This window comes from Onthophagus taurus, unplaced genomic scaffold (assembly GCF_036711975.1).
Source record: "Onthophagus taurus isolate NC unplaced genomic scaffold, IU_Otau_3.0 ScKx7SY_15, whole genome shotgun sequence".
Taxonomy (NCBI): domain Eukaryota; kingdom Metazoa; phylum Arthropoda; class Insecta; order Coleoptera; family Scarabaeidae; genus Onthophagus; species Onthophagus taurus.
In genome coordinates this window covers 1,375,576-1,519,754 of record NW_027248940.1, presented here as the reverse complement: position 1 = coordinate 1,519,754, position 144,179 = coordinate 1,375,576, and the positions used below count along the sequence as shown (strand labels likewise).

Below are 144,179 nucleotides of genomic sequence, written 5' to 3'. Positions count from 1 at the left end.
AAATCGAAGAAATTCTTTTTAGCACATTCAAACTAGATTGCATTTGCTTTCAAATGGTATATATCTCGTTGCGATATCTCAACTAGTTTTTGATAAATAATTTTTTAAAGTTGATTAAGTTACCTTGTTGAACATTAAACGTGGTGTTTGCGCTTAAAGGGTTATAAAAAAGCAATGCTTCGAAATTAAGGAATTATCTTTGTGATATTAAAAATAGAATAAATTTGCTTTAAAATGCTTTTTAACTCGTTGTTATATCTCAATTAGTTATTGAGATACGATTTTTTTAATTCAATGTTGACACATTGAGAAGTATTAAATCCGCAGAGTTGAATTCAAAGCGCCAAAACGACCTGAATGGGTTAAATCGAAGAAATTCTTTTTAGCACATTGAAACTAGATTATATTTGCTTTAAAATGATATATATCTCGTTGTGATATCTCAACAAGTTCTTGATAACTAATTTTTTAAAGTTGATTAAATTACTTTGTTGAATATTAAACGTGGTATATGCGCTTAAAGGGTTATAACAAAACAATACTTGGGAATTAAGGAATTATTTTTGAGGTATTAAAAATAGAATAAATTTGCTTTAAAATGTATTTTAACTCGTTGTTATATCTCAATTAGTTATTGAGATACGATTTTTTTGATTCAACGTTGACAGATTGAGAAGCATAAAATGTGCTGAGTTAAATTCAAAGCGCCAAAACGAACTGAATGGATTAAATCGAAGAAATTCTTTTTAGCACATTGAAACTAGATTATATTTGCTTTAAAATGATATATATCACGTTGTGATATCTCAACTACTTTTGGATAAAGAATGTTTTAAAGTTGATTAAGTTACCTTGTTGGATATTAAACGTGGTGTTTGCGTTTAAAGGGTTATAACAAAGCAATTCTTGGAAATTAAGGAATTATTTTTGGGATATTAAAAATAGAATAAATTTGCTTTAAAATGCCTTTTAACTCGTTGTCATATCTCAATTAGTTATTGAGATACGATTCTTTTAATTCGATGTTTACACATTAAAAAGTATTAAATGTGCTGAGTTAAATTTAAAGCGCCAAAACTAAGTTAATGGGTTAAATCGAAGAAATTCTTTTTAGCACATTGAAACTAGATTACATTTGCTTTAAATTGATATATATCTCGTTGTGATATCTCAACTAGTTCTTGATAAATAATTTTTTAAATTGATTAAGTTACCTTGTTATATATTAAACGTGGTGTTTGCGCTAAAAGGGTTATAACAAAGCAATGTTTTGAAATTAAGGAATTATTTTTGAGCTATTAAAAATACAATAAATTTGCTTTAAAATGCCCTTTAACTCGTTGTTGTATCTCAATTAGTTATTGAGATACGATTTTTTTAATTCGATATTTACACATTAAAAAGTATTAAATGTGCTGAGTTAAATTCAAAGCGCCAAAATGAACTGAATGGGTTAAATCGAAGAAATTCTTTTTAGCATATTGAAACTAGATTACATTTGCTTTAAAATGATATATATCTCGTTGTGATATCTCAACTACTTTTTGATAAATAATTTTTTAAAGTTGATTAAGTTACCTTGTTGAGTATTAAAGGTGGTGTTTGCGCTTAAAGGGTTATAACAAAGCAATGTTTGGAAATTAAGGAATTATTTTTGAGCTATTAAAAATACAATAAATTTGCTTTAAAATGCCTTTTAACTCGTTGTTGTATCTTAATTACTTATTGAGATACGATTTTTTTAATTCAATGTTGACACATTGAGAAGTATTAAATGTGTTGAGTTATATTCAAAGCGCCAAAATGAACTGAATGGATTAAATCGAAGAAATTCTTTTTAGCACATTGAAACTAGATTACATTTGCTTTAAAATGATATATATCTCGTTGTGATATCTCAACTAGTTCTTGATAAATAATTTTTTAAAGTTGATTAAGTTACCTTGTTGATTATTAAACGTGGTGTTTGCGCTTAAAGGGTTATAACAAAGCAATACTTGGGAATTAAGGAATTATTTTTGAGGTATTAAAAATAGAATAAATTTGCTTTAAAATGCCTTTTAACTCGTTGTTGTATCTCAATTAGTTATTGAGATACGATTTTTTTAATTCAATGTTAACACATTAAAAAGTATTAAATGTGCTGAGTTAAATTCAAAGTGCCAAAATGAACTGAATGGGTTAAATCGAAGGAATTCTTTTTAGCACATTGAAACTAGACTACATTTGTATTAAAATGATATATATCTCGTTGTAACATCTCAACTGGTTTTTGATAAATAATTTTTTAAAGTTGATTAAGTTACCTTGTTGAATATTAAACGTGGTGTTTGCGCTCAAAGGGTTATAACAAAGCAATGTTTGGAAATTAAGGAATTATTTTTGAGGTATTAAAAACACAATAAATTTGCTTTAAAATGCCCTTTAACTCGTTGTTATATCTCAATTACTTATTGAGATACGATTTTTTTAATTCGATGTTTACACATTAAAAAGTATTAAATGTGCTGAGTTAAATTCAAAGCGCCAAAATGAACTGAATGGGTTAAATCGAAGAAATTCTTTTTAGCACATTGAAATTAAATTACATTTGCTTTAAATTGATATATATCTCGCTGTGATATCACAACTAGTTTTTGAGAAATAATATTCTAAAGTTGATTAAGTTACCTTGTTGAGTATTAAACGTTGTATTTGCGCTTAAAGGGTTATAAAAAAGCAATGCTTCGAAATTAAGGAATTATCTTTGAGGTATTAAAAATACAATAAATTTGCTTTAAAATGCCTTTTAACTCGTTGTTGTATCTCAATTAGTTATTGAGATACGATTTTTTTAATTCAATGTTAACACATTAAAAAGTATTAAATGTGCTGAGTTAAATTCAAAGTGCCAAAATGAACTGAATGGGTTAAATCGAAGAAATTCTTTTTAGCACATTGAAACTAGACTACATTTGTATTAAAATGATATATATCTCGTTGTAACATCTCAACTGGTTTTTGATAAATAATTTTTTAAAGTTGATTAAGTTACCTTGTTGAATATTAAACGTGGCGTTTGCGCTTAAAGGGTTATAACAAAGCAATGTTTGGAAATTAAGGAATTATCTTTGGGGTATTAAAAATAGAATAAATTTGCTTTAAAATGCCTTTTAACTCGTTGTTATATCTCAATTACTTATTGAGATACGATTTTTTTAATTCAACGTTGGCACATTGAGAAGCATAAAATATGCTGAGTTAAATTTAAAGCGCCAAAACGAACTTAATGGGTTAAATCGAAGAAATTCTTTTTAGCACATTCAAACTAGATTACATTTGCTTTCAAATGGTATATATCTCGTTGCGATATCTCAACTAGTTTTGGATAAATAATTTTTTAAAGTTGATTAAGTTACCTTGTTGAACATTAAACGTGGTGTTTGCGCTTAAAGGGTTATAAAAAAGCAATGCTTCGAAATTAAGGAATTATCTCTGAGATATTAAAAATAGAATAAATTTGCTTTAAAATGCTTTTTAACTCGTTGTCATATCTCAATTACTTATTGAGATACGATTTTTTTAATTCAATGTTGACACATTGAGAAGTATTAAATTCGTAGAGTTGAATTCAAAGCGCCAAAATGAACTGAATGGGTTAAATCAAAGAATTTCTTTTTAGCACATTGAAACTAGATTACTTTTGCTTTAAAATGATATATATCTCGTTGTGATATCTCAACTAGTTTTTGATAAATAATTTTTTAAAGTTGATTAAGTTACCTTGTTGAATATTAAACGTGGTGTTTGCGCTTAAAGGGTTATATCAAAGCAATGTTTGGAAATTAAGGAATTATTTTTGAGGTATTAAAAATACAATAAATTTGCTTTAAAATGCTTTTTAACTCGTTGTTATATCTCAATTACTTATTGAGATACGATTTTTTCAATTCAATGTTGACACATTGAGAAGTATTAAATCCGCAGAGTTGAATTGAAAGCGCCAAAACGAACTGAATGTTTTAAATCGAAGAAATTCTTTTTAACACATTGAAACTAGATTACATTTGCTTTAAAATGATATATATCTCGTTGTGATATCTCAACTAGTTTTAGATAAATAATTTTTTAAATTGATTAAGTTACCTTGTTGAATATTAAACGTGGTGTTTGCGCTTAAAGGGTTATAACAAAGTAATGCTTCGAAATTAAGGAATTATTTTTGAGGTATTAAAAATAGAATAAATTTGCTTTAAAATGCTTTTTAACTCGTTGTTATATCTCAATTACTTATTGAGATACGATTTTTTTGATTCAACGTTGACACATTGAGAAGCATAAAATGTGCTGAGTTAAATTCAAAGCGCCAAAATGAACTGAATGGGTTAAATCGAAGAAATTCTTTTTAGCACATTGAAACTAGATTACATTTGCTTTTAAATGATATATATCTCGTTGTAATATCTCAACTAGTTTTTGATAAATAATTTTTTAAAGTTGATTAAGTTACCTTGTTGAATATTAAACGTGGTGTTTGCGCTTAAAGGGTTATAACAAAGCAATGTTTGGAAATTAAGGAATTATTTTTGAGATATTAAAAATACAATAAATTTGCTTTAAAATGCCTTTTAACTCGTTGTTATATCTCAATTAGTTATTGAGATACGATTTTTTTTATTCGATGTTTACGCATTAAAAAGTATTAAATGTGCTGGGTTAAATTCAAAGCGCCAAAACGAACTGAATGGGTTAAATCGAAGAAATTCTTTTTAGCACATTGAAACTAGATTACATTTGCTTTAAAATGATATATATCTCGTTGTGATATCTCAACTAGTTTTGGATAAATAATTTTTTAAATTGATTAAGTTACCTTGTTGAGTATTAAACGTGGCGTTTGCGCTTAAAGGGTTATAACAAAGCAATGTTTGGAAATTAAGGAATTATTTTTGAGGTACTAAAAATACAATAAATTGGCTTTAAAATGCCTTTTAACTCGTTGTTATATCTCAATTACTTATTGGGATACTTTTTTTTTTAATTCGATGTTTACACATTAAAAAGTATTAAATGTGCTGAGTTAAATTCAAAGCGCCAAAACGAACTGAATGGGTTAAATCGAAGAAATTCTTTTTAGCACATTGAAACTAGATTACATTTGCTTTAAAATGATATATATCTCGTTGTGATATCTCAACTAGTTTTAGATAAATAATTTTTTAAATTGATTAAGTTACCTTGTTGAATATTAAACGGGGTGTTTGCGCTTAAAGGGTTATAACAAAGCAATGCTTGGAAATTAAGGAATTATTTTTGGGATATTAAAAATAGAATAAGTCTGCTTTAAAATGCTTTTTAACTCGTTGTCATATCTCAATTACTTATTGAGATTTTTTTTTTAATTCGATGTTTACACATTAAAAAGTATTAAATGTGCTGAGTTAAAGTCAAAGCGACAAAACGAACATAATGGATTAAATCGAAGAAATTCTTTTTAGCACATTGAAACTAGACTACATTTGTATTAAAATGATATATATCTCGTTGTAACATCTCAACTGGTTTTTGATAAATAATTTTTTAAAGTTGATTAAGTTACCGTGTTGAGTATTAAACGTGGCGTTTGCGCTTAAAGAGTTATAGCAAAGCAATGCTTGGAAATTAAGGAATTATTTTTGAGGTATTAAAAATACAATAAATTTGCTTTAAAATGCATTTTAACTCGTTGTTGTATCTCAATTAGTTATTGAGATACGATGTTTTTGATTCAACGTTGACACATTGAGAAGCATAAAATGTGCTGAGTTAAATTCAAAGCACTAAAATGAACTGAATGGGTTAAATCGAAAAAATTTTTTTTAGCACATTGAAACTAGATTATATTTGCTTTAAAATGATGTATATCTCGTTGTGATATCTCAACTAGTTTTTGATAAATAATTTTTTAAAGTTGACTAAGGTACCTTGTTGGATATTAAACGTGGCGTTTGCGCTTAAAGGGTTATAACAAGGCAATGCTTAGAAATTAAGGAATTGTTTTTGGGATATTAAAAATAGAATAAATTTGCTTTACAATGCTTTTTAACCCGTTGTTATATCTCAATTACTTATTGAGATACGATTTTTTTGATTCAACGTTGACACATTGAGAAGCATAAAATGTGCTTAGTTAAATTCAAAGCGCCAAAATGAACTGAATGGGTTAAATTGAAGAAATTCTTTTTAACACATTGAAACTAGATTATATTTGCTTTAAAATGATATATATCTCGTTGTGATATCTCAACTAGTTCTTGATAACTAATTTTTTAAAGCTGATTAAATTACTTTGTTGAATATTAAACGTGGTATATGCGCTTAAAGGGTTATAACAAAACAATACTTGGGAATTAAGGAATTATTTTTGAGGTATTAAAAATAGAATAAATTTGCTTTAAAATGCTTTTTAACTCATTGTTATATCTCAATTACTTATTGAGATACGATTTTTTTTATTCGATGTTTACACATTAAAAAGTATTAAATGTGCTGAGTTAAATTCAAAGCGACAAAACGAAGTTAATGGGTTAAATCGAAGAAATTCTTTTTAGCACATTGAAACTAGATTACATTTGCTTTAAATTGATATATATCTCGTTGTGATATCTCAACTAGTTCTTGATAAATAATTTTTTAAATTGATTAAGTTACCTTGTTGTGTATTAAACGTGGTGTTTGCGCTTAAAGGGTTATAACAAAGCAATGCTTGGAAATTAAGGAATTATTTTTGGGGCATTAAAAATAGAATAAATTTGCTTCAAAATGCTTTTTAACTCGTTGTTGTATCTCAATTAGTTATTAAGATACGATTTTTTAACGGTTGATTAAAACACCAAAAATTATTTATTCGATTAAGTTAATTTATACAAAAATTAAATTTCTTATCTTTAAACATTAAAAACACCTTATCATTATTCACTTGATATTTATAAAATTTACAACTCGAATTTATTGTAATTATAGGATACACCACCGATTCTGTAGAGATCGGAATTGAATAATCGAAATTCTCATAAAAGTGAAGAAATGAGATGTTAATACATCGTAACAAAAATTTGGAATATTCAGGTTCGTTTCGATGTTGGTTTTCTTGATAAAAAATGGTTTCTCTCGCAATGTTAGGTATTTTCTCATTTCTTAAAGTATTAATATATCCTAATGTTGGAAATATATCAGGAGAAAAAAAATAAAATCCTTTACAAAAGAGTCCCCAATCAAGAGTGTTATCTTCAATTGCCTTGTATTCATTAATTCTTAATGTGCCGATTATATGTGTACAAACCAACATTTCCATTCTTATTCTTATCTTGGGGTCGGAACACGAATAAGATGAATCATAAAAGGGGAACTTATTTTTTTTATTCTTATTTCTTTTCCCCCGATTCCTTTTCTTTTTTAAATTTGAATTAGTACCAATAATTCCTTCAGGTTTTTGATTGTCTTCACATTGTATGCGAACCGCTCTAACTTTAAGTTCTTCTTTGCTTAACGGAGGTAATTGATATCTTTCGTATTCCTCATCTAAATCACTTTCCCCACTATCACTACTATCACTTTCATTGTAACTTTCTTCATCGTCCGATATTCTACGATGATTATTGAAATACTTTACGATTTGAAGGTCGGTTAATTTGGTCATGATGCTTCGTTTTGAACCGTATTCATTTATTATTTCACATTTAATAGTTTAAATCTTTTGTTTGATAACAACTTATCTTATTAATATATTGATATTTGTTTGAAAAGTTTAGATTAGAATTTATAATTTTCTTTTTTTGTTTTGGGGAATTAATAAAAGTAATGCAAATATAGATAATTTTATTTTTATCATTTTGTGTTAATAGGAGATTACGATAATGCTCAAGATGCTCAACGATAACAAAATTTTGAGTTTTAATCATTTAAGTTGTTTTATGCTATTCAAACAATATAACATAGTTTTTGAACATATTTAAATTGTACCTTATTATAATAAATAATAATACCACAATAATCAATAATAAGAAGTCAATATCCTGCAAAATATCCAAAGTTTCCTTTCAACTTCAGCTTCATTTAATGAAAATAAAAGAGAAAAAGATTTTGAAAATGACAATTTGGTTCTAGGCAACTTATCTTTTTCGAACTGCTCCATTGTGTTCAATATTTGTAAAAATAATGATAAATAAATAAAAAGAATTTTTGTTAATTTTGTTCATCTTTGTTTTTTTTAAGAATATAACGAATTAAGTTGTGTCCTCAAGGATTAATAAGTAAACAAATGATATGGCAACTTTACGATACTTGTAACCATGAATACAATGCCATCTTACTTGTTAGTGAAAAAAGGTAAATTAAATATCATTTTTTTTTAATCATATTTATGGGTCATGTTGCAAATAAATTAAATAAAAATACACGTTAGGCAACCAAGGTTGCACGAACGCAAAAAACAGTTGGCAACATCGATTTTAGTTAAGTTTAAGATATACACAGTCATGCTTATTCTCCTTGTAAGAACTAGATGCTAGTTGCAATAGAAAACCGCTATCAAGTACAAACGGTCAAAGTGTGTGATATAAAACCTGAAAACCTTCCTGTCCCACTGCGAACAACAGGTTATGGGCCCAGACAACGGAAAATAGCTCGGGATAACGGAAGAAATAAGAAAAAAGAAGGAGTCACCGGAAAAAGTTCCAGAAACATCGACGCGGTAAACGGCAGCCATTATACCACGCGTTTCGAAAGAAAAGGACGGTTATAAAAATAAAACAAAACGGACAGTAAGACACTCTCTCGATTAAAATAAAAACGAATAATAAACGCGAGTTAAAAAAATAAATAAAAATGACACAAACAAACGAGTTCAGTAACATAGAAACGCTAAAAGGGGCTGAAAATTATGATTTATGGAGCTTCCAAGTGCACATTTTTTTTAAAGCTAAAGGTTTATTCGACATTGTAAATGGAAAAACAAAACGTCCCGATGAAGAAAAGGCAGAAGTCGAATGGGAACAAAAAGATGCACTGGCCCAAAAAATAATAATCACAACGATTGAAAAGCAACTGATAATATACCTATTAAATTGCAAAACATCACACGAAATGGTAGAAAGATTATCCGCGACATACCAACGAAATACAGAAGACCTCAAATACAGGTTATTGCAAGAATTCTATCAATTTCAATTCAAAAAAGAGCTAGACATAGGATCGAACATAGCTCAAATAGAAAACATAGTTCACAAACTGAGAAGCTTAAAACAAGAAGTAACCGATGAGATAAAAATGACAAAATTGTTATCAGTTCTACCCGACGAGTACAAATATTTTACAAAAATGTACAAAAATGAAAAAACAGTTGAAAAGCTAACCGGAAGACTCTTAACCGAGGAAATGAGAATGAAAAAAGAAAACATGACTGAACATGTAGCGTTTAAAGGCGAACAAAAACGGAAAGACTATCGAAATCAACAAAAGAAATCAAACGAGAAACCAACCGGAGACAAAACGTGTTTCAAATGTGGTAAAATAGGCCACTTCGCAAGAAACTGCAGAGAAAAAACAGGATGTAACATTTGCAAGAAGGAAAATCACACTGAAAAGCAATCAGGAACAAAAAACAAACAGAAGGTAAAGTAAGTTTCCTAGCTACCGGAAATAAAAAAGACAATGCACATGAATGGGTTTTGGATTCTGGCGCCTCGGCACATATGACTAACAATAAAGAAATACTCATAAAAACAGAGAAAGTAGATGAGAATATAGGAACAGCGAAAAGGAACCAAACAATTAAAGCAGAAGTTGTAGGAGAGGTTGACACAAAGAATTGTCACTTAAAGGATGTTGTATACATACCCGAACTGGAAAAAAACTTGTTATCAGTAGCGAAAATAACAAAAAATGGAGGTGAAGTAGTATTTAAAAACGAAGACGTGGAAATCCATAAAAACGGGAAAAGGATACTGACAGGTAATAAAAATCAAAACGGACTCTACGTAGTAACTCTGGGAGAAAACAAAAACACAAAACACACAATGATAACAGAACAGGAAGAAACCATGAATCTACATAGAAAACTGGGGCATCCAAGCTACGAGGTAATGAAGAAAATACCACATACTACGGAAGGATGCAAAATAAATAATAAAGCACTACTTGAAATGAAAAATGTAATCTGCGAAATATGTGCAAAATCAAAGTTATGCAGAAGATCATTCGGAGAAGAAAGAACAAGAGCAACAAAACCACTAGAAATCGTACACACAGACGTTTGCGGACCATTAGAACCAGCAAGCTGGGACGAGATGAAATATTTTGTTACTTTCTTAGACGACTACACACACTATGTAGAGGTACATCCGATTAAAACAAAAGATGAAGCTACGGAAATCTTAAAAGAATTCGTAAAAAGGAGTGAAACGAAGCTCGAGAGAAAAGTGAAAACAATAAGATGCGATAACGGCAAAGAGTACGCAAATAATAACATTCAGATATGGTGCAAAAAGAGAGGCACAACGATCGACTTTACGATACCATATACTCCACAATTAAATGGGAAGGCCGAACGACTAAACAGAACTATTATGGAGAAGAATTTTTGGGGTGAAGCCGTTCGAGTTAGCGCATACCTACTGAATAGAACACCTACAACAACGACAGGAAAAACGCCATTTGAGTTATGGAACGGGTTAAAACCCAACATAAAACATTTACAAATCTTTGGAACACACGCACGCGTAAAAACACTCGGACATCTAAAGAAACTGGACGAGAGAAGCCAGAGAATGGTATTCGTGGGATACTCAAATAACGGACTCAGATTCTTTGACGAAGGAAAACGAAAGATAATAATATCGAGAGACGCAATCTTCGAGAATAAAAAAGTAAAAGTTCTAATAGAGGACACATCAGATGAAGAGAAGGACGAAGGCAAAATTAACAGAAAGGAGGAAAAAAAGATCAGAGAAGAGGAAGAAAATAATAACGAAAACGTTGAAACCACTGAAACGGGGGCAGAGGAGCCCAAGGAAGAAGAAGAGAAAACAAACGGAAGACCACAGAGATCAAGACGCCCACCAACAAAACTAAGAGATTACGCGTATCTAAATTACGAAGAAGCGCTGAAAGACGAAGACCGAGAGGAATGGAAGAAGGCAATACAAGAAGAGAAACATTCCTTAGATCAGAACGAAGTATGGGAACTGGTAGACGAAAAGGAAATAAAAGACGATCAAAAAATACTAACAAACAGATGGACGTTTAATAATAATAATAATAATAAACTTTATTGCCCAACAGCGCACCATATTAAGGGCAAAATACAAAAAATATACAAATTATTACAAATTGTATTATAATTATTAAAAATGCAATGTTTATTCTAGCTTACAACTATCGTTCATGTTCGTGATCATATGTATTATCGGCGCCCTTTTTTTGACATTTGTTCTGCATAAAGGTGGATAAAAATACAAATGGGACCGAGAATTTATGCGCGGCACCACTATATTCACTCGCGACAACAACCACGCACAGTCGATCTCACCACACATCAACTTTTGCAAGAACGAGGCACTTTGGACCATTCTTCTATCCTGCAGAGAAGGAAGCTTGTGGCGATGCAGTAGATCTAAGTAGTTCACTCCTTTAGGCGGATATTGACCATCCATACGATATGACAAAAATTTGAGAAATCGACGCTGGACTTTCTCAACCATTAGCTGTTGTGACGTGTAAATAGGGTACCATATTACAGAGGCATACTGGAGGCGAGAGATCACCAGAGCCATAAATAGCGTTTTCAGGGTACCAAAATCAGCAAATCGACCCATGATCCTCAGTATGAAACCCAAAGTTCTCCAAGCCTGAGAGCACATCTCCTCAATATAGGGCAAGAAAGAAAGTTCTGAGTCAAACAGCACTCCCAGATCCTTCACCGTAGAGACCCTTGTTAGAGGTATGGAAGCCGCAATATAAGCTGTGTCGATTTTATTTAACTTCTTTGTAAATGATATATAAGTACATTTCCTGACACTTAAAGAAAGGGCATTGAAATTGCACCACTTCTGAATAATGTCCAGGTTGTTCTGCAGCATCCTAGAGTCATCCAATGATCTGACCTCCACAAAAATTTTCAAATCATCAGCATAAGCAAGCACTGGACAGGTAAACGAGTCTAATAAATCGTTTATATATAGAACAAATAGCAGCGGTCCCAGATTGGATCCTTGAGGAACTCCAGATGTAGGCGAGTAGCCGTCGGAATAAAATCCATTGTAAAAAACACGACATACTCTATCAGCAAGGTACGATTTCATCAAATTTAATGAATTAGAAGACATACCAAAATAGCTCAATTTCTGTAGCAACATACTGTGATCAATGCGATCGAAGGCCTTCTCAAAATCGGTATAAACTACGTCGACTTGTCCACCAACATCCATTACCTCTGCGACGTACTGGGTAAGACAACATAAATTAGTTATTGTCGAGCGTTTAGGCACAAAACCATGTTGGTGAGGCGATACATATGATTGTGTGTGACGATAAATTGTATTAAAAATTATCTGCTCATATACCTTTGCAAAATTAGATAGAATAGCAATTGGTCTATAGTTGGTTACCAAGGACTTGTCACCTTTTTTAAATACGGGCGTGATTCTAGCTGACTTCCATCTCTGAGGGAAAATCGAAGCAGTTATAGAGCGATTAATAATGTACATCAACGGTTTAGCCAACGCAAATCGTACATCACGTACCAGAAAACTAGGTATTTGGTCTTCACCCGCTGTGAGTTTGGAGCTAAAACCCCTCATTACAGCAATTATCTCCTCCTCGGTTACCTGATGGATATTAAACATTGGCAACGTGGGAACTGCGTCAGTAAAATCCCTGGAATAAAAGAGGACGGAACATACAAGGCTAGATTGGTAGTGAGAGGTTTCGAACAAGAACTAAACGACTTAATAGACGAAGTATTTAGCCCTGTAATAAGCTCAAGTGCCACTAGAACATTACTTGCACTAGCAGCAGCTCAGTCAAGCCACCTAACGAAATTCGACATAAAGACAGCTTTTCTTTATGGAACATTGGATGAAGAAATCTACATGAGAATACCACAAGGCTACGAAGAAAGTGAAGGGAAAGTATGTAAACTTAAAAAAGCTCCGTACGGGCTCAGACAGGCACCAATGAAATGGAACGCAACATTCACGAAAACACTGAATAAGATGGGACTAGAACAATTGAAATCAGAACAATGCATATTCAAGAACGCGGACGGAACGATAATCGTCGCAATCTACGTAGACGACGGACTAATAATATCAAAAAATAAAAAACCTCATAAAAAAATTAAACGAAAACTTCATAACAAAATCATGGGAAAATCCCAACAGTTTTCTCGGTGTAAATTTAAAAGTGGTGTATATACATGGTGTAATCTACATCAAACTGGACTAATAGAAAAAATATTAAATAAATTTAAAATGAGTGAATCAAAACAGACATATATACCGCTAAACCAAAGTGATTTCAAAAGAAGTGATAAAACTAAAGTCAAAAGCTATCCTTATCAAGAAGCTATCGGCAGCTTACTCTATCTAGCGAATAAGACGCGACCGGACATCAGTTTCGCGGTAAATTTCGTAAGCAGATACGTAAGTGACGTAACAAACAGCGACGTAAATAACGTAAAGAGAATTTTTAAATATCTAAACACTAATAAAACCGACGGAATTAAATATAAAATAAACACGGACTTAAAAAACCTAAAACTGAGTGCATACAGTGATGCAGACTACGCAAACTGTTCACAAACGCGTAAAAGCACTTCTGGCCACATTATAATGTTCAATGGAGGACCTATCAGCTGGAGCGCAAGAAAACAGCCAATAGTTGCACTGTCCACAACAGAGGCGGAGTACATAGCGGCAGCCGAATGCTGCAAGGAAACAATGTACCTAAAAGGGTTGTTGGAAGAGATAACGGGAACAGAATTGGAGACAACACTACACATGGACAACAGAAGCGCAATAAGTTTAGCAAAGAGCGGCGTAATAAGCAAGCGAAGCAAACATATAGATGTTAGATTTCATTATATAAAAGACATTGTAAACGAAAAGAATTATTGTATTTCTATTTACGGGCGGATGTTGCAAATAAATTAAATAAAAATACACGTTAGGCAACCAAGGTTGCCCGAACGCAAAAAACAGTTGGCAACATCGATTTTAGTTAAGTTTAAGATATACACAGTCATGCTTATTCTCCTTGTAAGAACTAGATGCTAGATGCAACAGTAAAACCGCTATCAAGTACAAACGGTCAAAGTGTGTGATATAAAACCCCAAAACCTTCCTGTCCCACTGCGAACAACAGATGGTACAGAAGAAAAGGAGAATACATTGAACTCTTGGACACCAAAAATAATCTGAGAAAACACAAAAGCAATGTTTTGCAACTACCAAAAAAAATCTGTGGCGCACAGCCCAATATTAGAGCCTTGACCTACTCTTAGAGCTTTCGTAACAGTGTCAAAGGGGACGCACCAAGTGCAGTAGCACAGTATAAAGTAAATTACTATATAATGTTATTGACTCTATCTGTAGCAATTGTCCCCTTTTTCGACCGTGTGATCGTTAATCAGCACGGCAACCCCCTTCAAGGAGGAAAGGTACCACCCTTAACGACACCAGAGATTTTCGACTGGTGCCGGGACCGACGGCTTAACGTCCCCTCCGAAGGACGGTGGGAGTGTGGGCTTTTCGGAAAAATGCTTCTACCGGGTTTCGAACCCAGATCACCTGTGCGACAGCCGTATGACTTGCCACTAGGCTATCACGCCTCCCACCGTTCAAATCATTGTTACGAATATCTATAGACTACTATCGATTAGATAAAGTTAGCAATCACTTTATCTAAAGGTGATGAGAGTTATACTTAATAAAATGATTCAAATAAATGTACCGCTCGCTATAGTGTCTTTATTTTACTGATCTACAAAACTAATCTTTTAAAATTTTTTTTTCAGTTCCATGTTATAATAGCTTATGCTGTCAACAAATTGGTAGACCTATTATGATCAATAAGAGTTTCGAGATGTAACAGCTCGTGCTGCCAATAAGTTTGATACTGTTAATGGAAGATTACATATCAAAAAAACTAGATTAGATACTGTTAATGGATGACTTGACGCTTCTAATAGAAGACTAGATGCTGCCGACAGAAGACCAAATACTGATGGCAGAAGACTTGATACTATTTGCAGAAAACTAAACACTGTTAATTTAAGACCAGATATTGCTAGCAAAAAAACTTTGTACTAGTTGTCAAATGCTAGACATTGTTAATTCAAAACCAGATGCTCCCGGCAGAAATCTTGATTATTATTTACGCATCTGAGAGCAAAAAGCAGTATTACTAAGAATAAAATTAGCTACAACTTTCGTTCCAAAAGTTTTTTATAACATGCTCTGTTTCCCGAGTGATACCATTAACAACTTGAAAAGGCAACAAATTCATAAAATTTTCATATTCTTGCATTTTTCTGGAAATTTAGGCATCTAAGAGCAAAAGTGAGAGAGAGCAATATTGCTAAGAATAAAATTAGCTACAACTTTCATTCTAAAAGTTTTTTTATAACATGCTCTGTTTTCCGAATGTTACCATTAACTTGAAAAAGCAACAAATTCATCCAATTTTCATATTTTCGTATTTTTCTCAATATTTATGCATCTAAGAGCTAAAGTGAAAGAGAGCAATATTGCTAAGAATAAAATTAGCTACAACTTTCGTTCTAAAAGTTTTTTTATAACATGCTCTGTTTTCCGAATGTTACCATTAACTTGAAAAAGCAACAAATTCATCCAATTTTCATATTTTCGTATTTTTCTCAATATTTATGCATCTAAGAGCTAAAGTGAAAGAGAGCAATATTGCCAAGAATAAAATTAGCTACAACTTTCGTTCTAAAAGTTTTTTTATACCATGCTCTGTTTTCCGAATGTTACCATTAACTTGAAAAAGCAACAAATTCATCCAATTTTCATATTTTCGTATTTTTCTCAATCTTTATGCATCTAAGAGCTAAAGTGAAACAGAGCAATATTGCTAAGAATAAAATTAGCTACAACTTTCGTTCTAAAAGTTTTTTTATAACATGCTCTGTTTTCCGAATGTTACCATTAACTTGAAAAAGCAACAAATTCATCCAATTTTCATATTTTCGTATTTTTCTCAATCTTTATGCATTTAAGAGCAAAAGTGAAAGAGAGCAATATTGCTAAGAATAAAATTAGCTACAACTTTCGTTCTAAAAGTTTTTTTATAACATGCTCTATTTTCCGAATGTTACCATTAACTTGAAAAAGCAACAAATTCATCCAATTTTAATATTTTCGTATTTTTCTCAATCTTTATGCATTTAAGAGCAAAAGTGAAAGAGAGCAATATTGCTAAGAATAAAATTAGCTACAACTTTCGTTCTAAAAGTTTCTTTATAACATGCTCTTTTTTGCAAATGTTACCATTAACTTGAAAAAGCAACAAATTCATCCAATTTTCATATTTTCGTATTTTTCTCAATCTTTATGCATCTAAGAGCAAAAGTGAAAGAGAGCAATATTGCTAAGAATAAAATTAGCTACATTTTTCGTTCTAAAAGTTTTTTTATAACATGCTCTGTTTTCCGAATGTTAACATTAACTTGAAAAAGCAACAAATTCATCCAATTTTCATATCTTTGGATTTTTCTCGATATTTATGCATCTGACACCAAAAGTGAAAGACATTAACATTGCTAAGAATAAAATTAGCTACAATTTTCGTTTCAAAAATGTTTTTATAACATGCTCTGTTTCCCGAGTGTTACATCAACAACTTGAAAAAGCAACAAATCCATCCAATTTTCATATTTCCGCATTTTTCTCAATATTTGGTAGATACAACCAAATATTGGTAGAAATACAAATTGGTAGACCTATTATGATCAATAAGAGTTCGGAGAAGTAACAGCTCATGCTGCCAACAAGTTGGCAGACCTATTATGATGAATAAGAGTTTGAAGATGTAATAACTTATGCTGCCAACAATAAATAAAGAATAAATCCCAAAAATCCGTAAAAATCTCTGACAGTTCTCTTAAATCATTCATCTTATTGCTGAAAAATCTGAATACTCTCAAAATATGTTTGGTAATATTCTAGAAAATCTTGAAAATTCGTTGAAAAACCTTACAAAAATCTTAAAATTCCTCGAAATCGTATTAAGGTTTTTCATGACATTTTAGTGCCGTCAGGGAATGATTGGAAAACTTGTGATAAACCTTGAAAATATATGAGAACCGGTAGGAATTTGAAACATTGCTGGAAAATCCTGGAATGGAATGTCGAAAATCTATGAGTTCGTCAAAACCTTAGAAAACCATAAAATTAAAACTGAAAGTTGAAAAAAACAAATCGTGGAAAGTCCCCAGAACCTATGTTTGGAAATATGGTTTGGAAAGTTTGGAAGTCTTCTAAGCAAATATCTCGGCAAGCTTCTGAAAGATCTTACAAATATTCCACAAATCGTTGAAAAATTAAATACCTCTCCAATAATACCTAGAAATCACAGAAAATACTTGAAAATCTTTTAAAATTCAAAAAACTTTTCCAAAATCTTAAGTATTGATGCTTTTATATAACAAAAAAATTTGAAAATTCTTCCGAAAATTTAATAAATATGATTGGCAGTTTTCTGTAAATTTTAGGAAATACTTTAAATTTTTTTTGAAATCGATAAAAATGCTTTAAATTCTTCGATTTAATTTAGAAGAGAAATTCCTTTATATGAAAACTCCATATTTCAAGCAGTATTCGGAAATCCTCGAAAATCATTCAGTGAATCATCTAAAATCGATGACTGATTAAAAGATGCTTCCATACAAAACGCAGTAATCATTGATCACTCTTGGAAATCCTTGAAAGCTTATGAAAATTTTTAGACTATGGTGAAAAGTTTTCTGTAAATGTTTGGAAAATCTTGTGGCAAACCAATTCTAGAAATCCTTAGAAGAAGAAGCTATTTAATTCTATGAAATATTCTATGTAAATTTTTTCAAATCGTTGAATATTATTCATAAATATAGAAAATATAAAGGATAAGATTAGAAATCTACCAGAAAATCTGTTGGAAAGCCATTGAAGTCTTCTAAAACATCTTAGAAATTGTCTAAATAATATTAGAAAGCTTCTGGAAAATCTTGAAAATCCTCTAGAAATACTTAAGAATTCAACTACATCCATGAAATCTAGAAATTCATAGAAATGCTCCACATAAAACTACTAGAAATCATTGTATCTAATTAAATCTTAGAAAACCTTAGATATTTCTGAATAAACTTGGAACTCAAAAGACTCTTAAAAATCTCTAAATGTTCTGGAGATATGTGGAAATTATTATGCATATTATGCCAACAACTTGGCAGCCCCTAATAACGACTAACAGTTCTATGAGCTAATAGCCCATGCTGCCAACAAGTTGGCAGAACTATTATGATAAATAAGAGTTTGAGATGTAATAGCTCATGCTGCCAACAAGTTTGATACTGTTAATGGAAGATTACATACCAAAAAAATTAATTAGTTAATGGATGACTTGACGCTTCTAATAGAAGACTAGATACTGCTGGCAGAAGACCAAATACTGGTGGCAGAAGACATGATACTATTTGCAGAAAACTAAACACTGTTAATTTAAGACCAGATACTGCTAGCAAAAAACCTTGTACTAGCTGTCAAATGCTAGACATTGTTAATTCAAAACCAGATGCTGCCGGCAGAAATCTTGATTATTATTTACTATAAATTCATCAAATTTTCATATTATTGCATTTTTCTCGATATTTAGGCACCTGAGAGCAAAAGTGACACAGATCAATATTGCTAAGAATAAAATTAGCAACAACGTTAGTTAAAAAGTTTTTTTATAACATGCTCTGTTTTCCAAGTGTTACCATTAGCAACTTGAGAAAGCAACAAATTCATCCAATTTTCATATTTTTGCATTTTTCTCTATATTTAGGCATCTGAGAGCAAAAATGAAAGAGATCAATATTGCTAAGAATAAAATTAGCTTCAACCTTCGTTCCAAAAGTTTTTTTATAACATGCTCTGTTTCCCAAATGTTACCATTAATAACTGGAAAATGAAACAAATTTATCAAATCTTCATATTCTTGCATTTTTCTGGAAATTTAGACATCTAAGAGCAAAAGTGAGAGAGAGCAATATTGCTAAGAATAAAATTAGCTACAACTTCAGTTCCAAAAGTTTTTTTATAACATGCTCTGTTTTCCGAATATCACCATTAACTTGAAAAAGCAACAAATTCATCCAATTTTCATATTTTTCTCAATATTCATGCATTTAAGAGCAAAAGTGAAAGAGAGCAATATTGTTAGAAATAAAATTAGCTACAACTTTAGTTCCAAACGTTTTTTTATAACATGCTCTGTTTCCCGAATATCACCATTAACTTGAAAAAGCAACAAATTCATCCAATTTTCATATTTTCGTATTTTTCTCAATATTTATGCATCTAAGAGCAAAAGTGAAAGAGAGCAATATTGCTAAAAATAAAATTAGCTAGAACTTTCATTCCAAAAGTTTTTTTATAACATGCTCTGTTTCCCGAGTGCTACCATGAACTACTTGAAAAAGGAACAAATTTATCCAATTTTCATATTCTTGTATTTTTCTGGAAATTTAGTTATCTAAGAGTAAAAGTGAGAGAGAGCAATATTGCTAAGAATAAAATTAGCTACACCTTTCGTTTCAAAAGTTTTTTCATAACATGCTCTGTTTTCCGAATGCTACCATGAATTACTTGAAAAAGGAAGAAATTTATCCAATTTTCATATTTTTACATTTTTCTTCATATTTAGGCATCTAAGAGCAAAAGAGAAACCGAGCAATATTGTTAAGAATAAAATTAGCTACAACTTTAGTTCCAAAAGTTTTTTAATAACATGCTCTGTTTTCCGAATGTTACCATTAACTTGAAAAAGCAACAAATTCATCCAATTTTCATATTTTCGTATTTTTCTCAATATTTATGCATCTAAGCGCAAAAGTGAAAGAGAACAATATTGTTAAGAATAAAATTAGCTACAACTATTGTTCAAAAAGTTTTTTAATAACATGCTCTGTTTTCCGAATGTTACCATTAACTTGAAAAAGCAACAAATTCATCCAATTTTCATATTTTGTATTTTTTTCAATATTTATGCATCTAAGAGGAAAAGTAATAGATAGCAATATTGCTAAAAATAAAATTAGCTACAACTTTCGTTCTAAAAGTTTTTTTATAACATGCTCTGTTTTCCAAATGTTACCATTAACTTGAAAAAGCAACAAATTCATACAATTTTCATATTTTCGTATTTTTCTCAATATTTATGCATCTAAGAGCAAAAGTGAAAGAGAGCAATATTGCTAAAAATAAAATTAGCTACAACTTTCATTCCAAAAGTTTTTTCACAACATGCTCTGTTTTCCGAATGTTACCATTACCTTGAAAAAGCAACAAATTCATCCAATTTTCATATTTTCGTATTTTTCTCAATATTTATGCATTTAAGAGCAAAAGTGAAAGAGAGCAATATTTCTAAGAATAAAATTAGCTACACCTTTCGTTTCAAAAGTTTTTTCATAACATGCTCTGTTTTCCGAATGCTACCATGAATTACTTGAAAAAGGAAGAAATTTATCCAATTTTCATATTTTTACATTTTTCTTAATATTTAGGCATCTAAGAGCAAAAGGGAAACCGAGCAATATTGTTAAGAATAAAATTAGCTACAACTTTAGTTCCTAAAGTTTTTTTATAACATGCTCTGTTTCCAGAGTGTCGCCATTAACAACTTGAAAAAGCAACTAATTCATCCAAATTTCATATTTTTGTATTTTTCTCGATATTTAGTCATCTGAGAGCAAAAGTGAAAGAGATCAATATTGCTAAGAACAAAATTAGCTACAACTTTAGTTCTAAAAGTTTTTTCATAACATGCTCTGTTTCCCGAGTGATACCATTAACAACTTGAAAAAGCAACAAATTCATCAAATTTTCATATTCTTGCATTTTTCTGGAAATTTAGGCATCTAGGAGCAAAAGTGAGAGAGAGCAATATTGCTAAGAATAAAATTAGCTACAACTTTCGTTCCAAGAGTTTTTTAATAACATGCTCTGTTTTCCGAATGTTACCATTAACTTGAAAAAGCAACAAATTCATCCAATTTTCATAATTTCGCATTTTTCTCAATATTTATGCATCTAAGAGCAAAAGTGAAAGAGAGCAATATTTCTAAGAATAAAATTAGCTACAACTTTCATTCCAAATGTTTTTTTATAACATGCTCTGTTTCCCGAGTGCTACCATGAACTATTTGAAAAAGGAACAAATTTATCCAATTTTCATATTCTTGCATTTTTATGGAAATTTAGGCATCTAAGAGCAAAAGTGAAAAAAAGCAATATTGTTAAGAATAAAATTAGCTACAACTTTCGTTGCAAAAGTTTTTTTATAACATGCTTTATTTCCAAAGTGTTGTTATGGCTTCATATCATAATAGCTCATGCTGCCAAAAAGTTGGCAGACATATTATGATGAATAAGAGTTTGGAGAACTAGCAGCTCATACTACCAACAAGTTGGCAGACTTCAAGATGCTGCTAACTATTATTCATCATCTTGAAGTCTGCCAAACATGCTGGCAGTAGCATCTATTACTTCTCTAACCTCCCATTTTCATTAATCATTTTAAAGTCACCCAACTTGTTGCCAACATAACTTACTACATCCTCAAACACCTACTTATCTTCTTCTTTTTTAGATGTAACAATTAAAAGCTATTTCGAAGAATTATTTGGAATAGTTGGGACATTTAAAAAATTAATATTTCGTTAATACTCTAAAGATTATTTATTCGATTCAACTAATGTTTACAAAAATTAAATTTCTTATCTTTAAACACTAAAAACACCTTATCTTGATCCACTTGAAACTTGTAAAATTCACATCGCGAATTTATTGTTATTATAGGACACATCACCGATTCTGCTGATATCGGAAATGAATCTTCGAAATTCTCAATAAATTGAAAAAATGAAATGTTAGTACGTCGTATTAAAATGTTGGAATATCCAAGTTCGTCTTGATGTTTATATTGCGGGATGATGTGGTGTTCTTGATAAAAAATACTTTCTCTCTCAATGTTAGGAATTTTCTTATTTTTTAAAGTGTTAATGTATCCTAATATTGGAAATATATCAGGGGAGGGGAAATAAAATCCTTTACAAAACATTCCCAAATCAAGACAGTTATTCTCAACTTCCTGGTATTCATTAATTCGTAATGTGTCGATTGCATATGTACAAATCAAATTTTTCATTCTTATTCTTACCTCGGGGTCGGAACACGAATAAGATGAATCATAAAAGGGGAAGTTATTTTTTTGTCTCTTATTTTTTCTTCTTATCTTTTTCTTTTTTCTTTTCGTCGGATTCCTTTTCTTTTTTATGTTTGAATTAGTATCAATAATTTGTTCACACTGATTATCTTCACATTGTATGCGAACAGCTCCGATTTTAAGTTCTTTTTTACTTAACGGAGTTAATTGATATCTTTCGTATTCCTCATCTAAATCACTTTCCCCACTATCACTACTATCACTTTCATTGTAACTCTCTTCACCGTTTGATATTCCACGGTGATAATTAAAATACTTTTCGATTTGTAGGTCGGTTAATTTGCTCATGATGCTTTGTTTTGAACTGTGTACAATAATTATTTCAAATTTATTAGTTTAAATCTATTGTTTGATAACAACTTATCTTATTAATATATTGATGTTTGTTTCAAAAGTTTAGATTAGAATTTATAATTATCTTTTTTTTGTTGCGGTGAATTAGAAAAAGTAATTCAAGTATTTTTATAATTTTGCATTAATAGGAGATAACAATAATGCATCAGATGTTCAACCATAATAAATTATGAATTGATAGTGGAGTTTGATAAGATAAGGTTTATGATAAAGGTTCATTATAGGTCAGTGACAAAACATACTGATTTAAACTACAATTATTAATGAATATACTTGATACCGTTAATGGAAGATTACATACAAAACAACTTAGATTAGATACTGTTAATAGGTGACTTGGTGCTTCTAATAGAAAACTAGATACTGCTGGCAGAAGACCAAATAGTGATGGCAGAAGACTTGATGCTATTTGCAGAAAACAAAACACTGTTAATTTGAGACCAGATGCTGCTGGCAGAAATCGTGATACCAATTAAGACTTAATCCACCGATTTTCAAAACATCGATTATTATTTACGCATCTGAGAGCAAAAGTGAGAGAGAGCAATATTGCTAAGAATAAAATTAGCTACAACTTTCGTCCTATAAGTTTTTTTATAACATGCTCTGTTTTTCGAATTTTACCATTAACTTGAAAAAACAACAAATTCATCCAATTTTTATATTTTCGTATTTTTCTCAATATTTATGCATCTAAGAGCAAAAGTGAAACAGAGCAATATTGCTAAGAATAAAATTAGCTACAACTTTCGTTCCAAAAGTTTTTTTATAAGATGCTCTGTTTTCCGAATTTTACCATTAAGTTGAAAAAGCAACAAATTCATCCAATTTTCATATTTTCGTATTTTTCTCAATATTTATGCATCTAACTAAGAGCAAAAGTGAAAGAGATCAATATTGCTAAGAATAAATTAGCTACAACTTTGGTTCCAAAAGTATTTTATAACATTTTCTGTTTCCCGAGTGTTACCATCATCAACTTGAAAAAGGAACAAATTCATCCAATTTTCAAATTTCCGTATTTTTCTCAATATTTAGGCATCTGAGAGCAAAAGTGAAACAGAGTAATATTGCTAAGAATAAAATTAGCTACAACTTTCGTTCCAAACGTTTTTTTATAACATGCTCTGTTTTCCGAATATCACCATTAACTTGAAAAAGCAACAAATTCATCCAATTTTCATATTTTCGTATTTTTCTCAATCTTTATGCATTTAAGAGCAAAAGTGAAAGAGAGCAATATTGCTAAGAATAAAATTAGCTACATCTTTCGTTCTAAAAGTTTTTTTATAACATGCTCTGTTTTCCGAATTTTACCATTAACTCGAAAAAGCAACAAATTCATCTAATTTTAATATTTTCGTATTTTTTTCAATATTTATTCATCTAAGAGCAAAAGTGAAAGAGAGCAATATTGCTAAGAATAAAATTAGCTACAACTTTCGTTTCAAAAGTTTTTTTGTAACATGCTTTGTTTTCCGAATGTTACCATTAACTTGAAAAAGCAACAAATTCATCCAATTTTCATATTTTCGTATTTTTCTCAATATTTATGCATCTAAGAGCAAAAGTGAAAGAGAACAAGATTGCTAAGAATAAAATTAGCTACAATTTTCGTTCCAAAAGTTTTTTATAACATGCTTTGCTTTCCGAATGTTACCATTACCTTGAAAAAGCAACAAATTCATCCAATTTTCATATTTTCGTATTTTTCTCAATCTTTATGCATTTAAGAGCAAAAGTGAAAGAGAGCAATATTGCTAAGAATAAAATTAGCTACAACTTTCGTTCTAAAAGTTTTTTTATAACATGCTCTTTTTTGCAAATGTTACCATTAACTTGAAAAAGCAACAAATTCATCCAATTTTCATATTTTCGTATTTTTCTCAATCTTTATGCATCTAAGGGCAAAAGTGAAAGAGAGCAATATTGTTAAGAATAAAATTAGCTACAACTATTGTTGAAAAAGTTTTTTTATAACATGCTCTGTTTTCCGAATGTTACCATTAACTTGAAAAAGCAACAAATTCATCCAATTTTCATATTTTCGTACTTTTCTCAATATTTATGCATCTAAGAGCAAAAGTGAAAGAGAGCAATATTGCTAAGAATAAAATTAGCTACAAGTTTCATTCCAAAAGTTTTTTAATAACATGCTCTGTTTTCCGAATGTTACCATATACTTGAAAAAGCAACAAATTCATCCAATTTTCATATTTTTCTCAATATTTATTCATCTAAGAGCAAAAGTGAAAGAGAGCAATATTGCTAAGAATAAAATTAGCTACAACTTTCGTTCCAAAAGTTTTTTAATAACATGCTCTGTTTTCCGAATGTTACCATTAACTTGAAAAAGCAACAAATTCATCAAATTTTTATATTCTTGCATTTTTCTGGAAATTTAGACATCTAAGAGCAAAAGTGAGAGAGAACAATATTGCTAAGAATAAAATTAGCTACAACTTTCGTTCCAAAAGTTTCTTTTATAACATGCTCTGTTTTCCGAATGTTAACATTAACTTGAAAAAGCAACAAATTCATCCAATTTTCATATTATCGTATTTTTCTCAATATTTATGCATCTACGAGCAAAAGTGAAAGAGAGGAATATTGCTAAGAATAAAATTAGCTACAACTTTCGTTCCAAAAGTTTTTTAATAACATGCTTTGTTTTCCGAATGTTACCATTAACTTGAAAAAGCAACAAATTCATCCAATTTTCATATTTTCGTATTTTTCTTAATATTTATGCACCTAAGAGCAAAAGTGAAAGAGAGCAATGTTGCTAAGAATAAAATTAGCTACAACTTTCGTTCCAAAAGTTTTTTAATAACATGCTCTGTTTTCCGAATGTTACCATTAACTTGAAAAAGCAACAAATTCATCAAATTTTTATATTCTTGCATTTTTCTGGAAATTTAGGCATCTAAGAGCAAAAGTGAGAGAGAGCAATATTGCTAAGAATAAACTTAGCTACAACTTTCGTTCCAAAAGTTTTTTTATAACATGCTCTGTTTTCCGAATGTTACCATTAACTTGAAAAAGCAACAAATTCATCCAATTTTCATATTTTCGTATTTTTCTCAGTATTTATTCTTCTAAGAGCAAAAGTGAAAGAGAGCAATATTGTTAAGAATAAAATCAGCTAAAAGTTTCGTTCCAAAAGTTTTTTTATAACATGCTCTGTTTTCCGAATGTTACCATTAACTTGAAAAAGCAACAAATTCATCCAATTTTCATATTTTCGTATTTTTCTCAATATTTATGCATTTAAGAGCAAAAGTGAAAGAGAGCAATATTGCTAAGAATAAGATTAGTTACAACTTTCGTGCTATAAGTTTTTCTACAACATGTCCGTTTTGCAAGTATTATCATTAGCAACTTGAAAAAGCAACAAATTCGTCCAATTTTCATATTTTTGCATTTTTCTCGATATTTATGTATCGGAGAGCAAGAGCAAGGTTGCCAGGTCTCACGATTCATCGTGAGATCTCATGATATTATCTTTAATCTCACGATCTTACATGTACTTCTCACCATTTTATTACAAAAATAATATAATAATTAGTGTTAATAAAATCAAAGTAAAATCATAACCTTTTCAACTCGAATTGTAGGTTACTGTAAATTTCTCTATTAGTGCATCTATTCGCCGCTAAGAAATTACTTAAACTAATATTTTATTTCCTTTTAATTATATCACTTTTATATACAAACATTGTCTAAACTATTTTACTTGAATCCTATGCCTACATGTAACACATACTATTAAAATTGAGTGATTTTTAAACAAATTTCAACATCTCGCGATTTTTGATGACATGGCTCACGACATTCTATGTGTGTAATTGGCAACCCTGAGCAAAAGTGAAGGAGATCAATATTGCTAAGAATAAAATTAGCTACAACTTTTGTTCCAAAAGTTTTTTTATAACATGCTCTGTTTCCCGAGTGCCACCATGAACTACTTGAAAAAGGAACAACTTTATCCAATTTTCATATTCTTGTATTTTTCTGGAAATTTAGGTATCTAATCGTAAGAGCAAAAGTGAGAGAGAGCAATATTGCTAAGAATAAAATTAGCTACAACCTTCGTTCCAAAAGTTTTTTTATAACATGCTTTCTTTTCCGAATGTTACCATTAACTTGAAAAAGCAACAAATTCATCCAATTTTCATATTTTCGTATTTTTCTTAATATTTATGCATCTAAGAGCAAAAGTGAAAGAGAGCAATATTGTTAAAAATAAACTTAGCTACAACTATTGTTCAAAAAGTTTTTTTATAACAAGCTCTGTTTCCCGGGTGATACCATTAACAACTTGAAAAAGCAACAAATTCATCAAATTTTCATATTCTTGCATTTTTCTGGAAATTTAGGCATCTAACAGCAAAAGTGAGACAGAGCCATATTGCTAAGAATAAAATTAGTTACAACTTTCGTTCTAAAAGTTTTTTTATAACATGCTTTGTTTTCCGAATGTTACCATTAACTCGAAAAAGCAACAAATTCATCTAATTTTCATATTTTCGTATTTTTCTTAATATTTATTCATCTAAGAGCAAAAGTGAAAGAGAGCAATATTGCTAAGAATAAAATTAGCTACAACTTTCGTTCCAAAAGTTTTTTTATAACATGCTCGGTTTCCCGAGTGATACCATTTACAACTTGAAAAAGCAACAAATTCATCAAATTTTTATATTCTTGCATTTTTCTGGAAATTTAGGCATCTAAGAGCAAAAGTGAGAGAGAGCAATATTGCTAAGAATAAAATTAGCTACAACTTTCGTTCTAAAAGTTTTTTTATAACATGCTCTGTTTTCCGAATGTTATCATTAACTTGAAAAAGCAACAATTTCATCCAATTTTCATGTTTTCGTATTTTTCTCAATCTTTATGCATCTAAGAGCAAAAGTGAAAGAGAGCAATATTGCTAAGAATAAAATTAGCTACAACTTTCGTTCTAAAAGTTTTTTTATAACATGCTCTGTTTTCCGAATGTTACCATTAACTTGAAAAAGCAACAAATTCATCCAATTTTCATATTTTCGTATTTTTCTCAATATTTATGCATCTAAGAGCAAAAGTGAAAGAGAGCAATATTGCTAAGAATAAAATTAGCTACAACTTTCGTTCCAAAAGTTTTTTTATAACATGCTTTCGTTTCCGAATGTTACCATTAACTTGAAAAAGCAACAAATTCATCCAATTTTCATATTTTCGTATTTTTCTCAATATTTATGCATCTAAGATCAAAAGTGAAAGAGAGCAATATTGCTAAGAATAAAATTAGCTACAACTATTGTTCAAAAAATTTTTTTAGAACATACTCTGTTTCCCGAGGGATACCATTAACAACTTGAAAAAGCAACAAATTCCTAAAATTTTCATATTCTTGCATTTATCTAGAAATTTAGGCATCTAAGAGCAAAAGTGAGAAAGATCAATATTGCTAAGAATAAAATTAGCTACAACTTTCATTCTAAAAGTTTTTTTATAACATGCTCTGTTTTCCGAATGTTACCATTAACTTGAAAAAGCAACAAATTCATCCAATTTTCATATTTTCGTATTTTTCTCAATATTTATGCATCTAAGAGCAAAAGTGAAAGAGAGCAATATTGCTAAGAATAAAATTGGCAACAACTTTCGTTCTAAAAGTTTTTTTATAACATGCTCTGTTTTCCGAATGTTACCATTAACTTGAAAAAGCAACAAATTCATCCAATTTTCATATTTTCGTATTTTTCTCAATATTTATGCATCTAAGATCAAAAGTGAAAGAGAGCAATATTGCTAAGAATAAAATTAGCTACAACTATTGTTCAAAAAATTTTTTTAGAACATACTCTGTTTCCCGAGTGATACCATTAACAACTTGAAAAAGCAACAAATTCCTAAAATTTTCATATTCTTGCATTTATCTAGAAATTTAGGCATCTAAGAGCAAAAGTGAGAAAGAGCAATATTGCTAAGAATAAAATTAGCTACAACTTTCATTCTAAAAGTTTTTTTATAACATGCTCTGTTTTCCGAATGTTACCATTAACTTGAAAAAGCAACAAATTCATCCAATTTTCATATTTTCGTACTTTTCTCAATATTTATGAATCAAAGAGCAAAAGTGAAAGAGAGCAATATTGTTAAGAATAAAATTAGCTACAACTTTCGTTCTAAAAGTTTTTTTATAACATGCTCTGTTTCCCGAATGTTATCATTAACTTGAAAAAGCAACAAATTCATCCAATTTTCATATTTTCGTATTTTTCTCAATATTTATGCATCTAAGAGCAAAAGTGAAAGAGAGCAATATTGCTAAGAATAAAATTAGCTACAACTTTCGTTCCAAAAGTTTTTTTATAACATGCTCTGTTTTCCGAATGTTACCATATACTTGAAAAAGCAACAAATTCATCCAATTTTCATATTTTCGTATTTTTCTCAATATTTATGCATCTAAGAGCAAAAGTGAAAGAGAGCAATATTGTTAAGAATAAACTTAGCTACAACTTTCGTTCCAAAAGTTTTTTTATAACATGCTCTGTTTTCCGAATGTTACCATTAACTTGAAAAAGCAACAAATTCATCCAATTTTCATATTTTCGTATTTTTCTTAATATTTATGCATCTAAGAGCAAAAGTGAAAGAGAGCAATATTGTTAAAAATAAACTTAGCTACAACTATTGTTCAAAAAGTTTTTTTATAACAAGCTCTGTTTCCCGGGTGATACCATTAACAACTTGAAAAAGCAACAAATTCATCAAATTTTCATATTCTTGCATTTTTCTGGAAATTTAGGCATCTAACAGCAAAAGTGAGACAGAGCCATATTGCTAAGAATAAAATTAGTTACAACTTTCGTTCTAAAAGTTTTTTTATAACATGCTTTGTTTTCCGAATGTTACCATTAACTCGAAAAAGCAACAAATTCATCTAATTTTCATATTTTCGTATTTTTCTTAATATTTATTCATCTAAGAGCAAAAGTGAAAGAGAGCAATATTGCTAAGAATAAAATTAGCTACAACTTTCGTTCCAAAAGTTTTTTTATAACATGCTCGGTTTCCCGAGTGATACCATTTACAACTTGAAAAAGCAACAAATTCATCAAATTTTTATATTCTTGCATTTTTCTGGAAATTTAGGCATCTAAGAGCAAAAGTGAGAGAGAGCAATATTGCTAAGAATAAAATTAGCTACAACTTTCGTTCTAAAAGTTTTTTTATAACATGCTCTGTTTTCCGAATGTTATCATTAACTTGAAAAAGCAACAATTTCATCCAATTTTCATGTTTTCGTATTTTTCTCAATCTTTATGCATCTAAGAGCAAAAGTGAAAGAGAGCAATATTGCTAAGAATAAAATTAGCTACAACTTTCGTTCTAAAAGTTTTTTTATAACATGCTCTGTTTTCCGAATGTTACCATTAACTTGAAAAAGCAACAAATTCATCCAATTTTCATATTTTCGTATTTTTCTCAATATTTATGCATCTAAGAGCAAAAGTGAAAGAGAGCAATATTGCTAAGAATAAAATTAGCTACAACTTTCGTTCCAAAAGTTTTTTTATAACATGCTTTCGTTTCCGAATGTTACCATTAACTTGAAAAAGCAACAAATTCATCCAATTTTCATATTTTCGTATTTTTCTCAATATTTATGCATCTAAGATCAAAAGTGAAAGAGAGCAATATTGCTAAGAATAAAATTAGCTACAACTATTGTTCAAAAAATTTTTTTAGAACATACTCTGTTTCCCGAGGGATACCATTAACAACTTGAAAAAGCAACAAATTCCTAAAATTTTCATATTCTTGCATTTATCTAGAAATTTAGGCATCTAAGAGCAAAAGTGAGAAAGATCAATATTGCTAAGAATAAAATTAGCTACAACTTTCATTCTAAAAGTTTTTTTATAACATGCTCTGTTTTCCGAATGTTACCATTAACTTGAAAAAGCAACAAATTCATCCAATTTTCATATTTTCGTATTTTTCTCAATATTTATGCATCTAAGAGCAAAAGTGAAAGAGAGCAATATTGCTAAGAATAAAATTGGCAACAACTTTCGTTCTAAAAGTTTTTTTATAACATGCTCTGTTTTCCGAATGTTACCATTAACTTGAAAAAGCAACAAATTCATCCAATTTTCATATTTTCGTATTTTTCTCAATATTTATGCATCTAAGATCAAAAGTGAAAGAGAGCAATATTGCTAAGAATAAAATTAGCTACAACTATTGTTCAAAAAATTTTTTTAGAACATACTCTGTTTCCCGAGTGATACCATTAACAACTTGAAAAAGCAACAAATTCCTAAAATTTTCATATTCTTGCATTTATCTAGAAATTTAGGCATCTAAGAGCAAAAGTGAGAAAGAGCAATATTGCTAAGAATAAAATTAGCTACAACTTTCATTCTAAAAGTTTTTTTATAACATGCTCTGTTTTCCGAATGTTACCATTAACTTGAAAAAGCAACAAATTCATCCAATTTTCATATTTTCGTACTTTTCTCAATATTTATGAATCAAAGAGCAAAAGTGAAAGAGAGCAATATTGTTAAGAATAAAATTAGCTACAACTTTCGTTCTAAAAGTTTTTTTATAACATGCTCTGTTTCCCGAATGTTATCATTAACTTGAAAAAGCAACAAATTCATCCAATTTTCATATTTTCGTATTTTTCTCAATATTTATGCATCTAAGAGCAAAAGTGAAAGAGAGCAATATTGCTAAGAATAAAATTAGCTACAACTTTCGTTCCAAAAGTTTTTTTATAACATGCTCTGTTTTCCGAATGTTACCATATACTTGAAAAAGCAACAAATTCATCCAATTTTCATATTTTCGTATTTTTCTCAATATTTATGCATCTAAGAGCAAAAGTGAAAGAGAGCAATATTGTTAAGAATAAACTTAGCTACAACTTTCGTTCCAAAAGTTTTTTTATAACATGCTCTGTTTTCCGAATGTTACCATTAACTTGAAAAAGCAACAAATTCATCCAATTTTCATATTTTCGTATTTTTCTTAATATTTATGCATCTAAGAGCAAAAGTGAAAGAGAGCAATATTGCTAAGAATAAAATTACTTACAACTTTCGTCCTATAAGTTTTTCTATAACATGCTCCGTTTCCCAAGTATTACCATTAGCAACTTGAAAAAGAAACAAATTCATCCAATTTTCATATTTTTGCATTTTTCTCAATATTTATGCATCGGAGAGCAAGAGTGAGGCAGATCAATATTGCTAAGAATAAAATTAGCTACAACTTTCGTTCCAAAAGTTTTTTCATAACATGCTCTGTTTCCCCAGTGTTATCATTGACTTGAAAAAGCAATAAATTCATCCAATTTTCATATTTTCGTATTTTTCTCAATATTTATGCATCTAAGAGCAAAAGTGAAAGAGAGCAATATTGTTAAGAATAAATTAGCTACAGCTTTCATTCCAAAAGTTTTTTCATAACATGCTCTGTTTTCCGAATGTTACCATTACCTTGAAAAAGCAACAAATTCATCCAATTTTCATATTTTCGTATTTTTCTCAATATTTATGCATCTAAGAGCAAAAGTGAAAGAGAGCAATATTGTTAAGAATAAAATTAGCTACAACTATTGTTCTAAAAGTTTTTTTATAAGATGCTCTGTTTCCCGAATGTTATCATTAACTTGAAAAAGCAACAAATTCATCCAATTTTCATATTTTCGTATTTTTCTTAATATTTATACATCTAAGAGCAAAAGTGAAAGAGAACAATATTGCTAAGAATAAAATTAGCTACAACTTTCGTTCCAAAAGTTTTTTTATAACATGCTTTCGTTTCCGAATGTTACCATTAACTTGAAAAAGCAACAAATTCATCCAATTTTCATATTATCGTATTTTTCTCAATACTTATTCATCTAAGAGCAAAAGTGAAAGAGAGCAATATTGCTAAGAATAAAATTAGCTACAACTTTCGTTCTAAAAGTTTTTTTATAACATGCTTTGTTTTCCGAATGTTACAAATTAACTTGAAAAAGCAACAAATTCATCCAATTTTCATATTATCGTATTTTTCTCAATACTTATTCATCTAAGAGCAAAAGTGAAAGAGAGCAATATTGCTAAGAATAAAATTAGCTACAACTTTCGTTCTAAAAGTTTTTTTATAACATGCTTTGTTTTCCGAATGTTACAAATTAACTTGAAAAAGCAACAAATTCATCCAATTTTCATATTATCGTATTTTTCTCAATACTTATTCATCTAAGAGCAAAAGTGAAAGAGAGCAATATTGCTAAGAATAAAATTAGCTACAACTTTTGTCCCAAAAGTTTTTTCATAACATGCTCTGTTTCCTGAATGTTATCATTAACTTGAAAAAGCAACAAAATCATCCAATTTTCATATTTTCGTATTTTTCTCAATACTTATTCATCTAAGAGCAAAAGTGAAAGAGAGCAATATTGCTAAGAATAAAATTAGCTACAACTTTTGTCCCAAAAGTTTTTTCATAACATGCTCTGTTTCCTGAATGTTATCATTAACTTGAAAAAGCAACAAAATCATCCAATTTTCATATTTTCGTATTTTTCTCAATATTTATGCATCTAAGAGCAAAAGTGACAGAGAGCAATATTGCTAAGAATAAAATTAGCTACAACTTTCGTTCGAAAAGTTTTTTTATAACATGTTCTGTTTTCCGAATGTTACCATTAACTTGAAAAAGCAACAAAATCATCCAATTTTCATATTTTCGTATTTTTCTCAATATTTATGCATCTAAGAGCAAAAGTGACAGAGAGCAATATTGCTAAGAATAAAATTAGCTACAACTTTCGTTCCAAAAGTTTTTTCATAACATGCTATGTTTCCCGAATGTTATCATTCACTTGAAAAAGCAACAAATTCATCCAATTTTCATATTTTCGTATTTTTCTCAATATTTATGTATCAAAGGGCAAAAGTGAAAGAGAGCAATATTGTTAAGAATAAAATTAGCTACAACTTTCGTTCTAAAAGTTTTTTTATAACATGCTCTGTTTTCCGAATATTACCATTAACTTGAAAAAGCAACAAAATCATCCAATTTTCATATTTTCGTATTTTTCTCGATATTTATGCATCTAAGAGCAAAAGTGAAAGAGAGCAATATTGCTAAGAATAAAATTAGCTACAACTTTCGCTGCAAACGTTTCTTTTGTAATACTTTAATGTTACTCCACACCAAATTGTTTAAGACTTCATTTTATTAATCTCACCATTAACCATTCTTACCGTGTTCACGCCATAAAATCCTTTGAAATGAATCCAAGCGCGACTAAGTTATCTCCAAAAACACCTTTAACTCGGTTAATTTTTTAAATAACCTTATCGTGTTTGGGCTTATGTTAAAGAATTTTTCATGGCGATTAAGGAAATTATTTTTGATTTAGACATAAATTAATAATTAATTAATTCTTTTTTTTTGGGTAAAATTAGTTAATAACAACATAAACGAAAAGGTTGATTTCATTTTATTTACATAATAACAAGATTTTAATAATGAAGATGGTTCAATACCTTAAAGAAAAAATTTTGGTAATAAAAAAATATATAATAATAATAATAATAATAACTTGGAATGTTGTCAATAAGTACAAATTTTTGTTACGATTACTTCACTATAATAATACTCATTTCTTTTTATCTTTTTTTTTACATTATGTAACAAAAATAAATCTATCATTTTCTTTTTCACTTATCATAATTATTATATTAATTAATTAATTAATTAATGAACAGTTGAGATTTGAAGATATCACAGTAGAGACACTTTGCATTGCACCAATAAAAAAAATTTTATTACAAAGGTGTAAATTCTGATTTATCCTCACAATTCGCTTTTTGATTATTATTTTGAAACTTCGATATCTTTAAGGAACTCCTCCCGAAAGCGGCTCGTTTCGGAAACTCAAACTTCCTTTCTTTGCGATTTAACGACTCAATTATCTTAACAATACTCGAACTCGGCTTTTCAACCGTTTCGGGGGGTTCCTCTTTAAACACTTTTCTCTGTACGTTATCAAAACTTTTTTTTGGAATTTCTTTATTAAGTTCAGATTCATCTTTGTTTTTGGGAACGTCTCGTAACGAGCGGAATCGATTCCTCTCAAAAGTCGGTTCATTTAAGACTTTGTTATTGTTATTTTTGTTGCTTAAATATTTTTGGGTCACCTTCGACGGGGAACAATTACTTTTTAATCCATCTAAACTCAAATTCCCCGATGGTTTTACAACAACATCCTTTTTAAATAATTCGTTAAAATCAAATTTCTCATTAACAAAGCGATTTCTTGTAAAATTTTTCGGCACTTTTCTTAAATTCACTTTTTCGCTCAATTTTAAATCGTTCGTTTTCGCGCAAATTTCCGATTTTTTTATATTTAAGTTATCTACTTTCTCAATTTCAATTTTTTTTGGTTCAACAATTACGTTTTCGACGACTTTTTGAATGATCGTCGGTTTTCCTTCGGTTATCGGCTCCAAACCGGGGCTCCTATGACCCGGATTAAGCGTTTCGGGGGTTGTACTCCCTGAAGAGCTTGGACTCAAACCTCGATAGTGTTGGATATCGAAGAGAAGGTCCGAGGGGAGTGGCATTGCGACCGAAAGATGCATCGAAAGGGATTCTAACCAAATTTCCATCACCTCAAATGGTGGCCTTGAAATATTATTACTCATAAAAACATTTCTCCACACACACATATATAGAGGGATATGATTCAAAAGGAAAAATTTAATTAGATTAAGATTAAAACTTGTACTCACCGTTTATCAGGATTTAGCTCAGTACAAAGAAACGCGATTTTGTAGAAAGGTTCTGGACAAGATGTGCAAAATTTCTCTCGAAAAGCATTCTGATTCAGCCCGAAATCGTTCGAGCGGGGTAAAAAATCGGGATCGGCTTGGACTCTTCCAATAATCTAATGAATTAATAATAAATTTATAAATAAGAAAAATTATTTAAAAAAATTTTACTTCGCACAAAATGATGCCAAAACTAAAAATATCGACTTTTTCGTCGTATTTATTTCCTTTCATCATTTCCGGGGCCATCCAATACGGATTTCCGACCACGGTGTAGCGCTTTTTTCGTTCTTGCCTTCGAGATGATCCTAAATGGCCTTTTGGGAGTCTTCGCGCGCTGTTTGTGTTCTCGGAAAGTATTCGGGCGAGGCCGAAATCGGCTACTATCACAGTTTTATCCTTAAAAGGAAAATAAACAATAAAATTATTTATGTATACAGGGGGTAGAGCTGTTACAAGTACAGGGTGTCCCAATTTCGATGTCCGCATAGGCTATCTCCGAAACTAAAAGAGATAGAAAAAAAGTAGCTTACATGTCATGATCTCGTTTTTCGAGAAAATGCTAATACCGAAAACTCCGAACAGCTATCGTCTTTTGTTTTCGTCCTATCGGCAAAAACTGAAAATTATGCGAAAACGACAATCGCGAATATCTCACTTATTATCAAAGATGGAGTATTATAAATAAAACATTATATGGGCAACTATTTACGAAGAATTCAGTGGCGTAGGTAGAATTTTTTTCCCATTTTTTATTTTCGAGATTTTTGACGTAACTTTATTTTTTTAAATGGAAACCATAGTTGGCTATGACCTAAAATAATTTGTTATTTTCTTCTGATAACAAATATATATAGTTTGTGGGGCATATTTCTTATAGTTATTGAATAATTAACAAAAATTCATTTTGTTCTATCTAAACATAATGTATGTATTTAAAAGTTAATGTTGCTATGGTGATAACTATACATACTATGATGGAACATAATGTATCAAATAATTGCCAAAGTTTGTATTTAAAAATTCGATAACAACTCTGGCATTATGAGCTGGTATGATGCACCAGCATGTTAGGTGTCAAAGTATAACAAAACTAAATAAAACTTTACAACGAACTTCGAAAATTATGAAAATGTAACATGATGGAATGCTATATGTTATCAGATAAGAATGCGACGTTAGCCGCGGAATTATATTTCACAAGGTATCCGGACAGAAGACAACCGCACGTAAGAACCTTCAGCCGGTTAGCAGAAAATTTAATAGATTTTTGGTCCACGTGCAAAAACATACCAAAATGGCCTGCACGAGGATGAAGTCAATGTGTTGGCTTCACTTGCGATAAATCCATCAACATCTTGCAGAGAAATTGAACAAGACGTCTGACCCAAAAACCGCTGCTTCCGAATATGAAAGAAAAATATGTATAAACCATACAAAGCGGGCCTAACTCATTATTTACGTGCAGGAGATGTCAATCTAAGATTAGAATTTTGTAGATGATGTTTAGAAAAATTAAATAATCTGCTGTTTGTTCAAAATGTCATCTGGACCAATGAAGTCTCTGAGTGTTCAAAGAAGGTTGAGGTTCAATGTATGGTGTGCCCTTTTAGATAATAGAATGTTGGCATATAGTATCTACCATAAAAACTTAAACTCAGGTAATACCTCAATATATCAAGGCGGCACATTGTGCCTTTGGTCGACAATTTGCCATTAAATAAGTCTCAAATGATATATTTTCAATATGACGGAGCACCAGCACATAATGCCAGAGTTGTCAGTGAATTTTTAAATACTACTACAAACTTTGGCAATAATTGGAAACAATGGGCACGTTCAGCCGGTGTCAACTGTTAAGTTGGTATATTAGCAGTCGCGGCTGAACGATATGCTAAGTCAGCGCTGTTACGCAGCAGTTTAGTAAATATCTCAGCGTAAGTAATCTGCGCTTAGTTTGTCAGCGGTTGTGAAATTCTAGGTTAGGATTAATATTTTTTGTTTCTCCCCATTAATTTTGAAAACTGGCAGAACTGTATAAAATGAAATGAGCCTTAAAATCAACATCATCATCCATTATCTCTTGTAATAACACAAAATTTTCAAAAATATTATTGTTGGCCATAGTTTTAGGTTATGCTGAACTGCTAATTCTCAATTGCTTGTTCAGCCGATTTCGTTCCGCTGTATTAAAGCTCATACAACTAGCTGACTGATTTAATTCAACTGTTGACACCTGCTGAACGTACCCAATGTTTTCCATCGTGGCATTGTTATCACCATAACAACATTAAGTTTTAAATACATAAATAGTTTTAGAAAGAACAAAAAAAATTGATACATTATGTTCCATCATAGTATGTATGGTTATCACCATAGCAACATTAACTTTTAAATACATACATTAGTTTTAGATAGAAGAAAATGAATTTTTGTTAATTATTCAATAACTATAAGAAATATACCCCACAAACTATATATATTTGTTATCAGAAGAAAATAACAAATTATTTTAGGTCATAGCCAACTATGGTTTCCATTTAAAAAAATAAAGTTATGTCTCAAATCTCGAAAATAAAAGATGGGAAAAAAATTCTACCTACGCCACTGAATTCTTCGTAAAAAGTTGCCCATATAATGTTTTATTTACAATACTCCATCTTTGATAATAAGTGAGATATACGCGATTGTCGTTTTCGCAAAATTTTCAGTTTTTGCCGATAGGGCGAAAACAAAAGACGATAGCTGTTCGGAGTTTTCGGCATTAGCATTTTCTCGAAAAACGAGATCATGACATGTAAGCTACTTTTTTTCTATCTCTTTTAGTTTCGGAGATAGCCTATGTGGACATCGAAATTGGGACACCTGTACAAAGGAAAAATACTCAAGTAGCGCTATAAATTATTTTTACTCCAAGCAATAAGTAACAAGTATTTTTTAAAAGTACTTGGAGTAATAAGTAATTTTACTTGAAACTATAAAATTTCAAGTACCCAGTACAAAGTAATTATAATCCTTGAATGTACAGGGTGTCCCGTTAAGCGTACGGAGCGGCTGTATCTCAACAACGGTAAGGCCTAGAGGTTTGGGAAAAAAATCCTTATAAGCAAAGTGACCAAGAGAAATAGCTGGAAATTATTTTGAAGTTCGTAATTCGACCGCTAGGGAGCGTAACTGCCATTGAGAAACATAAAATTTCCGCTATCTCAGAAAGTTAGACGATAAGCTATAACGTTGACAACATCATTTAGTAGCTTGGATAATACCGCATCGCTTTTGTTTTGCGATATTTCTCATATCTGTCATAATAAGGGAGGAGGAGGCCAATGCATTTTCAAATGTTTACATTTTAATATCTCCTGAACCATTCAACCGATTTGAATATTTTTGGTCTTGTTTGAAAGAGCATTTCATGCTCTTTTAAAAGATATTTTCAGTAAGACCGCTTGGTTTAAAACAAAAAAGCTAGAGGGCGTTATCTGCAGCGATTACATATTTTTGTGATTTTTGAAAAAAAGTTAAATGGAACGGTACTATTTACTTCACAGACCGTTAATCATCATAAAATTTGCTAAATATTAGTGAAAACCGCATCTCGATATCTCCATCCATTCTCGAATTATAAAAGAAAATGTTAAAAATTCGTATATCTTAATCGGATCAAGTTACCTTAGGAAACAAATAAGAAAGAACAAAAATTTTATTATCTAGAACCTTCCTTCACACTTTATCCAAGCATAGAACTGCTTCAAAACTACTTTTGAGGCGTGTTGAAAAGCCAACGGATCAATGAAATATCAACCATGATAATAAAACAAAATAAACCAAAACACTTAGAATAACTTAAATTTTTGGCAAAAATAACTCACTAATGAGCGAATTGCCTTCCATAAACCTCGATGCATTTATTTAATCTAGTTTTGACGAAAAAAAATCGCTGCTTAAGTCTCGGCCCTGGACACGTTTTTACTGGTATTTAGTGTTTTGTCATATTTTTCCTGGTTATTGGTTTTTCCTGAAAAGTCAGGTCGTTTAGTCTACCCAATAGATAAAGAGGTGAAAGCAATGTGAGTTTTGCTCGAACCAAGAATGCATATTATGCAAGTTTACATCAGCTTGTGGCCAGATGCTTCATGCATCCATAGCATTTGTGATAAAAGGATTGGATTTGCCCAAATCATATTTAAAAGTCAATGGTAATAGTTCAATCTGTTATCATAATCGATATCTGTTAAGGCCTGATGTAACAACGTGGTGGAGATATTATTCTCTTCAGAACTCTTGTGGACAATTGTTTTCGGAGTTCCCAGATTATGTGGGATCACATTGCGCACCAATATGATTTACGAATTCATAGAGATGTCTGAATGGGCTACACGTTGCCAGTTTTCCGTAATCGCTAAGTCAATCTTAAAAACACTTCTAGAGAAAAATGTCTTTCTTTGTCGTAATTGCATTGCACATTTTTGCCATGCAGTTGCATCGTATTCGAAACATTGAAAATAAATCATCACACGCTCTATCATACGCTTCTGCGTTAGTAAATGACATGTTTACAGTTACCATGGTTATGTGATTTGTTTTTCTCGATGAGGTAACTGGATCCGATTAATGGCACTCGAGTTTTTAACATTTTCTTCTATAACTCGAGAACGGGTGGTGATATCGAGATACGGTTTTCACTAAAATTTAGCAAATTTGAAGGTGACTAAGGGTCTGTGAAGTAAATAGTATCGTTCCATTTAACTTTTCTTCAAAAATCACAAAAATATGCAATCGCTGCAGATAACGTCCTCTAGCTCATTTGTTTTAAAGCAGACGGTCTTACTGAAAATATCTTTAAAAAGAGTATAAAATGCTCTTTCAAACAACACCGAAAACATTCAAATCGTTTGAATGGTCTAGGAGATATTAAAATGTAAACATATGAAAACGCATTGGCCTCCCTCTCCCTTATTATGACAGATATGAGAAATATCGCAAAACAAAAGCGATGCGGTATTATCCAAGCTATTAAATGATGTTGTCAAAGTTATAGCTCATCGTCTAAGTTTCTGAGATAGCGGGAACTTTATGTTTCTCAATGGCAGTTACGCCCCCCTAGCGGTCGAATTACGAACTTCAAAATAATTTCCAGCTATTTCTCTTAGTCACTTTACTTATAAGGATTTTTTCCCAAACCTCTAGGCCTTACCGTCCTAGAGATACAGCCGCTCCGTACGCTTAACGGGACACCTGTACAGGGTGGGCAAATTTGGGTGTTATTATAGGCTATCTCAGAAACTATAAGAGATACGAAAAAAGTAGGTGCCATGTCCCGATCTCTTTTTTCGAGACTAACCCAATCCCGCAAACACCAAACCTCTATCTTCTTTTGTTTTTAAGTTATAGCCAAAAAGTCAAATTTTCGTGATTTTAGAAAATGCTCATATTTCGTTTATTTTTGAAATTAGAGAAATGGGGTTGATACGTTCTTAAGACACTTTTTTAAGTAGAATATACTGCCGTTGAAAAATTTTGAAAATATTTGATGATTCTTGAGATACAACACAAAGTTGTATTTTTTTAAATACAAACTATAGTAGATTATGGTGTTACTGAAAAGAGCATATTTTTAGCTTTCCAATGATGTATTGCACGTATGGTGTATTTGGGGAAAATAAGCGTTCTTTTTTAATTCTAAAATATTAAAGATTAATATTCAAAATTTTTGAAGATTTGATACACAACTGTTCTAACCTTACAACCAGTAAGTTTAGTAGAAGAAGATGACACAGCCTGTGACTGTTTAGTTCCTGAAATTGTTGTTCATATTTCATTATTCATTAATACGTTTCTTGTATTTTTAATAAACAAACTTTATCTACAAATCATTTTTTACTGGTGAACAAAGTCAGGGATAAGACACTGACAAATTTAAATCAACTATTCAAAGTTTTTATTCATTGGTACAAAACCAACTTTATCCTGCATCATGGTATACTCTTCCACATTCAGATCGGTTTTTATGACAGTCATAAATAAAAGCCAGGGTGATTTTTAGAACTTAATTTTTTTTAAACTAAAATTTAATAAAAAGCGAAAGTTTAGTTATAACAACTAAAATTTAATTATAAAAACTAGTATAAAAGTCTTACAAAAAATTTTAAAGAATCTAATTATTCTCCGCCCTCTTTTGTAAGTAGACAATGCATGCCTCCTCAAAACATTTCTTAGAAAAGATATGTACTTAATATTAGAAACACAACAAATAAGAGAATAATGAGTATTTATACAGGGTGCCCATTATGTATGGGGCATATATCTTGGTAAGTATCAACTTTATAAAAAAACATTTTATACAAAAGTTGTTTAATATTTTATTTGGCATAATAAGACTGCATTCAATTGTTTTTAATTCAGAAAACAAATGAGTAACGAATAATACTTACATTTTTTTAAATGGCAATGTTTTCTTTCGTTAGGCTCATTTGATAAAGATTACTTTTCTCCTTACGATGCACACTGGGGCAAAGAGCTTTAAAAGTTGGCATTAAATCAAATATAAGTTTTTTAGTAGAATTACGTATGGAAACGTTTTATATATAAACTGTATATATGGTATTTAGTATATTTGAACGAAATACTGACCATTTTTAACAAAAAAAAATGGTTCAAAAATTATATTCATCGCCAGAATGAGAAAACATGTCATTATCATCACCGCTTACAGTATCATCATCATCATTATCAGTGCTTCGAGTATCATCACTACTTGAAGTATCATCACCATCCCTTTCACCACTATCATCACTAAAGGTTTGCACAGTTGTGGGCTTTAATAATTCTAAGGCTTCCGAAGGCATAATTTTTAAATTCTTTTTAGGTAATTTTCGCTTACTGGAAATTACTGGATCCGAACTTATTAAAAAAAAGATTAGAATATCCTCGTTAGTTTTTTCACGACTACATTTCCTGGACGAATACTCTCGATACCTCTTAAAGTCTTTATTACGCGCTTCTTGTGCCTCTTCGGTTAGTTGCCCAATAGGAAGCAACGCGTGAGATATTATTTCTGGTCCATGTATTAAATATTTATGTAATGTGGGTGGCATGTTGTACCACGGATACTTTTCAACAAAACATTTAGCAGTGTTGTGCGTGAATATTCTAAATTTTTGTACGTCTATTTCATGTCCACTGGATACCACTATCATAATGACATGTAGTCTTTTTATTAATTCTATATCAATTTGTGTAATGTCCGCTGACACCTCTGCATGTTCAAAAAAACGTCTTGCGGTATTTCTGTCATTGGTGTTACCAAAGCCGGGTTTAGGTTTGTCAACTATTAAACCACAACGTTTTTTAAATTCAGCTTGTATGCGGACTTTGTTTTGAGCAACAATCTCTTTGTCGCTTCCTCTAGCTTGCCACTTTAGAATTGGTAACTTATAAGACAAATGTAGAAGACACTCAAACATCCGTATCCAGCCATGTAAAATAGATAAACCAAATTTTAAATTATCTTTGTTAATATCCCTAATAATCATTTCTTGGATGTTATTAAATTGCTTACTTGTTGCACCGCATACATAACATTTTTGGGTAGAAGTCGTGTTAGTAAGTGCGTTGCATACTTTACCGTCCACCATAGAAAATATTAAGTTATGTGAAACATCTATCAGCTTTCCTTCAATTAAACAACTACTGTTCTGTAATTGTTTAATTTCGTTATCTATTCTGCTTTTCTCTGCAACTGAAGTCTGTGTGGATTCCTTTACAAATTCAATTTTTAAAGGCCTACAATACCTGGTTGAGGCAGGACGAGGATTTTGCCAAAGTATTTTGTCTCCACAAACGAGGCGAAGCGGCACAATGCAGGTGATAAAAACAGATGAATCACTACATTCAGAATCATAATAAGCCTGTTTGTATGAGCTGTGGCCCGATGAACCATCAAATCCCCATTTTGTGTACAATGTTACATGATCTTGTTCAAGAGTCTGTATAACAGAGTCTATTGTTAAAAGTAAACGCTTAGCAGTGTGGTTAAGCATACTTTGTAAGGCAACTAACGCAGTAGTTTCAGATACCACAATATTTTCAGGGTAACAAAACTTTTTCGCTGCTTGAACCGTTTTGTACGAAGGGAATTTTTCTGGAGTGGATGATCTTATGATGCCATATTGATACCGTGATAACTTAGCTTCTACTAAAATAGATAAAGCATCTGCGCCTGACATACGCTGTTGTGGTTCAAACGACCTTTTATAAGCTTTTATATATTTGCTCGCACGTTTTGGACTTGTGGTAGTGATACCTTGTAATACTTTTGAGGCCTGTGGCTGCCCTTCGGACCTTAAAGTCATTTGCGTGGCGTAAGTTAACACGGATGCGGATGTTGAATCTCTCAGTTTCTTCGTTTTCTGTCGCTTTGAGCGCTCCGAACTGGATTCAAACGACTTTTCTGGTCGACCTCGTTTCAACTGGTTTTTATATACAGGAAATGAAATAGAAGCATCCAACCAATCTTTGTTGGATTCTAAAAATCTTTCTTCTATTCTAGCCGCGGTTAATGAATATCATTATATTGTGCATTGGACAGTACTTTATTTAAACATTACATTAAACAGTACGAATTTTTGATTTGATTTTTTGATTTAATGCCAACTTTAAAACCTATTTGCCCCAGTGTGCGATGGCGTAAAATTTTTGTACCCTTACGTTAGAAAATTTTTGAAAAAAATGTTAAAATTGTTTATTAATAAAAATAAATCAATAACATTAATCTAGATACCCGAGATCTCAAATTATTACCGTAAATTAAATTTACGTGCAAAATAAAACAAATAAACGAAAAATTAGTGTACATCTCCAATAATTCGAGGTACTTCGAGGTATTTGACGATCTCGGATATCTAGATTACTGTTATTAGTTAAGTTTTCTTAATAAGCAATTTTTACATGTTTTCAAAAATTTTCTGATACATTTTCTGACATCTCTATCAAATGAGCCTAACGAAAGGGTACATTGCCATTTAAAAAACTGCAAGTGTTATTCGTTGCTCATTTGTTTTCTGAAATAAAAACAATTGAATGCTGTCTTATTATGGCAAATAAAATATTAAACAACTTTTGTATAAAATGTTTTTTTATAAAGTTGATACCTATCAAGATATACAGGGTGTCTCAGCGAGACCGGTCATTAGACGTTTCTGTGGTTCTGGCCAAAATAAAAAATTGAGAATTCAGACTTAAGTATTATCAATTACGTTCTCTTCGTCTAAAATATTTTCAGATTTCTAGCACTTCCGGTTATACCGGAAGTCGCCACCTACTTTATTTTTTTAAATGGAACACCCTGTATATTTTTACATATTTGGATTTGTCTGTTTTGAAGGTTTATAAATAACTTTACTTTTTACAATTTGATTCGGCCGTTCTCGAGTTATTCGATTTTTTCTAGAAAAATCTGCTCCAGCGGACATTTGTTCAAAAAATCATAGAACACTCAATTTTTGAGATATCAATTTAGAATTTAGAACATGCTTAAACAACATGATGGAGTATGTTTTGGTGCCGAGAACGGCTGTCTAGATCGTTTGGTCACTTTACTATGACACGTTAACTTTTCGAAGTTTGGAAGCACCATAACTTCATTTTTTTAAATGGCATCCCCCATATTTTATTACTTTGTCGCTTTCGGCGTCTCATTTTACATTTTTTATATCCCATATGTCCCATACCTAATATTAATAGTTTGGGAGATAATTAGGATTTTTTGAAAAATACACACATATCATAAGGATATTTAGCCTAGTGTGCCATAGTTTATATTTTATTTTTTTTTTGCTGTTGTTTTCGTTTGATTTTAATTCATTAAATTTAGTATTTAAATTTGAGTTGATTTCTTTTATTAAATTTTTAACTTTGCTCCCTAAACCCAAGCTGGCGTGACAAGGTTCTGCTTGTCGCATACGCCTTTAGCACGCCCACACAACAAAGTAAGAGCCGCTCCTTACACTAGGAAGGTACTGGGATCTCAAACCACGACTGGCTCATTGGGCCTACGTAGCAATAATCAGACCCATGATCGCCTACGCCTCATTGGTTTGGTGGCCAAAAACAAAACATAAGACAGTACAACAACAGCTGGCACAAATCCAGCGGTTAGCATTTCTTAACATAACGGGTGCAATGAGATCCTGTCCGACGGCTGCTTTGGAAGCCCTACTCGGTCTCACACCGCTCCATTTATAGATACAAAAGGAGGCAGCTTTAAGTGCCTTATCACTGAAAACAGTTTCTTCACTTAAGTTGATGCAGGGTAACCTCAGAGGACACCTCGAGGTCCTCAAGGACCCTTGTCTAAATCACCTAATTGTAATTCAACCAGCCGTATAAGGTCATATTTAGAAGCAGGGATGATTGGGCGAAGGGAGGGCCTCAACTAAAAAGAGGAGCCCTTGCCTGGTACACCGATAATCTGGAGTAGGCATGGGCATCAGTGGACCAAATAGCCACATCAAATTGCCCCTCAGCTCGGACTTAACAATTTTCCAAGCAGAAGTTCTTGCTATAAACTTCCTTGCACCGCTTTGAACCTACAGAAGGGACAAAAAGGTGCATCCATAAACATTTTCACAGACAGTCGCACAGTGGGGTATTTTGAAGATCTACGCGGCCAAAAATATTTTTTCACTTTACTCAACTCTAAAAGTATTTATATAGGCTTTTTATAGTGTTTTATAAGTTTTCTATTAAATCTGGATAACAAATGGGCTATCCTGCAATATTAAAGTTCACGAGAACTATCAGTTCTTCATCGCTTGAAAAACGAAACAATAGACAAATCAAAGTTATATTAACTACTATAAAACAATAAATTAACATCGAAACGCATAAGAAGTTGTTAACTAAATGATGATACTGAAGAAAATGATGTGTTAAACGATTTTTCGTGCACACACAGATTGTCATTTTCATTTGAAAAATCAAATTAACATTGCTGTCGTTTCTTTTAAAAATGGTTTGTTTTTTTTGAGAGATTTGGTCGCATTGCTGTTATGAACGGGTCTGAAGTTAATAATAGTCGATTAATTACATCGTGGTTACAGGATTCTGTTGAGAATTTTCGAGCATAATTTAACCTATAAAATCTAAAATGTTTGTTTCGGGCTTCTGAGGCTTCTTCTGATAACTGGCCAATCGGAAGTAACGCGCTTTCTATAACTGCTGCTCCGGGAACAAGTATTTTGTGTAATGTAGGAGTCATCGGATGCCAGGGGTAAAGTTTAACATAGAGCTCGGCAGTTTCCTTCGCGTATGCAGCAAAATAATCTGAAGAGACTTTAAATCCACTCGAGATGGTTTCCAGGATTACTTTTAACGTATATATTAAGTTTACATCAATTCCTGTAATTTCTGCTGCTAGCTCATGGCCCGAAAAAAATCTCCTACTTGTGTTGCCATCATTACTGTTACCGAATCCCGGTTTAGGTACATCTACGATCAAGCCCATCTTTTCTCGAAAATTCTTTTGTATTTCTGTTTTTCTTTTCTTTATTACAGCTCTCTCAGTCTCTACCTTTATTTGCCATTTTTTTACAGGTAACTTGTAAGAAAGATGTAATATCGATTCAAATAGTCTTATTCGGGCATGTAACACAGAAAGACCAAAACCAAGTGCCTCCGTTTTATCTTCTGTTTTTACGTTTAAATCATTAAAATTTTTTGAGGTTAAACCACAGATATAACATCTCATGGTAGAAGTAGTGCCTGTAATAGCATTGCAGACTTTTCCATCTACCATGGTTAGCATCATTGTGTGTTTAACTGAATAACTTTTGTTAGAGAGTGTAACTGTAGAATTTTGTAATAAATCTATTTCATTTTTAATATATTTGATCTCTTCTTTAGTTAAGTCGGTGGTTTCTTTACTAAATCTTATCTTTATAGGGCGACAATAACGGGGTGAGGACGGTTTTGGATTCTGCCAGATGGCTTTATTGTTCGTAGAGCAACTAAGTTGAATATTTTCGAAGTTGTCAGATTCATTTACAAACTTTTGTTTCTATTCAGATTGTTGCGCCCCATCACATCCCCACTTGCTCATTAAAACCAACGAATCCCTCTCGGATTTCTGCAAAGATTGCACTATTTCTTCTGGATGCTTAAGAAGGCGCGTGGCAGTATGATCCATTAAATTTTGAATTTTTATTTCGGCACAAGTTTCGGTAACCTTGTAAGCTTTCTTATCAGGATAACATTCCTGTTTTGCTTTTTGTAGTACGCTATAGCAGGGATATATGTTTTTACTGTAACTTCTTATTACCTCGTACTGACTTCTGGAAAGTCCTGCTTCAACAAAAAGTGATAAGGCTTGAGAAGTACTTAATTGTGAGGTTATCACATTTTCTTTTTCAATAGAAGATTTTTTGTATTTTGTAGCTCGCTTTGGTGAACTGGTGATATTTTTAAACATCAGTGAAGCATCTCTTTTTCCACTGACTCTTAACTTCGACTGAGCGGCAGAAGTAAGGACATTTAAGTCGGTAGATTGACGTAACTTTTCAGTTTTTCTTCTTTTGCTTCTATCACTTAATTCATCAAACGGCTTTATCGGTCGTCCTACTTGCTTTGAAATGTTTGCCTTCGGAACGGTGAATGTTGTTCCAGCAAGACATTCACTTTTTTTCAAAAAAAGCTTCTCTTTTCGTAATGCTGCAGCCCATCGTTTGTTCATTTCGGATTTAAATCTTGAAAAATTTTGCTTTATTTTTTTCGCCTGCTGGTCCGAGGAGTCTCTCAAAATGATAGACTAATAATGGTGTTGCAGTGTGTACGAAAAAAATTATTAATAATTATGATTAATAATATTTCAGAATTAAAATATTACTCTCAAAAATTCAAAATAAAAACTTTAAATCGTTAAAAGGTTACATAGAAAACTATAAGACCTTTGTCACAAACGAAACTACATTAATATTCCATAATTCGTGTTTGAATTAGATAGGCGTCAAACACAAGTTGTTTTCGAAGTAATTGCGCGTTTTCCAAGAAATAATCACATGTTCTCTTCTTCTAATCTATTACTGTCTGGAATCCCAATCTTTCTCACCACTCAGTACTTTAAAAAATCCATTGTACAAATAAAATTACAATAAAATATTTAGATCGGCTGTATGTACTAAGTATATGTTAACAGTTCACAGACAGAAATATAGGTACCGTAATGTATAAGGCCTGAGCAATCTAATGAATGTATAATCAAAGCCGGGAAACGTCGGGAAATGTAACTAATCAATTTAAACATTAAAAAAGAAAAATTACAAGAAAAGACTCTTCTTCACAACACTATATTTTAGTAAATACAAGGGTTATCGCAACAAAACACCGTAGAAAGGAAAGAAGCTTACCTAGTTTATCACAATCCATGATATTCAGTTAAATATTTATACTTTCAAATAAAAAAATTATATCTAATGGACTTATGCAAAAGGTTGAAATAATTATTTGAGTTATTTAACCAACTTTGAGATAATAATACGGACGATCGGGATGTACAAGAACGAAAACAATCGTTGTATGACATTAAACTTATTATGTCAGATGTTACTTTTTTCGAGGTTCAACTTTTTAAAATCGAATTTTGGCCACTTAGATTGCCGAAATACCCCTATGTGCGACGTTTCAAAATATTAAATAAAACAATAATAATAGTACGAAAACTACTGACATTTAAACGTCAAAAATATTTCTGACAAAGATTGCAAGCCTACTAAGATTTTTCCAGTAAAAATTCATTCCAACTTTCGATTAACAACCCTACAGCTTAACAGTTAGTATTTGCTTAATTATTTTTTTTTCGCAGAAATTATTAAATTTTCGAAGAACATCAGAGACAAAAAAGTTTTAGAATAGTTTTAGGCATATATTAAGATTAGCTGTCCCTCTTAAAAATCGATGATTTTTTTTTAATCGGTAGGAAATGACTCAAAAGATGTGTTAATGATATAAAAAAAGTGCGGAAAAGTGTAGTACTTACCGAAAAATCAGTTTAAAGTTGCGATTTGACGTTTCTTTTTGGAAGTTAAAAGCAATGTTAAAATTGCATTTTCGTATTAAATCCTAACCTGAAATTGTTTAATTTATACCCACGCACAAAATAAAAAGTTATTTTCACTAAACTTGTTGAGATTACAACATATTTTCGGATGAAAACCTTGTTTCTTAGGCTATCGATGCAGAACGACAATTAAATGTCGTTAGATAGAATTGTTTCTACCAAATGTGTATTAATAGACTGTGTTAATAGATTGTGTATCAATTGATCTGTCAAACGACTGAAAGCTGAAATATCTTTATGTTGTAAATATAAATGATAAATAAGTATAGTAGCTTATTTAATAGTAGTTTAGTTAAATTAAAATAGTTATTAAAAAAGACATGCTTACAAAATAAAAATAAATAAATAATCCGTGTGACGATAGCAACAAACTGTGTATTTAACCAAATGACAATTATAACTGACAACACAAGCAATGTTAACCATGTATTTTCTCGTATTAAATCCTAACCTGAAATTGTTTAATTTATACCCACGCACTAAATAAAAAGTTATTTTCACTAAACTTGTTGAGATTACAACATAATTATTCATAATGACACCTATGTGAAGTTAGCCCCCAATTAAACAGAATTTTACATGTATAGTATTTTAATTATAACATGAGAACCAGTGAACCGATTTCGATAAACAATGTCTCATTCGAAAGCTTAATCCTTCGTTTGCCTTATATGTTAATATTAAAATCAATAAAAGATGAAGAACACCGCTCTGTACGTAAAATAAGAGAAAGATATCAGCTAAGAAAGTAGATAAAAAATTACAGATACAAGTTTGTTGCTGGAAAGTTTGTTGCTATCGGACAAATGTGGAGGAGGCTGAAAAATAGAATTCGTAAACATAAAACTAAAGAAAATTCCAATATTCCTAAGCACCACATAAAGACTGAACATAATATAAATTATGTTGCGTAAAAATCGTCAATCTTGCTTTTATCGATGTAATATCGCCCAAATAAGAATTTTGTGTAGAAATTAGATTTTGAGTTAGGTTAATTTACATTTAAACTTGCGAAAATTTCCCAAATGTCGGATTAGATATGGAGAAGGGTGTGAGTCAAATATAAACACCAGCTATAAAAATAATAATAACTATTTATAGGAACTCAATCTGTTTTTACAATTGATCACTATTGGTTATTCTGTTCTTAAGGTGGTCCCACACGACTGGTGTAATTGGCAAGTACGCAAATATTTGTGTAAACATTGGCCTTACATTGTTAATTCACGTGTAATATAAAAAATACCTATAACAATGACAATGACGCTACGCAAGTGCTTCCGAGTAGACGAATATATATAGACGGTTCGTTATCGGATGGATACTCATTTGCGATTACCTCCAGGTCCCGTTGGTCAGCTGGCTTCATAGAGTCGTACTTACATAATCGCAGCTATTCAATAAAATTCCGCCGCCTTATCAAGCTTCTTCACTGTGCACGATTTGTGGAAAATATATCTGGCAAGATTCCCTGGGAGATGACTTTTAGTACGGCCAGATGTTGACATACTACTCTTCGCATGACGCCAGGTGGATTCGATGGATTTGTAACTTAAAATATACAAAAAAGTTGCCTTTTCGAAACGATACAACCTTACCGCACCTTCCATCTTTTTTGTTTCCGAGTGGAAACGTGCCCATTACACACCCACAAGTACCCATCAATTGCATTTCTACCTTAATCTTTTGAATTTCTCCAAAATAACGTTTATTATTCTTCTCTTTCAGATTTGACCAAAGGATTTGACGAATATTTCACCCTACGTTATGATCTTTTGATGCTAAAACTTTGTAACTACGAAAGGGATTTTCATCAATAATATGTGTTATTAAGTTCAAAAATAACGTTAAACTAACTAATAATTATCCTAATTATAATATTTAAGTGGTTTGAAGTCTTTTAATAACAAATTTTTATTTAACTCTCATGCTCTCTATTTAAATGCGATAACAGATTATAAACATTTCAAATAGATTTTTAGAATCTATTTGTATCTTATATTCTATTCAATTTCTTTTTTCGAATCTATCTTTGCTCCTATCTGGCGACGCTCTTGTACATAGTTAATAGACACATAGTCTATGTAACCGCCAGGCACTTAGTCATTATGACCTATGCGAGGTTAGCTCCAAATTTTTCTAGCCCCCAATTAGATAGGATTTTACATGTATAGTATTTTGATTATAACAAGAAAACCAGTCAATCGATTTCGATAATCAAAATCTCATTCGAAAGCTTAATCTTTGGCCAATACGAAAGTGAAAATGCCCGACTCGAAATCTCTCGCGGGGTCATTTCAATGTTTGTATGTACATAATTAGTAAATTTTGAAATCGGGCATTTCCACCTTCGCATTCATTGCAGATCATACTTTCGACCGAGATTTTGATGACTAAAATTGGTCAATTAGTTACGGAGATAATTGATGTGATTAATTAATTCGTTTGTTGTGTTTTAATCAAAATGCTTAAATATTTCGAATCGGGCATTTCGACAACAGCATTCAGCCAGACATAAACTTTCGATTGAGATATAAAACATTAAAATCCGTCAAACTGTTCTTTAATTATAGTCGATTTAGTTTAAATTAATTTTTTTATATTAGGGACTATACTTGTGAGCGTTCACACGTGCATAAACAACGAGCCGAAGACGGTGTCATTCCGAGGGCTGTATAAAGTTAACGGGAGAGAATTGAAATCGGGCATCTCGTAATTTCGATAGAAGACACTATGACGAATCGAGTGACGTATAGATCTTGATTAACGGGTACATCGTTTACGAGTTATCACCATTTAAACAAGGTCAATTTTGTGTAATTTTCGTGTATGTTCGCATTATTTTGGCGTTATAACGAAAATCGAAAGAGATTTCGAATCGGGCATTTCCACTGTCGTATTGACCAAAGATTAAGCTTTCGAATGAGACATTGTTTATCGAAATCGGTGGTTCTCATGTTATAATCAAAATACTATACATGTAAAATCCTTTCTAATTGGGGGCTAACTTCACATAGGTGTCATTATGAATAGTTATGTTGTAATCTCAACAAGTTAAATGAAAATAACTTTTTATTTTGTGCGTGGGTATAAATTAAACAATTTGAAGTTAGGATTTAATACGAAAATACATGTCATGGTTAACATTACTTGTATTGTTAGTTGTAATTGTCATTTGGTTAAATACACAGTTTGTTGCCATCGTCACACGGGTCATTTTTTTATTATTATTTTGTAACCATGTACACATCTTTTTTAATATTAGTTTTTAATTAATTAACTATTTTAACTTAAGTAAGGTACTATTAAATAAGCTATTATACTTATTTATCATTTATATTTACAATATAAAGATATTTCAGTCGTTTGACAGATCAATTGATACACAATCTATTAACACAAAGTCTATTAACATACATTTGGTAGAAACAATTCTATCTAACGACAGGTAGTTGTCATTATGCATTGATAGCCTAAGAAATAAGGTTTTCATCCGAAAATATGTTGTAATCTCAATAAGTTTAGTGAAAATAACTTTTTATTTTGTGCGTGGGTATAAATTAAACAATTTCAGGTTAGGATTTAATACGAAAATGTAATTTTAACATTGCTTTGAACTTCCTAAAAGAAACGTCAAATCGCAACTTTAAAGTGATTTTTCGGTAAGTACTACACTTTTCCGCACTTTTTTTTATCATTAACGCCTGCTTTGACTCATTTCCTATCGATTAAAAAAAAAATCATCGATTTTTAAGAGAGACTCCTAATCTTGAATTATTCCATAGTTTTATCTATCTAACTGAAATTTTTCCGATGTATTTATCATCTTCATAAAAAAAATCTAAGCATAAATTGAACGGGGGTGGTTACGTTTAGTAGTTTAGAAGGGTAGGTTGCAAGTACAAATAGGGTCAAAACGTGCCCTATTATGAGTTAAACATATTCCCCAAATTTCATCTTCCTAGCGTTTATGGTTTTTGAGAAAAAAAAATTAAACCAAAATTTTCCGCCATTTTTACAGGGGTGTAGCTCCTTAGGGGAGCCGAAGTCGCCCATGGTTCATATATCAAAGTACCCTTAAAATTCACTAAAGAATCACCCCTTGAAGTTTGCTGCAGTCATTCAGATACACCCTGTATATCTTGTATTTTTAAATAATTCTCCTGTACTGAAACACTTTCCAGAAATTTCTACACATGCAAAATTTTCCAAATAGAGGGTGTTTTTTTAAACTAGATAGAACTTACGAAAGGGTTAACTGTCAAACGAACTGTGATACTGCGCTCACTTTTTGATCTTTATGATCAGTATACTCTGGCAAATCATCAACAACAGATTGACGCTTGAACAACGCTACCAAATTATCCAGATTTACTTTAAAAATCAGTCATCAATTCGGATAACCTATAGACGACTTCGTGATTTGTATGGCGCATATAATCGTCCATCTGAGCAAGCCATCCGTCGAACTGTGGATAGATTTCATACCACATACTATCTAAATGATGCAATAAAATCAACACGTCGAAGAAATGTGCGTGCTGAAGAGAATATCGCCGCTGTAAACGAATACGTGGAAGAAGATCGTCCACTACGTAAAAAATTTTGCCCAAAGATCTTGGCCTACACCCGTTTAAGATCCAGCTGGTGCAGGAATTAAAACCACGAAACCATCATATGCGTCGTTCTTTCGCCGATTGGACTCTAGAGCAGTTGGAAACTGATCCGATGTTTTATCGCAAAATTGTGTTCAGCGATGAGGCTCATTTTTGGCTTAACGGGACGCATATGGAGTGAAACCAATCCACAACAGACCCTACAGACTCCATTACATTCACAAAAATGCACCGTTTGGTGTGGTTTGCACGCTGGTGGCATCATTGGACCATCATCAAAATTGGACCGATCAATGGAGATCGACTTATTGAAATCAAAATTTGGCGATAAGTTGATTTCGAGAAATTGATATGCTAATTGGCCTCCAAGGTGGTGCGATTTGACACCTCTCGATTATTTCCTTGGTTTATGCTGATAAACCAGCAACAATTGACACCTTGGAGGCCAACATTGTTCGTGTTATTCGTGACATACGGCCAGCAATGCTCGAAAAAGTGGCCTAAAATTGGACTTCCAGAATGCGCTTCGTCAAGAACAGCCGCGGTGCCCATATGCCCAAAATTATTTTTAAATGTTAAATGCCATGAATTGATCTTTTGATCAAAAAAATTTTTGGTTTAACATTTAATTTTTTGTGTTACTTTTTTCAATTTAAAGTTCTATCGGGCTTAAAAAAACACCCGTTATATCTAGAGATTTTGCAACAATTTCCTAATGTTATTTCTGAGTGAATCGAAAGTTTTTAAGGATTTTTACAGAAATTGTACGAAATTTCAAGAATATCCAAGAAAAAAGGTTATCCATTAATAATATCTAGGATTTTAACGATTTTCAAAGATTCTTATAAGCATTTCCAAGTATTCCCATAAGATTTTCAAAGATACCATACGAATTTCTCAGGATTTTTGAGGAATCGAACGAGTTTCCAAAGATTTCTATAAATATTCAGATTTTCTAAAAGTTTTTATGATACATGATTTTGTAGCAATTTCCTAAAATTTTTAAAGATAATCAAATATTTCTAGAGATTTCAAGGAATATCCACAGATTTTTACGAATTTCTTAGGATTTTTGAATGTATCCAAGATTTTTTAATGATTTTTGGAAAAATTAGAGGGATTTCCAAGGATATCCAATGATTATTACGAATGTCAAGGATTTTTCCAAAAGATTTCAACGAACTTTCAAGTATACCATACAAATTTCTCAGAATACCTTAGGATTTTGCAGAGATTTCTACAGAATTTAAAGTTTTTAGAAGATTTTATAGGTATTTCCAAACATATCTAAGGATTTTGAAACGATTTCCAATGATTTTCATAGTCAACTGGGTATTTCTAAAAATATTAAACAATTTATACACTTTTTTTAGAGCTACTAGGATTTTTGAGTGTATTCAAGGTTTTTGAATGATTTTTTAGCAAAATTGGAAGAATTTCCATAGATATTTATGGATTATTACGAATATCAAATGATTTTTAATTCTTCCCAGACACTCATGTATGTATTTCTTAGTATTTCCAGGAGATTTCCAAAAGATTTCATGGGATTTTCAAGTATACCATAAAAATTTCTCAAAATACCTTAGGTTATCTAGGATTTTGCAGAGATTTCTACAGAATTTCAAGTTTTTAGAAAATTTTATAGGAATTTCCAAACATATCTAGGGATTTTGAAACGATTTCCAATAATTTTCATAGTCAACTGGGTATTTCTAAAAATTTTAAACAATTTAGACACCTTTTTAAAGCTATCCATCGATTTTTACGTATATCTTAGGATTTTTGAGTGTATCCAAGGTTTTTGAATGATTTTTTAGCAAAATTGGAAGGATTTCTAAGGATATCTAGGAGTTCTAGAATCTAGAATCAGTCAATCAATCTATGAAAATTACATAGAATTCCTACGATTATCTAGGATTTTTAAGAAAACTTTAAAAAATTGTACATTTTAAGCTAAATACTGAAAATATAAGTATTAAGTACCTACAATTTTAAAGTACTGGCAGTAAACTACTTAAATTAAAAAAGTATTGAATATTTTACTTGCAGTACATTTTTACTGCAAATAATTCAACTCTGATATAGGGTGAGTTATTAGTATCCTTATACTTATTCACAAAAAAGAACAAAACACAAATCGCTCAACAGCTACATACCAAAAGTTCAATAAATTTTTAACTAAAAATAAATTATTCGAAAATTCAGTACCTAGTCGGTTACGAAATTGTACGTCAAACTTGAAAAATAGGTTATAAAATCATTTGACAACAAGGTTTTATAAAATATTTGTCAAGTTTGACGTACAATTTCACAAGTAGCATTAACGAAATAAGTGTCTTTAGTTATTTGAGTTTTTCATGAAAACGACAATATTTTTTAAAAAATAATAAGAGTAAAAAAAGTTTTAGAATTAAATTCCACATGAAATGAGGTAATAATGTAGCAAACACTAACTGTTAAGCTGTAGGGTTGTTAATCGAAAGTTGGAATGAATTTTTAATGAAAAAATCTTAGTAGGCTTTGCAATCTTTGTCAGAAATATTTTTGACGTTTAAATGTCAGTGGTTTTCGTACTATTATTATTGTTTTATTTAAAATTTTGAAACGTCGAGTGAATGAGCGTAAATGCGATAGAACTTTATTTAAAAATTAATTTGATAAAAATAATAATAGTAAGAAAAACACTGACATTTAAACGTCAAAAATATTTCTGACAAAGATTGTAAAGCCTACTAAGATTTTTTCATTATAAATCCATTCCAACTTTTGATCGACAACCTCGTTGTTTAACGTGCAGTGTTTGCTTTATTTTTTTTCTCAAAAATTAGTTGTTTTTGGAAAAATTTTAGAGAGGCAAAAAAGTTTTAGGATACTTTCATCTACTTAGATAAAAATTTTTTTTTTGAATGTATTTATCATCTGCATAAAAAAAATATTAGCAAAAATGTGAAGGGGGTGATTACGTTTAGTAGTTTAGAAGGGTAGGTTGAAAGTACAGGGTGTCCAAATTTCGATGGGTTTGCAGGGTATCCCAGTTATTATGAAAGATAGAAAGTTGCGGCTTTCGCGAACCTGATCTACTTTTTTGTGAAACTTACAATGGCGCAAACCAAATTTTCATAGCCCTTTTCATTTTTGATATATAGTATTTGAAATTTACGATTTTCAGACACCTCCTGTAGCTCGGCTATCCGGAAACTTAGTAAACAAGTAAAAATGGATTCAAATAGATTTTTTCACGTGGAATCCAATGGTGCACGTAGAATTTTTCTAGTCATCACGGTTTTTGAGTTATAAACACAACTCAAATACTGAATACTTAACTTCTAAAATACTTAACTCTTTATAACTCAAAAACCGTGATGACTAGAAAAATTCTACGTGCACCATTGGATTCTACGTGAAAAAATCTATTAGAACCCGTTTTTACGTTTCCGGATAGCCGAGATACAGGAGGTGTCTGAAAATCGTAAATTTTGAAACACTCCCTGTATATCAAAAACGAAGAGGGCTACATAAATTTGGTTTGCGCCATTGTAAGTTTCACAAAAAAGTAGCTCAGGTTCGCGAAAGCCGCAACTTTCTATCTTTCATAATAACTGAGATACCCTGCAAACCCATCGAAATTTGGACATTCATTTTCCTAGCGTTTATGGTTTTTGACAAAAACAAATTAAACCAAAATTTTCCGCCATTTTTGGAGGGGTGTAGCTCCTTAGGTGAGCCGAAGTCGCCCATGGTTCATATATTAAAGTACCCTTAAAATTCACTAAAGAATCACCCCTTGAAGTTTGTTGCAGTCATTCAGATACACCCTGTATATTATATTTTTTTCCATATAACACAGCGAATTTCAGCTATTTTTATTAGGGGTTGACACCCCTTCATGTGTAGCACTCTAATTTTAACGAAAATCAACTTAGGGATGTCGAAGCTTTATCCACACCAAATTTTAACTCAGCAACTCACAGCTAAGGGGTGGATTTTATTGTTTTTTTCATCTAACATAGCGAATTTCACCTATTTTTATTAGGGGTTGACACCCCTTCATGTGTAGCACTCTAATTTTAACGAAAATCAACTTAAGGATGTTGAAGCTATATTCACACCAAATTTCAACCCTACAACTCACGGCTAAGGGGATGGTTTTATTTCTTTTTAAAACCGAGACGTTTTTACCCTATTTTATTAACAGTTTCAAAATTTATTTTGGAATTCTGGGATAAACAGCAGGTAGTGACCTTCGTAATATTCATCTAACACAACATGATCATATTTTCTATGTTCAATCCGTTTCACTGTGCGTTTTAATCTTAGCGACGGATTTGCGACGTGGTCATGCACCAGTCACTTGTATTAATGAAGTTGGGAACATACGTTTAATTCTGGATACTGTCACTTATGGCGTTGCTTTCGATTACAGAACCCATTTTGGCAATTTTTTGAGTTGTCAGTTTGACTGGTTTGACCAGGTTTGACATAGTAATATTTTTGATTGCGTTGTATTGTGTACAATGGAAGAGTTGCTAGCGATTTGAAGAAAAAGCGATTTGTTGGTGTTGCTTTATAATAAGTACACTTCGATTGACGCGGAAGCAGCATTGGATAAATGCAATAAAATTAAAAGGAAACGATGTGGTAAAAATAATAATAAAAAAATTAAAGAATAAAGTCTTTGTTATTCATTTAAAGACTTTTTAATAAACCCTGTACCAAATAATAATTTAATAGGTATTAAATTATGTTTGTTTGATGTTTTTTTGTATAACATTGTAAACGACAAAATTTAATGTGTTTAAAGTTTTGCATAGTTTGTAAAGTTTTGTCGCCAAGAAATGTTTTCGTAAAAAATCATCGATAAACCTTTCAAATAACAAAATTAATTTATATTTCCCGCCTGCCAATGATTTCAGCGCTGTAGGTGACAGTATCCAAAACTAATTGCGCATTTCAATTAAACGTTTATAGTTGCCTATCTATATAACAAATATATTATATCTTATCTATGGACGTGGTGGAATTGACAAATTCCGTCGCTAAAAAGTCGTCGCTAACTTCACTCCAATGAAACAGTTAACGAAACAAAACCATGTATTCTACATTCTAAGTTTTCGTGTTGATGTAATATTATTGTAATGCCTAAGCTTAACGAAGTAAATTTTAAAACTTACCTCTCTAACTAAACAGTTGTGCGAATTCAAATCACGATGAATGATATTCATCGAGTGCAAATAAGCCATCCCAGAAGCGATATCTTTCGCGAAAGAAACCCGCTGTTCCCACGGTAACGGTTGCGAAACGTCATGAATTAGCTCAGTTAACGTTCCACCGGCGATATACTCAGTCACCAAATGAAGTCGACGCTCTTTGTACAAAACCCCGATAAAACGGAGTACATTGTTGTGACTTAAACTCCTTAGAACAGCAACCTAAATTAAATTAACCATTAAAAAGAAGTCTTATTTATATTTAAGATAATACAGACTTCTTTCAAAAAGTTTTTTTGGGCCTCCTCATCCAATCGATATAATTCTTTAAGCACCATAACTTCCGCGGTGTCCCTCGTTGTTACTTTAAAAACTTGCCCGAAAAAACCTTGCCCCAAAAGTTCACCTTTCACTAAATCCGACGCCCTAAAAACCCTTTGTTGCGGCTTCGGTTCCAAAAATGAGTAAGCCCGAGACAATTCAAGGCAACGCTTATTATTTGGAGCTCTAAGAAACAAATTAATAAATTAATTAATAAATATAATAGTAATAAATCGAGCTTACTCGTCGAGTAATCGACTCATTGAAGAGCTCCTTTCCTTATCCAACGAAGGTCTTTTCTCCAAATTTTTCCTTTTTAACTGTCTCGACCTTACATATCCACTCATATAACCCTCGTCCTTCCGTTTGAACAACCTCTCCTTATCTCCGGCTTTTTTTTGAGTCGTTTCGATCACGTTTTCAACACTTTTAACGGTTGTTGCTTCAATTGATTGATTCGAATGACTCAATTCCAAGTTGTTCTTATTTTTCAACGGAATATCGGTATCACTTAGAGTTTGCGTTAACGGAGGAGCTGATGTTAGATTGTAATTAAGAGGCGAATTAAACGATTTTAAAATTGTTTCGGGGTCGTGCTCAATCGTTAATTGAACCACTTTATCCGAGTATTTTAATAAATTCTCAACGTTTTCTAACGTCGTGTCTTTTACGGGGGTTCCGTTTATTTCTAAAATTTTATCTCCAATGTGTAACGACATCAGATCATTATTCACGTTTAATCTAAAAGAAAGAAATTAAGTGTTGAGGTTAATTTAATTGGATTTAGCTAAAACGTACCTATAATAGCGTAATATGTTACAGCAGGGGTTAAGCATTGAGGTTAAGAACGTTAAAGCAAGCCGTAGCATTTTTCCTTTACATTTCCAAATAAACCTAAAGTCATTAATTAATTAAGCCTCTAATTTTTAATTTGTTTTGATTAAATTAATTGATTATAATCGAAGTTATTTACTCGGAAATGATGTGGTGGACGTCTGAAGTTGGATCCGCGGAAATTTTGATCCCTTTTTGTCCCTTAGGAATCTCTAACAGGCGGATTGAGTGGGGTTTCCGGAAAAACGGGAATTTCGCCGTCTTCTCCAAAGGTTGCATTTGCTTCTTGTAACATTGTCCGCTTAAAAAAATTAAAAAAAGAATTTTAAAGTTTAATTAAGAATTTTTTCATGTGGAACATCTTATTATATTTGAATAGAAAGTTCATTCTTGATTCTTGAGGCGCAACAATCGGGTATATAAAGCCTCTCATCTTGGTGGAAATTAAGCACAGTCGCTTGAGTTCCATCAATAATAGCAGCAGCATGAAGTTTCTGGTAAGAAACTTATTTATATAATAATAAGAAAATAATATATAATATATAATAAAGAAAAGTGTGGTATTTTTAGCGATAAAAACCGTTTGGAAATATCTCGGCTACTTTTGGAGATATTAATTTTTATATTAACCGAAATTTGTGATTTTTAACAAAATCGGTTATTATTTAAAAAAATCGGCAAACCCGTATTTTTAGGAGTTACGTGATGAATTATGTATCAAATTAAAGCTAAAAGATCATATTTTAAGATAATCATTTAATATACAGGGTGTCTCACGTAACTGGTTCGTTAGAACTTTTTAAGGTTCCACTATTCGTAGTGGTTTGAAATTTTGGTAGCATAGGTTGTTCATTCTAAACTTTCGATCTAAAATATTTTCAAGATCTACCGAAAATAGACCACAACTTCGTTATTTTAAATGAAATGCTATAGTTTTTGTAGTATGGAACAATAGATGGCGTTACGGGTTCATAAAAATACTTGTATCGGCGGCCATGTCACTTTATACTTTCTATCTAGTCGTTGTATCGTCCGCAGCTAGTTAACGTGAATTGTATCTAAAAGCACCGTTTTATTAGTAAATGATTATAGTTTATTGGAACTTTAATTTATTAACACCTTACACATCATACGACAAATTGGTGACGAGGAAAACTGGAAAAACAGAAAACAAACAACCAGGTGCGCGGTAAACGGACACGTGGTCGAAAGAAAAAAAAACAGTTCAAACGTGGAAAACAAACAAACAAACGTGATTTAGTACAAAATGAACACAGAACAAGAACGAAAACAACATAAAAATTTTCAATTTGAGAATTTTAATGAAGAAAAGGAAGAATGGAGTTATTATTTTCAACGTTTTGAGGTGGAATTGGCGATACATTTCATAAATACAACCGATGACACAGCACGGAACTTGTTGTTATCCAAAGTAGGAGCAAACGCTTTCAAGGTACTTGTAGATTATTATAAACTTGAAAGTGTAATTACAAAATCATATGAGCAAATGGTAGAAGTTCTAAATAAGTATTACGCTAAGAAAACGTTCGTCTTGTCTGAACGCGTTACATTTGCAACGAGATACCGTAAAGAAAACGAATCAGTAACACAATTTATTACAAACTTGCGTGGATTAGCTGGGAATTGCGATTTTGCTGCTGGTTTAAACGAACGCTTAAGGGATCAAGTAGTGATCGGAATAAATAATTCAGCATGGCAACAAGAATTAATACGGGAACACCCCAACAACGATTCGACGTTTTCGGAAGTAGAAGCAACCGCTTTAAAGTTAGAACAAGCCAGCTTACATGCAGAAAAATTAACGTCATATTTAAAACGATAAGATACGTCACAAACATGTAGAGTAAACCGGAAAACACACAAACATAAAGCAAACCCACAATCGCAGGGTAACTATACAACAACTAAACCTTCACATAAATCAACCAACAAACAATGTTTATTTTGCGGAAAAGAAAAACATCTTTCGTTGGACGAATGTCCAGCAAGGGGAAAAACATGCTCAGCATGCGGAAAAAGGGGACATTTTGCGAGAGTTTGCATCTTCAGTGGAAATATTTCCAAAAACAAACACCAGGCAGGTACAAAGAGTACCAGAACACGAATGTGGGACGGATTCAAGCTCAAATACGTCAGACATTTGCAATATCAAAAACGCCAAAAAGGTAATGTTAGATGTGAAAATTAACAACGTAAAGAAGGAAATGTTATATGATCCGGGAGCACAGTACTCAATAATAGGAAACAGATTCTGGAGGGAGATAGGAAAACCGATATTAAAGACAACAGACAATTTAGTTGCGTACACAGATATGGAAATAGAAACTCTAGGAACTGCTAAGGTTATCGTAAAGGCGTTTAACAAAAGAAAAGAGTTGCCACTAGTTGTGACCAAGAAAGACGACATACCACTTTTTGGATTGGATTGGTGCTTAGCGTTTAAATTACCAATGCCAGAAGGTGCACGAATCTGTACCCGAAAACAAACAAACAACAAAACAAAGGACGATCAGCCTAAAAATAGCAAAGAAATAATTCCAAAACAACTGGATGATGTTTTGAACAAAGTTTTAGAGGAACACAGTGGATTATTTGATGGAACAGTTGGTACTATCCGAGGACATATGGCACGAATTTACATTCCCGATAACATTACACCCAAACATTTGAGACCACGACCAGTACCATTGGCCTTACAAGAACAAGTGACTGCAGAACTAAACAGGTTAGTAAAAGAACAAGTATTAGAACCTGTTAACGCGACAAACACTCCCATAGTGTGGGCTACCCCGATCGTAGTAGCAGTTAAATCAAATGGCAATATACGGATATGTGGTGATTTCCGGGTAACCATAAACCAACATGTACAAGTAGACAACTATCCACTTCCCCGTTTTGAAGACATAGCTTCAAAATTATGCGGAGGAGTACATTTTTCAAAAATAGATCTAAAGGATGCTTATTTACAATTACCTGTACATCCTGAAAGTCGAAAATACTTGGTTATCGCAACACATAAAGGCTACTATGCTTATAAACGCCTTCCTTTTGGAATTTCATTTGCACCGTCTTTATTTCAAAGAACTATGGATCAAATACTTTGTGGATTACCAGGTGTTGTATGTTATCTGGATGATATTCTGATAACAGCACCAGACAAACAAACACATATTGAACGCATTAAACAAGTATTATCTAGATTACGAGAAGCAGGAATTAAAACACAGGAAACAAAATGTACATGGTTACAGGAAGAAGTTAAGTTTTTAGGACATAAAATAGATAAAATTGGATTACATCCAACCGCAGAACATATTAAGGCAATAAAGGACATGCCAACACCACGAAATATGTCCGAATTAAGATCAGTTCTGGGATTGATAACATATTACGGAAAGTTCATAGAAAACTTACAAATTAAGTGTGTGCCATTACACCGGCTTTTAAAGAAACACAGCGTTTGGAAGTGGACTCCAAATGACGATAAAGTCTTTAATGACTTGAAAGACAGCTTAACTGATGAAGCTACTTTGGTTCATTATAACTCAGAACTTCCATTAAACGTAAGTAGTGATGCATCGGAGAAGGGAGCTGGAGCAGTATTATGGCATAAGATGCCTGACAACTCATTTCGAGCCATAGCATATGCGTCCAGAACATTTACTGAAGTGGAAAACCGCTATTCCACTATAGATAAAGAAGCATTGACAGTAGTCTATGCTGTTACTAAATTCCATCAATATTTATATGGTAGACAGTTTGTATTACAAACAGACTATAAACCGTTGGAACGGATTTTCAGTTCGAATCGAGAAACGCCGAAGATCGCTAGCAATCGTCTATTGCGATGGGCTATGATTTTAAATAGCTATAACTATGATATTACCTACAAACCAGGAAAAGAAAATCAGACAGCTGATGTTTTATCTAGGTTACCACTGAAGGAGAAAACGGAAACTACGAAGAATGAAAAAATTGGTTTACCCAAATATGGACATCTACTTCATTTAAGAGTGAAAAATATGCCTATGACACAGAAAGAAATTCGGATTCACATCCAAAGAGATGAAATTTTACGACAACTGATTCCATATATTAAGAATCATTGGCCAGACAAACATAGAGTGAAACCTGAATTAAGATCCTTTTATGAAAAGAGAGAAGAATTATCATACGAGGAAGACCTGATTTTGTGGAAGGGAAGAATATGTATTCCCAAAAGCCTTCAATATCCAACGCTCAAAATGCTTCACGATGGACATCCAGGAATAACCGCAATGCAATCCATAGCGCGTTTACATGTATATTGGCAAAACATAGATGCAGATATCGAAAAATATGTCCAAGGGTGTCAAACATGTCAAAGTAGTAAACAAGATACTCAATACTTACCTCTCTACCCCTGGAATGCACCACCGGAACCCTGGTCTAGAATTCATCTAGATTTTGCAGGACCATTCGAAGGGAAAATGTGGATGATCATTGTGGATGCGTATTCAAAATGGATTGAAATTGAAGAAATGAACAATATTACAACAGCGTCGACCATCAAAGTGATGAAAAGTGTTTTTGCGCGATTTGGATTGCCAAAGACGTTAGTTACAGACAATGGGCCTCAGTTAGTGTCAAGTGACTTTGAGGACTTTTGTATATCGCAAGGTATTAAACATGTGAGAATAACTCCTTACCATCCAAAATCAAATGGACAAGCCGAAAGAGTGGTCAAAACCTTTAAAGACCGTTTAAACAGTAGTGACAAAAATTTAAATCTACATGATAGACTATGTAAATTCTTGATGTCTTACCGAAATACTCCACAACGAGGAACAGGAAGGACTCCCAGTGAATTAATGTTCGGTCGACCAGCAAGAATTATTTTTGACCAACTGAAACCAGATGTAAGTAGAAAACTTGATAATGAATCATTAAAACAAAAGATGTATTATGACAACCAACACGTCAGAGAAAAGTTTTTTGAGTTAAACGACCCCGTATGGATAAACAACCCATTAACCAAGGGATCAACGCCCGGTAATATATTAAAACAATCAGGTCCGTATTCCTACTTGGTTGATGTAAATGGTATCCCGAAGAGAAAACATACAGATCAGATGCGACATCGATACACGACAGAACCGGAAACGAGTTCGTCAAATGAGATAGTTGTACATGACGATGCCATTGACAAAGTTCCGATGGAGATCAACTATGAACCAAGAATCGAAGTATCACCAAATGAGGTAACGACAGAATTATGTTCAACCCCTGTTAATACACAATCACCAACCCCTACCAAGTCACAAGGGTCTACACCGATATCAAGACGGAATCCACCAAGAAATCGACAAATACCTGTTCGTTTCCGAGACAATTAATATTTAGAAATTGAGTTGTGTTCTTATTTTTGTTTACATTGTAAGGGAGGAATGTAGTATGGAACAATAGATGGCGTTACGGGTTCATAAAAATACTTGTATCGGCGGCCATGTCACTTTATACTTTTTATCTAGTCGCTGTACCGTCCGCAGCTAGTTAACGTGAATTGTATCTAAAAGCACCGTTTTATTAGTAAATGATTATAGTTTATTGGAACTTTAATTTATTAACACCTTACACATCATACGACAGTTTTTATTACACCTTTCAATTATACGTAAAAAAATATGTTGACTTTGATAAAAGTTGTTGGTACCTAGCGTTTTTTGTTTTCGAGTTATTTTGATTTTAAGTGTTTTTTGACAAATTTCACCATGGTCTTTAAAAGCCCATATCTCAGCTAACGATCATTCAAAAAAGCTCTGCATTGCCACGACTACTCTACAGATGCTGCCAAATAGATTGTCATTTGTTGTATCAGAGAATCTTATACAGGCTGGTCAAAAATTGAATTATCGTTTCTCAATATTCAATTGCGAGAAAGTCGAAAATTTTAAATGGAACACCCCATATTTCTTTATCCTATCAGAAAGGGAATTTAATTCTCTACAAATTATCTATACACATTCCTATACCTATTTATTGTAGTTTCCCTGATATTGGAAAATTAATCAAAATCAGACATAAAATCCCAAAGCCCGTTTGTGCTTTTGTTAGCAGGCCAAGACATTTTGACAGTTCATCGTTTAATTTATTTAAATTATTATTGGTATTATTTCTACAATTTACTATGGTTGAATAACTGAGTACACACTTTCCTTCCTCAAAAGTCTGCCCCCATGCAGATGCCGACCCTGAAGTAATGGACATAACCCGTCCATCAGGTAGGGTTCGCAGCACAGCTGGGAATATTTTCACACCCAACAGAGTAAGGTGGGCTATCTCGAATTTCAAACCCCTAAAATCACCTGGAGGAGATGGAATTCTGCCTATCTTTCTGCAAAAAGGCTTAGAAGACCTTCTCCCAATAATAATATCCCTATATATAGCTAGCTACAGCTTTAACTATATACCCACTCTATGGAGGAAAGTAAAGGTGGTCTTCATACCTAAAGGTGGTAGGCGTTCAAACGCGGACCCCAAGGCGTACAGACCAATTAGCCTAACTTCATTTCTCCTCAAAGGGATGGAAAAGGTAATCGATCAATACATAAGGAATGGGGTGCTTCTCACAAATCCACTCCACCCTAGCCAACATGCTTACCAGAAAGCAAAATCAACAATTACCGCTCTCCATGCTTTGACTAGCACCTTAGAGGAGGCAATTGCAACCAAAGAGATAGCCCTTTGTGCTTTCATAGATATAGAGATAACACCTCATATGAATCCATAGAGAAGGCTTTAAACGTAAAAGACATACATCCGTCGACAATCAAGTGGTGTATAGCCATGTTGAAAAGTCGGCAGATCACAGCCAGTCTGGGAGGCGAGTCGCTGACTATAAAGGCGCTAAGAGGATGTCCCCAAGGGGGAGTGCTATCACCTCTATTATGGTGCCTGGTAGTTGATGACTTGATGAACACCCTAACTAAAAACGGATTTAAGATACAAGGGTATGCTGATGACCTGGTAATCACAATCCGAGGTAAATATGATTCAATCATAACTCAGCTAATGCAGAAAGCCCTACTACTCAGCAGTACTTGGTGCAGAAGCAATGGGCTCAGCATCAATCCCAATAAAATCGAAATAGTCCCTTTCACTCGGAGAAGGAAGCTACAAATAAAAGCACCCTCCATTGAAAGCAGAACTATTAATCTCAAAACAGAAACTAAATACCTAGGGGTAATACTTGACAGTAAACTAAACTGGAACTCACACTTAGATAAGGTGAGGAAAAAGGCCATCATGGCAAACCAGATCTGCCGCAGGCTCCTAGGAAGGAACTGGGATCTCAAACCACGAATGGCTCATTGGGCCTACGTAGCAATAATCAGACCCATGGTCGCCTACGCCTCATTGGTTTGGTGGCCAAAAACAAAACATAAGACAGCTCAACAACAGCTGGCACAAATCCAGCGGTTAGCATGTCTTAACATAACGGGTGCAATGAGATCCTGTCCGACGGCTGTTTTGGAAGCCCTACTCGGTCTCACACCGCTCCACATATATATACAAAAGGAGGCAGCCTTAAGTGCCTTATCACTGAAAACAGTTTCTTCACTCAAGTTGATGCAGGGTAATCTCAGAGGACACCTCGAGATCCTCAAAGACCCATGTCTAAATCACCTGATTGAAATTAAAACGGACCTTATACCGACGGAATACAATTTCAACCAACCGTATAAGGTCATATTTAGTAGCAGGGATGATTGGGCGAAAGGAGGGCCTCAACTAAAAAGAGGAGCCCTAGCCTGGTACACCGATGCTTCAAAGACAGTAAGATCTGGAGTAGGCATGGGCATCAGTGGACCAAATAGCCACATCAAATTGCCCCTCAGCTCGGACTTAACAATTTTCCAAGCAGAAGTTCTTGCTATAAACTTCTGCACCGCTTTGAACCTACAGAAGGGACAAAAAGGTGCATCCATAAACATTTTCACAGACAGTCGGGCCGCCTTAAAGGCAATTCAGGCCTACACGTGTGGCTCCGCACTGATCAGAGAGTGCACCAACAACCTGAGAAAACTCGCTAGGGGCAATGATGTTACCCTATGGTGGGTTCCAGGTCACAGCAACATTGAGGGCAATGAGAAGGCCGACAAGCTGGCCAAAGAGGCAGCAAACACGCCCTTCATTGGACCCCAACCTGGATGTGGACTACAAAAAAGCCACCTAAAACAAATAATCTACAACTGGGAGGCTTCAAAGATAGCCTTACGCTGGAAAGAACTTCCAGGTCACAGACAAGCGAAGAGTATGATAACTCCGTCGCAAAACAAAACCAAAGAGGTTTTATGGCTCAGCAAAGGGGATCTAAGAACGCTCTCAGGCTACCTAACCGGCCATGTGCCCCTAAAATACCACCTCTTCCACATTGGACAAGCTGAGGATCAAACTTGTCGACTATGCAACGACGAGTCAGAAACTGCTGAACATATACTGTGCAATTGCGTCGCCAGAGGCCGTCTAAGGCACAAAGTCTTCGGTAAAACTCCCCTGTTACCTACCGACATAAAGGTTCAAGACCTCAGGACAATACTAAGGTTCATTAAGGACCTACATTTGCCCTAAACCTTTGGAGGGCTAAAGTTACAATAGATCTTATAGGTCGCGGTAACGAGAGGGGCCGCCCTCCTCAGCCCGGCAGCAATAATAATAATAATAATAATGGTTGAATAACCTTTAGCTTGCTGGCTTTTATTTACCAAAAGTAACCAACAGAAAAACGAATAAATGAAACAATGAAAAACAACAATTTAATAACAGAAATTAGAATGAAACATATAAAAAAACAAAAACTTAAAATTATAAAAAAATTAAAACTGTTCGATATGCTGACCATTCACCATTAAACATTTTTCAACTCTTCTTTCGACTTCTACGGTTGTGGCCCGTAGAAGTTGGTCGCCATCAATAGTACGTAGTGCACGCATCACTATATCACGCAACTCTTGTCGTGTGTTGATAGGTGAATTGTACACTTGATTTTTTAAGTGACCCCACAAATAAAAATCCAATGGTGTTAAATCTGGAGATCGTGGAGGCCATTGCCATGAATATAAAACAAATTTAAAATATCGGCGTTGGAATAATTTGCCATGATATACAATGACTTTCACTCGTGACCAAAAGTAAGTAACAATAACACAAATATGGACCAAAAACTGTGAAAATTCCATTGCCTTCTAATAAAAAAATCAAACGTTTTCCCGCATTCCGTGCATGCTTTGATTAATGTCCCAATATCAAGGAAACTACAATAAATAGGTATAGGAATGTTTATACATAATTTGTAGAGAATTAAATTCCCTTTCTGATAGAGTAAAAAAATACTGGGTATTCCATTTAAAATTTTCGACTTTCTAGCCATTGAATATGGAGAAACAGTAATTCAATTTTTGACCACCCTGTATAAGATACTCTGATACAAGAAATGACAATCTATTTGGCAACATCTGAAGAGTAATCGTGCCAATTTAAAGGTTTCTTTTAATGAACGTTAACTGAGATATAGGCTTTTAAAGAGTATGGTGAAATTTGCCAAAAAAAGCTTAAAATCAAAATAACTCGAAAACAAAAAAGGGTAGGTACCAACAACTTTTATCAAAGTCAACATATTTTTTTATGTATAATTGAAAGGTGTAATAAAAACTATAGCTTTCCGTTTAAAATAACGAAGTTGTGGTCTACTTCCGGTAGACCGGAAGTGGTGGCCATCTTAAAAATATTTTAGATTGAAAGTTTAGAATGAACAACCCATGCTACCAAAATTTCAAACCTCTACGAATAGTGAAACCTAAAAAAGTTCTAACGAACCAGTTACGTGAGACATCCTGTATAGGTGTGTATTAAAAAAATTTTTTAGAAAAAAGGCATTAAATTACTTCAAATATACATATTTTTATACCAATGTAGAGCAAAATCTAGTGATGATATCAACATTTTTAATCAAAATAATTAATTTTAAATGATATTTTAAGCAAATTTTATATGAAACATATTTCGATAAAATTAATAATTTGCTTTAAAATCCTCGATTTGCATTAAATATCATTTTCGTACTGTTCCGAGGGAAATTAAAATATTGAACATTTTCAAAAATTGTATTAAGAAAAGTTGTTACTTTGAATGAATTTGAACCATCCTGTACAATGCATTGAACCATCCATGTATTCCGTTGAATTTATTGTTATTTTGAACTCAAACGTAAGTACTAAAGACTTGAAATATATCTGCATGAAAATCTACATGACAAAAATGCGACACTGGTACATATTTGTCCCATCAGTGTTTTTCATCGGCCATATCTGTCCCAGTAGTGCCGAAGTGCAAAAATTGTTCTTTATCCTGCAGAGTGGCTAAAAAATATCTAACCCAGAAAGAGTTGGAAGAAGAAATCGACAATCTTTCCGAAGAAGATGTGGATTCATTCCATTGTAGTGATAACTCGGATTTAGATTTTGTGTTTCTGAAGAAGAAATTCCAACCAAACGATCAAAAAATAACAACGATCATTGTGAAGATCAAGGTTCATCAAATAGCTCTTCAAATTCCTCTTCCGATTCGGGGATGAAGAGTTCCAACGAAATAATAAGAATAACCATGGTGTGGTACACTGGTATGATATCGACAAAATCGCAAATCTTCAGCCCAGAAGAGCTATGCCTCAAATTAAGAACGCAATTGTATTAGCAAAGCTGAATAGGAGTTCATCCAAACTTGATTGCTTTTTGCAAGTATTTCCGAAAAGCCAGAAAACCTCAGCAAGACGTACTATGTCGACGAGTTAGTCGAGTGCTTGAAGCAAAGGTTTCAATCAGCCCGAAATTTGTGCTCGCATGAGTATAGACGAATCCATGTTGAAGTTCAATCACTAAAACAATACTTGCCACTAAAACTCATAAAACGAGGAATAAAAATTTGGCAAGATTGTGATTCCAAAACAGGATTCGTCTACAACTTTGATATACAGAGTGTATCAGGTATGAGTAGAAAAAAATTTGAGGGGTTATAGGTCTCCTCTTTCTGAATAAAAAATTCTTATAACACAATGTTCCATTTTTTGGCATTCTTAAGATATGATACGATAAAGTTAAGGGTTTGAAAGTTTAAGTACTGTTGTATAAAGAATTATATTAAGCAGGCTTTGTTTATGTAATATAGCTTTTATTTGAGACATAAAAGTCATTTTTGAGATATTTTTTTAGAGGTTATTTACTTTATACGAATAAATTTATCACTTGTTTTATCACTCTTTAATGTGAAAATTTACAAAAATTTAGGTTTTAATAAATAAACTTGCTTATTGACCTTATTGTATTAAAAACAACAAAATTACAAATTGCAAAGCAAAGCTTGCTTAGTATAATTCATTAATCAGTAGTACTCAAACTTGCGAACCCTTAACTTTATCGTATCATATCTTAAGAAGGACAAAGCATGGGACATTGTGTTGTAAGAATTTTTTATTCAGAAAGAGGAGACCTATAACCCTTCAAATTTTTTCTATTCATTCCTGATACACCCTGTATATGCCGGTAAAGATACTTCAGGTACTCAAACATCTACACTAGAAGAGCGGGTAGTGAATAAACTACTGGGATTTATACCGCGTGATGAAGATGCGTTTGTCTGCTTCGACCGATTTTTTACATCAGTAAGGTTGCTTTATGATCTGCCATTGTAGCTGGCATGCGAAATAGGAAAAATATGCCAAATCATAGAGAAAAGTTAGCCCGAGGAGATAGCAAAGTTATTGGTACTGGATCTGGAATATTAGCTTGTTTTTGGCAAGACACAAAGGAAATCTTAGTCCTCAGCAATTACCATAAAAACGAATTTTCTTCAGTGAACCGTAAATTAAAAAATGGCAAAAGAGTTTCTTTAGAATGCCCTCAAGCTATTGCTGATTACAACAAATTTATGAGGGGAGTTGAATCTGTCCGATCAGCTTGCATAATATACAATGAAGTTTACCATAAGAAGAAATCTCTAGTCCCATTTCTAATTGATTTGGCGGAGGAATTGATTAGAAAAGGCAGAGAAAATGTAAAGGTTGTTAGAAAGACAGGATTAGGAGCAAAATGAGGTGATGTTATCGAAATTTTTAATAAACCCTTTGTGCCCCAAGAAGTCAAAAATGTTGAAACTTTGTGACAGAATTAAAACGCTATCAAAATACACTCAATAAAGGCCTTTGGAATCAATTTTAGCAAAATATGACAATCCCCCCCATTCCAGGGGATAATGGACCTTGAAAGTACCGTCAGGCATTAAAATATATTTTAGTGATGTTGCAGTTTACAAAAACTTTTATTGCTAATACTGCCTCTGTCCAGAAATAAGTGTCCGATATAGATTTTTTTCAAAAATTAAGAAAGGGCGGAGAAAAGAGGAAAAACATTTGGACAAGAAACGGTCGTAAAAGACCAAACTTAAGTCCCAACACAAGGCAAGCCGTTTATCATGCGTTACTGGAATTAAGTAAGAATAGCAAACTGAAACAAGGCGCAATTAAAATGACAGTGAACAAATTAAACATTTCTGTAAAAACTGTAAACCGAATTTGGCATCAAGTCTGAAAATCGATAGCCGATGTGCTGAAGTAGCAGATGTAATGTCACAAAAACCAAAAAAACAGCTGAGACGTATTATCTAGTTGAAGGCGAAGAAGAACCAAACAGGACCTGCAAAAGTAAGCGTTTTCTCACAAAAGTAATGTTATTAGTCGCTGTAGCTCGTCCAGGTTGGAATCATTTTGAAAACAAGAACTTGGATGGAAAACTTGGCATTTGGCCTTTTGTGTTTTTGGAACCTGACAAACAAAGCATTAAAAATCGTACCATTGAAACGAAAGTGGTTTCTAATGTTACTAGAGAAGAGTATAAGAACATGATTATTGGAAAATTGTTGCCCGAAATTCAAGCAAAATGATCAAGATCCATTTGTCGCCAAACAATTTGGATTCAGCAAGACAACACTAAACGAAACACTCTTCCTGGTAACAATGAGTTTAATAAAGCTTCAAATACAACTGGGTTCAAAATCAAAATGTTATGTCAGTCACCCAAAAGTCTCGATACAAACATCTTAGATTTAGTCATTGCAGCAACAATCGGTTTGCAAAACTGTAGACGAATTAATTATTGTTGTTGAAAAACCCTTTTCCGAATTGAGTTGGGATACTTTGAATAAGGTTTTCCTTTCACATTATGATATTCAGATTTTTCTGAAAGTCCTGTCTTTCATTACACCATAAATAAACATTGCACGCAGCACATTTTGAGTGGGGTCTGGACTGAATAGCTTTGGCAGAACAATTTTCACACCTTCCTCTTTCTTTTTTAAAAGTAGTTCAGTGCGAACCACGGTTCCCAAGTCTTACGTCATCAGTAATAGAATAGCCGGACTTTCGTTTTTTGTGTAACTGGGTTGCATTTGCGCTACGATATTTTCGTGGACGCAGTAAAGCTATATATTTATTTATCAGACCTGTAGCTACAGAACGACGAAAACGTAACAGCGTCATCATTTCCTCTTCATATTCAGAATATATGACAAAAGAATTGGAATAACCACTTCTTGGAACGGCGGTCGATTGCATACACTTGTTGAAGTTGATCATCAACGACTGCAGGACAGCGCATCAATTTTCGTTCCATTCTTTTGCTTCCTTCTTACGGTAGTCTCTTATGTTCCATCCACTTACTGTCCTTACATTTGTAATAACATATCTAAATTTGAGATCCGATAATCATAATCGTCTCTTTTCATTCGTTTATCATCTACCAAATTTTTTGGTGCACCTTTTTTGTGAGCCCTTATTGTTCCAGAAGCTAAGATTTTCTCAATTTTCAGTTTCTCCAAAAGACGGATGCTTATAAAAAATTTATCGAAATAAATCATTCTATTTTGTATTCCACTCATCTTCAGTAAGTTGAAGGACAATCCTTTCACCTAAACCATAATCTTGAAATTTTTCTTCAATTTCAGGAGATTTTCTGTGATACATCAAATTTCTTATCTGCTAAGCACCAGAGCTAATTCCTTTTTATGGGTTTCATGGGATTGAATTGTTTCATACTTGACATTCCTTTCAAGATTATCATGGATTCATCCATAGCCAACTGCCTAGTGTCATGATAATAATTGGAGAACTGATGGTTAAGTGTTTCAAAATACGGACGAATCTTGTATAGTTTTTCCGTTTTGTTCTTAGGAATCCTGAAACCTATTACGGATCATAGTTTTTATGACAAGTGGTACGCCCAAGTCTTCAGCATTACTTCAGAAGAGTTTATAGCTTGGCAAACTGTGATAACTCATTAAGAAATTTATGCCAAGGAAACACAGCAACTCTTCTTCTTTCAAGTTTAGCGTTTTATTCCTTTGGGTAGCGTACAAATTACTTTGAAAAGTACTATCTTTCACAGTTACCAATCAGTGTTAGCAAATTATAATCTGTAGGATTATTGCAAGTTGCAAAACTATCACCAAATTATTTCCTCTGGATAATCGTATCCTGGAATTTTAGTCTGTTTTTCCCGTTTTCTCCATTTTCTATCAATTTCTGCCTTGTTCTTCTTCTTGGGCCTTCGCCACGTATTTCTACAACTTTATTTAGTGTTACTTTCCTCATTTTGATTAGTTAGTTGTTCTACTTCTTCATCTTCCAACATAGGAACCTCACCAGCACTAGTAATAACAATGTCATATTCTTCATCTTCTCTGTCTGTCTGTTCAGAATTATCCAACGAGAGATTTTCGAATGCAACACAAACTTTTTTAGCCGCAACCAAAAGTTCTTCATTAGTCAAAGCTTTGTTCAAGTATCAAAACGTATGTGTATTCGCTTGGCTCATTTTTACGTACCAAACAGAAAATGTCACATTTTTCGGGATAAAAATAAGAAATGTTAAAATTGTAATTGCAATAAGGAAACAATACACGAAGCTGCCGACAAATCACACCTAATAACCATTTATAAAAGAGATATCTTTTTGAAGAACAAAATTCAGCAACACCACTTTTCACTAAACTTGTAACCTCACATCTGGATGAATAAGTTTAAATAAACCGTACAGTGCGGATTGCGTCATTTTTTATACAGGTCCTTTCTTGTATAGTAGGATATAGTTTAAAATGAGTGTTTAAAGTACCGTCGGGACACAAAGGGTTAAAATAATTAATTTGAAATGACATTTTAAGCTAATTTTATATGAAACATATTTCGATAAAATTAATAATTTGCTTTAAAATCCTCGATTTGCATTAAATAGCATTTTCGTACTGTTCAGAGGGAAATCAAAATATTGAAAATTTTCAAAAATTGTATTAAGAAAAGTTGTTACTTTTTCGATTCTTAACAAGTTTTATTTGAAAAATTTTTCGATACAAGCAATAATTATTAATTCCGCTTAGGATATTAATTAATTAAAAAATTTTATTAATTTTTCATTAATATTGTATTATTGTTTAGGTTTGTGTGGTATTTGTAACATCCTTAGTTTGCGGGGAAGATGTTGAAACGAAGAAAAATAAGAGAGGTTTAGATCTTTCGATTGGAGGAGGAGATTTTGGGGGACATGGAGGATTTGGGGGTGGATTTGGAGGAGGATTTGGAGGAGGATTTGGAGGAGGATCTGAAGGAGGAATTGGAGGAGGAGATAATCACGGAAAAATCACTCACATCACCCTCCACAAACAAATTCCAATTCACACCCCAGTTCCTGTTCCATACCCAGTTGAAAAGAAAATTCCAGTTCCAGTTAAAGTCCCAGTTCCAGTTCATGTTGATAAACCATACCCAGTTCATGTCCCAAAACCTTACCCAGTCCATATTGATAAACCAGTTCCTTACCCGGTTGAGAAAACGATTAAAGTTCCAGTATCAGTTCCTGTTAAAGTCCCAGTTCCAGTTAAAGTACCAATTCACGTCCCACAACCTTACCCAGTTAAAGTACATAAACCAGTTCCAGTTCCAATCCACGAAACTGTTTATGTAAAGAAACCAGTACCGGTTATCATTCACACCGGGCATGGACATGGAGATAGCGGATTTGATGGAGGGTTAGGAGGCGGATTTGGAGGAGGATTTGGGGGAGGATCTTTCGGTGGAAAATATTAATAAAAATTTAAGCCATGAATAGCTTGAGTCCCAACAGATTCAAGATTTTCCCAAAGAAACTAAATGCTGCGACTGTGTGATCTATATTTAAATTTATTGTATTAACCTCAAAATTTTGTTGCAAACCTCTCTTTTGTATGTTACAATAAATTGAAAATAAATTAACTCAACCAGTTTTTATTCTTCATTTTAATGTCAAGTGTTATATACACAATGAAAAAATGCTTATTACTAAACTTAAAAGTTAGAAGTGGAGAAGAACAATTATGTATAACATAAAAGATCAATTTTCACATATACGCATTGTACGTGCAATATAATGCACATATACTGCTTAAGTAGTTATTGTCATAGCATATTGTCATGTAGTGTTTTGAATCGATTTTTGTCAAATTATTTCTAGTCGAAGTGATTTCTAGTATCACAATGAGTGACACAAAAGTATACACGGACAAAAAAGGTACAAAATCTAAGTATCCCACACGGCGCTAGTGCTTCAGCCAAGAAAATAAAGATAGGCGATGATGATTTTAATATAAAATATGATTGTAGATACAGAATCGTAAACTTATTTGTTGTGTTGTCTACCATTTCACAGTATGTGAAGTATACAGTGTGCAATTTCACATTCAATGAAACAAGTAATCGGGGTGTGGGCTTAAAATAGTCTTGTCGTATCAAAATTGCCCGAGAGTTGAGATTCCTAGCAGCAAATTTATTCGAAACGCCTATGAAATTAATCGTCGAATCGTGCTAGCAATGCGACTATTAGGAGGGAATGAAGAGCATAGAATTGTCACGACCGATATTTCAATCTTTTTATGACAAAATTGAAGAGCCTGGTGCAAGAATGGGATAAGTAACAATATGTAAATTGTTCAGTAAAGGCAAAAAACTTTTTTAATTTCATATTCGTGTTTAGTGATTATTTGATTTGTATAAATAAGAATGACAATTTTATCTGAGCAAATGTCAGTTTTTCCATACATTGTGAGTGGCGAAGCCACAAGTTTTTTAATGAATGAGTGCTTTAAGTCTTATGAAACGTGTTTTTTATGCTATTTTTTGTAATTCGCGTTTTTATCCTTTTTTTTCTCAAAAATAAAATAAATTTTGACAATGTAGGAAAATATGTAGGTATGTAGCAGTTGGTAACACCCTAACACTTGAAAATAGAAATTTGAATTGACAAATAAAAACTGTCAAAACACAAAACGTATTCACCTGACAAACATGTTTTATGTACACCTCCCAAAATAAGAGAAATTGCTCAGAGTTCAATGTCCTTATCATTGTGGACGTTGTATTCGAAGTTAAGAACGTGTTTAAACATCCATAGATAAACATTGTCACATTGACAACTATACTCTGTTTTTAAACCAGGAGGAGTAAACGCGAAAGTCAGATTTACACTAGGAAAAATCACCAGAAAATATCACTAGATATTTTGGCGGTAAATTTAAATTAATAATTATTATTATTTATTTATTTACTTATTATTGTATTTATTTTTGTTTGTTATCGTCAACACTAAACATACAAATTAACATTGAAGTTATGAGTGTAGTTATTTCAAAATATAATAAAGAAGGGTTTAAGAACACAAAATTTACATTATGACACGAAACTGTCGAATTGTCAATAACCTAACCTTCAAATTCAAAATTGCCTGTGTGAACCTTCCTCGCATTCAATCAATCACGTGCAAGGTCAATCTGGTGACAAATTTAAAATACTCCTCCTGGTTTAAAAACAGAGTATAGAAAATTAATGACCCAATGTCACCAACTTGAACTAATTCCATAAAATGTTACTAAAATTTCATTACAGCATCGGATCCTGTAAAGAGTGTCATTACAGCACCCGTTTGAGTACTGTAATAGCTTTCATTACCGTCGCACATAGGTTGATTTGATTGATTTACGCGGTCAAAATTATTTTATGATCTATATCAGTTCTAAATGAGATAAACAATAATAATTCGGTATTTTTCACAATAATTACTAATTAATATGATTATTTAAAAACAAATACAGAAAATTCAAACATATTAACTTAACACATAAAAAAAGGTATCTTAAAAGACATAATAATCACAATAAGCATTCATTTCCGAAATCACTGTCCCATAATATTTGTTCGTAGGTATATTATGTTAGTAAACAATATCAATAATCATTATTTCAACCATATTTAATCACAGATCTTGCTCGCTATCCGAAGAATCTGGTGTAGTACTGGCTTCAATATAAGGCTCAGCTGATATTAACATTTCTATTGTTTCTGGGCAGAATGATTTCGATTTAAGTCTTTTTTTAATTTGTGTTGTGCTGCTCAAAAGTGGGTCTGAGCTTAATAATAATCTATTATATATATCGCGGTTACAATCTTCTCTTGAAAATTTCCTGGCACAGCTTTCGCGGTACATTCGAAAATGTTTGTTTCGAGCCTTGGGCTTCTTCTGATAATTGCCCTATGGGCAACAAAGCATTTTTAATGATCGTACCACCATGTATTTATCTTATGCATGGATGGTGTCATCGGATGCCATTCATACAATTGAACGTATAATTTAACCGTATCCAGAGCATATTCATCATATTTCTTGGTATCAATTTTATGACCAGATGAAATGACTTCCAAAATTACTTTAGCTAAATTTGCATTTTCGAAGAATCTTCGGCTAGTGTTTCCATCGTTAGTATTTCCATAATTAGCCTTTGGCATATCTATTAATAATCCCGTCTCTTTTCTAAACCTTTCTTGAATGTGTAATTTCGTTTGTTCTTCGACGATTTTTTCCTCCTTACTTCTTTTCTGTCTGTACTTCTTGACTGGCAATTTATAAGTCAAACGTAAAATACTCTCTAAGAATCGTATTCTGGCGTGTAAAACAAATAAACCAAATTCGATAGCAGGTTTACTCACTACTTTTTTTTCTAGATCCAGATTATTGAAATCTTTTGATGTTACGTTACATATATAACACCGTGTCGTTGATTTTGTGCCAGTAGCTGCGTTGCAAACCTTTCCGTCAACCATAGTCATTTTCAATAGATGTCCAAACAGGAATGTCTTTCCGTTCAAAATGACTTCGGTAGCAACTAAACTCTGTGCAGACTCTTCGACAAAACTAATTTCTTCTTTAGTAACATCCGCGTTTTCCTTCAGAAATCTGAATCTTATCGGTCGGCAATATTTTGGCGAAGTCGGTGGTGGGTTTTGCCAAATGACTTTCTTTTTATCCTTGCCACAAACTATTTGTATTGGTACGAAAGAACTCAGAAATATATGACCATCTGAATCGGCATCATTATCGAATTTCTGTTTATATTTTGCTTGCTGCGAACCATCACAACCCCATTTACAAATAATTAGCAATGAATTTCTTTCTTCTTCATTGAGGGTTCCTGTGGTATTATTATTTATTATAATAAGGTACAATTTAAAAATGTTCAAAAACTATGTTATATTGTTTGAATAACATAAAACAACTTAAATGGTTAAAACAGTTTGATTTCACTTAAACTAGGTGATGCTTCTAAGTTGGTGGTCGTGTGTTAACTGTGCTTGGTCGTCGTTGCACTCGTTAACACGTGAGCGTTCTACAATTTTGCCGCTAGATATCGCCATAATACTACATCCCTCCCTCACTTAAACTTGATAACGCGCCGGAAGTCGTCGATCCCGGATAGGATTCCGTCTAGGCTTCGTTTCGGACTCCCGATCTGTTATAATCTCAGGTTGGGGTATCTTTTTCTTTGGAGTGTCACATTTTGGGTCTTCCATACTGGTTGATTCGTCAATTTCCGTGAATATTTCCTTTGGCTTTTCTGGGGTAGTTGGTACATCATTAAGAGGGGATTTTACTCGAGATCTCATCTGATCTGCATGCTTTCGTTTTACAGAATTTCCCAGATCTACTATATAAGAGTACGGTGCTGTTTTTTCAACTATCTGGCCCGGTTTTGATCCGTCCGCTAACGGGTTGTTGACCCAAACAGGCTCTCCTATCTCGAAGGATTTCTCTTTTACATGGTGTCGATCATAACATTGCTTTTGTCTTATACTCTCCTCATCGAGTCGTCTGTGTACATCCGGTTTCAGTTGATCAAACTTATTTCTCATGAGCCGACCAAACATAAGTTCGTACGGTGTTCGTCCGGTCGTTCTAGTAGGGATTGCTCGATATGAAGTTAAAAATGATTGCACTCGCGTATTTAGATCTATATCTTTTTCACTACACTTCATGCGATTCTTAAAAGTTTTTACAAGTCTTTCCGCGATCCCATTTGTCTGCGGGTGATATGGAGTGGTACGTACGTGCTTTACACCTAACGACGTACAGAAACTTTCAAACTCTTCCGATGTTAATTATGGTCCATTGTCAGTCACTATTATTTTAGGCAGTCCATATCGCGCGAACATTTTTCTTAAAATATTTATTGTTTTGGCACTTGTCGTTGATTTCATCGGTTCAATTTCAATCCATTTGGTGTAGGCGTCGATAACCACTAACCACATTCTTCCTTCAAACGGTCCTGCAAAATCCAGATGGATTCGTGACCACGGAACTGGTGGTGCTGCCCATGAATATAGAGGTAGATGTTGGGTACTCTTTCTCGAGCTTTGACAATACTCGCAATGTTCTATAAACTTTTGTATATCGTTGTTGATATTTGGCCAGTAGACGTGTAATTTCGCCATACTCTGCATTCCTGTGATTCCCGGGTGTCCCTCATGCAACATCTTTAATATTGTTTTGCGAAGTTTTTCTGGGATACATATCCTTCCCTTCCAAAGAATCATATCTTCCTCATACGATAGCTCATCCCTTTTTTCGTAATATGGTATCAGTTCATTTGGAAGTATATCTTTATCAGGCCAATATGTTTTAATATATGGTATTATTTTGCACAACACGTGATCCTTAAAAACTTCTTTCTGTAATTCTTTTCTTGACATCGGCAGGTGTTTAACTCGGAGGTGTAACAGATGTCCTCGCTTTGGTAGACCAATCGCTTCATTTTTACTTGGTGTATCTTCACAGATAGGTAATCTTGACAAAGCGTCCGCCGCTTGATTTTGTTTTCCGGGTGTATATCTGATGGTGTAATTATAACTGTTCAATAACATAGCCCATCTTAACAATCGATTGCTTGCTATTTTTGGTGTTTCGCGTTTATGACTAAAAATACGTTCTAGCGGTTTATGGTCGGTTAAAAGATAAAAATGTCGTCCGTACAGATATTGGTGAAATTTTGTTACCGCATAGACAATAGCTAATGCTTCTTTATCAATTGTCGAATATCTGCTTTCTACGTCTGTAAAAGTACGGGATGTAAATGCAACAGGTCTTAGGGTATCGTCGGGCATTTTGTGAGCTAGCACCGCTCCTGCTCCTCTTGCCGATGCATCACTACTGACGTAAAGTGGTAAATTTTCATTATAATGTACTAATGTTGATTCTGACGTTAAAGTTTTCTTCAGTGATTTGAATATTTCTGAATCATGATTTGTCCAATTGAATGACGTATTCTTCTTAAGGTGTCGATGAAGGGGTTCACAAATGATCTGTAGATTTTCGATAAATTTGGCATAATATGTGATTAATCCCAGAAAAGAACGCAATTCTGTGACATTTCGAGGTCGTGGCATTTGCTGTATTGCATGGATGTGTTCTTCAGTTGGGTGTAACCCATTTCTATCTATTTTATGTCCCAGAAACACAATTTCCTTCTGTAACCAGGCACACTTAGATGCTTGCGTTTTGATGCCAGCTTGTCGTAACCGTGCTAACACACGTTCAATTCGTTTCAAATGAGTTTCCTTGTCTGGTGCAGTTATTAATATGTCATCTAAATAACATGTGGTACCTTCTAATCCATTTAATATTTGGTCCATCGTTCGTTGGAATAATGATGGAGCAAATGAGACTCCGAAGGGTAAACGTTTGTAGGTATAGTAACCTTTGTGTGTTGCAATAACTAGATATTTTCTTGAATCGGAATGAACGGGTAGTTGTAAATATGCGTCTTTTAAGTCTATTCGTGAAAAATGTTTTCCACCACTCAGTTTACTAAGCATATCCTCGCATCTCGGTAGAGGATAATTGTCTACCTGAACGAATGGATTTATTGTGACTCTGTAATCTCCACAAAGACGAACATTTCCATTTGATTTAACTGCTATCACCACTGGTGTCGCCCATTCGATCGGTGTGGTAGTTGTATCTATTTGTTCTAATACATCTTCTTTAACTAATCTTTCAATCTCTTTTGATACATTCTTCTGTAAGGCTAAAGGTACTGGTCGAGGCCTAAAAGTCTTTGGTGTTACATCGCTGGAAATGTGTATGCGGGCTGTGTGTCCTCTTATGGTTCCAATGCTACCATCAAATAGTTCTTTATGTTGTTCTAAAATTTTCGTCAATTGCTTTTCTACTTTCTCAATTGATACGATCTGTTTGTCGTTGTTTTTCTGATATTGAATGTTACAAATTCGTGCTCCTTCAGGTAATGGTGTTTTGAATGCTATGCACCAATCGAGACCAAATAAAGGTGTGTCGTCTTGCTCAACCACGTAAATGGGTAGTGTTAGTGTTCTTCCATATGCTGTGACTTGTACTTTGGTTGTTCCTAATGTTTTGATTTCTATGTCGGTATAAGCTACAAGATTGTTCGTGGGTTGTAACTTAGGTTTTCCCAAGTTTTTCCATACTTTTTTCCCTATTGAATGTGCAGCTCCTGGGTCATAAAGCATTTGACAATCCTTGTTTTCAATCTTAACTGTTAACATTACTTTCTTTGATGTTCGTATGTTACATATAGTTAAAGTATCTGAGCTTGTTCCGTTGTCAGATGATGACTCATCGTTTGTTTTTGTTGTTACGTTTCGCGTGTTTGTAGTTTGATTTTTGTTTAACTTTATTTTTCCTGAAGAAATGCAAACTTTTGCAAAATGTCCTTTCTTCCCGCACGAAGAACAGGATTTATCCTTAGCTGGACAAGTTTGTACGTTTTCGTGTCGTTTATTACCGCAAAACAAACATTTTTGTTTTCTGTCAAAAGATTTAGGTATTCTTTCCGACCTTTGTTCGTTTTTGTGTTTGTTGAAGTTTTGTTTTGTTACCCGGTATGCATGTTCTAATTGATTTTGTTGAGTAAGTGACGTTAATTTTTGCGAATGAATACTTGCTTGTTCAAGCTTCACGGCTGTAGCTTCAATTTCTGACAAAGTTGCAGAATTATTTGGATGTTCCCGAATGATCTCTTGTTGCCAGGCAGAGTTATTAATTGCGATTACGAATTGATCACGCAGACGTTCGTTTAAATTTGCACCAAATTCGCAATTTCCTGCCAAACCACGAAGTCTAGTTATAAATTGAGTTACTGTTTCCGTTTCCTTTCTCATACACATCGCAAGTGTTACTCGTTCTGATAAAACATATGATTTCTTCCCGTAATATTTGTTTAAGACATCTTTTATTTCATTGTACGTTTTTGTTATAACGTTATCTGGTCTATAGTGATCTACTAATAATTTAAAAGTTTGTGATCCTACCTTTGAAAGTAGTAGGTTTCGTGCGTCTGCGTCCGTTGTTTTTATTCCGTTTATTGCTAACTCCACTTCAAAACGTTGTATGTAATAATGAAAATCTTCTTGATCTTCTTTAAAAGTTTCAAAATTAAAATGTTTACGTTTTTCTTGTTGTTGTGTTTCCATTTTGTTCCGTTAAAAATCCGTTTTTTGATTACGTCACCTTCGTTCTCGATTCTTCCATGTGTCTTATGACGTCACGCCACCTGTTATAACTTGTTTCCGTTTTCTTTCTCTCGTCGCCAATTTATGTGGTATTATTACTTATTATAATAAGGTACAATTTAAAAATGTTCAAAAACTATGTTATATTGTTTGAATAACATAAAACAACTTAAATGGTTAAAACAGTTTGATTTCACTTAAACTAGGTGATGCTTCTAAGTTGGTGGTCGTGTGTTAACTGTGCTTGGTCGTCGTTGCACTCGTTAACACGTGAGCGTTCTACAATTTTGCCGCTAGATGTCGCCATAATACTACAGTTCCCAGTACTTCTTCCAGATAAATTGAAAAGCGCGTAACGGTGTTGTTCATGAGGCCTTGTAATGTACTTTCGGCGCAGGTACTTGTGACCCTTATACATTCTTTAGGTGGATAGCAATCTTGTTTTGCTTTAATTACTAGATTGTAACACGGATAAAGAGCTTTGTTCCTACTTCTAATAACTTCATATTGCCGCTTAGTTAAATCAGCCTCTACAAACATGGCTAATGCTTCTTGCGGTGTTAGTGGACGAATTTCTTGTTGGCAATATTTGGGTTGGAAAGCTTTCTTATATTTTCCAGCACGAGTAGGAGAATTTGTGATGTTTTGCAGAATTTGAGATGCATCTCTTTTGCCTCTTTCTCTTAAGGTTGTTTGTGCAGCATGAATAATAACTTCATCGTCTACAGTCGTGCGAACCTGTTCGGTTTTTCGGCGCTTACTTCTCTCACTCAATTCACTAAATGGTTTAGAAGGACGTTCCGGCCGACATTGACGATCACTTGGAAGTTCAAAGGTTCCATCCAACCAGACCTTATTCGTCTTTTTGAAAACATCTTCTTTTCTATGAGCTTTCGACCATTTCATTTTTATTGAAGATTTAAAGTAACCATATCTTTTCTTCAGACATCTTATCTTATCTTCAGAGTTACAGGAGTACGACAAGAGATGCTTTTCCAAATGATTCAACTTTTCATCTAAAGTTGGAAAATTGAATTGTTGCAGTTGATCATATAAATATTAACGAGTTACTCCTTTTATTCTAGACGTGCTAGATGATGTTGAAATCACTTGAAAACAGAATAATATAGAAAAATCAAATTCCGTGTTTTTTCCTCTATTTCAAGTCATAACGTATAAGTCTCTGAAATTTATGAAACGCGCCGTATCCGCAGCTGACTTACTCGTCATCAGTTAAATGAAAGTACAAAGTATCATAATCAAAAAGAATTATAGCTCGATCGGGCGCGATAGTACAACAAAATAGATTTTAAAAGCAAAAAATACCGGAAATTTCGTTTCAAAAACACACAAGGTTTCGAACCTTTGAAATAACCTTAAAACATCGCAGGTTTTTTAAAATATTGTAATCCCTATTGATTCTTACCTGAACTATCGGGATCCATCACCCTCACTTTAGTGACAGACACAGAAACTCAAATATTGACTTTGTAAAAGTTGCTTACTCAAAGAACGCCGAAAACTGTAACGCGTACACGCAATGCGATCAGGTTCTAATGACATGTGCAACCACACACTACCACGGATAGTATAGAGGGTGTTATCTTTTGTTTCTGGAACTGTCTACACACTCTTTGTGTATTTCCTTTGTAATTATGATTACTTTTTGAATTCAACTTTTGACCGCTTAAATCGTTAAAATCAACGTATGTGCGTCGCGAATTACAAAAAAATACATTTCAGTATTTCCTACACATTGCTAATAGCATAACATGTTTATATTTTAAATATTTTATTGGTAATTCACAGTCATACAAGTTGGGAATCAGATTTAAATTCGGTGATTTATTATTTTTAACAGTATTAAAATGGGTTAAATTGTCACTCCTAGCAGATGAACCGCACATAACACCGTGTGATTTGTTGAGACATTTAAAGATATGGTAAGAACTTATAACAAACCTTTCTTTGGACGCTGCTTTAGGAATAGTATTAAAAAAATCTTTGAAATGTAAAACGTAGTTCTTTATCATGTTTTGACTAACGGAAATGACATGAAAGTTCTTGCTACATGATTTTATTGTTGTTATATACTCTTATGGCAAAAAAATTCGATCGACGCGTTTTTTCTGGTTTTAGATAATTCCGATATAACGATCGCAAGGTATGCCCTGGCTCAGTAAAACGATGGATTATAATACCAAATCTACTATATTACATAAAGTAACTAAAAATCTAACCAAAGTGTTATTTTTCTTTTGAGCAGTGCAATTATCGCTAAATAAATACAGAGATGATACAGTGATGTAAAAAACTTAATACATCATTCAATCCTTTTTTCGACAGAGTCATCTTACATAAAAAACTGTTCAGTTTTATTTTTGGTAGAATGTATACAAAAGTTGTGTACCCATTACCCATAGCTGCGGTAAATAAAATGCATCAAACAATTTGTCTGAAAGCCTTTTTTTGTAAAACCTAATTACACTTGCCTCGGTGGAAAAAAAAATAACTATTGCCTTGGGAACAAGTTAACCCTATCCAACATAAACATTAGTTAAACAACAAAGTTGGGCTGTGTAGCACAACTTTGATATCTAAAGCGGCAGCATAGTGGCCTCTGGATTTTCAAAATATCATTGAAATAAAAACTGTACTGCTTATTTTCTTAGTACTCACACTACTGCCTCGGTAGCCTCGGTTATTATCCAGCAAAATATTATTGAAATAAATGTTTTACTGCTTATATTTTTAATAAACGCGATCCTGCATCCGCAGCATAATTTCCTCAGCTACTATTCAATATAATGTCATTGAAATAAAAGCTTTACTGTTTATTTTCTTAGTACTAACACTACTGCCTCGGCATCGAGGCTGCCTTGGTTATTATCAAACTATGTATTATTGAAATAAAAGTGTTAATATCTTTAGTAAACGCGCTCCTGCCTCGGTAGGGATGCAACATCGCTCATAAAAACATCGATATTAGTACATCAATGTTTTCCAATTCTTTATCAATTTTTAAAATTTTTCCTTGTGATGGGCGTTAGGTTTGTTAGGCATCTCTCATTAAGTGTCCGACACGTCCTGTCCAAAAGTTTACTACATTCGCCATCAATACAAAATAAATTTCAAATATCGGCGTTGGAATAATTTACCATGATGTTCAATGACTTACACCCATCATCAAATGTAACTGATGACTCAAATGACAATAATAATACAAACATGGACCAAAAACTGTGAAAATTCCATAGCTTTCTAATAAAAAAACCTGCATTTCCTGCATGTTTCGATAAATTCACGAATACGAGAGAAACTACAATAAATAGATATAGGAATGTTGGAAATTGTAGAGAATTAAATTCCCTTTCGTGTAGGGCGTTCCATTTAAAATTTTCGACTTTCTCCCCATTGAATATAGAGAAACGGTAATTCAATTTTTGACCACTCTGTATAAGATACTCTGATACAATATATGACAACCTATTTGAGAGCATCTGAAGAGTAATCGTGCCAATTTAGAGCTTTTTTGAATAAACGTTGGCTGGGATATAGGGTTTTAAAGAGCATGGTGAAATTTGCCAAAAAAACCTTAAAATCAAAATAACTCGAAAACGAAAAACGCCAGGTACCACCAATAACTTTTATGAAAGTCAACATATTTTTTTACGTACAATTAAAAGATGCAATAAAAACTATAGCATTCCATTTGAAATAACGAAGTTATGGTCTACTTCCGGTGGACCGGAAGTGGCAGCCATCTTGAAAATATTTTAGATCGAAAGTTCCAACTGAACAACCCACACTACCAAAATTTCAAAACTGTACGAATACTGGAACCTAAAAGAGTTCTAACGAACCAGTTACGTGAGAGAGCCTGTATAGAATTTAAGTCTAACCAGTTTCGGGCCTTGGCCATCTTCAGAGACTCTATAAATAGATTAACATCTCTCATCTTATCCATTTTACAAACAAGTTTCTTAATATTTCTTTTTGTTTTGTTAAAAAAGATCACATATCAATGTCGAAATCAGATTATTAGTTACTAATTTACAAAATTAAAGTTTAAAAGTTGTAAAATAAAACTAAGGACGAAGTGTTACAAGTTTACAGATTGAAATTTAAGAACGCTCTTTTTTAACGAAAGAGATATTAAGAAACTTAGGGAAAATTCAAGAATCATCATGTGGCTTAAAAATCGACGACTTTTTTTAATCAATGACCCAAAAATACGTTAAAAATATAAAGAAAGTGAATATCATTACATGATATTGATAATTAACTTCAGGTTTAAAATGTCAACCTCACTTTTGACATATTTGTAATATTCATTAAAAATCCTTTAAAATGAGTGCAAACACGACATATTTATCTTCAATATTAATGAAGTTATGGTCAACTTCCGGTTAAGAATGTCAATTTTGACATATTTGTAATCGTCGTGAAAAATCCTTTAAAAACGTGTTATATTTAAATCCAATATTAATCGAGATATAAGCAACTTCCGCTTGAAAATGTCAATGTCATTTTGACATATTCATAATTTTTATAAAATGTCTTAATATTTGTCACAAAAACAAAAGTATAATAAAAAAAATAAGGTTGGTATTAATATTTAAAAATTAAATTGCTGTCTTCATTGTTGCTAACTTAGGGTTTAATGTTTTTTATTCTAACTTTTTTGTTTTTTGAGTTCTCTTTGGACTCATTTTAAAGGTTTTTTAATGAAGATGACAAATATGTCAAAATTGACGTTGACGTTTCAAACCGGAAGTGATTACATTTCCATTAATATTAAAGTTAAATATGTCGTTTAAAAATATGCTCATTTTAAAAGATTTTTATGAAGTTGACAATTGTCAAAATTAAAAGTTCGAATTTTTTGGTTTTTTGAGATAAATGTGTCAAGTTTGGACTCACTTTAAAGGTAACAATAAAATTAAAGTTGACATTGACAACTGAAAGTTTTTTTCACGACTAAACCCGAATGTTTCTAGTTCTCATTCTAGTTTTAGTTCAATAAAAATATACAACAGAGTAATATCTTATGCTAACTAGCGCTACCTACCACTGCCCCTAGAACTAACACTAGACCGCGAACTAGAAACATTCGGATTTAGTCCCACGTCTCTCAAGACGGTTAAACCCGAATGATTCTAGTTCTAGATCTTGTGTTAGTTCTAATGATAGTGCTAGTGTAAAATTACACCTCTCACATTAGTCCTAGAACTGGAAATATTCGGTCTAGTGTTAGTTCTAGTTTTAGTGCTAACTAGCGCTACCTTCCGCTGTCGTTTGTAAAATGGATAAGATGAGAGATGTTAATCTATTTGTGGAGTTTCTGAAGATGGCCAAGGGCCGAAACTTGTTAGACTTAAATTCTATATAAAATAAAAGACAAACTTTCAATTTTATACTAACATCTAGAAAACGACACTGACTCGAAATTGTAGGTTCATCTATTTTTTCTATTGTAGAATTTCTTGGTGTATCTATTATCAAACAAGGTATTATTGAAATAAAAGTGTTGCTGTATATATTTTTAGTAAAAGATAATCTTTAGGATATCCTACAGCTTTAAAGAACTCCTTTCAGCTTTGAGTATTCATTTAAAAACTTTCCAGCTGCAGAGGAGATGTATCAACAGTTGTAAAGATAAAAATCATTTAAAACAAATAAAAATATGACTCATTAATCTACTAAGATATTAATAAAAATTGTAAAAAATTAAAATAATTACCAATACAATTTTGATCGCTCAACAAGAGCATAAGAATCTCCATCCCCGATAAAAATACCACAAAGACTACAACAAAAACACTCCGGGTGGAATTTATGTTCTCCAGCGACCATAACAGGTCCGGTTATGATCTAAAAATGATTTAAAAGAATTAAATTTTATGAATTAATATTTTTAATTAATAATACCTGGCTACAATGTTGGCAAGCTTCACCATATCGACTCCAATAATCATTCTTGCAAAATAATAACCCATCTTTCTCAAAATACCAACTGGATAAAGAAGCATCGCAAGCTGAGCACCTAATTTGAAAAGATAAAATTTTTTTTGTAGGTTATGTTAAACGTCAAAATTATGTTAAATGTCAAAATTTAAATCATTTTTAATTAAATTAAGTGTATTTATTAAAAATAATGTAAAAGTAAGTCTTTTTATAAGGCGGAAACGCAATTATTGAGTTAATACAATTAAAATTATTATAAATAAAAAAAATTTTAAGGTTATGTTAAATGTCAAAATTTAAATTATTAATTAAATTAAGTGTTTTTATCAAAAATAATGTAAAAGTAAGTCTTTTTATAAGGCGGAAACGCAATTATTGAGTTAATGATAAAATAAAATTTATTTTAATAAATTAAAATTTTTTTTGAGGTTATGTTAAACGTCAAAATTTTTTTAATTTAACTTTTTTGATTAAATTAAGGTGTTTTTACCGAAAGCAATCAACATGCCAGTCTTGTCCAAGGGCGGAAACGCACTCCTCATCATCGAGAACATTGAGACATCCCGAACAAATATGTTCGGAGCATTCAACATCATCAACTAAAAAACATAACCAAAAAAAATTAAAAAAATTAATTTTTACCCCACACAAATGAATATAACAATTTGATTCCATAACAATTTTAAAGTGTCTTCGCAAAATTAACGAATTAAAAGCCAGGTTTATATCAATATAAGTTGCACCCACACATTTCTTGTTTCATCTGGGGGGTACAAAAAAACGCAGTTTCCGGGCTAATTTACTATATAAATCGTAATCGATCGTTTTTGGTTTTGTTAACGTACCGTTTTCGAGCTGTTGTAACATTTTAACGCGACTTTTTTAACATAATATTTAACAAAATAAATGGGAAACATACAAGACACAAGAAACACATTAAAGACTCGATCACAATGGGGAAAATAAACGTCAAAGTCAAATTTACAATAACACAAAAACTTTCTTTAAACACTTAATTCACATCGTTTTATTGTTTATTAGTTTACGTAAACGTTAAAAACGATGGGTTTTGTTGGTTAATTAACAAGTTGTGGGAAAATTAATTAAAATTTATTGTAATATTTTAATTGGGATTTTAAATAGTTGATTCATAGGTGGCGCTAAATGAAACGTCAAAATTTGAATTTGAAAAATTTTATATTATTAATTATTACATAATTATAAATATAATTGAATATAACTGTGGATATATAAATGTCCACAATATAATAAGATAATTTTAATAATATTAATAATATTTTAATAAATGATAAAATGAACCGTGCACATTAAATGAATGATTATAATTTGAAGGACTAATCATGTGAACGAACGATTGATTATTATTTGAATGATAATAATTTTATAAATAATAATAATTTTATATGGAAACGTGGTTTTGTTTGTACATGTCGTGTGCACAGCATGCTACAGCCACTTCCCCTCCTATAAAGATTAATAAAAAGAGGAATATGGTGGTTAAAAAAAAAAAATTCATATTTAAAAATTGAAAGTAACTTTTTTTTGAATTTTTATATTATGAGAATTGATTACCTCGCTTGAATTTTCTTTTAATAGAAATGCTGGTTTAAGGTTATGATGTTAACAGCTACTTCCTTGTTATTTTTGAAAATTATAAAATATTTCGGAAATGTTTTTATCACTTTAAACGGGCCTTCATATCTTGGTGTTAAAGAGGGTTGAATCACATTAATTTTGACAAAAATAAATTTTGAAATGAATAAATGGTTTTTGGTTAGAATGAAAAACTGTGTTTACTGGTTTCAAACAAGAGAATGTTTCTCGTAAACTAGATAGCAATGGATCAGATTCCAAAGGGTGTTGAATATTAACAAAAAATTCTCCTGGAAGCCTAAGTGGTTGACCGTATACAAGTTCAGCAGATGAACAACCTAGGTCTTTCTTAAGAGATGATCTGAGGCCTAGGAGAACCAAGGGAAGATCATTGTTCCACCTCGTAGTGTTACCTCTGGCAGTTATGGCTGTTTTTAAAGAACGGTGAAACCTTTCTAAAATTCTGTTGCTTTGGGGATGGAAGGTGGATGTATGAATTTGACGTGTTCCAAGAAGGGTGTGAAATTTTGAAAAGAGTTTTGATTCGAATTGTCGTCCCTGATCATGGGTTATAGTGCTAGGAATGCCAAATCGGCTGAAATAATGCCGAAACAAAGTATCCGCAATAGAAGAAGAACCAATATCTTTGAGAGGAAAAGCTTCTGGCCAACGCGTGAAACGATCTATTACGGTGAGCACATATGTGTAGCCAAGGGACGGAGTGAGAGGACCGACCAAATCAATGTGGATATGATCGAATCTTAATTTTGGTATCGGAATTTTACTAATAGGTGATTTTGTTTACTTTTGAACTTTTGTTTGTTGACATCGCAAACAGGTTTTTGTCCATAACTGAATGTGTGAGGCCAAAAGAATCGTGTTTTCATGATGTGTGTGTAAGGCGAATACCAGGATGTGTTAAGTTGTGAAATTTGTTGAAAATTGTTTTACTAAATTTTTGTTGCATGTATGTTCGAGGATTGTTTGTTGAAATGTCGCACCAAAGCTTTACATCTGAATGTGATGTTGTTTGTTGCTATAGGTTATATTTAGTAGTTTGTGTCTTTGAGTATTGTTTGTTTAGTAAATGCTTAAAAAGGTTTGTGTGTCAGGATAGTGTGAATTTAGAAAATCAATATTTGTTCTGGCTACAATGTTTGATTCTCCTGTAATGTACCTGATATCTGATGTTAATTGTGTGATGTAACTAAGATATCGTGTCTGACGTGGACTTTTTTGTGTTGATTAGAGGTTTGTGGTCAGTGTAAACCACAAATTGATGTCTATGTAAAAAATGTTTAAAGAATTTGATACTAGTGTAAATTGTATTTGGCTTGAAGATAATTTTTGAGAAAAAAATGCTAAAGGTTGTGTTTTATTGTCTATAGTCTGTGATAAAACTGCTCTTATACCTTTACTTGAGGCGTCTATCGTCAGTGAAAGAGATGCTTGTGGTGATGGGTGTGCAAGAGTGACGGATTTTGATAAAAGTTCTTTGGCTGTAGTGAAAGAAATGTCGTGATGGTGTGTCCAAGAAGTGATTGATTTAAGTTTTTGTGAATAAAGTGTTTTTGATAAATGATGTAAAGGAGCTAAAATGTTTGGTAAAAATCTGTGATAAAAATTTATCATTCCTAAGAATCGCTGTAATTGTTTTAGTGTGGTTGGTTTTGAAAATTCAGTTATGGCATTAACCTTAGATGAATGCCTTCAGCAGAAATTTGATGACTTAGGAAATTTAAATCTGTAACTCCAAAAACACATTTTGCTGGTTGTATATTGATATTACAAGAGCTTAACAAAACGGTAAGTGTGAGTTGGTAACAATTCTGTGTCGAGTGTTATGTCCAAAATTTTTTTAAAAGTGTTGTATATTTGGTTTCAAAAAAAAAAATTTTTGGAGTTGGAATAGTATTTTTGACAATTGAACCGATTGAAAACAAATTGGTTTTCGAATCTACCAATCGCTTCTTTTTTATATCCACCAAGATACCAAATGCATGAAGGAATCCGCACCAATGATTGGTTTACTAAGATTAGCTGCAGTAAATACGAATGGGAAATTCCTTCTTAGATTTAATGAAATTGTAAGCATTTTTTTACCGTATGTACTAATTGTAGTACCATTAGCGGCAGAAAGGTTTGAGTTGGTATTTCGGATATAATTTATGAGGTAGAACTGAAATGTCAGCTCCAGTGTCAATTAAAAAATTTAGGTTATTTTGATTGTCAAAAATGAAAAGTCGCGAACTGACAGAATTTACCGTAAATTGAGGTTATTGTCAAAATTTTGAATTTGGAAAAGTTTTGTTTTTCTTTTGAAACCTTTATGTTGTCGATGGAAAATTTTTGTTTTTGTCGGTGAAGAAATTATAAAATTTGCAATATGTTCCTCCACATTTAACCGCGTTGTCTCCAAATTTACAGTGATACCAACAAATAGTCGAATAACTCGTAGAAATAGATCTATTGCGCGAGTGACGTGACGAAGAACGATGTCTATCTCGAGAATTGTGAAAACAATTATAATTGCAATTCTTCGACGTATTTCGGTGTGTTTTGAAATTGGGTAGTCAAAGAATTTATTTGATTTTCTAAATTTTTTGTCCTGTTGTTGTTGTTGTGGTGGTGTTTTTGTGGTGCGATGTTTTTGAACTTCCGAGAGGTGTGTTGAGGTCGACGTCAAATTCATTGATTCCCACACCTTGTCGGCAATGGAAAGAATGTCCACAACGTCCTCTTTGCCAGAAGCGAGGAGTACAACCGAAACAACACAAGGTAGTCTCCTTTGCCACAATTTTAATAATAAATTTGGACTAACCACCTGAGAACCACCAACCGTGGTCAACATCGCTAGATAAAAATCTGACGGTTTTTGATCTCCCATTTGCGAACCTAATAGAACATCGTTACGTTTTTCTTCACTCAATGATAACCTGTCGATTAACAATTTTTTGAGTGAAGAATATGGATTCGTGTTTGGAGGGTTCTGTATGAGGTCTACCACGGTGGAGATGATCTCAGTGGGTAAATTTGCCAAAAGAACGTTAAATTTTGTTTTTTCACTGCTAATTCTAGTTAAAGTAAACTGTGCTTCAACTTGCCGAAACCAAATGTCGGGATTAGAAGGCCAAAATGGTGGTAATTTCAATTTTGCAATTTTCAAAAATAACAAGGAAGTAGCTGTTAACATCAACAACCTTAAACCAGCATTTCTTGTAAAAGAAAATTCAACATGTCACCACAGCGAGGTAATCAATTCTCATAATAGAAAAATTCAAAAAAAAGTTACTTTCAATTTTAAATATGAAAAAATTCATATTTAAAAATAAACATAAATATTGACAATAACATTAAATATTGTTGATTATAAAAATGTTAAGCAAAAATTTAAAAACTAGAAAGCCAATTTTTAAATTAACTTAAAATTGACAAAAATTTAAGATTTTTTAAATTATCGCCTTGACCGGATTATTAAGAGTTAGGAAACGATTTATATCTTAAATTAAACCTGAAATCTTCCTCTTTAAGATGGTGTGTGATATTAAATATCATTGATTATAAAAATGTTGAGTAAAACATAAAAAACTAAAAGGCCAATTTTTAAATTAACTTAAAATTTAAGATTATTTAAATCATCGCCTTGACCGGATTTTTAGGAGTTAGGAAACGATTTATATCTCAAATTAAAGCTGAAATCTTCCTCTTTAAGATGGTCTGTGATATTAAATATCATTGATCATACAAATGTTGAGTAAAAAATTAAAAACTAAAATGCCAATTTTTAACTTAATTTAAAATTAATAAAAATCTAAGATTTTTTAAATCATCGCCTTAACCGGATTATTAAGAGTTAAGAAACGATTTATATCTTAAATTAAAGCTGAAATCTTCCTCTTTAAGATGGTGCGTAATATGAAATATAATTGATTATAAAAATGTTGAGTAAAACATAAAAAACTAAAAGGCCAATTTTTAACTTAACTTAAAATTTAAGATTATTTAAATCATCGCCTTGACCGGATTTTTAGGAGTTAGGAAACGATTTATATCTCAAATTAAAGCTGAAATCTTCCTCTTTAAGATGGTCTGTGATATTAAATATCATTGATCATACAAATGTTGAGTAAAAAATTAAAAACTAAAATGCCAATTTTTAACTTAATTTAAAATTAATAAAAATCTAAGATTTTTTAAATCATCGCCTTAACCGGATTATTAAGAGTTAAGAAACGATTTATATCTTAAATTAAAGCTGAAATCTTCCTCTTTAAGATGGTGTGTGATATTAAATATCATTGATTATACAAATGTTGAGTAAAACATTAAAAACTAAAATGCCAATTTTTAACTTAACGTGATATTGAGAGTAATTTAAGTTTTTTTAAATCAACGCCTTGACCGGATTTTTAGGAATTAGGAAACGATTTATATCTTAAATTAAAGCTGAAATCTCCCTCTTTAAGACGGTGTGTAATATTAAATATCATTGATTATAAAAATTTTGAGTAAATAATTAAAAACTAAAATGTTAATTTTTAACATAATCTAAAATTAATAAAAATCTAAAATTTTTTAAATCATCGCCTTGACCGGATTATTAAGAGTTAGGAAACGATTTATATCTCAAAATAAAGCTGAAATCTTCCTGGTGTGTAATATGAAATATCATTGATTATAAAAATGTTGAGTAAAACATTAAAAACTAAAATGCCCATTTTTAACTTAACTTAAAATTTTAGATTTTTTAAATCATCGCCTTGACCGGATTTTTAGGAGTTAGGAAATGATTTATATCTTAAATTAAAGCTGAAATCTTCCTCTTTAAGATGGTGTGTAATATGAAATATCATTGATTATAAAAATGTTGAGTAAAACATTAAAAACTAAAATGCCAATTTTTAACATAACCTGAAATTAATAAAAATGTTAGATATTTTAAATCATCGCCTTGACCGGATTTTGAGGAGTTAGGAAACGATTTATATCTTAAATTAAAGCTGAAATCTTCCTCTTTAAGATGGTGTGTGATATTAAATATCATTGATTATAAAAATGTTGAATAAAACATTAAAAACTAAAATGCCAATTTTTAACATAACCTGAAATTAATAAAAATGTTAGATATTTTAAATCATCGCCTTGACCGGATTTTGAAGAGTTAGGAAACGATTTATATCTTAAATTAAAGCTGAAATCTTCCTCTTTAAGATGGTGTGTAATATGAAGTATCATTGAGTATAAAAATGTTGAGTAAAACATTAAAAACTTAAAGGCCAATTTTTAACATAACCTGAAATTAATAAAAATGTTAGATATTTTAAATCATCGCCTTGACCGGATTTTGAGGAGTTAGGAAACGATTTATATCTTAAATTAAAGCTGAAATCTTCCTCTTTAAGATAGTGTGTGATATTAAATATCATTGATTATACAAATGTTGAATAAAAAATTAAAAACTAAAATGCCAATTTTTAACATAACCTGAAATTAATAAAAATGTTAGATATTTTAAATCATCGCCTTGACCGGATTTTGAGGAGTTAGGAAACGATTTATATCTTAAATTAAAGCTGAAATCTTCCTCTTTAAGATGGTGTGTGATATTAAATATCATTGATTATAAAAATGTTGAATAAAACATTAAAAACTAAAATGCCAATTTTTAACATAACCTGAAATTAATAAAAATGTTAGATATTTTAAATCATCGCCTTGACCGGATTTTGAAGAGTTAGGAAACGATTTATATCTTAAATTAAAGCTGAAATCTTCCTCTTTAAGATGGTGTGTAATATGAAGTATCATTGAGTATAAAAATGTTGAGTAAAACATTAAAAACTTAAAGGCCAATTTTTAACATAACCTGAAATTAATAAAAATGTTAGATATTTTAAATCATCGCCTTGACCGGATTTTGAGGAGTTAGGAAACGATTTATATCTTAAATTAAAGCTGAAATCTTCCTCTTTAAGATAGTGTGTGATATTAAATATCATTGATTATACAAATGTTGAATAAAAAATTAAAAACTAAAATGCCAATTTTTAACTTAATCTAAAATTAATAAAAATTTAAGATTTTTTAAATCATCGCCTTAACTGAATTATTAAGAGTTAGGAAACGATTTATATCTCAAAATAAAGCTGACATCTTCCTCTTTAAGATGCTGTGTAATATTAAATATCATTGATTATTAAAATGTTGAGTAAAAAATTAAAAACTAAAATGCCAATTTTTCACTTAACCTGATATTGAGAGAAATTTAAGTTTTTTTAAATCAACGCCTTGACCGGATTTTTAGGAATTAGGAAACGATTTATATCTTAAATTATAGCTGAAACCTCCCTCTTTAAGATGGTGTGTAATATTAAATATAATTGATTATAAAAATATTAAGTAAAAACTTATTTTACATCGTTTATTAAAGTTAGTAATTAATAAGTTATATAACAAAATTTGTATTTGAACAATTAATTTTAACATCCGTTTACTCTTAAAGTTGTTGAATCGGTTTCCCAAAGTTCTTTTCCGTTTTTACCGTAAGCTAGAATTGATAATTCAGCTTTGCAAGTTAATGGCTCATTTAATTTAACAGTTCCCCCTAAATCATCATTATTTATATCTGTGTAAGTAATCGTTTCATCAATAACACATTTTATTTTGAAATTATTTGCGGTACAATCCGATGTTGGGGGAGTCGTTATTGAAACAATTATGTTCATATTATCGCTATCATAACGTGTATGCATAATACCTAAAATGTTAATAAAAAGTTAATTAAAAATTCATTTAAAACATTGTCTTTTTTACCTATACATTTTTCACCTTTAAGTTGAGAACCCCCAAAAAAAAATAAATTAGATATTTAATTAAACTTAAATAAATATATTCTTACATGGTGGAATATTTGCTATATCGGATTCCCCGATTTGCACACCATCCTCATCGAAAGCTACAACGGAAGCTTTAATAATAGCATCGCAAGAAATCGTTTCGGGTATTGGGAAGCCTCCCAACAGAGGATAATTTCCACTATCATCGTAATTTACTTCACCATCAATGGAATATTTAATTTTTCTGCTTGCGTAAGTACAATTTGGGCCGGTTAAGAAAATACCAGGGTTGTATTTATTGCGCATTATAACTAATAGCATTGTGGCTAAAATCAAAGTGTTAAGTTTAATTTAATTAAAAGTTAATTAAGTACTTACGGTTGCAATCTTGATTTTCACTTATTGTTGGAAGTTGTGGGTTGGCCAAAATGATGGAAAAGCTGCACATAACGATTAAAATTGTTAGCTTCATTTTGATTGTTTGTTAAATGATTGGGTGTTGAGTTGATTTTGGGGTTTTTATATGATTTTTTTTGGGTGTGTCCATAAAATATTTTATCTTAATAACAATAACAGATTGTTGTGCATTGATCATAAGTACTAAATTATCGATTATTTGTTGAGATAGCTTTGTAAGTTATTAATTACAAGTATTTGTTTGTGATTAACTAATCTAAAGAAAATCTGAATTAAGTATAAATATTTGGTTAACGTCATCTCCTTTAAGATGACAAGATTAAAGGCCTCTACAGACGCGTTAATGTATGCACATTCAAAAACGTACACACAAAAACGTTAATGTGTATGCAGAAGAACGTCACCTGTTTGAGTGCACACTCAAAAAGAACGACGCACAAAACTTCTGCCGGCTGTCGGGATTCGCTCTCAAGTCTCAACGTGTAGATGTAAATTATGCGACGTTCATCAGTAGCGTTCAGTGCCCAGGTAAGTTCCGTGTTTATGAAATTTGATTCGCAAATTTATTGTTTTGTAGAATGTCTGATTGTAGAACACTCTCTCGTGACTTCCTGCGTGAATTCATTGAAATGTACAGGGAACTGCCCTGTCTATGGCATATAAAAACCAAAGCATATTTGAATAAAAAAAAAAGCGACGCCTACAAAATGCTGATCAAGAAGCTGCAGATTGTTCAGCCAAACGCGACCAAAGCTTCAGTTATTACTAAAATAAATAGTCTTAGAGGAGGTTTTCGTAGGGAAAATAAGAAGGTTGCCACGATACAGCTCCTTCTTCATTAAAATACTGCATAAATAATTGTCGCACTTGCTCTGCTTCACTGCCAAAGTTCCCACCATGGCTACGTTGCAGGTGAGCAAGGTGACTTGGATTAGCTCTCAGACCTGATTGCAAACTTACTTTTTCGAAATCAGAATCAGGTGGTGTATATATGTTAGGGCAGCTTCGTTTTAAAAAATTATGAAGTACACAGCAAGCCAGTACCACTTTGTCTATTGATTCTAAGCGTAACCGGATAGGAGTGTAAAAGATTTGAAATCGTGCTGCTAATATGCCAAATGTATTTTCAATTTTACCTCGTGCCCGTGCCAATCGGTAATTAAAAATTTTTTTGTCATGATTAAGATCTTTCTGCCCATAGGGCTTTAGGAAATCAGAACGTCTGTACGCTGACCTAGCATACGTTTTTGTATGCACGTTTTTGGATGTGCAAACATCAACGCGGGCATAAACGTCCGTCTGTAAGGGCCCTAGTAGTTACAGGAATTTAACATTTAAAGTTTTTCTAACTAGGATTAAGGATGTTTTATTGCGTAAAGCATGTTACTCTATTGAAGAATTGTCGAATGATATACAGGCCTTTGAATGTGTTTAGTATACGAACAGATTAACTTTCTTTCCCTGTCACTACTGTTCTGACATGGATTGTTATGACTGTGTATTTGCTTTTATGTAAATGTTACGTGTAATATTTTATATATTATATTTTATTATATTTTTCGCCTTGCTTGTAAATTTTATATTGACGAATGTATGCCTTCGGATTATTAGCATAATAAAGATTATTATTAACATTTTTATAATCGATGATAATTCATATTACACACCATCTTAAAGAGGAAGATTTCAGCTTTAATTTAAGATATAAATCGTTTCCTAACTCTTAATAATCCGGTCAAGGCGATGATTTAAAATATCTAACATTTTTATTAATTTCAGGTTAAGTTAAAAATTGGCATTTTAGTTTTTAATGTTTTACTCAACATTTTTATACTCAATGATACTTCATATTACACACCATCTTAAAGAGGAAGATTTCAGCTTTTATTTAAGATATAAATCGTTTCCTAACTCTTAATAATCCGGTCAAGACCATGATTTGAAAAATCTTCAATTTATATTAATTTTAGGTTAATTTAAAAATTGGAATTTTAGTTTTTAATTTTTTACTCAACATTTTTATAATCAATGACATTTAATATTACACACCATCTTATAGAGGAAGATTTCAGCTTTAATTTAAGATATAAATCGTTTCGTAACTCTTAATAATCCGGTCAAGGTGATAATTTAAAAAATCTTCAATTTTTATTAATTTTATGTCAAGTTAAAAATTAGCATTTTAGTTTTTAATTTTTTACTCAACATTTTTATAATCAATGATATTTAATATTACACACCATCTTAAAGAGGAAGATTTCAGCTATTATTTAAGATATAAATCGTTTCCTAACTCTTAACAATCCGGTCAAGGCGATGATTTAAAATATCTAACATTTTTATTAATTTCAGGTTAAGTTAAAAATTGGCATTTTAGTTTTTAATTATTTACTCAACATTTTTATAATCAATGATATTTAATATTACACACCATCTTAAAGAGCAAGATTTCAGCTTTTATTTAAGATATAAATCGTTTCCTAACTCTTAATAATCCGCTCAAGGCAATGATTTAAAAAATCTTAAATTTTTATTGATTTTAAGCTAAGTTAAAATTTGGCATTTTAGATTTTAATTTTTTATTCATCATTTTTATAATCAATGATATTTAATATTACGCACCATCTTAAAGAGGAAGATTTCAGCTTTAATTTAAGATATAAATCGTTTCATAACTCCTAAAAATCCGGTCAAGACGATGATTTGAAAAATCTTCAATTTATATTAATTTTAGGTTAATTTAAAAATTGGAATTTTAGTTTTTAATTTTTTACTTATCATTTTTATAATCGATCATATTTAATATTACACGCCATCTTAAAGAGGAAGATTTCAGCTTTAATTTAAGATATAAATCGTTTCCTAACTCTTAATAATCCGGTCAAGGCAATGATTTTAAAAATCTTAAATTTTGATTAATTTCAAGTTCATTTAAAAATTGGCATTTTAGTTTTGAATTCTTTACTCAACATTTTTATAATCAATGATATTTAATATTACACACCATCTTAAAGAGCAAGATTTCAGCTTTTATTTAAGATATAAATCGTTTCCTAACTCTTAATAATCCGCTCAAGGCGATGATTTAAAAAATCTTAAATTTTTATTAATTTGAAGCTAAGTTAAAATTTGGCATTTTAGGTTTTAATTTTTTACTCATCATTTTTATAATCAATGATATTTAATATTACACACCATCTTAAAGAGGAAAATTTCAGCTTTAATTTAAGATATAAATCGTTTCCTAACTCTTAATAATCCGTTCAAAGCGATAATTTAAATAATCTAAAATTTTTATTAATTTTAGGTTAAGTGTAGAGAGTGATTAATAAAATAATAAATGATTATCTTAAAATGATTCAAAAGAAAAATGTGTCTTTAATCTCGATTTACTGATAAAAAATCAAAGTTCAAGTTCAAGTGTTCAATAATCTCTGATTGATGCACAACATGTTAAGATTAAAGAATTATTTTTATACTTTATCAATTCATAACGAAAAAGACACACCCAAAAAAATCCTATAAATGCCTCAACAAAAAAATTAATTCTTAATGAATTCATGAACAATCCAAAATGAAGGTGACAATTTTTTTAATGATTCTGGGCTCCTTTTCGAGCGTTTTGGCGATTCCTCAATTTTTCAATAAAAGCGAAGACTGTAACCGTAAGCAATATCGACGGGATATAATCGTTTATAAAATACATTTTTGACATAAATAAAGAACATTTTTTATATTAATCATTTTGTCCCATCTCTTTTCATTCTTGAGACATCTCCAATTTTTATGTCAAAAACTCAATTTTACAAGTATTCATTTTGCAACTAATCTAGGTTGGTATAACTGATCGATGGGATATAATCGTTTATAAAACATGTTTTTGAGATCAATAAAGAACATTTTTTATCTGAATCACTTTGTCCCATCTCTTTTCGTTCTTAAGACAACTCCAATTTTTATGTCAAAAAAATACAATTTTTCAAATATTTATTTTTCTACTAATTTAGGTTGGTATAACTAATCTATGGGATATAATCGATTATGAAATACATTTTGACATTAATAAACAACATTTTTTATATTAATCACTTTGTCCCATCTCCTTTCATTCTTAAGACAACTCCAATTTTTATGTCAAAAAAGGCAATTTTTCAACTAATTTAGGTTGGTATAACTGATCGATGGGATATAATCGATTATGAAATACATTTTTGACATTAATAAAGAACATTTCTTATATTAATCACTTTGTCCCATCTCTTTTCATTCTTGAGACATTTCCAATTTTTATGTCAAAAACTCAATTTTACAAAGATTCATTTTTCACCTAATTTAGGTTGGTATAACTGATCTATGGGATAATCGATTATGAAATACATTTTTGACATTAATAAATAACATTTTTTACATTAATCACTTTGTCCCATCTCTTTTCATTCTTGAGACATCTCCAATTTTTATGTTAAAAACTCAATTTTACAAGTATTCATTTTGCAACTAATCTAGGTTGGTATAACTGATCGATAGGATATAATCGCTTATTAAATATGTTTTAGAAATAAGTAAAGAACATTTTTGAACACAATTTGTAGAATCTGTATATATTTACACAAAATAACTGGTAAGGAGATGAAAAAGAGTGATTCACCACTTCAATGTAAAAGATTACTAAAAAATCCCCAAATTGTATTAATGATAAGCGATAAAACCGTTATCTAAAAAGGAAATAACTCAATAAAAATAATTATATTTGGCAGTGATTTTCAGAGATTTGATCCAATACTTGTAAATAATGATTGATATCAAAATTTAGGGCACATGATGTTTGTAAACAGTTTTAGATAATCAATATGTTAATTATTTTAAAGAACCTCGGCGGTTTAAAGGTAAATCTCGCTATAAGAGACTTTGTATTCTTAGAATTAGGGAAATGGGATATCTGGAATGGAATTGATATATCCTACTACCTAGAAAGAGAAGATATAGCCAAGGTCCGTCGAGTATTAGTTATAAGGTTATCCAACTCCAACAAACTGACGTTGACTAATGTATAATAATAATATTTGTATTAATAATTATTTAAACACTAAACAAGTGTTATTAAACTCAAGAAATAAAGATTTAAAACTATAGCTAACACTAGATATAGAACTAGAATCAATCGGGTTTAGCAGTCTTTAGAGAGGTACGGCTAAACCCGAATGTTTCTAGTTCTAGGTCTAGTGTTAGTTCTAGTTTTGCTCTAGCACTATCATTAGAACTAACACATGACCTAAAACTAGAATCATTCGGGTTTAGCAGTCTTGAAAGACGTGCGGCTAAACCCGAATGATTCTAGTTCTAGGTCTAATGTTAGTTCTATTTCAGTAAAAATAGACAACAATTTAACGCTTAGTAACAATTAACACTAGACCTAGAACTAGAAAAATTCTAGAACCTTTCTAGTTCTAGGTCTAGTGTTAGTTCTAGTTTTAGTGCAATAAAAATATACAACATAGTGATATCTAACAACATCATGTTCGGACTCATTTTAATGTTTTTTTTAATAAAGAATACATCATGAAAAAACACCATGAAGTTGTTCATTTGTCTATTATATGATAACTAACTTCAGATTTAAAATGTCAACCTCAATTTTGACATATTTGTAATCTTCATTAAAAATCCTTTAAAATAAGTACAAACACGATATATTTATCTTCAATATTAATGAAGTTATGGTCATCTTTCGGTAACAAACGTCAATTTTGACATATTTGTAATTGTCGTCAAAAATCTTTTAAACTGAGCCCAAACATGATACGTTTAATTCCAATATTAATCGAGATATAAGCAACTTCCGGTTTGAAATGTCAATGTCATTTTGACATATTCATAATTTTTATAAAATGTCTTAATATTTGTCACAAAAACATAATAAAAAAATAAAAAATTAAGGTTGGTATTAATATTTAAAAATTAAATTACTATCTGCATTGTTGCTAATTTCGGGTTTAATGTTTTTTATTCTAACTTTTTTGATTTTTGAGATAAGTGCGTCATGTTTGGATTCATTTTAAAGGTTTTTTAATGAAGATGACAAATATGTCAAAATTGACGTTGACGTTTCAAACCGGAAGTGATTGTATTTCCATTAATATTAAAGTTAGATATGTCGAGTTTGGACTCATTTTAAAGGATTTTTTATGAACTTGACAAATATGTCAAAATTAAAACTTGGAAGTTCGAACTTTTTGGTTTTTTGAGATAAATGCGTCAAGTTTGGACTCACTTTAAAGGTTATTTTATGAAAATTACGAATATAATAATAAAATTAAAGTTGATACTGACAACTGAAAGTTTTTTTAACGACTTGTCTAAGACGCCCGGCTAAACCTAAAACTTTCTAGTTCTATATAGGTCTAGTGTTAGTTCTAGTTCTAATTGTTATTTAATCCTAACTTCTTGTACATTTTAATTGATCTAAAAATTATTTTTTTTTATTTAGTCCACTTACCTTACTTATAATTTCATCCATTTCCCCATTTTGAATCAAGTACAACCTTTAAATCCAATTAATTATGTGTTTTTCATTAAAAAAAACTTAAATTCAACGTCAATTTTGACAAGCAACTGCAATATTTGGATTTTAATCACCATGGTAACCGAGTCAAGTTGGATAACCTTAAAATAATAAAATTTTATTCCGATTTTTTTATCAATTCTAACCTAATTAAAAATATCTTTTTTTGATTTAATCCACTTACCTTGTTTATAACATACCCTAGATAAACCAATTTTGAATTAAACACAGCCTTTTAAACCAATTAAATAAGACTTTTTCCTTAAATAAACTTAAATTCAATTTCAATTTTGACAAGCAACTGCAATATTTGGATCTTAATCACCATGGTAACCGAGTCAAGTTGGATAACCTAACAATAATAAAATTATAACCCTTAATATTTCGCTTTATATTTTAATATTTTTTAATTTTATTTTATATTTTTGTATATTGCTTCTTAAGTGAAATACACTGTATAAATAAAAACATAGAACCTTGGATATAGCTAGTATTCGGCACAATTAACAAAAATTTAACATTAATATTGAAACCATTTCTTTGGGAGCCTCATAAAAATAATCTTGATTTATAAATGATTTGTAATAATAAACACAATAATAAACAAGATAAACAATAAAAGAGGTTATGTTAGATGACGTTTAGTGACAGTGACAATCAGAAATGCCAACCGAAAAATATAAAATTAAAATAATTTAACCTCAAAAATCAATTTTTTTATTACAATTAAAATTTTTATTACATCCAGTATTATTAAGAAATAAAAACGTTTAAAAATATGTCACCTAAATTAAAATGGAAATATTCTTTCGAGGAAAGTTTCGAAGATGTTGATCTATTTAACTCCGATTTGCAAGATTCTAATGAGTATAAAATTAAACTTCTTGAAGAAACTCGCCATCACGTCCAAAATCGAATTGAAGCAACCATGAGACGTACCATTGACTTAATAAGGGAGTCCAATGAGATGGGAATAAATACTTTGGAAGAAATAGCAAGAGAACAAGAACAATTAGCACAAATTGATAAACGTTTGGAGGAAATAAAACCAACTGCAGCAACCCATCGAGCCCCTATTAAGATGATTAAATCGGTTTTTAGTGGTTTAAAGAATTTTATTTGGGGAAAAAGTGATCATCTTGAAAAATATGATTTGGAAGAGTCTCATAATTGTAGTTTGCAAGAAACTTTAAAGGACTATGATTGTTTTGAGGATTATTATGAATTATCACAAAGTGAAGTTAAAGATTTACCTCTTAATCAAATAATGAATAAAAATTTTTGTAAATCTACGCTTGATGCCCAATTTGAAGAGGTTAATTTTTTGTTATTGAGGTTAAATGAAATTGCTTTAGAAATAACGAATATTAAGTTTTAACTGTTTGTTTTAGATTAGATTTAATTAATTAATTATTATTAACAATTAATAATAATTATTTTAATTAACTCAATAGATGTCGCTGTGAATCAAATTTTTTTTTAATATTTATTCATAAAATCATCAAATAATAATTGATTCGATGATTTTGTTGATTATAAATCGATTTAATAAATTAATTTAATAAATATTTGTTATAAAATTAATTATATTTTAACCAAAATTATTCCTCTCAAAAGATGTCGCCACAAACTTTTGACGTTTCTAATAACCTCAAAATCTAATTCATTGTTAATCTTTGTTCCTTGTTATAATTACGGTTTAAAAGCGATTTAAAACAAATTAAATTAGAAAAATGTCTCGTTACAATTCAAAATCAACAAATCCTTTCGAAGAAGACGACGAAATCGACGACGAAACCTTCCTAAAAAATTCTCGACACCCCCAAGGTTCATTCGACGACGAATTGAAGAAACTCCAAGAGAATCGTCGCGATATAGAGAATCGAACTATAACAAGCACCGAACGTAGTATAGGGATATTAAGGGATTCCGAGCAGATTGGGATTGCAACAGCAGAAGAATTAGCAAGACAACGGGAGCAATTAGAACGTACCGATAAGCGTTTAGATGAAATCAATGCGACTTTGAGGTTTTCCCAAAAACATATAAACGGGATCAAATCCGTTTTTAGTAGTTTAAAGAATTTTATGTCAGGAAAAAGTGAATCCTCCCCAAATCTACAACGAGGTGAATCCAAGGATGTAGATTCACCGTTGAAGGAGACTTTGGGGAATTATGATCGATATGAGAATCACCCAAGTACAAGGCTTCATCAAACGGAAGGTGGGGGTCAAACTCAAGCATCGGGGAGTAAAAATATTAGCGCTAAGTTGGATGCAAACTTACAAGAAATGTCCACTTCTTTATCAAGATTAAAAGGATTGGCGACTAATTTATCCTTTGAAATTGATAATCAAAATGAGTTGATTGATACAATTGCAACGAAAACTGATAAAGCTGATGTTACGATTCAAATGCAAAATAAGGATATGAATAGAATATTGAAGAAGTAAATGTTTAATTATTACAGTAATAATTCCATTTTGAAACACTCAAAGATAAAAGTAATTTTTTTTTAATATTTTTTTAGTATTGCTTTATAAAAAATGAAATAAATATTGATTGTATAAATGTAATTTTGTGAGAATCTATATTTAAGTGTAATATAAATATAAATGTGCTTAAGAAGGTGTAATAAAGGTATCTATTACTTGTTATTTATTGATTACTTCCAATTTTTAAATGATATCTCTAAAAAGAGGGAACTTTTAGCTTTAAGCTAAGATATAAACCACTTATTTATAACAAAAAATAAGTTCAAAATGATTTGTTTAAGTTAATTTCATAATTTATTAGAAACGTCAAAATTTAAGATACGATGATATCTCCAAGAATGTTATATAAAACTAAATGAGGGATACACCATCTTAAAGAGAAAGATTTTATCTTTATGCTAAGAAGTAAGTCTAGAACGATTTTTTAAAATTTGCGGTAATTTAGATGAATTTATTAGAAACGTCAAAATTTAAGCTTGCAATTTTTAATGATATCTCCAAGAATGTTATATAAAACCAAATGAGGTATAGTACATCATCTTAAAGAGGAAGATTTTGTCTTTAATCTGAGACATAAATCACTTCTTTACACCAAGAAATAAGTTTGGAATGATTTTTTTAAATTTACCTTAATTTACATACATAAATTTTTTAAAAACGTCAAAATTTAAGCTTCCAATTTTTAATGATATCTCCAAGAATATTATATAAAACCAAATGAGAGATACATCATCTTAAAGAGGAAGATTTTGTCTTTAATTTGAGACATAAATCACTTCTTTATACCAAGAAATAAGTTTAGAATGATTTTTTAAGTTTACCTTAATTTAGATGAATTTATTAGAAACGTCAAAATTTAAGCTTCCAATTTTTAATGATATCTCCAAGAATGTTATATAAAACCAAATAAGGGATACATCATCTTAAAGAGGAAGATTTTATATTTAATCTGAGACATAAATCACTTCTTTATACCAAGAAATAAGTTTAGAATGATTTTTTTAAGTTTACGTTAATTTACATAAATTTATTAGAAACGTCAAAATTTCAGCTTGCAATTTTTAATGATATCTCGAAGAATGGTATATAAAACCAAATGAGGGATACATCATCTTAAAGAGAAAGATTTTATCTTGAATCTGAGGCATAAATCACTTCTTTATACCAAGAAATAAGTTTAGAATGATTTTTTTAAGTTTGCGATAATTTACATAAATTTATTAGAAACGTCAAATTTTAAACTTCCAATTTTTAATGATATCTCCAAGAATGTTGTATAAAACCAATTGAGGGATACATCATCTTAAAGAGGAAGATTTTTTTCTTCAATCTGAGGCATAAATCACTTCTTTACACCGAGAAATAAGTTTAGAATGATTTTTTTAAGTCTACGTCAATTTTCACAAATTTATTAGAAACGTCAAAATTTCAGCTTGCAATTTTTAATGATATCTCCAAGAATGTTATATAAAACCAAATGAGGGATACATCATCTTAACGAGGAAGATTTTATGTTTAATCTGAGGCATAAATCACATCTTTATATTAAGAAATAAGTTAAGAATAATTTTTTTAAGTTTACGTCTATTTTCCGAAATTAATTAGAAACGTCAAAATTTAAGCTTCCAATTTTTAATGATATCTCCAAGAATGTTATATGAAACCAAATGAGGGATACATCATCTTAAAAAGGAAGATTTTATGTTTAATTTGAGGCATAAATCACTTCTTTACACCAAGAAATAAGTTTAGAATGATTTTTTTAAATTTACGTCAATTTTCACAAATTTATTAGAAACGTCAAAATTTCAGCTTGCAATTTTTAATGATATCTCCAAGAATGTTATATAAAACCAAATGAGGGATATATCATCTTAAAGAGGAAGATTTTATCTTTAATTTGAGACATAAATCACTTCTTGATACTAAGAAATAAGTTTAGAATGATTTTTTTATGTTTGCGGTAATTTATATAAATTTATTAGAAACGTCAAAATTTAAACTTCCAATTTTTAATGATATCTCCAAGAATGTTATATAAAACCAAATGAGGGATATATCATCTTAAAGAGCAAGATTTTATCTTTAATCTGAGACATAAATCACTTTTTTATACCAAGAAATAAATTTAGAATGATTTTTTAAATTTACGTTAATTTATATTTATAAATTTATTAGAAACGTCAAAATTTAAGCTTGCAATTTTTACTGATATCTCCAAGAATGTTATATAAACCCAATTGAGGGATACATCGTCTTAAAGATGAAGATTTTATCTTTAATCTGAGGCATAAATCACTTCTTTATACAAAGAAATAAGTTTAGAATGATTTTTTTTTCAGTTTACGTTAATTTAGATAAATTTATTAGAAACGTCAAAATTTAAGCTTCCAATTTTTAATGATATCTCCAAGAATGTTATATAAAACCAAATAAGGGATACATCATCTTAAAGAGGAAGATTTTATCTTTAATCTGAGACATAAATCACTTCTTTACACCAAGAAATAAGTTTGGAATGATTTTTTTAAGTTTACCTTAATTTAGATGAATTTATTAGAAACGTCAAAATTTAAGCTTCCAATTTTTAATGATATACAAGAATATTATATAAAACCAAATGAGGGATACATCATCTTAAAGAGGAAGATTTTATCTTTAATCTGAGGCATAAATCACTTCTTTACACCGAGAAATAAGTTTAGAATGATTTTTTTAAGTTTGCGATAATTTACATAAATTTATTAGAAATGTCAAAACGTAAGCTTCCAATTTTTAATGATATCTCCAAGAATGTTATATAAAACCAAATGAGGGATACATCATCTTAAAGTGGAAGATTTTATCTTTAATCTGAGGCATAAATCACTTCTTTATACCAAGAAATAAATTTAGAATGATTTTTTTAAATTTACGTTAATTTATATAAATTTATTAGAAATGTCAAAATTTAAGCTTGCAATTTTTAATGCAATCTCCAAGAATGTTATATAAAACCAAATGAGGGATACATCATCTTAAAGAGGAAGATTTTATCTTTAATTTGAGACATAAATCACTTCTTTACACCAAGAAATTAGTTTAGAATGATTTTTTTAAGATTAGGTTAATTTATATAAATTTATTAGAAACGTCAAAATTTAAGCTTCCAATTTTTAATGATATCTCGAAGAATGTTATATAAAACCAAATGAGGGATACATCATCTTAAAGAGGAAGATTTTATCTTTAATCTGAGGCACAAATCACTTATTTATACCAAGAAATAAATTTAGAATGATTTTTTTAAGTTTGCGGTAATTAACAAAAATTTCTTAGAAACGTCAAATTTAAGCTTTCATTTTTTAATGATATCTCCAAGAATGTTATATAAAACCAAATGAGGGATACATCATCTTAAAGAGGAAGATTTTATGTTTAATTTGAGGCATAAATCACTTCTTTATACCAAGAAATAAGTTTAGAATGATTTTTTAAGTTTACCTTAATTTAGATGAATTTATTAGAAAAGTCAAAATTTAAGCTTCCAATTTTTAATGATATCTCCAAGAATGTTATATAAAACCAAATAAGGGATACATCATCTTAAAGAGGAAGATTTTGTCTTTAATCTGAGACATAAATCACTTCTTTACACCAAGAAATTCGTTTAGAATGATTTTTTTAAGATTAGGTTAATTTATATAAATTTATTAGAAACGTCAAAATTTAAGCTTCCAATTTTTAATGATATCTCCAAGAATGTTATGTAAAACCAAATGAGGGATACATCATCTTAAAGAGGAAGATTTTATCTTTAATCTGAGGCACAAATCACTTATTTATACCAAGAAATAAGTTTAGAATGATTTTTTTAAGTTTACGTCAATTTTCACAAATTTATTAGAAACGTCAAAATTTAAGCTTCCAATTTTTAATGTTATCTCCAAGAATGTTATATAAAACCAAATGAGAGATACATCATCTTAAAGAGGAAGATTTTATCTTTAATCTGAGGCATAAACCACTTCTTTATACCAAGAAATAAGTTTAGAATGATTTTTTTAAGTTTACGTTAATTTACATAAATTTATTAGAAACGTCAAAATTTAAGCTTCCAATTTTTAATGATATCTCCAAGAATGTTATATAAAACCAAATGAGGGATACATCATCTTAAAGAGGAAGATTTTATCTTTAATCTGAGACATAAATCACTTCTTTACACCAAGAAATAAGTTTAGAATAGTTTTTTTAAATTTATGTTAATTTACATAAATTTCTTAGAAACGTCAAAATTTAAGCTTCCAATTTTTAATGATATCTCCAAGAATGATTTATAAAACCAAATGAGGGATACATCATCTTAAAGAGGAAGATTTTATCTTTAATCTGAGACATAAATCACTTCTTTACACCAAGAAATTAGTTTAGAATGATTTTTTTAAGATTAGGTTAATTTATATAAATTTATTAGAAACGTCAAATTTTAAGCTTCCAATTTTTAATGATATCTCCAAGAATGTTATATAAAACCAAATGAGGGATACATCATCTTAAAGGGGAAGATTTTATCTTTAATCTGAAACATAAATCACTTCTTTACACCAAGAAATTAGTTTAGAATGATTTTTTTAAATTTACGTTAATTTACATAAATTTATTAGAAACGTCAAACTTTAAGCTTCCAATTTTTAATGATATCTCCAAGAATGTTATATAAAACCAAATGATGATTACTTCATCTTAAAGAGGAAGATTTTATCTTTAATCTGAGTCATAAATCACTTCTTTATACCAAGAAATAAGTTTAGAATCATTTTTTTAAATTTACGTTAATTTACATAAATTTATAAGAAACGTCAAAATTTAAGCTTCCAATTTTTAATGATATCTCCAAGAATATTATATAAAACCAAATGAGGGATACATCATTTTAAAGAGGAAGATTTTATCTTTAATCTGAGGCATAAATTACTTTTTTATACCAAGAAATAAGTATAAAATGATTTTTTTAAGTTTACTTAATTTAGATGAATTTATTAGAAACGTCAAAATTTAAGCTTCCAATTTTTAATGATATCTCCAAGAATGTTATATAAAAGCAAATGAGGGATACATCATCTTAAAGAAGAAGATTTTATCTTTAATTTGAGGCATAAATCACTTCTTTATACCAAGAAATAAGTTCAGAATGATTTTTTTAAGTTTACGTCAATTTTCACAAATTTATTAGAAACGTCAAAATTTAAGCTTCCAATTTTTTATGATATCTCCAAGAATGTTATATAAAACCAAATGAGGGATACATCATCTTAAAGAGGAAGATTTTATCTTGAATCTGAGGCATAAACTACTTTTTTATACCAAGAAATAAGTTTAGAATGATTTTTTTAAGTTTACCTTAATTTACATAAATTTATTAGAAACGTCAAAATTTAAGCTTCCAATTTTTAATGATATCTCCAAGAATGTTATATAAAACCAAATGAGGGATACATCATCTTAAAGAGGAAGATTTTATCTTTAATATGAGACATAAACCACTTCTTTATATCAAGAAATAAGTTTAGAATGACTTTTTTAAATTTACCTTAATTTAGATGAATTTATTAGAAACGTCAAAATTTAAGCTTCCAATTTTTAATGATATCTCCAAGAATGTTATATGAAACCAAATGAGGGATACATCACCTTAAAGAGGAAGATTTTATCTTTAATCTGAAACATAAATCACTACTTTATACTAAGAAATAAGTTTAGAATGATTTTTTTAAGTTTACGTCAATTTTCACAAATTTATTAGAAACATCAAAATTTCAGCTTGCAATTTTTAATGATATCTCCAAGAATGTTATATAAAACCAAATGAGGGATACATCATCTTAAAGGGGAAGATTTTATCTTTAATCTGAGGCATAAATCACTTCTTTATACCAAGAAATAAGTTTAGAATGATTTTTTTAAGCCTACGTCAATTTTCACAAATTTATTAGAAACATCAAAATTTCAGCTTGCAATTTTTAATGATAAAATAGCCAAGAATGTTATATAAAGCCAAATGAGGGATATATCATCTTAAAGAGGAAGATTTTATCTTTAATCTGAGACATAAATCACTTCTTTACACCAAGAAATAAGATTAGAATGGTTTTTTTTAATTTACGTTAATTTACATAAATTTATTAGAAACGTCAAAATTTGAGCTTCCAATTTTTAATGATATCTCCAAGAATGTTATATAAAACCAAATGAGGGATACATCATCTTAAAGGTGAAGATTTTATCTTTAATCTGAGGCATAAATCACTTCTTTATACCAAGAAATAAGTTTAGAATGATTTTTTTAAGTTTGCGGTAATTTATATAAATTTATTAGAAACGTCAATTTTAAGCTTCCAATTTTTAATGATATCTCCAAGAATGTTATATAAAACCAAATGAGGGATACATCATCTTAAAGAGGAAGATTTTATCTTTAATCTGAGACATAAATCACTTCTTTACACCAAGAAATAAGTTTAGAATGATTTTTTAAATTTATGTCAATTTTCACAAATTTATTAGAAACGTCAAAATGTAAGCTTGAAATTTTTAATGATATCTCTAAGAATGTTATATAAAACCAAATGAGGTATAGTACATCATCTTAAAGAGGAAGATTTTATCTTTAATCTGAAACATAAATCACTTCTTTATATCAAGAAATAAGTTTAAAACGATTTTTTTAAGTTTACCTTAATTTAGATGAATTTATTAGAAATGTCAAAATTAAAGCTTCCAATTTTTAATGATATCTCCAAGAATGTTATATGAAACCAAATGAGGGATACATCACCTTAAAGAGGAAGATTTTATCTTTAATCTGAGACATAAATCACTTCTTTACACCAAGAAATTAGTTTAGAATGATTTTTTTAAGATTAGGCTAATTTATATAACTATTAGAAACGTCAAAATTTAAACTTCCAATTTTTAATGATATATCCAAGAATGTTATATAAAACCAAATAAGGGATACATCATCTTAAAGAGGAAGATTTTATCTTTAATCTGAGACATAAACCTATTCTTTATACCAAGAAATAAGTTTAAGTATAGGAAATTTTCAAAATTTCTAAAACCAAATGATTAAAAAAGCAATTAGGTGATGTTACTAAAACTCAAATTGTCCTTTACAAGATTAGGAATTTTATTAAATCCGCTTATAAATCACGGTTTGATTGCTTCAACAATCTTATTCCGACTCAGAACTATAAAAATCATCCCCATTCAAAGTAATTTCTAAATTTTCATAACACCCATTCGATTTTCGAACCAAATCGTTCCACAAAAACTTTTTATCACACCGAGGACACTCACCCTCAATCGGAACATACTCCCCTAATCTCAAAAAAAACCGCGACAAGCAAATTACATGACTAATTAAATCACAACTTTTTCTCAAACATCTTAAAGCTTTCCCTTCGATTTTTTTGTCACAAATAACGCACGAAATTAATTCATTCGAGTCATTTTCAGCTTGCTTTGCGACTTTTTTGCTGATAACTCCACCAATACAAATTGGCATATGTATTGGGGGGATTTTTAAACCCTAAAAATTTAGTTTAATGATTAAATTAATTAAAATTGAGATTAAATTACTGCTAAATCGCGAAATAACGTCTCATCCAACCATCGTATTGTTAGAGGTAATCGATTCCATGGCCCCACTGTTAACATTTCAGATAAAACCCTCAATCGATAATCATATTGTTTCTCATTCCTTTTTTGTTTTTGGATGTGATTTAGTCTTTGAGAAGATGTGGGGTGCTGCCAAGCCCATTCAAACTGTTTTTAATTAAATAAAATTAATGATTAAATCTTTTAAAATTAATAAAATTACCCGTAAAGCGGCGATATCATTAGGAAATCCGTGTATAATCATAACCATCGTCCAAGGTCCTTTTTTACTCGTTTTATAAGCCCCTCCGTATTTTTTCCCTTTATTATGCTGTTTAATCCTCCGATTAGGATCTACGGTGTATCCAATGTACGTTTTACCTAAATATTTAGGGTTTTTACAATATAAAAGATAAACTCCATAAAAATCTTCAACAATCTCTTTGTTTTCATCCATTTAGGAATTCTCGCCTTTAAAAAGTGAGGTTATTTTTTTATAAATTTTGGATTTTAAGGTGAAAGTTAACTTTCTTCGGGTACCTAAAACAGATTTAAGGCGCGAAAATGAAATTTTATTATACTAAAAAGGAGTTGTTTTCTAATTATTGAGTTAAATTATTAATATAACCTCAAAAAAAAAATTTGACATAACCTCAAAAAAAATTTTTAATTTAAATAAATTAAATTTTACGAAGAATTTTAATCAATTTTTATTATTTTTTACACACAAATACTTAATTGTAATTAGAAATAAATAACTTTTCTTATTAACCTACTTTTAACTTGTACAGTTATCCGTTTATGCGAACTTATTCATTCAAGTCAGGGTAAAATACAGTTAAATTTAAGCCGGGATTTCAGTGGGGATCATTTAATGTTTAAAACTCGCACCGTAAACAACTAATTATTTATTAATTTAATAAAGTTAAGTTAAAAAAATGATTTGTAAACGAGTCGTTTTCATCCTGGTGATTTTCGTGATTCTAACCTCACTTTTTTCGTGCGAATCTCGCAAAATTAATAAAAAAAAGTTACGGTTAAGTAATATTTTGAAGAAAAGGGAAACTAATGCTATTAATTTTGTAAGGTAAGATAATAATAAATAAATTAATTAATAAATATAATAAACAAATTAAATTTTTTTTGTTTTGGGTTGGTAACAAATTTGAATTTATAATTTATTTAAATAAATAAAATAATTTCTTAAAACTCAATTTCTTTATAGATTAGTAGCAATGAGATTAATTTACGGTGTAGCAACTCGAATCGGATTAGGGGAACCCATTTCTGAGGCTTTAAACGGCGCTTTCGTTCCACCGGGGGTTGATTACTCCGATTACGAAGGACTCGATTTCGACCGAGATGATTACGATTATTAAAAACACCTTTCTTATTTATTCTTTTGTATATATCATTTATTTATTAAAATATAAAAATCATTAAAAAAAAAACGTTTTTAATTTAATCCCAAACATAACCTCACTCTTAAACGTCAAATAAAAAAATTAATTCTTATTTAATTTAAAAATATCAATAATTAGGTTATTTCTTACTATTAAACACACCTTTCTTATTTATTCTTTTGTATATATCATTTATTTATTAAAATATAAAAATCATTTCAAAAAAACGTTTTTAATTTAATCCCAAACATAACCTCACTCTTAAACGTAAAAAAAAAATTTAATTGTTATTCAATTTAAAAATATCAATAATTAGGTTATTTTTTATTATTAAAGACACCTTTCTTATTTATTCCTTTGTACATATCATTTATTTATTAAAATATAAAAATCATTTCGAAAAAAACGTTTTTAATTTAATCCCAAACATAACCTCACTCTTAAACGTAAAAAAAAAATTTAATTGTTATTCAATTTAAAAATATCAATAATTAGGTTATTTTTTATTATTAAAGACACCTTTCTTGTTTATTGCTTTGTATATACCATTTAATTATTAAAATATAAAAATCATTTCAAAAAAAAACGTTTTTAATTTAATCCCAAACATAACCTCACTCTTAAACGTCAAATAAAAAAATTAATTCTTATTTAATTTAAAAATATCAATAATTAGGTTATTTTTTATTATTAAACACACCTTTCTTATTTATTCCTTTGTACATATCATTTATTTATTAAAATATAAAAATCATTTAAAAAAAAACGTTTTTAATTTAATCCCAAACATAACCGCACTCTTAAACGTCAAATAAAAAATTTAATTTTTATTTAATTTAAAAATATCAATAATTAAATTATTTTTTATTATTAAACACACCTTTCTTATTTATTCCTTTGTACATATCATTTATTTATTAAAATATAAAAATCATATCAAAAAACGTTTTTAATTTAATCCCAAACATAACCTCACTCTTAAACGTCAATAAAAAATTTAATTCTTATTTAATTTAAAAATATCAATAATTAAGTTATTTTTTATTATTAAACACACCTTTCTTATTTATTCCTTTGTACATATCATTTATTTATTAAAATATAAAAATCATTTCGAAAAAAACGTTTTTAATTTAATCCCAAACATAACCTCACTCTTAAACGTAAAAAAAAATTTAATTGTTATTCAATTTAAAAATATCAATAATTAGGTTATTTTTTATTATTAAAGACACCTTTCTTATTTATTCCTTTGTACATATCATTTATTTATTAAAATATAAAAATCATTTCGAAAAAAACGTTTTTAATTTAATCCCAAACATAACCTCACTCTTAAACGTAAAAAAAAAATTTAATTGTTATTCAATTTAAAAATATCAATAATTAGGTTATTTTTTATTATTAAAGACACCTTTCTTGTTTATTGCTTTGTATATACCATTTAATTATTAAAATATAAAAATCATTTCAAAAAAAAACGTTTTTAATTTAATCCCAAACATAACCTCACTCTTAAACTGAAAAAAAAATTTAATTCTTATTTGATTTAAAAATATCAATAATTAGGGTATTTTTTATTATTAAACACACCTTTCTTATTTATTCCTTTGTACATATCATTTATTTATTAAAATATAAAAATCATTTAAAAAAAAAAGTTTTTAATTTAATCCCAAACATGACCTCACTCTTAAAAGTAAAAAAAAATTTAGGTAATTCTTATTTAATTTAAAAATATCAATAATTAGGTTATTTTTTATTATTAAATACACCTTTCTTGTATATTCCTTTGTGTATATCAGCTATTTATTAAAATATAAAAATTATTTAAAAAAAACGTTTTTAATTTAATCCCAAACATAACCTCACCCTTAAACGTCAAAAACATTTTAATTCTTATTTTATTGTATTTAATTTAAAAATATCAATAATTAGGTTATATTTTATTAATAAACACACCTTTCTTATTTATTCCTTTGTATATATCATTTATTTATTAAAATATAAAAATCATTTAAAAAAAAACGTTTTTAATTTAATTCCAAACATAACCTCAATCTTTCGCCCCAAACAAACATAACCTCACTCTTAAACGTAAAAAAAAAAATTTTAATTCTTATTTACTTTAAAAATATCAATAATTAGGTTATTTTTTGGTTTAAATGTCCGTTTGTTTGGGAATTTTGTACGTTTGATTCATTATTAGCACCGTTAGCGTTGGGAGTTTGTAATAATCGGCTTCTACGCCGCGTGTAATGCTGCCAAAGTAAGATTTGTTGGTCGTCGATGAATTTGGTGCATTGCGAGTTAACTAATTCTCTTCGGAAGTGCTCGTATTGTAATAAATCCAAAAAATATAAACACATTGGATACTTTAAGTATTTGGCGTAATCCGGTTCTTTCCAATACAATAAATATTTTAGGTAATTAACGAAGGTTGAGTCTTTGAAATAACCGCGTTGGGCTAAAACTACGCAAAGAAAAGATTTTTTTAATGAAAATCGTTTTGTATTTTGAGGTTAGGTTGACTTACAATTTAAATAATTCGGGTTCCCTAAGCATTGTACGAATTCTAATTCGATTTGGAAGCGTAAACGTTGTTGGTCGTCGGTTTCGGGGACACCTGCAATGTAATTCCAGCCTAATTCAATGGAAAAATTGGAAAAAGTTCATGGATAAACACAGATTTACCTTTACCTGCCATTTTTTATACAAATGTCATTTATGCCAAACGAAAAATTCCCTAGATTTTTCGACCCGTTTCATTGTTATTAATTAATGAGTCATTTTAAAGTTATTTAAATGAAGCGTTCTCCGAACGAAGCGGTTTATTACTAAAAAGAAGATAATAAAAAGTGAATAATTTAAAATTAGTTGAATTAAATCTAGGGATTTTTATTTCCAAACAATCAAACATAACGTCTAAAAGGCGTGGCTGTCATCAATTTTATCACAACCCAAACAAAAACATGTTTAATCTGGTTTTATCGACGATTTTAATCTTATCTTCACCAGGTGAGTTTAATCTAATTCAACTTATCGTTTAAATCAACATTAATCAAGATTTAATTTTGTTTAATTTTATTTTATACAGTATGGTCACAAAGATCTCCTACGATATCATATATATCCCAAGAAGTAATCGTGGATATAGGGGGTACGGCTCAAATGCAATGTTCAGTACAATACGTGCATGAATACCCGGTGGTTTGGATGAAATTAGATCAAAACGGAGGGGGTCAAGGCGTTCCAATTTCAACGGGGGCGACCCTAATCGTTCATGATTCACGATTTTCTCTCAGGCATGATCAAGGAAGCTCAACCTATACGTTACAAATTAAAGATATCCAAGAAACTGATGCTGCTGTTTACCAGTGCCAAGTTATTATATCTGTTAATAACAAGATTTCAGCGCCTGTTTCGTTATCGGTGAGGAGGCCCCCGGTTATTAGCGATAACTCAACTCGATCTGTGATTGTTTCTGAAGGACAATGTAAGTATTTAAGTAAATCTTTTTATATTTCAAGGATTTAATCTTTATCTGGACTTTGGGTCAAATTGACACAATTTTTAAGTTTACTTTTAATCTAGATTGTTAAACAAACAAATTGTGGGGCAAAAGAAAGTTTATTTAAAATAAAGCATAAACTTCTTTTAATAATAATTAATTGATAAAAACTGTTAACTACTTTTTAACCACCTTTTCTTCTTAATTGTCAAAAGCAGTCAAAAGTGTATGATTAATTATTACCAACCACTTAACACTAAAAATAACTGTATTGACCAAAACTCCCTAACTCGACAACATAGATATTTTGACTTATTGTTAGTGAATGAATTTTGCTCTATTATGATTTCCTATTTCTGTTTTTCCAATTAATCTTATCTAGTAGGGTGGATAAAGAAAATCCTTAATTCGGTCTTAACACTATGCCGTCCGGCGACACCACAGTGGTGTCGCGCGAAAAATATCGCTCAACGGCCGGCGTCACCACATTGGTGTCGCCCGCTTACGTATGGATCTACTATCCTTGCAAAAAGTCAAGGCCCCTCACTTTAGAGATCGATATCTTCGCAACCGATCGATGAAAAAAATTGCGACAAAGTTTGTTGTAATCACTGAACATTTCTACGTAACATATGTTAATTTGAAAATTTTCGGATCCGCGGTTTTCTTTTTATCGCGAGTTAAATGAAAAAAGTACCCGATTTTTGAGTGTGCCGGCAACTTTGTCAACTTTGCGATTTTTTTTCTCGAAAACTATTTAACGAAACAATTTGAAATTTGAACTGGTGGTAAACCGATGTGTTCTTAATGTGGGGCATATTTTATTTTTTCAATATTCCATATAGTTTCGTGGAAAATCGCGGTTTAGTAGGATGCGGTTATTTCGGAAACGACCTGGCGGATTTCAACGCGGTTTTAACCAAAATATGTCAAATCATGTCGGTTGTCGAATTCCGTTATCAGTTTTTCAAAATCAGGGCCCCCTATTTTGTTAAGGATGATTTAATGGAATTACAAATTAAAGAGAAACAGAAGTAAGCCATGCGGGGAGGGGTGGGGTTCCGGCCAATCGGAACAGAGTTGAAGAGATGTTGCTGGCGTGCGCTTCGGACGGGCCGTGGCGATTAATATTTAAAATTTTAGATAAAATTATTTTATTTCAAATTCAATAAGTATGTTTCATTTTTGTATACAAGACATGAATAATGCATATAAATTTAAACAAAATAGCTTGGTACTATTTTCTTCAAAAATTTTTATTTTGTTTTTAACATAATATATCACTTATACATGGACAATTACTACAATTGTGTAGAACTTGCGGAGAATTTACTTACAAAGAAAATTCGAGTCTGTGGAACGATGCGACAACTAGAGGATTTCCAGAAAAATTAAACTTCGTAAACGAAGAAGATGCCGTGTTTGTTCCAAAAACAAAAAAAGAAGGACAACGAATTTAATGTGCAAGTCTTGTGGAGTTGCGTTACATCTCGGGGATCGTTTTGCTTCATATCATCAAAAAGAGAAATACTAAGTAGGTACCAAAGAAAATATAAATCAAGAAACATATATGCCAAAATACGTATTTATTTGTTGTGTGGTTTACGTATTAGTTTATTGTTATTCTTACTATTGTTTTGTTGTATTTATTTTGTGGTTTCAATAAAAGTACATTATTATTATTATTATATAAAACATACAAATTTTACATTTATTTACATTTATTCGAAATTTCGTGAAAATAGCTAGACAGGATTGAAAATCAGGAGAACTAGCAATAAGATTAATATAACATAATAAAAATAAAATAATAATAATAATTATTAATATTCTTGATATATATATATGTTATATACGGTATTTTGTTTAAATTTATATGCATTATTCATGTCTTATATACAAAAATGAAACATACTTATTGAATTTGAAATAAAATAATTTTATCTAAAATTTTAAATGATTCTCCACGGCCCGTCCGAAGCGCACGCCAGCAATATCTCTTCAACTCTGTTCCGATTGGCCGGAATCCCGATGGCATATTTCTGTTTCTCTTTAATTTGTAATTGCATTAAATCGCCCTTAAAAAATTAGGGAGCCCTAATTTTGAAAAACTGATAACGGAATTCGACAACCGACATGATTTGACATATTTTGGTAAAAACCGCGTTGAAATCCGCCAGGTCGTTTCCGAAATAACCGCATCCTACTAAACCGCGATTTTCCGAGAAACTATATGGAATATCGAAAAAATAAGATATGCACCACATTAAGAACACATCGGTTTACTACCAGTTCAAATTTCAAATTTTTTCGTCAAATAGTTTTCGAGAAAAGAAATCGCAAAGTTGACAAAGTTGCCGGCACACTCAAAAATCGGGTACTTTTTTCATTTAACTCGCGATAAAAAGAAAACCGCGGATCCGAAAATTTTCAAATTAATATAGGTTACGTAGGAATGTTCAGTGATTACAACAAACTTTGTCGCAATTTTTTTCATCGATCGGTTGCGAAGATATCGATCTCTAAAGTGAGAGAACTTGACTTTTTGCACGGATAAGTAATCTGAATATTCTGCCGGCGCCGAGCGAATAAATTTTTGCGAAACGTGCGGACGGCAAAGTGTTAATGTGTCAAATTGATACATCACTGCACCGCGCATGCGCCGCGCATTTTGACGTACTGTGCACTTTATTACCGACTTGTAATTTGTGTCATAAACAATGGTATTAGTGAAATTAAAGCACAATTAAAGGGTGAAAATACTTAAGTCTGCAAAAAACCGACATAAGAGACTCTCATGCGAGAATAGGTAATGATAAACACAAGGGGAGAGGTAGTATAGGAGAATATGGGGATCAGGAAGAGGCAGTGATGAACAGAAATGAGCAAAAAATGCAGGAATTTTTTCAAATAAACGACTTATTGATTGGATACACTACATGATGTTTCCCGTTCATAGCACTGGAATTTATCATAGATCATTTACAGTACAGTCGATTGCGCTGTGGAATGGACTGCCTTCTGAAATTCGTAATATTTCTAGAATTACTAATTTTAGACATGTTTTAAAAAGCCACTTGCTTGCCCTTCAATTGGCTGTTTCCTGATTCTTTGTTCTTTGTCTTTCTCTTTTCTCCTCTCTTCAACTGCTTTCACTTGTTGGCAACTGATATCCGGCAGATTCTTTTGGTTTCTTTTAGCCGCTCTCTATCTCTCTTTTCGTGTCTTTTCTTTATTTTTCTCTTTGTTTTTCTTTTTCTTGCTTAATCGTATTTGGTGATGTTAATGATATCTAATTATCACTGCTTGCCGTATTCAGTAAATATTATTTTTGTTTTTGTTGGGTCATTTGGCAGAGATCGCTTGTGCGATAAAATGATCCATTTGCTGATACTGCTTACTGTTTAAGTTAAGTGTATCTTATGTAATTTTGTATTTTTATCTGTGGCAATAAATCGTAAATAAATAAATGTCAGAGGAGGCAAGATAAAGATACGCTTGTAGCGGAAGAAAGGAATGCTAAGAGTATGAGTGCTAAGTTACATTACATACCTGGAATTTCCAAAACAGAGTTGAGGAGTAAAGACATAAGCAGAAATGGGAACCAACCATTATACATATAGAATAAAATAATAAATATAGAAATCGAAAGAGAAGAGATAAAAAACTATGTACATGAAAATAAACGTCCATAAACTAAGGCAGGAGGAAGAAAGACTAAAATACCAAGAAAAAACAAGCAACGAATTTCAAAAACTAGAACAAACAGAGAATTTAACGCCAGATTTATAGTTGTCTGACGTGTTGTGTCGTGATGCGCTCTGACATAATGGTTAGTGTATGTATGTATTTATATGTTGTGTTCTGACGCACTCTGTCGATATTTTGAATCAATACAATCGTAGCACTCAAAGAGTTCATACGTGGGTCTATAATGTTTTCCCATGAATCTTCTGATTCAGATTATGAAGAAGATATTCATTTTATGGTACTGGTAACTCTTCTAAAAAGAGAGAAGATATTGGGTTCATCCAGTGAACAGAAAGAGAGAGGCTAAAGGCGAATTTCACGGCCTGGTTAAAGAGCTTGAGAGCGATGCTGATAATGTTAAATGTAATTAAATTTAATATCGAAAGAACGTCGCGTCACAACACGACACGTCAGACAAATATAAATAAATCTGGCTTTAAATTTGGCTTAACACTGAAAGAAATGGTGAGGAATTTTTAAAGAGATAATGCGAATTAAAGCTATGGAGGTGTGTGGAATGAGAAACTATAATAATCAGACAAAGAAAACACTGGTGGAATGCAGAGGACCGACAGGCAATCAAGAAGAAGAAAGAGTCATGGAAGAAATACATACTTATTTATTTAATACACACAGTTGAGCACTAAAAAATGCCAATAAAGAAAATACTCAAAATATATAGAATTTACTTATACAGGGAGGGGCAGAATGCAGTCCTTGATTTGAAGGGACAATTTCACCAATCGCCACCTTCAGTCCACACAATAATGCCGGGGGGTGCAGTAGTTAGGATTGCTTTGCAAGCGTCTCTACGTTTCACAAAGTCTTGTGGGCTCAATTCTCGTGCAGTCATCATCTTGTAGGGGTGTAGGTGAAGGGCTGAGTGTAAGATTCGTCTTACAGTTCTGGACGATATTCGAAGCGCAGCAGCATGTTATCGCGCAACGTGTTTTTTAGGAACTCCAGAAGGCCTCTGCGTCGCCGCAACATTTTCCCCGTTTTTAAAAGAACGTCTCCACAACAAAGCTCCCTTGCTTACCTTGACCACGGCATGGTGGATACTGATAACGGTATTGTTCCCCTTACCTAACGGCACCTGAACCGCCCCTCTATTTGGTCTGGGCGCCCTACAGTGAGTTTTTGAAACTAGGGACTGCATTCTGCTCCACCCTGTATAAACTAGTAGTAATTATTATGATCAGCATTACATGCCGCGATTAATAAATGCTTAAGGCAGGAACACATTTATCTGATTAAACACAATGCAGCGTTACGTTGCGTGTCGCTTAAAATCATCGACTGTACATATTTGCGTGATGCGACGCCACGCCACGCTGGTATTTTTTTGTATTTGGAGGGAAACGAAATTCATATGACAGTACTCAACTCAGGACTCACGCCAATACTATGACAGTAGATATAATGTTCTTTTATGTATTTACATCACGTAACTTCTTTCAAATTTTACTAAAAATTGAAATAGCGCGAAAGCTATTGGTTCTGAAACGTCATCACATGTAACGTCACAATATATTTGATCTAACTAGATATACGCCACCCTATACAAAGCTCTTCACTGTGATTCAACTCATCGAGCAGCGCTACGTTGCGTGGCGACACAACACGTCAGCTAAATGTGTTCGAGATGTACAAGTTTATATGGAGAATTGGCTGTTTGATGACCGTGACGTCGAGTTGCGTAGCGATACGTGGTGACACGCTGCTTAAATGTGTTCCTGCCTTTTAAACACGCGTAGCGAGTCCCAAAGACATCAACCCCCGCGCCATGATGTAAATAGTCGCATGTGTGCGCTATTCTCAACATGGGGGAGTTCTGGAAGACATTCGTACGAAGAGAAAATAATTGAGCCAAACACACCGGAGAGGAACACGAAAATTAACGACCTCAAGAAGGCTAAGAGAATCAATACTACCATTAATGATTTTGTGGAATGTTAAAGTATCACCACATGAACAATGCTGACGGAGTGATAAGAAGTTGATGGAGGCACAGCCTGATATGTAATCAATATACGCGATGTTGCTTTTAAAACATAGAAACTTGAGGAATTTCTTTTGAATTCTTTCAATTCTGGTAATATATTTGATATTAGCACATACGCAAACTACAATCTTCTTATAGCATAAATGTTTGTAAAATTTTGTGTGACTCTCATAACGAAGCCAAGCATGCACCAAGCTTAGCAACAGCTAACGTGGCCTTCAAACGTTAGTTTGACATCAAATGTGACGCTTAAATAAAGACACTTACAAGGGAAATTCTGGACATATGGGAGATTTTTATGCAGAAAAGTTCAAGGATGGAACACGGACACAAACAATAGAATAGGGAAGAGAAGATGAGATAAGGGAAGACACTACAGACATAGCAACTGAAGAGATAATTATGGAAGAATTAGGAGAGGCAATGATAATAATAATAATAAGATAAATATATAAAGATATATGTATATCTTTATTGCCCAATACTATACAGAAATACAAACTTACATTAACACAAGAATCAATTAAACACTAAGCGAAAACATTGTAATCGTCTCTCAGGTTTACAAGCCTGCACATTCTCTGTAGGAGAGCGCTAGTCTGCACGGTCGTTCTACTATTCTTCAAATAGAAGATAAGGTGTATCGGGTAGCGTGGCTGGGTACACTGAAGTTAATGCAAGAGAGTAGCCAGTTATAATCCGTCTCACCACTCACCAGCTTTATAATAAATTTAACGTCAAGATAATCTCTTCGAGTGTCAAGCGAAAACAAAACGAAGAGAAAAACAAAACGATGAGGAACACGAGCTCCATCCACGCGATAGGAAAGGTACTTTAAATACCTTTTTTGAATTCTCTCCAACAGAAGCGGATGCGAGATATAACGCGGTAAAACAAGCGCCCGAAAAACGATATGTATACTGCAGAATCCGTGAATAAACGTAAAGTACGGAGCGCAAAGCCAAGCATCCTCGCAGCACAGAAAGCCAACATCCTCTATGTGTGGTATAAACGATACTCTGCTATCAAAAGTTATTTTCAGATCTCTGGCAGAAGTCAACTTAAGCAGGGAGATTCCACCTATACAGTAGGATCAAGGGACAGGAGTAGTTCTACGTGTAAAAGTGATAGCATTACACTTTTACACATTAATCCTGACCTGATTACGATGCATCGAAACACATCATCATCCGAGGTCATAGGGCGAAATATCTTACGATCATCAGCATAGGCCAATATACAAGATTTAAATAATGATGTTTAATAAGTCGTTAATAAATATTACAAACAGTTAGAGCAATAAAGTTAGAGCCCTGTGGAACACCAGATCGTGCAATAAACTCCACCGAAGCAAAGCCATTATAAGATACATAATTGGCCCTTTTTGATAAATACGATGAAACAAGACACATTAGTCCAGCTTCTCCAACCTTCTGGAGGAGAAGATCGTGATGGATCGCATCAAACGTTTTTGAAAAGTCAATCTACACTAAGTACATATTTATTAAGGAACAAAAGATAGAAGAAGTATCGTTATACAGTACTGCTCAAAAGTATATGATAATTTGGTTTTTCCCACATAACTTTTTTGAAACATAACTCAAGCAATATCAACATAACAATCGTGAACGGCAATCAGCCATGTAGAGCAACCTAGTACTTGGTTAGGTAACCATCGATAGTGGACTGGTCGTTATTCACCCACTTCGCCTGCAGGTGTTTTGGTGCTTTTCGTCGGCGGAAGTGGTCCGAATGCCCGTCAACTTGTGTCAAAAAGTGTCCCACAGTGGTTTGAAGATGTTGAGATCCGGGCTCTGGCTGCACCAGACCATTACCGCCACTTAACGCTGCGCGATACAGTTGGACATTCTTGGATGTGTGCTTGGGATCATTGTCTTGCTGAAACAGCCAACACCGACCCATATTTTTGCGTGGCCAAGGAAGCATGTCACCTTGTAGACAGTCCCTGTACTTCTGGCGGGACATGGTGACCGTAATGCGAACCAGAGACCCTGTGATAGCAGCGCTGAAGCACCCCCACACCATGACGGAACCACCGACATGCTTCATCGTGGGAAGCAGGTACTTAGGATCGAAGCGAGTGCCCAAAGGATGGCGTATGCGATATGCCATCAGTACCGAATAGCAGGAACTTGCTCTCGTCGATCCACAGGGACGTTCTCCTACTGCTGCCGGGTGCAGTTGAGGGGCGCGTTCGCCTACTCCACGCGTGCCTTCCTGTTCTTAGCTGAAACGAGTGGTTTCTTTACCGGACGTCGACCAATGAGTCCTGCATCCTTCAGCTTCCTCATGACCGTCGATGTAGACGCTGCGCAGAACACCACAATTCTCCCCTAACCGTCGTGAGTCGTGTGTTCGCTCTGCACAGCATCCTGCCCTCCAGCCGGTTGGTGATTTGAGGTCTATCATTTTAGTTGCTTCGTTACGAAGCAACCAAGTGTCAACCACGTCTTCAATACCGATGATAGCTGCGTGGTAAGCTGGATCTGTGTGCATCCTTGTCGAGCACCCTATATGATGGCTTTCTGCGTCGATTCCGACAAATCTCAAACTTCTTTCTTTTTACTCATTCTTAAGAATAATATTTCATAACTTTGGCATATCTTGTATCCTCTGGAATATAATATAATTGTATTCACTCGTTATGCATTGTCGAAAAATTGTTGAAGATTCGTCCAGTATTAGAAAAGTTATGTGGGAAAAACCAAATTATCATATACTTCTGAGCGGTACTGTATGATGCTTGGACAGTATAATATCACAAGATGGAAGGATAGATTCTCTATTATAGATACTTTAAACAGAACAATTTTTGGGTAAAAGAAGATAGTAAAAAGATAAAATTGAAAGTATACAACTCGATGGCACTCCCAATATTAACATATGCCAGTGAATCATGGACACTCTAAGATAAACAAGAAGGAATTTTTACGGAAAATTGTGGGGAAGACGAAGTCAAAGAAGAAATAAAGAAGCAAAATAGAGAGAAAACAACTAAACTGGTATGCCCACATAATAAGAATGGAACATAACACAACAGTAAAAAAAGGTATTTGAAGCGAAGAATTAAGGATAAGAAAAAGAGGAGAAGACGTAGGAAGAAGTGGAGAAAAGAATAGCAGAAGTTGGGAAGAAGAGCGGGAAGACTCTAGCAGATATAGGATAAGCAGATATGGATGGAGGAATAGGAAAAAGATTTATCCGACGCCGTCAGGAGAAGAAGAAGATGAACACTATATTTCAAGTTTAAATGAAGTTGAAGAAGCAAGTACGACAGCGATGATTGTGATTTTGACTTTGTTGAGCAGGAAACAAGAGATCTTGTTGATCTCTTGGTTGTTGAAATGACGAATTTCAAAGGGGGAAAGTATTGAGAAATTGTGGGATGATAAACATGGCCGTTCAATTTTTGCAGCAACCACGGCGATGCGGCAGAGACAAGGCAAAGACATCGATCGCTGTCTCCAATTCGACGATAAAGAGCAAAGACGGAAAATCCGTGACAAACTTGCTCCCATTCCATGTATTTTTGATAAATGGGTTCAACGTTTGAAAATGTCGTATGTTCCTGGTGATTTTATAACTGATGATGAGCAGTTGCTTCCGTTTCGTGGACGTGTACTATTCAAACAGTACATTCCATCGAAGCACTACCAAACATGTAAATGCACTCAAATTCACTAACATCATCATCACTAGAACACGCACCACCGACCAAAAAGAGAGCTCGTTGTCATGTGTCCATCTTGCTCAAGCACTAATCTTCACAGCATTCGCTGACAAATGTGTCAAATACGTTTTGTATGGCTCATCGATTTGCAATCTGTGAGAAATGTGCAAATTTGATTCAATTCTACTGAAACCTCTTTTATTTTCAATAAAATATAAAATAACTAAAATAATTTGTTTATTTTCATCTATACAAATAGGAAAATGAACAGTTACTGTCTGGAGATGTGTCAATTTGACACATAAAGTCTGGATTCGGTTGTCCGAATGAAGGTTAAACGGATTTGTTAACCCCTCGGCAAGACATTCGTTTATGCCTGCGTAAATACGGAATTTTAAGGAATCGATTCCCGCATTGTTCGCATTGGAAAGGTTTTAAGTTCCCGTTTTTATCGTGCGTCTTTAAATGAGTTTTAAAATGCCCGGTGTGGTTAAATCCTTTACCGCAAAACTCGCATTTCCTCTTTTTTGCATCGAAATGATTCGACTTGTGCGAATTTAAAGCCGTGTCGTTGTTAAATTGGTTTCCACACAAGTTACATTGATACAAAGAACAAAAATTTTCCGACGAAACTATTTCGTATTCTCCGATATCGATTTCGTCTTTGATTATAAAGTTTTTCGAGTCAAAATTAGTTTCGAATGTATCGGTTGTATTGGTTTCGGCTCCAATTTCGATTTCGTGTTTTATTTGGGTGTTTTTAACGGTTTTTAATTTTTCCTCGGATTGGAGGCAGCTTGTTTTGAAGTTGTAGGCGGTTTCGAGGTTGCTTAAGCATGCGGGGCATATTTGGGGGGTTTCCGTGAGGCTTAAATCCTTTAAAATGAATCTTATTTATTGATTGTTTAATGCTAAAAGGTTTTTTACTTACAATTTCAGGGAGGATTAATTCTATGTAAGTTGAATATAGTAATAATGACTTAAATTGAGTGTTTTCCGACGATTTTAAGCAAAATCGACAAATAGCCATTGTATTTGTCGCTTTTTTTTGACTTAATAATAAGGGAAATGTCAAAAAGTGTTTTATTTTGTTGTTTTTGAGTGATGTGAAGTTAACCATGATCTGCAGTGCTCATTCAATGATTCAATGTGTCATTTCTAAAGTGGTGATATTTCAAGTTTTTGGTATACAAATATTTTGTTCTAAGGTATAATGTGTTTGTTTTGACTATTTCTTATATATTGTACATTACGTACTGTTGGCAAAAGACTAGTACTGCTTAGAGAAGTCTATATACAACTAGATACTGTTTGCAGAAGACTAATTATTGCTTCCTGAAGATTAAATACCTTTGACAGGATTACATATTGCAAAAGAAAGGCGAGATACTGCTTGCAGAGAGATAAAAAAAAGATAGGTGGTGTTGGCAGAAGACTAAATACCTCTGATAACTTTAAATACTGCAAAAGACAGATGAGATACTGTTTACAGAAAGATAAATATTGTTGGCAGAAGACTGGAACTATTTTTTAGACTAGTTTTTGCTTCCTAAAGACTAGTAGCAGATTCTTAAAGACTAAATATCCCTGACATGTTTAAATACTGCAAAAGAAAGATGAGATGCTGTTTGCTGAAGGATAAATGCTGTTGGTAGAAGACAAGCACTATTTTTGAAGCCTAGTTTCTGTTTCCTGAAGACTAGTAACTGCTTCCTAGTGATTCTATGCCTCTGACAGATTTAAATACTGCACAGGTGAGATGAGATATTGTTTGTAGAAAGATAAATACATATTGCAAAAGAAAGGCGAGATACTGCTTACAGAGAGAAAAGATAGGTGGTGTTGGCAGAAGACTAAATACCTCTGATAACTTTAAATACTGCAAAAGAAAGATGAAATACTGTTTACAGAAAGATAAATATTGTTGGCAGAAGACTGGAACTATTTTTGAAGACTAGTTTCTGCTTTCTGAAGACTAGCTACCACTTCCTGAGGACTAGATACCTCTGACAGGTTTAAATACTGCAAAATAAAGATGAGTTACTATTTAGAAGGATAGATGCTGTTGGCAGAATACTAGATACTGTTTTTTCAAGACTAAATATTGCTTTCTGAAGACTAGATATTTTTGACAGATTTAAATACTGCACAGGTGAGATGAAATACTGTTTGTAGAAAGATAAATGCTGTTAAGAGAAGACTGGAGCTATTTTTGAAGACTAGTTTCTGCTTCCTGAAGACTAGTTACTCCTTCCTGAGGAGAAAATTTCGTTGACAGGTTTAAATACTGCAAATACTGATTGCAGAACGATAGATGCTGTTGGGAAAAGACTACAATTATTTTTAACAATTATTTTTAATTGCTTCCTGAGGACTAGGTACTGTTTTTGGAAGATTAATTACTATTTCCTAAAAACTAGATACTTCTGACAGTTTTAAGTAATGCAACGAGAAGGTGAGATACTGTTTGCAGAAAGATATATGCTGTATGCAGAAGACTAGATACTGTTTTTGGAGGAGTAGCTACTGAAGATTTCATTTATTTTCAAGATTTCACTCTAGAATCACGCCATATGTTGCTGGTGCTTATTTGATACCCGAGGAACCGATTTGAAATTGTTAAAAAAAATTTATTTCAAGTTTATTCCGTTCCTTAATCAGTAAATTAAGTTAAAATAATGTTACCTATTGATTAACGTTCGATTAGCATTATATTAAAGTTAACATGGCAGTAATTAATGTGCGTAGAAACTTGTATTACATTAACAGGACGCTCTTAATGATTTAATATTCGATAATAGTTGTATAAAAAAGCTTTGCCCACAATTATGGTTTGATAGCTTAATCTAACGTTAATCTAACTGTTAACTCTAATTAACGCTTAATTTGGCGTTGATCGAGCGTTAACTCTACGTTAAGGTTCCAAAAAAATTAAAGGTGGTTTTTACAAATTTTTTTAACGAATTTTCATCGATAAACAGCATCATGTTAGTTATAACCGACACTTAATCGACCAAAGGCATCGTAGAGTTTTTAATAAAGACAAATTAACGCTTAATTTGGCGTTAATCAAGCGTTAACTCTAGGTTACGGTACCAAAAAAATTACAGATGGTTTTTATAAATTTTTTTAACGACTTCTCATCGATAAATACTATCATATTAGCTATAACCGACACTTAATCGACCAAAGGCATCGTAGAGTTTTTAATAATGACAAATTAACTTAATTTGGCGTTAAACGAGTGTTAACTCTAATTTAGCGTCACAAAGAATGGAAAGTGGTTTTTATATAAATTTTCATCGAAAAATTCCGTCGTGTTAGCTTTAACCGAGAGTTAATCGATCTAAGTTTTTTGATAAAGGATAAATTAACCAATACTTAATCAAACGAGTGTTATCTAAGTGTTTGTGTCGTATTGAAACAAAATGGGCATTATAAAGTCAAATTCGAATGCTAATTAACGCTTAATCTGGCGTTAATCGAGCGTTAACTCTAGTTAAGGTTCCAAAAAAATTAAATATGGTTTTTATAAATTTTTTTAACAAATTTTCCTCGATAAATAGCATCATGTTAGCTATAACCGATACTAAATCGACCAAAGGCATCGTAAAGTTTTTAATAAATACAAATTAACGCTTAATCTGGCGTTAATCGAGTGTTAACTCTAATTTAGCGTCACAAAGAATGGAAAGTGGTTTTTATATAAATCGTCATCGACAAATATCGTCACGTTAGCTTTAACCGAGAGTTAATCGATCTAAGTTTTTTGACAAAGAATAAATTAACCAATACTTAATGAAACGAGATTATCTAAGTATTTGTATCGTATTGAAACAAAATAAGCATTATAAAATCAAATTCGAATGCTAATTGACGCTTAATCTGGAGTTAATCGAGCGTTAACTCTATGTTAAGGTTCCAAAAAAATTAAAGATGGTTTTTATAAATTTTTTTTAATGAATTTTCATCGATAAATAGCTATAACCGACACTTAATCGACCAAAGGCATCGTAGAGTTTTTAATAAATACAAATTAATGCTTAATCTGGCGTTAATCGAGTGTTAACTCTAATTTAGCATCACAAAGAATGGAAAGTGGTTTTTATATAAACCTTCAACGAAAAATTCCATCATGTTAGCTTTAACCGAGAGTTAATCGATCAAATTTGTTTGATAAAGATTAAATTAACCAATACTTAATCAAACGGGTATTATCTGAGTGTTTGTGTCGTATTGAAACAAAATGTGCATTATAAAATCAAATTCGAATGCTAATAAATGCTTAATCTGGCGTTAATCGAGCGTTAACTCTATGTTAAGGTTAAAAAAAATAAAGATGCTTTTTATACAATTTTTTTAACGTATTTTCATGGATAAATAGCATCATGTTAGCTATAACCGACACTTAATCGACCAAAAGCATCTTAGAGTTTTTAATAAAGACAAATTAACGCTGTTAATCAACGCTTAATCTTTCGCTAATCGAGTGTTAACTCTAATTTAGCGTCACAAAGAATGGAAAGTGGTTTTTATATAAATCTTTATCGAAAAATACGGTCATGTTAGCTTTAACCGAGAGTTAATCGATGTAAGATTTTTGTTAAACGATAAATTAACCAATACTTAATCAAACGAGTATTATCTAAGTGTTCGTGTCGTATTGAAACAAAATGGGCGTTATAAAATCAAATGCGAATGCTAATTAACGCTTAATTTGTCGTCAATCGAGCTTTAACTCTACGTTAAGGTTCCAAAAAAATTAAAGATGGTTTTTATACATCTCTTTAACGAATTTTCATCGATAAATAGCATAGTGTTAACTATAACCGACACTTAATCGACCAAAGGCATCGTAGAGTTTTTAATAAATACAAATTAACGCTTAATCTGGCGTTAATCGAGTGTTAACTCTTATTTAGCGTCACAAAGAATGGAAAGTGGTTTTTATATAAATAATCTTCATCGACAAATATCGTCAAGTTAGCTTTAACCGAGAGTTAATCGATCTAAGTTTTTTGATAAAGAATAAGTTAACCAATACTCAATCAAACGAATATTATCTAAGTGTTTGTATCGTATTGAAACTAAATGGGTATTATAAAATCAAATTCGAATGCTAATAAATGCTTAATCTGGCTTTAATCGAGCGTTAACTCTATGTTAAGGTTTCAAAATAATTAAAGATTTTTATTAAATTTTTTAACGAATTTTCATCGATAAATAGCATCATGTTAGCTATAACTGACACTTAATCGACCAAAGGCATCGTAGAATTTTTAATAAATACAAATTAACGCTTAATTTGGCGTTAATCGAGTGTTAACTCTAATTTAGCGTCACAAAGAATGGAAAGTGGTTTTTATGTAAATCGTCATCGAAAAATACCGTCACGTTAGCTTTAACCGAGAGTTAATCAATCTAAGTTTTTTGATAAAGGATAAATTAACCAATACTTAATCAAACGAGATTATCTAAGTGTTTGTATCGTATTGAAACAAAATAAGCATTATAAAATCAAATTCGAATGCTAATTAACGCTTAATCTGGAGTTAATCGAGCGTTAACTCTATGTTAAGGTTCCAAAAAAATTAAAGATGGTTTTTATAAAATTTTTTTAATGAAATTTCATCGGTAAATAGCATCAAGTTAACTATAACCGACACTTAATCGACCAACGGTATCGTAGAGTTTTTAATAAATACAAATGAATGCTTAATCAGGCGTTAATCGAACTTTAATTTAGCGTCACAAAGAATGGAAAGTGGTTTTTATATAAGTCTTCATCGAAAAGTACCGTCACGTTAGCTTTAACCGAGAGTTAATCGATCTAAGTTTTTTGATAAAGCATAAATTAATCAATACTTAACCAAACGAATATTATCTGAGTGTTTGTGTCGTATTGAAACAAAATGGGCATTATAAAATCAAATTCGAATGTTAATTAACGCTAAATTTGGCGTTAATCGAGCGTTAACTCTATGTTAAGGTTCCAAAAAAATTAAAGATGGTTTTTATATAATTTTTTTAACGAATTTTCATCGATAAAAAGCATCATGTTAGCTATAATCGACCAAAGGCATCGTAGAGTTTGTAATAAAGACTAATTAACGCTTAATCTGGCATTAATCGAGCGTTAACTCTAATTTAGCATCACAAAGAATGGAAACTGGTTTTTATATAAACCTTCAACGAAAAATTCCATCATGTTAGCTGTAACCGAGAGTTGTTAATCGAGCGTTAACTCTATGTTAAGGTTCAAAAAAAATAAAGATGCTTTTTATACAATTTTTTTAACGTATTTTCATGGATAAATAGCATCATGTTAGCTATAACCGACACTTAATCGACCAAAAGCATCTTAGAGTTTTTAATAAAGACAAATTAACGCTGTTAATCAACGCTTAATCTGGCGTTAATCGAGCGTTAACTCTAATTTAGCGCCACAAAGAATGGAAAGTGGTTTTTATATAAATCTTTATAGAAAAATACGGTCACGTTAGCTTTAACCGAGATTTAATCGATGTAAGTTTTTTGATAAACGATAAATTAACCAATACTTAATCAAACGAGTATTATCTAAGTGTTTGTGTCGTATTGAAACAAAATGGACATTATAAAATCAAATTCAAATGCTGATTAACGTTTACTCTGGCGTTAATCGAGCCTTAACTCTATGTTAAGGTTCCAAAAAAATTAAAGATAGTTTTTATAAAACTTTTTAACCAATTTTCATCGATAAATAGCATCAAGTTAGCTATAACCGACAAATTAACGCTGCTAATCAACGCTTAATCAGGCGTTAGTCGAGTGTTAACTGTAATCTAACGTCACAAACAATGGAAAGTTGTTTTTATAACTGTTTAACGAATTTCAACGGTAAATAACGTTATATTAGCTTAATTAACAAAAGGCGTCGTTGACTTAAAAAAATAAACAGCTAATCTAACGTTAATCGAGCGTTAACTCTAAGTTAGAGTCCCAAATAAATCAAAAATGTTTTTTTAACGAATTTTCATCGATAAATATCGTTACGTTAACTATAACCAGAAATTAATCGATCAAAAGCATTACTTTATTATACATATATTTAATAATGTATTTTTTTGTTACAGCTGTGGAATTAAATTGTTACGCATCCGGCTACCCAACCCCAAAAATCTCTTGGCGTCGCGAGAACAACGCAATCCTCCCCACGGGTGGTTCAATTTACCGAGGAAACGTGTTAAAAATTAAGCGCGTCCGAAAAGAAGATCGAGGCACTTATTATTGCGTCGCCGAAAACCTCGTTGGCAAAGGAACCCGTCGCAACATGAACGTCGAAGTTGAATTTCCCCCCGTCGTTACCGTCCCAAGACCTCGCGTTGGTCAAGCCTTGCAATACGACATGGATATGGAGTGTCACATCGAAGCGTATCCGCTCCCATCGATTATTTGGTTAAAAGACGGTGTTGCATTATCATCGAATCAACATTATAGTGTTTCAACTTTTGGTGCAGCTGAGGAATTCACCGATAGTACGCTTCGTGTCATTACCATTGAGAAGAAACAATATGGAAAGTACGTTTGTAAGGCGACGAATAAGTTGGGGAGATCCGAAGCGGAAGTTGATTTATTTGGTAAGTAGAGAATTTGTTTTTAAATCGAAGTTGTTGATGTTTTAATTTTTTTTTAATGTCGTATAGAATCGATAGTGCCTATTTGTCCACCTGCTTGTGGGCAATCTTACACTGGAAATGCGATCTCTTTGTCTGCCTCGACCATCTTAATATTATGTTTGGTTGTATTTTTAAGGTTTTAATTAGGAATGATTAACTCGAATTCTGTAATATTGGCTAATATTGAATGAATTATTTCAATCTCATTACACATCTTACTCGTAATAGTTTTAGTATTTAACTGAATGTATTTATTTTGACAACAAGGCTGCTGTTTTGTTGTGAAAAAATGTTTTTTTTTATTGTTGTATATAACCGAGTCCATATTTCGAATTTAATATCTTCCTGATGTTTTTATTTTATTTTATTTTTTTGAATTGATTTAAAAGTGGACTAATAACAATAACAATATTATTAATACAATAGAATTTAGGGATGATGAATTTATTGGAACAAACAACGTGTAGTATTTTTTTATTGCAGGCACTAACGATATTATTAAAGATAGTATTTTTCACGCACGTCTATTTGTAAATAAATTCGATCGATATTATTTTAAATATTGTAAGGATTTTTGTACTTTGTAATTTTGTACAAATAAAGAATACGTTTTAATAAAAAAAATAGAGTCCAATGTGGAACTAACTAAATCCTGTTGATCCTTGTTGTTATGGATGATACAATAAATGGTATAAAAATTATTAATAGTGTACTGGATAGCAACAAGGCAAACGTATTCCCAAGCAAGGGCGTCGTCAGCTAGTGGGCCAGGGGGGCACGACAAAAAAATTGAAAAATAACACCAAAGTGTTTATTAAGTGTTTTTAAGATTATTAATAAAACCCTCAAAGTCTTCAAAAATACACATTCATCATGGGAAGACCATTGAGACGACATTCTGCCATAGTGCTTCTAAGCCAGGTTTTCTTGTCCTCAAGCTGCTAAAAGATCGTTCAACAGTATATGTCGTGCAGGGTAAAGTGCACAACACTTAATTCTTTTGAGTCAGGTTTATCTTGCCATAGTTTTTTCCATAGTTCAATTTCGTTGTTGATATTTGATAAATTGTAAAATTGGGAAAAGACTTCACCAGCTTCTACGAGGTCTTCAAGGGACATGTCCAACATTTGACGAGGTGTTTTCTTCAGAAAAGTGAACTTCAAAAGAATTAATAATCGAGTCTAAGTATGGTATTATTAAAGACCTCCGCCAGAATTCTGAGGGGCTTGCTGCTGGGTGGTTGTTCTGATGTAGTTGTCTCTCAACAATACGGGGCAAGGACTTCATGTCTCCTCCCAGTCCAAGTTTTTCTGCAACGATAGTAGCGTCACTAATAATTCCATTTGTGACGTTTTCTGGACCTTTACGGTGGTTTTCTATAAATTCCAAAAGGCGTCTTATGTGCTGGGATGCCTTAACTACATTCAAAGCTACGGATTGGAGCACGTTTACCACAGGTTCCATCATAGCCGAGTATTTGGCTATCAAAATAAAGCAGAGAATAAACGAAACTCTGTATAGATGTTGTAAATGAACCACATCTTTCTTAAAAAAAACTACACACTACTGCTAAAAAACGAAATACTGTTACCAGAAGACTTGATTTTGCTGTCAGAAAACCAAATTCTTTTGTCAGAAGACTAGATATTACCAATGGTGCAAATCCTTCTCATAGAACATAATACAGTCTCACCAGAAGATGAAATACTGTTGGTAGAAAACCAGATATTGCTGAAAAAGCCTAGATATTGCTGGCGGAAGACTAAGTATTGCTAGTGAAAGACTAGATATTGCAAATGAAGCATATCATTCTTACAGAAGACTACACATTACTATTAAAAATCGAAATACTGTTAGCAAAAGACTTAATATTACTGTCAGAAGATGAAATTATGTTGTTAGAAGACTTGATATTGTCAATGGTACAAATCTTTCTCATAGAACACAACACAATTTCATCAGAAGAACTACTATTGGTAGAAGACTAGATATTGCTGAAAAAGACTAGATATTGCTGGCAGAAGACTACTTATTGCTAGTAAAGGACTAGATATTGTAAATGAATACACATCTTTTTTAAAAGAAAACTACACACTACTGCTAAAAAACGAAATACTGTTACCAGAAGACTTGATTTTGCTGTCAGAAAACCAAATTCTTTCGTCAGAAGACTAGATATTATCAATGGTACAAATCCTTCTCATACAACATAAGACAGTCTCACCAGAAGACGAAATATTGCTGGTAGAAGATTACGTATTGCTAGTAAAAGACTAGATATTGTAAATGATCACATCTTTCTTAAAAAAACTACACCCTACTGCTAAAAAACGAAATACTGTTACCAGAAGACTTGACTTTGCTGTCAGAAAACCAAATTCTATTGTCAGAATACTAGATATTACCAATGGTGCAAATCCTTGTCATAGAACATAACACAGTCTCATCAGAAGACGAAATACTGTTGGTAGAAGACCAGATATTGCTGAAAAAGACTAGATATTGCTGGCAGAAGACTAAGTATTGCTAGTGAAAGACTAGATATTGCAAATGAAGCACGTCATTCTTACACAAGACTACACACTACTATTAAAAATCGAAATACTGTTAGCAGAAGACTTAATATTACTGTTAGAAGACCAAATTTTGTTGTTAGAAGACTAGATATTGCCAATGGTACAAATCCTTCTTATAGAACATAACACAGTCTCTCCAGAAGACGAACTACTGTTGGTAGAAGACTAGATATTGCTGAAAAAGACTAGATATTGCTGGTAGAAGACTACTTATTGCTAGTAAAAGACTAGATGTTATAAATGAACAACATCTTTCTTAAAAAAAACTACACATTACTGCTAAAAAACGAAATACTGTTACCAGAAGACTTGACTTTGCTGTCAGAAAATCAAATTCTTTTGTCCGAAGACTAGATATTATCAATGGTGCAAATCCTTCTCATAGAACATAACACAGTCTCACCAGAAGACGAAATACTGTTGGTAGAAAACCAGATATTACTGAAAAGAACTAGATATTGCTGGCAGAAGACTAAGTATTGCTAGTGAAAGACTAGATACTGCAAATGAAGCACATCATTCTTACAGAAGACTACGCATTACTATTAAAAATCGAAATACTGTTAGCAGAAGACTTAATATTACTGTCAGAAGACGAAATTATGTTGTTAGAAGACTTGATATTGTCAATGGTATAAATCTTTCTCATAGAACACAACACAGTTTCACCAGAAGACGAATTACTGTTCGTAGAAGACTAGATATTGCTGGCAGAAGACTACTTATTGCTAGTAAAAGACTAGATGTTGTAAATGAACCACATCTTTCTTAAAAAGAACTACACACTACTGCTAAAAAACGAAATACTGTTACCAGAAGACTTGAAGAAGAAGAAAAACAAATTTTATTCTGTACCCACTACATAAAAAAAAATAAGAATAACAATAAAAATATCTATATGTATATAAAACAAAAATAAAAAAGTTAAGGGGTGAGAATAGGGCTACCGACCAAGGTCTTTCTGCCCGTGATTTTTGTAATCGGCGGCTTGCTTCAGTCTTCTCTGACGGCCAGAAGTTTTTGGAAGAGAAGAGGTGGGTTGTTGCGAGGGTGGAGTAATGGAGTCGATATAAGCGTGTGTTGCAAGGCGTTGGTAGGAAAATTTAGAATGGATTTATCGGACAAAGATTGAAGACGGGTATGGATAGGGGGTATATCGGTAAGTTGGTATAGCAGATCATTGCTAGGGTTAAAGAGGGGATTACGGGGGTTCCTAATTCGGGTGATGGATCTCAGTGCAGATCTTTCCGCTACTTCCAGGTGGTACTTCGTTCTTCTTGGTGCGTTGTTTAGCAGTATTGATCCATATTCTATGATGGGCCTGCATATGGTCTTGTAGATGTGCGAGGCACATGAGGTAGAGATTCCGCGACCGCTGAACGAGAGAGATTTAAAGTGTTTGGCGCGTGTCTTTACTTTCATCTTCACCTTGGTTGCATGAGTGGAAAACTTAAGCGTTCTGTCAAGTATTATGCCAAGATACTTGCAGGTTGGTGAGACGGAGATTGCCGTTGATTGGATTGTAATTGTGGGAGAGGGAGAGCGGGGTGAAAGGAATGGGACAAAAAATTGTGTTTTTGTGGGATTGAGTAGGATGCGCCATTTTCGGTACCAATTTTCCGTTTCGTTTATGAGCGTCTGCAGCTTACGGACCGAGGAAGTGATATCCCTACTGTGCGAGACCAATGCTGTGTCGTCGGCATAAAGTAGTGCGTATGCAGTGAGGTTAAAGGCGTCTGGGTTGTCGTTGTAAAGATTGTGGCAGAAAAGATTGTATAGAGAGGGAGAGATAGGCGAACCCTGAGGAAGGCCTTGCTGAGCGGAGAAGCTGTGGGAGAAATGATTTTTCAACTTCACGATGGAGGAGCGATTCGACAGGAATTAGTTTATCAGGGTTAGAAGATAGTATGGCGTTTTTAGCTTATCCAGTTTAAATAGCAATCCTTTGTGCCACACGGAGTCAAAGGCCTTTCGGACGTCCAGAAAAACTGCTGCAGATTTCAGTTTTATAAAACGTGCCGCCTGGAAGTTGGAAACCAGAATAGTTAGTGGCTGGGATGTTGATTTGCCGGATTGGAAGCCAAATTGGTAAGGCGGAATTTTCTTTGATACCGCAGCCAGGAGCTTGTTCTTCAAGTGCGTCTCGAAGAGTTTTCCAATTACGGGGAGCAGTGAGATGGGGCGATAGTTGGCTGGATCAGATAGAAAAGAATCCTTCTTGGGAATACAAGTTATAATAGACGTCTTCCAGTCGCGCGGGAAATGCTGAGTCGTAAGGCAAAAGTTAATTATTTTTCTGATAAAGCCATGGATGTTAAGATCTACATTTCTTAGCAGTTTCCTTGTGATGTTATCATAACCGGGAGCGGTATCTTTTCCCTGTCCAAGAAGAGTAAAATATTCGTCTTCCAACATGAGAGCATCTTCGGGTGTCTCGAACGGTGTCAAAAATGCGGATTCGTACCAATTATCTATAATGTTTTTATTGTGGGGACAAAAACGAAACATCCTCGGTAAAGGTGAATACACCTTCTAGGTAGTCAGCGTGTATGTTGACAATCTCTTCAGGGTTGGAGTGCACACCGCCATCGGTAGGATCAATGAGCTCCTCCGTTCCAGGTGTCTTTTGGTATCTTGATAGTTTTCGAATTTCGTGCCAATAGTTTGTTCCTTTACACAGTTTTATTTTGTCACAGGCTTCCATGTACTTTTCCGTTCTGTATTGCTGAATTAGTTTCTGTATCTTTTTGTTGAACTCATTAAACTTCTTTTTCATCTCAGGCACTTCATATAGCCTGAAGTCAGAAGACTTGATTTTGCTGTCAGAAAAACCAAATTCTTTTGTCAGAAGACTAGATATTACCAATGGTGCAAATCCTTCTCATAGAACATAACACAGTCTCACCAGAAGACGAAGTACTGCTGGTGGAAAACCGGATATTGCTGAAAGAGAGTAGATATTGCTGGCAGAAGACTAAGTATTGCTAGTGAAAGACAAGATATTGCAAATGAAGCACATGATTCTTACAGAAGACTACACACTACTATTAAAAATCGAAATACTGTTAGCAGATGACTTAATATTACTGTCAGAAGACTAAATTGTGTTGTCAGAAGAGTAGATATTACCAATGGTGCAAATCGTTCTCATAGAATACCACACAGTCTCACTAAAAGACCGTTCATAGGGAGTTGGATAACCTTATACAGTATCAATATAACCTTACAGTGTGTTTACTCATCGGGCCTCGAGAATAACCAGAAGTGACACTGGCGGAAGCAACGTATTGCTGCTATTGGTGGTAAATAAAGT

The 144,179-nt window shown here is 31.8% G+C and overlaps 10 protein-coding genes across 15 annotated transcripts; 5 read left to right on the top strand and 5 right to left on the bottom strand.

Moving 5' to 3' along the window:
- Positions 1-8,844: 8,844 nt before the first annotated feature.
- LOC139432407 (uncharacterized) lies at positions 8,845-9,639 on the top strand. The gene has a single exon (XM_071200928.1). The coding sequence runs from the start codon at positions 8,845-8,847 to the stop codon at positions 9,637-9,639; it is 795 nt and encodes a 264-aa protein (XP_071057029.1).
- A 24,967-nt stretch (positions 9,640-34,606) lies between these two features.
- LOC111422566 (LIM domain kinase 1) lies at positions 34,607-91,662 on the bottom strand. Of its 2 annotated transcripts, XM_071200843.1 has the most exons (12): positions 91,553-91,662; positions 91,198-91,306; positions 90,672-90,786; positions 90,484-90,614; positions 60,930-61,091; positions 60,755-60,850; positions 60,200-60,697; positions 59,914-60,142; positions 59,600-59,857; positions 35,871-36,098; positions 35,661-35,815; positions 34,607-35,553 (listed from the first exon to the last, which is right to left on the bottom strand). In XM_071200843.1, exons 1-12 carry the CDS (start codon positions 91,572-91,574, stop codon positions 34,695-34,697), a joined length of 2,862 nt encoding a protein of 953 aa, XP_071056944.1. In that variant the 5' UTR covers positions 91,575-91,662; the 3' UTR covers positions 34,607-34,694. The 2 variants fall into 2 exon arrangements, with proteins under 2 accessions (XP_071056944.1, XP_071056945.1); XM_071200844.1 differs by lacking the exon at positions 60,755-60,850.
- On the top strand, positions 61,224-77,151 carry LOC139432359 (zinc finger protein 512B-like). The gene is made up of 2 exons (XM_071200845.1): positions 61,224-61,287; positions 76,329-77,151. The coding sequence occupies exons 1-2, from the start codon at positions 61,276-61,278 to the stop codon at positions 76,974-76,976; spliced, it is 660 nt and encodes a 219-aa protein (XP_071056946.1). The 5' UTR covers positions 61,224-61,275; the 3' UTR covers positions 76,977-77,151.
- A 7,066-nt stretch (positions 91,663-98,728) lies between the features above and the next one.
- On the bottom strand, positions 98,729-106,777 carry LOC111422567 (uncharacterized). 3 transcript variants are annotated; one of them, XM_023055769.2, is made up of 7 exons: positions 106,613-106,775; positions 106,321-106,488; positions 106,071-106,237; positions 99,536-99,597; positions 99,220-99,483; positions 99,135-99,149; positions 98,729-99,078 (listed from the first exon to the last, which is right to left on the bottom strand). In XM_023055769.2, the coding sequence occupies exons 5-7, from the start codon at positions 99,476-99,478 to the stop codon at positions 98,801-98,803; spliced, it is 552 nt and encodes a 183-aa protein (XP_022911537.1). In that variant the 5' UTR covers positions 99,479-99,483; positions 99,536-99,597; positions 106,071-106,237; positions 106,321-106,488; positions 106,613-106,775; the 3' UTR covers positions 98,729-98,800. The 3 variants fall into 3 exon arrangements, with proteins under 3 accessions (XP_022911537.1, XP_071056958.1, XP_022911536.1); XM_071200857.1 differs by lacking the exon at positions 99,536-99,597 and having other exon boundaries at positions 106,613-106,777; XM_023055768.2 differs by lacking the exons at positions 106,071-106,237; positions 106,321-106,488; positions 106,613-106,775 and having other exon boundaries at positions 99,536-102,804.
- A 137-nt stretch (positions 106,778-106,914) lies between these two features.
- LOC111422569 (synaptosomal-associated protein 29-like) lies at positions 106,915-107,542 on the top strand. The gene is made up of 2 exons (XM_023055773.2): positions 106,915-107,451; positions 107,528-107,542. Exons 1-2 carry the CDS (start codon positions 106,915-106,917, stop codon positions 107,540-107,542), a joined length of 552 nt encoding a protein of 183 aa, XP_022911541.1.
- A 218-nt stretch (positions 107,543-107,760) lies between these two features.
- On the top strand, positions 107,761-108,793 carry LOC111422560 (synaptosomal-associated protein 29-like). Its single transcript, XM_023055759.2, has one exon. It carries the CDS (start codon positions 107,870-107,872, stop codon positions 108,587-108,589), a length of 720 nt encoding a protein of 239 aa, XP_022911527.1. The 5' UTR covers positions 107,761-107,869; the 3' UTR covers positions 108,590-108,793.
- A 6,397-nt stretch (positions 108,794-115,190) lies between these two features.
- LOC111422568 (Nuclease slx1) lies at positions 115,191-117,267 on the bottom strand. Of its 2 annotated transcripts, XM_023055772.2 has the most exons (6): positions 117,049-117,267; positions 116,496-116,812; positions 116,255-116,440; positions 115,973-116,204; positions 115,348-115,448; positions 115,191-115,285 (listed from the first exon to the last, which is right to left on the bottom strand). In XM_023055772.2, the coding sequence occupies exons 2-5, from the start codon at positions 116,727-116,729 to the stop codon at positions 115,354-115,356; spliced, it is 747 nt and encodes a 248-aa protein (XP_022911540.1). In that variant the 5' UTR covers positions 116,730-116,812; positions 117,049-117,267; the 3' UTR covers positions 115,191-115,285; positions 115,348-115,353. The 2 variants fall into 2 exon arrangements, with proteins under 2 accessions (XP_022911540.1, XP_022911539.1); XM_023055771.2 differs by lacking the exons at positions 115,191-115,285; positions 115,348-115,448 and having other exon boundaries at positions 115,779-116,204.
- A 2,002-nt stretch (positions 117,268-119,269) lies between these two features.
- LOC111422564 (mediator complex subunit 31) lies at positions 119,270-120,447 on the bottom strand. 2 transcript variants are annotated; one of them, XM_023055762.2, is made up of 3 exons: positions 120,370-120,447; positions 120,212-120,319; positions 119,270-120,148 (listed from the first exon to the last, which is right to left on the bottom strand). In XM_023055762.2, the coding sequence occupies exons 1-3, from the start codon at positions 120,380-120,382 to the stop codon at positions 119,820-119,822; spliced, it is 450 nt and encodes a 149-aa protein (XP_022911530.1). In that variant the 5' UTR covers positions 120,383-120,447; the 3' UTR covers positions 119,270-119,819. The 2 variants fall into 2 exon arrangements, with proteins under 2 accessions (XP_022911530.1, XP_022911531.1); XM_023055763.2 differs by having other exon boundaries at positions 120,376-120,397.
- A 54-nt stretch (positions 120,448-120,501) lies between these two features.
- LOC111422561 (septate junction protein lachesin) lies at positions 120,502-138,924 on the top strand. Its single transcript, XM_023055760.2, has 4 exons — positions 120,502-120,693; positions 120,773-121,171; positions 137,748-138,251; positions 138,318-138,924. Exons 1-4 carry the CDS (start codon positions 120,648-120,650, stop codon positions 138,431-138,433), a joined length of 1,065 nt encoding a protein of 354 aa, XP_022911528.2. The 5' UTR covers positions 120,502-120,647; the 3' UTR covers positions 138,434-138,924.
- On the bottom strand, positions 130,853-131,676 carry LOC111422563 (uncharacterized). Its single transcript, XM_023055761.2, has 2 exons — positions 131,564-131,676; positions 130,853-131,508 (listed from the first exon to the last, which is right to left on the bottom strand). The coding sequence occupies exons 1-2, from the start codon at positions 131,660-131,662 to the stop codon at positions 130,966-130,968; spliced, it is 642 nt and encodes a 213-aa protein (XP_022911529.1). The 5' UTR covers positions 131,663-131,676; the 3' UTR covers positions 130,853-130,965.
- Positions 138,925-144,179: the final 5,255 nt, after the last annotated feature.

What these genes read in the sequence shown, in the direction of transcription:
- LOC111422568 (XM_023055771.2), bottom strand. Translation starts at nt 116,729, where the DNA reads ATGGATGAAAACAAAGAGATTGTTGAAGATTTTTATGGAGTTTATCTT. An exon ending in ATGATATCGCCGCTTTACGG is followed by an intron (nt 116,441 to 116,495) that starts GTAATTTTATTA and finishes AATTAAAAACAG; the next exon opens with TTTGAATGGGCTTGGCAGCA. An exon ending in CGTTATTTCGCGATTTAGCA is followed by an intron (nt 116,205 to 116,254) that starts GTAATTTAATCT and finishes CTAAATTTTTAG; the next exon opens with GGTTTAAAAATCCCCCCAAT.
- LOC111422563 (XM_023055761.2), bottom strand. Translation starts at nt 131,662, where the DNA reads ATGGCTATTTGTCGATTTTGCTTAAAATCGTCGGAAAACACTCAATTT. An exon ending in AATTAATCCTCCCTGAAATT is followed by an intron (nt 131,509 to 131,563) that starts GTAAGTAAAAAA and finishes TTCATTTTAAAG; the next exon opens with GATTTAAGCCTCACGGAAAC.
- LOC111422560 (XM_023055759.2), top strand. Translation starts at nt 107,870, where the DNA reads ATGTCTCGTTACAATTCAAAATCAACAAATCCTTTCGAAGAAGACGAC.
- LOC111422569 (XM_023055773.2), top strand. Translation starts at nt 106,915, where the DNA reads ATGTCACCTAAATTAAAATGGAAATATTCTTTCGAGGAAAGTTTCGAA.
- LOC111422566 (XM_071200843.1), bottom strand. Translation starts at nt 91,574, where the DNA reads ATGTTACAACAGCTCGAAAACG. An exon ending in GTTACAACAGCTCGAAAACG is followed by an intron (nt 91,307 to 91,552) that starts GTACGTTAACAA and finishes TATGTTTTTTAG; the next exon opens with TTGATGATGTTGAATGCTCC. An exon ending in AACATATTACGCTATTATAG is followed by an intron (nt 60,698 to 60,754) that starts GTACGTTTTAGC and finishes TCTTTCTTTTAG; the next exon opens with ATTAAACGTGAATAATGATC.
- LOC111422564 (XM_023055762.2), bottom strand. An exon ending in GAACCCGAATTATTTAAATT is followed by an intron (nt 120,149 to 120,211) that starts GTAAGTCAACCT and finishes TTCTTTGCGTAG; the next exon opens with TTTTAGCCCAACGCGGTTAT.
- LOC111422567 (XM_023055768.2), bottom strand. Translation starts at nt 99,629, where the DNA reads ATGAAGCTAACAATTTTAATCGTTATGTGCAGCTTTTCCATCATTTTG. An exon ending in TGAAAATCAAGATTGCAACC is followed by an intron (nt 99,484 to 99,535) that starts GTAAGTACTTAA and finishes CTTTGATTTTAG; the next exon opens with CCACAATGCTATTAGTTATA.
- LOC139432407 (XM_071200928.1), top strand. Translation starts at nt 8,845, where the DNA reads ATGACACAAACAAACGAGTTCAGTAACATAGAAACGCTAAAAGGGGCT.
- LOC111422561 (XM_023055760.2), top strand. Translation starts at nt 120,648, where the DNA reads ATGTTTAATCTGGTTTTATCGACGATTTTAATCTTATCTTCACCAG. An exon ending in TTTAATCTTATCTTCACCAG is followed by an intron (nt 120,694 to 120,772) that starts GTGAGTTTAATC and finishes TATTTTATACAG; the next exon opens with TATGGTCACAAAGATCTCCT. An exon ending in GATTGTTTCTGAAGGACAAT is followed by an intron (nt 121,172 to 137,747) that starts GTAAGTATTTAA and finishes TTTTTGTTACAG; the next exon opens with CTGTGGAATTAAATTGTTAC.